The 144,179-nt window shown below is 40.6% G+C and overlaps 3 protein-coding genes, 1 non-coding gene and 1 pseudogene across 6 annotated transcripts; 2 read left to right on the forward strand and 3 right to left on the reverse strand.

Moving 5' to 3' along the window:
• The first annotated feature begins 38,471 nt into the window (after nt 1-38,471).
• Nucleotides 38,472-38,578, forward strand: LOC130741632 (small nucleolar RNA R71). The gene has a single exon (XR_009020519.1). It is a non-coding gene; the product is annotated as a small nucleolar RNA R71 (small nucleolar RNA).
• A 2,709-nt stretch (nt 38,579-41,287) lies between these two features.
• LOC130738487 (cysteine-rich receptor-like protein kinase 25) lies at nt 41,288-45,158 on the reverse strand (annotated as a pseudogene).
• A 21,780-nt stretch (nt 45,159-66,938) lies between these two features.
• Nucleotides 66,939-105,709, reverse strand: LOC130738485 (uncharacterized). 3 transcript variants are annotated; one of them, XM_057590470.1, is made up of 4 exons: nt 105,440-105,709; nt 104,536-104,613; nt 96,484-96,561; nt 66,939-67,438 (listed from the first exon to the last, which is right to left on the reverse strand). In XM_057590470.1, exons 1-4 carry the CDS (start codon nt 105,648-105,650, stop codon nt 67,293-67,295), a joined length of 513 nt encoding a protein of 170 aa, XP_057446453.1. In that variant the 5' UTR covers nt 105,651-105,709; the 3' UTR covers nt 66,939-67,292. The 3 variants fall into 3 exon arrangements, 2 of the variants coding, with proteins under 2 accessions (XP_057446453.1, XP_057446454.1); XM_057590471.1 differs by lacking the exon at nt 96,484-96,561; XR_009019423.1 differs by lacking the exons at nt 66,939-67,438; nt 96,484-96,561 and adding an exon at nt 102,460-102,908.
• LOC130738486 (60S ribosomal protein L23-like) lies at nt 78,744-79,266 on the reverse strand. Its single transcript, XM_057590473.1, has one exon. It carries the CDS (start codon nt 79,238-79,240, stop codon nt 78,899-78,901), a length of 342 nt encoding a protein of 113 aa, XP_057446456.1. The 5' UTR covers nt 79,241-79,266; the 3' UTR covers nt 78,744-78,898.
• A 9,223-nt stretch (nt 105,710-114,932) lies between the features above and the next one.
• On the forward strand, nt 114,933-115,407 carry LOC130736697 (uncharacterized). Its single transcript, XM_057588495.1, has 2 exons — nt 114,933-115,100; nt 115,195-115,407. The coding sequence occupies exons 1-2, from the start codon at nt 114,933-114,935 to the stop codon at nt 115,405-115,407; spliced, it is 381 nt and encodes a 126-aa protein (XP_057444478.1).
• Nucleotides 115,408-144,179: the final 28,772 nt, after the last annotated feature.

Raw genomic sequence — 144,179 nt, forward strand, 5'->3', positions numbered from 1 at the left:
GTTGAGAGGAAGAACAGAACTCTTCAGGAGATGGCTAGAACCATGCTCCAAGAAACTGGCATGGCTAAGCACTTTTGGGCAGAGGCAATAAATACAACATGTTACATTCAGAACAGAATCTCTGTGAGACCAATTCTGAATAAGACTCCTTATGAATTGTGGAAGAACATAAAACCCAACATTTCTTATTTTCATCCTTTTGGCTGTGTTTGTTATGTTCTCAATACTAAGGATAGATTGCATAAATTTGATGCTAAGTCTTCTAAGTGTCTATTACTTGGTTATTCTGAGAGATCTAAAGGTTTTAGATTTTATAATACTGATGCTAAGACTATTGAAGAATCTATTCATGTTAGATTTGACGATAAGCTTGACTCTGACCAGTCAAAGCTAGTTGAGAAGTTTGCAGATTTAAGCATTAATGTTTCTGACAAAGGCAAAGCTCCAGAGGAAGCTGAGCCAGAGGAAGATGAACCAGAGGAAGAAGCTGGTCCCTCTAACTCACAAACTCTGAAGAAGAGCAGAATCACTGCAGCTCACCCTAAGGAATTGATTCTGGGCAACAAAGACGAACCAGTCAGAACCAGATCAGCCTTCAGACCCTCTGAAGAGACCTTGCTCAGTCTGAAAGGATTGGTGTCCTTAATTGAACCCAAGTCCATAGATGAAGCTCTTCAGGACAAGGATTGAATTCTGGCTATGGAAGAAGAATTGAATCAATTCTCCAAGAACAATGTTTGGAGCTTAGTGAAGAAGCCTGAGAGTGTCCATGTAATTGGAACAAAATGGGTATTCAGAAACAAGCTGAATGAGAAAGGAGATGTAGTCAGAAACAAGGCAAGGCTAGTTGCTCAAGGCTACAGCCAGCAGGAAGGAATAGACTACACTGAAACATTTGCTCCAGTAGCAAGACTGGAGGCAATCAGACTATTGATCTCTTTTTCAGTGAATCACAACATAGTTTTACATCAGATGGACGTGAAGAGTGCCTTCCTAAATGGTTATATTTCAGAGGAAATTTATGTTCATCAACCCCCAGGTTTTGAAGATGAGAAGAAGCCAGACCATGTGTTCAAATTGAAGAAGTCACTCTATGGTCTGAAGCAAGCTCCCAGAGCATGGTATGAGAGACTCAGCTCATTTCTTCTGGAGAATGAGTTTGTAAGGGGTAAAGTAGATACAACTCTTTTTTGCAAGACTTATAAAGATGATATCTTAATTGTGCAAATTTATGTTGATGATATTATATTTGGTTCTGCTAATCAATCTCTATGCCAAGAATTTTCTGAGATGATGCAGGCTGAATTTGAGATGAGTATGATGGGAGAATTAAAGTACTTTCTGGGAATACAAGTTGATCAAACACCAGAAGGAACATATATCCATCAGAGCAAGTACACTAAAGAACTTCTGAAGAAGTTCAATATGCTGGAATCTACAGTGGCCAAGACTCCAATGCATCCTACATGCATTCTGGAGAAAGAAGATAAAAGTGGTAAAGTATGTCAGAAGCTCTATCGTGGCATGATAGGTTCACTTCTATACTTAACTGCATCTAGGCCAGACATACTATTTATTGTTCATTTATGTGCTCGTTTCCAATCAGATCCAAGGGAAACCCACTTAACTGCTGTTAAGAGGATCCTAAGGTATCTGAAAGGCACCACTAACCTTGGCTTGATGTATAAGAAAACATCAGAGTATAAGCTTTCAGGTTATTGTGATGCTGATTATGCTGGAGATAGAACAGAGAGAAAAAGTACTTCTGGAAATTGTCAATTTCTGGGAAGCAATCTAGTCTCATGGGCAAGCAAGAGGCAATCAACCATTGCACTATCAACTGCAGAGGCAGAATATATCTCAGCAGCAATATGCAACACTCAGATGCTCTGGATGAAACATCAGCTGGAGGATTATCAGATCCTTGAGAGCAATATCCCAATCTATTGTGATAACACTGCTGCAATCTCATTGAGTAAGAATCCTATCTTGCATTCAAGGGCAAAGCACATTGAGGTAAAGTATCACTTTATTAAAGATTATGTACAGAAGGGCGTACTTCTTCTGAAGTTTGTTGATACTGACCATCAATAGGCAGATATCTTTACAAAGCCCTTAGCAGAGAATAGATTTAATTTTATTCTGAAAAATCTGAACATGGACTTTTGTCCAGAGTAAAGATGGATCAGAACCTCTGACTATGATACTTCTTGATCAGAAGATGTCTAGTCCAGAAGGTAACTCAATCAGAGTGTGTGTACCCATTGGTACTGACTCTGAAGCTGAGACAGCAACACGTGTGTCAGTATTTCTGATGCATAGTTCCTCGTGCCCGTGTGACAGTCTGTCATGATTGCGTGTAGATGTGCTTCTCTCCTGTGTGTGATATGTGTATTTACTGTTACTATCTATCTTTAATTTTCAACCGTTGATTTTAAATTGCTTTTTGAATCAACAACGGTTATTTGTCAAAACCCACTATACACACACAATCTCCTTCACTTTCGGTTTTTACTCTTTCTCTCTCTTGCTGTTTCAAAACCGCTTATCCTCGATTTCTCTCTCGATCTCTCTTCATCTTTCAACCTTCATCTTCTACCTAAACCTTCAACCGCTCCAAAAATGGTGAGTCAAACCAGAAGAGCTACTGCAGATGCAACCCAGTTCCCTCATATGGTAGTTGGTCTAGCAACAGGTCAAAGGGGTCCTGAGAATCCGACTCAAGATCAAGGTCAAGCTCAAGAGCAGATTATTCCGATTGCAGAACGGGGCTGTGCCGTTCACTGCGTATATGCTCCTGAGGAACTTCAAGTACTGGCAGAATGGAGATTCGACCTCGACAACCTTGCTACAAATGGGTATGATCTTCGTCCCGAAGTCCAAGTTCAAGGTTGGGGAAATTACTTCAACAGGCTTCGAGGACCGGTGTATGATAAACTGATCAAGGAATTCTGGAAGCACGCCGACTGCGATGATACTCAGGTGGTATCTCACATTCTTGGAAGAAAGATCATCATTACAGAGAAGTCTTTCGTGAACCTGCTGGGTGCAGAAACTGCTCTTGGGTATCGTTTCCAATTCACTGAATCAAAGCTGAAACCCAAGACGAAGGATGAGACCAACAAGGCCCTGTACACCAATTACAAACCGGGCAAGACTAATTACAAAGTGATGGACCTTCATCCCAAGCTCAGGATCTGGCACAAGATTTTGCTCCACTGCATAAACCAGAGACCAAAGGGCAGTTCCCCAGACTACATCAACTTCAACCAGAAGGCGATGTTGTTCTTCATCCAAGACAAGAAGAAGATCTGCCTTCCCTACTTCATGTTCTCCTACTTGAAGGAGTGTATCCGGAAGTCTCGTACCACTGCCTCCATCAAGTCATCAATCAAGTATATTCCCTTTGGGAGACTGTTGTGTGATCTCTTCATTGAGAGTGGCCTCATTCAAGATCTGGTAAATGCTGGATGCACAGAGGATCTGACCACCATTGTCAGTGATGTCTTCACTGCAAATTCTCTAAAGAAAATGGGCCTAGTCAAGAAGAAGATTGCTCCTGCCCATGAAGACACTTCTTCTGAAATCAGAAGTAGAAGGGTGCCTCTGAATGACTACCCTCTGTGGACACAGGCAGACAATCCTGAAGCCATTAGGTGCTATGTTGAAGACCTAAGGGCTCAAGGCTATGAAATTGATCTCGATGAATTTTTCAGCAGACTGCCGCCAGCTCCAGAGTTTCCTTCTCCTATCAAGAAGAAAGTTCAGAGGAAGATGATCCTAGAAGAATCTTCTGAGGAATCAGATGTCCCTCTGACCAAAAAGAAGAAGACCGGTCAATCCAAGAGAAAACATGATGAAACCAGCAAGCCCGATGATGGTGATGATGGTGATAATGAGGATGGTCCTCCTTCTCCTAAGAAGAAGAAGAAGCAGGTCAGAATTGTGGTGAAGCCTACTCGGGTGGAACCAGCTGCTGAAGTGATCAGAAGGATTGAAACTCCTGCCAGAGTGACAAGATCATCAGCACATTCAAGTAAGTCTGCAGTTGCTTCTGATGATGATTTGAATTTATTTGATGCACTCCCCATATCAGCCATGCTCAAACAATCTTCAAATCCCCTCACTCCTATTCCTGAGTCCCAACCAGCTGCACAAACCACCTCTCCACCACATTCCCCAAGGTCTTCATTTTTTCAACCTTCCCCTACTGAAGCACCTCTCTGGAATTTGCTCCAGAACCAACCTCTCCCATTACCATCCCGTACAACCCATTAACTTCTGAACCCATCATTCATGAGCAACCAGAGCCTACCCAAACAGAACCTGGACCCAGAACCTCTGATCACTCTGTCCCAAGAGCATCAGAACGTCTGGCTCCCAGAACCACGGATACAGACTCTTCCACAGCCCTTACACCTGTATCCTTCCCAACAAATGTTGCTGATTCTTCTCCTTCCAACAACTCTGAATCCCTTCGAAAATTCATGGAAGTTAGAAAAGAAAAGGTGTCTACCTTAGAAGAATATTATCTCACTTGCCCAAGCCCTAGGAGATATCCTGGCCCTAGACCTGAACGTCTAGTTGACCCAGATGAACCTATCTTGGCCAATCCTTTACATGAGGCAGACCCTTTGGCTCAACAAGCTCACCCTGCCCCTGACCAACAAGAGCCTATTCAACCAGAACCTGAACCAGAACAATCTGTGTCTAACCAATCCTCAGTTAGATCACCCCATCCTCTGGTTGAAACTTCAGAACCTCACCTTGGAACCTCTGAACCAAATGCTCAAATGTTTAACATTGGCTCTCCACAAGGTGCCTCTGAAGCTCACAGCAGCAATCACCCAGCCTCTCCTGAAACCAACCTCTCTATAATTCCTTACACTCACCTCCGACCCACATCTCTCTCTGAGTGCATCAATATTTTCTATCATGAAGCCTCTTTGATGCTACGCAATGTGCAAGGTCAGACTGACCTAAGCGAGAATGCTGAACATGTGGCTGAAGAGTGGAACAATCTGGGCACTTGGCTAGTGGCTCAAGTTCCAGTTATGATGCAGCTCCTGCATGCAGAGGGAAGTCAGAGGATCGAGGCTGCAAAGCAAAGGTTTGCTAGAAGGGTGGCTCTTCATGAACAAGAACAGAGACATAAGCTACTTGAAGCTATTGAAGAAGCCAAAAGAAAGAAAGAACAAGCAGAAGAAGCTGCACGTCAAGCAGCAGCTCAAGCTGAACAAGCCAGATTAGAGACAGAACGACTTGAAGCTGAGGCTGAAGCTCTTAGATGCCAAGCACTTGCACCCGTAGTTTTTACTCCTGCTGCTTCTGCTTCCACTCCAGATCCTCACGCTGCTCAGAATGTTCCTTCTAGTTCTGCACAGCCAAACTCGTCCAGACTCGACATTGTGGAACAACGTCTTGACACTCATGAGTCTCTGCTGATTGAAATGAAGCAAATGATGATGGAACTTCTGCGTCGATCTGATAAACCCTAGCTTTAGGATCTCTTCGCTTTGATTTCTTTTTCTTTATCTATGTTTTATTTCGTTAACCTCTAGCTCTTTCTTATTAATCTTTACTTTGTTCGTTTGTGATTATCTATGCATATATATATATATTTTTGACATTATGTTTGCAAATTAATTTTTTATTAGTATTCATCATAAACGCTTTTACATCATACATTCTCTTTCTTTTTCCTAAAATCCTAGAATGGAGGATCCCTCCTCATTCTTCTGCACTCCTGGCGCTGCTCTGACCTCTCCTTCTCCAGACGCTCCAGAGCATACTGGATGTTGTTGAGCCTGTCTTTTAGCTCATCCCTCTCCAGAATCTCTTCTGCAGTCTTGAGCTTCTCTTCAAAAATCTCTTTTTCTTCCAGCAGCTTGAGTTCAAGCTGGCTGAGCTCTTGCACCTCCTCCACGAAGGCAAGAAATTCCCTCAAGTCTCTCTTCAACTCTGGACGTAGGTCCTCCTCCAGCAGTGTCCGTGTTAGCTCTGAGATGGTCTTTGTACCCTCTGGATGCCTAATGTTCAGGAACAAGTCCTCCTCAAAGGCCTTCTTTCTCAGCTCTTCTAGTGCTACGATGTATGATGCCATTTTTTTTACTGAAAATTGCTCGAGTTGTGAAGCTTACCTCTCTCTCCAACGCTTTATATAGGCTTCACTTTCTCTCTGAAAGTTAATGCTCCTACAGTTTCTCGAGGTTAAGTTCTTGGTAACTGACCCTCCTCTTTACTCCCTTGGCCGGTGGTAAACGTTCTTATCTTGCATTAACTCTTCTATTTATTTCGCCTAACTCTGATTCATGCATCGTTTTCATTTTCTTTAAACTTAGACCTTCTCTAAGGGGGAGTACCTTGTACTTCAAGCTAAGTTTTTCACACCCCAAGCTTTTTGCTTATGACAAAAAGGGGGAGTAAACCCAGTTTTTTATGTGTAAGATGTGTTAGTGTGATTTATTTTTCTTTTGGAGAATTTAAGAGTTCCACCTTTATGACCATAGATGTGTCACTGGGCAAATACAAGGAATACATTTCACTTCTTCTGAAGTGATTCTAATTTGACTCTGATACCCAAGACTCTTATACCTTGTCCGTGACTCTGATTACTTATGCGCTCTGATTACTCTATTTTCATCTATGTCATAAGTTTTTCACTCTGAACTCTTATATCATTTAGCTCAGAATCTAGACTTTACTAATGTTTTCATCAAGTATTAGATTCAGGGGGAGCTAAGCTCAGAATCAAGCAGTGACTTGAATTCAGAATGAGCAAGATAAACTATTCACATCAGGATAAGTCTTATTCTATATCTCTAAACTCTGAGTGAATTTAGTTTAATGTTTAAGAATTGTTCATCAAAAATCTTAGTTTTGTCATCATCAAAAAGGGGGAGATTGTAAGATCAAGTTTTGATCTAGTAGTACAACTCTATGTTTTGATGATTACAAGTTAACCTTTTGATATGAACAATTGTGGTACTCTAACGTGTTTTTCTGAGTGTGCTATTTACAGGCTCTGACCTCAACTCAATCTCACACAAATCAGAAGCACTGTGTATAAAGAGCGACCCAAGCAACGCTTTCGCATTCACCATGTTCAGTATGAACAGTGGAAAAGCTTCAGAAGTTCTGAAGTTATACAAACTCTGATGTGGACTCAGTCACTAGAAGTTCTGAAGATCCAGAAAGTCTGATAACCAAGAAACACTGAAGGCTCAGATATTCTGATGGTGTAGAAGACTCTGAAGATCCAGAAGCTGATTAGTGAAATTCTGATGTCCAGAAGCAAGATACTCTGAAGACCATGTACTTCCCTCTGAGTTCAGAATCAGAAGAAACAATGGTCAGAGGATCTGGGCTTTCCCTCTGACTCTGATCAACCGGCTTCACAAGTTCCAATATGAAGCATTCCCCTGATCAGAAGTCTCCTAGGTTTAAAGGTCAAGTCTCTATCCAAGTACAAAAGCAACTGTACCTTCCTGACGACCTACCTAACAGTCTCAGACACAGCAGAAGCTGGATTTTCCAGAACTGCCCTCCAACGGTAGCATTTTCCATGCAACGCTCAACCCTAATCCTTGGAGTATATAAAGAGGCTGAAGACTGAAAGAAGCGGCTAGAAGCATTCACATACGCGCAAGACAAATTCAAATTCTTCTAAGCTTTCTTTCATCTGAAATTCATTGAGTTTACTATTAGCTTTTTAGAAGCAAATCTCTTGTAAACAATTCTTTGATAAACAGTTTGTTTAGTTCCTTTAGGAGATCAAGGTTGATCGGATCCTAGAGAAGACTAAGAGAGTGAATCTTAGTGTGAGCTAAGTCAGTGTAATTGTTAGTCACTTGTAGGTTTCAAGTGCAGTTGTAACTCTTACCTGATTAGTGGATTGCCTTCATTCTAAGAAGGAAGAAATCACCTTAACGGGTGGACTGGAGTAGCTTGAGTGATTTATCAAGTGAACCAGGATAAAATCCTTGTGTGCTTTTCTATCTCTTATCTTTAGCACTTAAGTTCTCGAAAGATTTGTCAAAATCTTTAAGGTGGAAGCTTTATACTGAAAACGTTATTCAAACCCCCCCCTTTCTACCGTTTTTCATACCTTCAAAGCTTAGGTGTTTGTTTAAGTGACTAACAAACCTAACTCTATGTCTAGCAATTAGGATTATTAGGTGATTAATTCTAGTTCGGACTCTAGGCGATATAGCTCTCGCTCTCACGCCGAATCAAGCATATATGTTCTAGGTGCGCAAACTAAAACATAACATGAAGATCAAGAGAGAATCACTAACTCATAAACAAAGAACATGATTTATATCAAGGAGAATCAAATAGAAAACATAAGTATCAATCAGTTACATCAAACCCCAACAAAAGAGAGATTAGCTATCCATTTTCATGGATAACTTTACAAATAGAGAAGAAGAATGAGAAGAACCGAAACCGTCGCGATGTCTCGCCGCCGAATCCGACCTCCGGAGCTTCTTCTCTAGCCTCCTAAGCCTTTCCCTTTGTGTTTCTCTTGTGAATTCTCTCTCCAAAAACCAAGTTATATCTGTTTTGATCTGAAAAGAGCCTTTTATAATGTGCTGTCACGGGCCTGGCCGCTGAGCGCCCTTTTTGGCCCGCTGAGCGGCCAGTTACTTCAGAGAAGGGTAATTGCCACCGCCTTGGGCGCTGAGCGGCCTCTGCATACCGCTGGGCGCCCTGGGCTTCTTCAAATTCCTATTTTCTTGCCAAAACATGCCCTCTTCCTTGAATCTTCAATCCTACAATACAAGTTGAGATTAAAATCAAACTTAAGCACATCTTAGCCTAAAGTTCACCTATCAATAAGTTCTTATCAAAAGAAGTAGGATTTGATCAAGATTTATCATGAATTGACAAGGATAAATGCCTAAATTTCTCATCAAAATAGGTAAAATTGGCACTTATCACCTGACTCACTCGTACTTCTTGGTTCTGTATTGATTTCACTCTTTGCATGCTTTGTGATACTTACACAATTTTTGAGACTTGTAGGTTTTTGAGCTTCAGAGTTGTTGGCTTGAACATTTGTTCCTAGTTGTCCCTTTTGAGCCTATTGAAGATTTCTTTGTTAGCTATATGATTGGGATGGATGATAGGTTGGATTTTGGGGAGTGTTGGTCCTTGCATTGTGTTGGAGCTAGTAATTAAAGTTGGAAATGTCTCTTGCCCCAAGTGTAAAAAAAAGAGAAAAAAAGAAGAAAAAGAAAAAGAAAAAAAGACACCTAATCAAGTTGGAGTTGCAAAAAGAAAAAAATAGAAGAAAAGAAAGTTGAAAAAGGGGCCAAGAGACTTGTGCTTAAAAAGTTTGTTGTTGAAAGCTCCGGGGTTACTAATAGGACCACACTCAAGATGCTTGAAGCTTTAGACTTCCTTAGAGACCAACCACCTTGTACTTCACCAAGCCAACATTTCAACCCTTTGAAGTCTTATTGAATTTGTGCATGTTTGATCTTTGTTGCTATTGAGTGAATGACATTCAGGACCTATGAACTGCTTGTGTGCTCAGTGCACTAAATATATATCTCATCCTAGGAATTTTAGATCTATATGCTTCTCAAGATGGACTCTACACTCTTCTTTGTCCGAAAGTTGCATGAAGTAGATTGTTGTGTCTTTCTTTTGGAACAGCTGTGGTTGCTAAATCCCCCGGTTTTGTGATAAGTATTCCCTGTTGGGCACTTGTTTTGGGAGCATTTCTTGCGCTTGAGGGCAAGCGAGTGTTTTTTACGCTCGAGGGCGAGCTGCCGTTGAGTATATTGGTGTGATGACCCTAGTTTAGTAGTGTTTTTAGGGTCATTTCTTTGTTTATTTTAAGTCTTTTTGTTGAGTCTCATGTAGTGTTTCATGCATTCTCATGCATTTTTATCTTTCTTTGAGTCTTTACTTTGTTTTGGTAATTTTGTAGTTTTATACGGACTTTTCTTGCATTTTAAGTAAGTTTAGGACTTGCATGATTTTCTTATGTTATTTGAGGGTCCTCTTTGCTAATGAGCTCTTTGAGCTTCTGGATATTTTCCTTGGCTTGTTGGTTTTGTTTTCAGATCAGAAACTGAAGGAGAAGGAAGGCCAAGAAGCATGGAATTGAAGGAGGGGTTAAAGAGGCTTGAAGAGGAGTTACAAAGAAGCTAAAAAGCCTTTCCAGCGAGCTTGGAGCGCCTAGGCGCTGGGAATTGGCGCCTAGGCGCTAGTTATATATTTTGAGCCTTCTGGAATTGGCGCCTAGGCGCTGGGAATTGACGCCTAGGCGTTGGGAACCTTCCAGAGAGCATTTTTTCAGCTGGAATTGGCGCTCAGGCGCTCTGAATTGACGCCTGAGCGCCCAGACTCGCTTGTTTTGCCTATAAATTGGTTTTTAAACATTTCTCTTGGGACCTTTTGTCATTTTATCATATTTTCATAAGTTAGAAGAGAGGGTTTGAGTTCTGGAGCTTGAGGAGCTTTCCCTAAGCCCTTTGTTGGTAAATCCGCAAGTGTACGAATCCACCCGGTTTTAAATATCGAACCACAGGGATTGTGAGTGACTAAATTCAGTTTAAGCTTTGAGTTTGAAGGTTGGTTTTATTGAATAAGAGATATGTTGAAGTAGTAATAAGGAAAAAGGAAAATAAAAAGACAATTCAGAAAATAACATGCTTTGGGTTCTTGTTCAACTAGTCAATTTAAGCACATCATTCTATGCACATGTTCTCATGGATCTCTCCTTGATGATATAGCCTAGTTACTCACTTATTGATTCCTCACATAAGCAATTCTCTCATACTAAAAGCTAAGCCCAATTCCTTGTGTACTTAGTCATTTATATGAGGTTTTAGATCATGCAATTTCAGGCCATCAAACCCCAACCCTTCCTCTATTCCTAGTAGCAAGTATAGAAGGGGTAATCCCAAATCGGTTCCCTAATCTATAACAAACTTCCGTTCTGATTATAGAATAGTATAAAGCAAGCATGCATACAAGCTTAGATTGAAATTCAGAAAATGGGATTCAAGGGAAGAAGAAGAACATGTGGGAAAGAACTTAAGATTATAACTCAAATATAAAAAGTCTTACAAAGAAATCCAAAGCAAAAGAAGAGAGATTAGCCAAGCATGACAAGAGCCATGCTTGGCTAAAAACCTGAATTACAAGCTTAGAAGCCCTCTCACACTCTCCTAGATGCTCCTCTACCTCTGAGTTTATGTAAAAATGAAAGTAGTATCAAAGATTACAAAAGAAAATGACTAAAATCCTATTTATAGGCAAAAATCACGAGTTTGGGCTGTTCCGGGCGCTCAGGCGCCAATTCATGCTGAAAATATGGCCCCTGGAAGGTAATTGGCGCCTAGGCGCCAATTAAGCATGCCTAGGCGCCAATTCTAGAACCCTGGAAAAAGCAATTGGCGCCTAGGCGCCAATGGAGCACGCCTAGGCGCTCTGTCTCGCCGGGAAACCTTTTGATCTTCATTTTAACTCCTCTTTACTCCTCTTTAAGCCTCTTTAAGCCTCCCTTCAATTCTCCAAACCTCTAGACACTCCATCTTCAGCTGTTACAACCTGAAAACTTGATGACAAAGCTAGGAAAATATCTAGAAATTCAGAGGTCAGTTTTGCACAAAGGCTCCAAAACAAGTGGAAATTCTATGACTCTTAAACTCTAATCAAATGCAACTAAAGCCCTTATAAAACTACAAAATTACTAAACTAATGCAAATGCACCAAAAAAAGTAAAAATGCATGAAACACTACATGAGACACCAGAAAAAGACTCAAAACCTACAAGGAAAAACCCTAAAAACATCATATAAACCCGGGTCATCACCCTTTGTTTCAGGTTTCATCTTTATCTTCTTGTATGGATTCCATAGCCATGCTTGGCTAAAACCCCTTTTGTTTTGGGTTCTTTGTAAGACTTTGGATGTTTTAGCTTTCATTCCTTTTCTATTCATGTTGTTCTGAGTAAACCCTTGAATCTCACTCCTATGCTTTATCTCTCAAGCTTGAATGCATGCTAGCTTTTTACTTTTCTATAATCATAACGATAGTTTGTTATAGAATTGGGACTTGTTGTGAGATTACCTCTTCTATACTTGCTGCTAGGAATAGAGGAAGGGTTGAGGTTTGTTGGCCTGAATTGCATGCTTAGTGCTTCTAACAAATGTTTAGGTTATCAAGGAATTGAATCTATCTTTTGATTAGAAAGGGTTTTCTTTACGAGGCATCGATAGATGACTATCTAGGCTAGAACATCAAGGAGAGACTCAGGATTAATTGAATAGGAAGGTTTGCTAAAACTGAATTTGTTGAGCAAGAACCCAAGGCAATCTCATCTCTGAATTTCAATCGCTTTATTACTTGATCACTTGTCTTTTTACAAACTCAAGAAACAACCAATCATTAAAACTGAATTTTACTCGCTTTTCAACCTTGAACTTGAATCTTAAACTGGATTGCAATCTAATTCCCTGTGGTTCGATAATTTAAAACCGGGTAGATTCTGTACACTTGCAGAAGAACCAACAACCTTCTTGATGCCCCCCCAGGATCTAAATTGCTTCCCCGATTAGGTCCTGATTTATGTATGTTTGTCGCTTACTTTCTTCTTCGCCTTTCCCCCTGATGACTACTTTTCCTTTCCTTTTTCAGGTAGAACGATGAAGTTTTCTACTGTTGAATTGTTGAGTGCCTTTGTTCTTAGCAGCTCCAAGGCCTCTTCCTCTGCCCATGCCGGGGAGAAAAGACAAAGCTCGCCGACTGACGAAGGTGCCCCAAAGAAGAGTAAGGCGAGCGAAGCGAATCCCTCCGTCATCTTCCCTGTTTCTGGCGACGAAGGCATCATTCTCATCCCTTGTTCCTCCTCAGATGCGGGCAAGTCTCCTGCAGCCGATCACCAGGGCGAGGCGAACGCCTCTGCTACAGCTCACCCCTCGCCGTCTGGTGATCGCCCGAACTCTCCCACCAATGTTTTACCAACTCCTCCTTCTACAAAGAATGTTGATGGGGGGAAGGAAATCTCGCTCGATCGCCCAAAGGTCCCCTCTGGCGACTCCAACTCCGATCATTTTCCTTCCTTCTCTCTCATCCTGATCTTGAGATGTTGAGTGAAGTTCCCAGCCAGAACCCGCAAGATGTGGGTCAGGAAGCTGTGTCGAACCTTCTTCGCGCGGGTTGCCTGTTTGCCCAGGTAGCTTGGCAGGCTCGCCCCCTATCTGGCGCTGCTAAGCTTCGCTAGGAAGTGGAGACTCTGCGCGCCGCCAACCTTCGATTCGATGAAACTTGCTCCAACCTACGCCGCCAGCTAGCTTCTAAGGCGGAGAAAACGTCAAAGATGCAAAAGAAACTTGCTGAGGCAAAACTGGCGCGGGCCGCGGCGGATGAGAAAGAAGAGCATCTTGAAGCCAAGATTGACGAACTCAAGCAGACCCTTGAAACTAAGGATGCCGCCCTCGCAGCTCAAGAGAAAGATCTTATCAGCAAGGAAGAAGAGATTGCCCAACTACGCAAGGATTTATCGGACAGGCGCAAGGCTCTCGCCAACGCTCGTTCTGATCTAGAGTCCAAGTGCAAACTTCTAGCCGATAACGATGCTCAAACCAAAATTTTGGAGGAGCAAATGAAGAACGACGCAGCCCAGACAGTAGTTGTTGAACACATCCGGGGCGTCTTGATCGCCAAGGCTCAAGTCAAACATCTTCATCCTGATGTTAACCTTGACTCTTTGGGAATTTTTAAGGAGATTACACCTGCTGGGCTGGAAGGTGCTGAAGATCCTCCGGGTTTGCTGGCGTTGACCTATGGGATGCTGTTCAAACAGGAATGAGAACATAGATAAAAACAATGCTTCTTTACTTATTTGGATTATTGTAATTTTAACTTTGAATTGCTTTATTTCAGTTCCTACTTGTCTTTGCGTTTTACGCATGGTTTAATGTTTTCCGATTTTTATTCTCTTGTCCCCCCCGCTTTGTTTATTAATTTCTGAATTACGTCTGACGACATTGATGGTGTGCTGGGTTCGACTAGGGCTCTTGGCTCAGTTTCTGAACTGAGGCTTTTTTTCACACGCATATTTCCCGTAAGATCAAGTGTGGCCTCGCCAGCCTTATTAGGCGAGGACTTATAATTGCTCAGGGCCCAATGACAATATGGGTTTACTCGAGTCTTTTGAGCCTAGTTTGAACAATGCTCGCCCATATTTCGGGGAGATTATCGGGATAAGAAGCTTATCCGCACACATCGCCGACGAGTGATGGCGAGCTGCGTCGGACTTTCCCGAGCAATCCCCAGACATCAAGGTCGTGTTGGGATTGCCACCTTTAGGGAATTTTTCCCACCGAGCCCTCGCCGCAATTCAGTGTGATTGAAATTGCTGGATACAATTTTTGTATTTTCAATCAGAAGTGATAGTCAGCAAACTCTCGAGATGGAGAACAAGAACATGTCTTTGTTTTTACCATTCAGGCACTTTCGGCTGACAATTTCTTTGAACAAAGTACAAAAGGATTTCCCCTCGCCAAGTCTGCTGCCGATCTTTGCATCGGATTCAGCGTTTTTTATTGACCTCGTTAGCTGTAGTAGTATTTTAGACTGGCAGCATTCCACGATCTTGGCATCCGCTTCCCATCCAAGCTTTCCAGGTGACAAGCTCCCTTCCCTAAGACCTTCAAGATTCTGTACGGTCCCTCCCAAATTTGGCTCAACTTGTTTCCCGTGATCCCTGTTCGTTTCTTAAGCACTAAATCCCCTGCATGCATCTCTCTTGGTCGCACCTTCGTGTCATATTTTGCCGTTGCTCGCTGTTTCATCGCCGCTTCCCTTAGGCGAGCTTCGTCGCGTGTCTCTGACAGCAGGTCCAGCTCCATCGCCATATTTGATGCATTCTCGCCCTCAAACTTTGGTACTGTTCGCCATGAGCTGTTGTCGATTTCCACGTGGAGCATAGCATCTGCCCCGTATGTCATCCTGAACGGTGTTTCTCCCGTAGACGAATGCTGCGTCGTGTTATATGACCAAATCATGATCGGAAGTTCGTCCAACCAGGCCCCCTTGGCATTCGAGAGTCGGCGTTTCAACCCTCGCAAGATGACTTTGTTCGCTGACTCCGCCTGGCCGTTGGTCTGAGGGTGTTCCACCGACGAAAATCTCCTCTGGATCCCCATTTCTTCACAAAATTCCTTGGTCTGATTGCTTGCAAATTGCGTCCCATTGTGCGAGACGATCGCCCTTGACACTCCAAATCGTCACACAATCCTTTTCCAATAAAAACTTATTATCTTGGCTGCCGTTATGTTTGCTAAAGGTTCAGCCTCTATCAATTTAGTAAAGTAATCCACCGCCACAAGAATGAACTTCATTTGCGATCTGGCAGTGGGAAAAGGCCCGACGAGATCAACTCCCCACATGGCGAAGGGCCAAGGGGAACTAATCATGGCCAATTGCTCCGGCGGGGCTCTGGGTAAATCCGCGAATTGTTGACATTTCTCGCACTTCCTTACAAATTCCGCATAGTCCTTTTTTATCGTGGGCCAATAAAAACCTCCCCTGAGGACTTTACCCGCCAGAGATCTTCCCCCAATGTGGCTCGCACAAACCCCCTCGTGAACCTTCGTCATGACATCCTCATACTTTTATAGCGGTAGGCACCTTAAGAGGGGCGAAGTGAATCCTCGCCGGAAAAGGATGCCATCGAGCAACGTGTAATTCCCTGCTTCTCTCCTTTGAGCCTTTGAGTATTTTATCACATCGCCTGACTCACCCGCCAAGATATCAATGATGGGGTTCATCCAAGTTGCTTGGCGATATACTGAGGCTACTAGTTCTCCCTCTATGCTGGGGTTGGTGAGTGTTTCCTGAATCACGCTTCGGTTATTCCCGGGTTTTCTGGTGATAGCCAACTTAGCTAGGGCATCAGCCCTTTGATTTTGTGTCCTCGGCACGTACTCGACTACAATCTCCTTTATTCGACTCATAAGCAATCGTACGCGCTCTAGATACTTTATCAAAGCCGGTTCTTTGACCTGAAACTCCCCATTAACCTGATTTGCCACTAACAACGAGTCCGTCCTTACCAACAAACTGTCAATTTGCACCTTGATCGCCAGCTCTAGTCCTGCAATTAGAGCTTCATATTCCGCTTAGTTGTTACTGGCCTTGAACTGGAATCTGAGAGATTGCTCCAACACCAGTTCTCCCGGCCCCTGCAGTGTGACTCCTGTTCACTTCCGTTGTCGTTCGACGAACCATCGGCAAACAACGTCCATTGTGTGTTTACTCTTTCTCCTTCCTCGGGTGTCAATTCTACCACAAAATCTGCCAAGGTCTGCGCCCCAACTCTCCCCCTTTTATCATACTGCAATCCATATTCTGACAGCTCCACTGACCATGCGACGAGCCTTCCTGACAAATCTGGTTTCTGCAATACCTCTCTCAAAGGAAGGTCAGTTCTCACCTTTACCTGAAAACTTTGAAAGTAGGGTCGCAAACGTCTGGCGGTGACAAGGACGGCGAGCGCCGCATTTGCTATCTTTTGATACCTCATTTCGGCCCCTTGAAACGTGTGGCTCACAAAGTAAACTATTTTTTGTTCGGATCTACCTCCAGAAGGATTACCGAGCTGATCGCGTGATCTCCCACGGAGAAGTACAAATGCAGGGGAAGTCCTTGGACGGGTTTCGAAAGGACAAGTGGTGAGGACAACATTTCCTTGAGGCGAGTAAAAGCTTCTTCACATTCTGGACTCCACTCGAATGCTGCGTTCTTCTTAAGGCATTTGAAAAACGGAGCTGACTTATCACCCGAATGAGGCAGAAATCGAGACAAAGCTGCGATTCGCCCGGTTAGCCGCTGCACCTCTTTCACATTGCTTGGGCTCTTCATCTCCCATATCACCTTGCACTTGTCCGGATTAATCTCAATCCCTCTTGACGTAATCATGAAGCCTAAAAATTTACCCCCTTGTATTCCGAAAGAACATTTCTCCGGATTGAGCCTCATGTCGTGCTTCCGGATTTTGGCAAAGGCTTCCGATAGGTCCTCGTGGTAAGTCGACCCCAGAACTGACTTAACGATCATTTCATCGACGTACACTTCCATATTCCTTCCTACTTGCCCCTCAAACACCCTGTCTATCAGTCGCTGATACGTGGCCCCCGCGTTTTTCAACCCAAAAGGCATGGTCTGATAACAATAATTTACCCTTGCGGTCATGAAAGCCGTTTTTTCTTCGTCAGATGGATGCATTTTGATTTGATGGTACCCCGAGTATGCATCCATTAAACTCAGAAGTTCATTCCCGGAGGCTCCATCCACCAGTTTATCTATGCTAGGTAGAGGGTAGGAATCCTTCGGGCATGCCTTATTTAGGTCCGTGTAATCCACACACATTCGCCATTTCCCGTTTGCTTTTTTGACCATTACCACGTTCGCCAACCAGGTAGGGTATTTAATTTCCCGAATAAAATCCGCTGTGAGTAGCTTGTTCACCTCTTGCTGGGTCGCCTTCTCCTTTTCATCGCCCATGCGTCGCCGAGACTGGGTTACCGGCTTCGCCCCTGGATTCAGTGCTAATCTATGACAGATGAAGTTCGGGTCTATGCCAGGCATATCCTTGTGACTCCAGGCGAAAAGGTCCAGGTTCTCGCCCAACAACTTTGACAACCTCTGCTCCTGGCTTTCACTTAGCCTGGTCCCCATTTTGAGTATCTTCTCGCCAAACTTCAACTCATTGGTTTCTTCTATTGGGGTGGGTCTATTGACTCGCCCCTCGCCCCTTGGATCCAAGCTGTCCTCCTGAGCCTCTACTTCGTTACAACGATGTCCTGTTGAGGCATTTTTCTTTCCATACCGATCCACAGCGTTACAGTAACACTCCCTCGCAACCCTTTGGTCCACCACAATCCGTTCTATTTGCCCGCTCGCCAACGGGTACTTCACTGCTAGATGAGATGTTGATATCACGGCGCACAGTCGGTTCAAAGTGTTCCTTCCAATGATCACGTTGTATGAACCTTCTGCCTCTAAGACCAAGTATTTTACTGTTAGTTTTTTGGCATCCTCGCCCTCACCGAATGTGGTATCAAGATCTATGACTCCTTTTACCCACACTCGTTCACCTGCGAATCCTACCAAGGTCCCTTCATACGGGATAAGGTCTCCTTCTCCTATTCCGAGCTGCGTAAACGCTCCGCCATAGATGATATCTGCTGAGCTCCCCTGGTCCAGGAGCGTTCGTTGTACGTCGAAGTTGTTAACTCGAAGGGAGATCATGATCGAGTCATCCAGATGTGGTTTTAAACCGAAAAAATCAGCAGGTGAAAACGTGATGTCTGGATGTAGGTAACCAAAAGGCGCTTCCGCGACACAATTTACCGTTCTGAGGTATCGCTTGCGCGCTGCACTAGTGATTCCTCCTCCGCTAAAGCCGTCGGCGATTGTGCCTACCTCGCCGATCGTAGACGGTTGGTTGCGCTGCGCCTTAATAGTCTTCCCTGTTGTTATCAATTTCGCAACTGCATGCTGTAAAGCTCTGCATTTTCCGGTATCATGACTTGAAACTTGGTGATAAGCACACCACTCCACCATCATCCTATCCCTCGCCGAAGAAGACTCTAACTTCCTCACGGAACCTCGGTAGCTTTTCCTGTATAATCCGCTAGGTTTTAACACCGCGTCCACTATGGTAACTGCCTCATCTTGTTGTTCCAAACGGAAAACGACTTCACCGATCAATTTTTGCCAACTTCCGTCAGCCTCCAATTCTGGAAATTGCGTGCTCACGCCTGCTGACATTTGCTTGTCCTGCTCGTCTTGTTCCTGCGGGCTTACGCCTTGTTTTGGCTAATCGCGCGCACGCTTTGACTGTCTTCCACGCAATCAATGATACCCTCCCATCGAACCGATTCAAATGGTGGCTCCTATCAACTCAAGAAAATTCCACAAGAGATTTTGCACCTTCCTTGAAATCGTGATCCACGTTGTCCAGGAATTGAAATCTACCGATCCCCACATACGGCGTCTGTTGGTTCTTCTGCAAGTGTACAGAATCTACCCGGTTTTAAATTATCGAACCACAGGGAATTAGATTGCAAATCCAGTTTAAGATTCAAGTTCAAGGTTGAAAAGCGAGTAAAATTCAGTTTTAATGATTGGTTGTTTCTTGAGTTTGTAAAAAGACAAGTGATCAAGTAATAAAGCGATTGAAATTCAGAGATGAGATTGCCTTGGGTTCTTGCTCAAGAAATTCAGTTTTAGCAAACCTTCCTATTCAGTTAGTCCTGAGTCTCTCCTTGATGTTCTAGCCTAGATAGTCATCTATCGATGCCTCTTAAAGAAAACCCTTTCTAATCAAAAGATCGATTCAATTCCTTGATAACCTAAACATTTGCTAGAAGCACTAAGCATACAATTCAGGCCAACAAACCCCAACCCTGAAGGTATGAAAAACGGTAGAAAGGGGGGGTTTGAATAACGTTTTCAGAACAAAACTTCCACCTTAAAGATTTTGACAAATCTTTCGAGAACTTAAGTGCTAAAGATAAGAGATAGAAAAGCACACAAGGATTTTATCCTGGTTCACTTGATAAATCACTCAAGCTACTCCAGTCCACCCGTTAAGGTGATTTCTTCCTTCTTAGAATGAAGGCAATCCACTAATCAGGTAAGAGTTACAACTGCACCTGAAACCTACAAGTGACTAACAATTACACTGACTTAGCTCACACTAAGATTCACTCTCTTAGTCTTCTCTAGGATCCGATCAACCTTGATCTCCTAAAGGAACTTAAACAAACTGTTTATCAAAGAATTGTTTACAAGAGATTTGCTTCTAAAAAGCTAATAGTAAACTCAATGAATTTCAGATGAAAGAAAGCTTAGAATATTTTGAATATGTCTTGCGTATGTGAATGCTTCTTCTCCTCGCCTCTTTCAATCTTCAGCCTCTATATATACTCCAAGGATTAGGGTTGAGCGTTGCATGGGAAATGCTACCGTTGGAGGGCAGTTCTGGAAAATCCAGCTTCTGCTGTGGCTGAGAACGTTAGGTAGGTCGTCAGGAAGGTACACTTGCTTTTGTACTTGGATAGCGACTTGACCTTTTAACCTAGGAGACTTCTGATCAGGGGAATACTTCATATTGGAACTTGTGAACCCGGTTGATCAGAGTCAGAGGGAAAGCACAGATCCTCTGACCATTGTATCTTCTGATTCTGAACTCAGACGGAAGAACATGGCCTTCAGAGTTTCTTGCTTCTGGACTTCAGAGTTTCCACTATTCAGCTTCTGCAACTTCAGAGTCTTCTACACCATCAGAACATCTGAACCTTCAGTGTTTCTTGGTTATCAGAACTTCTGGATTTTCAGAGCTTCTAGTGACTGAGTCCTCATCAGAGTTTGTATAACTTCAGAACTTCTGAAGCTTTTCCACTGTTCATACTGAACATGGTGAATGCGAAAGCGTTGCTTGGTTCACTCTTTATACACAGTGCTTCTGATTTGTGTGAGATTGAGTTGAGGTCAGAGCCTGTAAATAGCACACTCAGAAAAACACGTTAGAGTACCACAATTGTTCATATCAAAAGGTTAACTTGTAATCATCAAAACATAGAGTTGTACTACTAGATCAAAACTTGATCTTACAATCTCCCCCTTTTTGATGATGACAAAACTAAGATTTTTGATGAACAATTCTTAAACATTAAACTGAATTCACTCAGAGTTTAGAGATATAGAATAATACTTATCCTGATGTGAATAGTTTATCTTGCTCATTCTGAATTCAAGTCACTGCTTGATTCTGAGCTTAGCTCCCCCTGAATCTAATACTTGATGAAAACGTTAGTAAAGTCTAGATTCTGAGCTAAATGATGTAAGAGTTCAGAGTGAAAAACTTATGACATAGATGAAAAACGAATAATCAGAGCGCATAAGTAATCAGAGTCACGGACAAGGTATCAGAGTCTTGGGTATCAGAGTCAACTTAGAATCACTTCAGAAGAAGTGAAATGTATTCCTTGTATTTGCCCAGTGACACATCTATGGTCATGAAGGTGGAACTCTTAAATTCTCCAAAAGAAAAATTAAATCACACTAACACATCTTACACATCAAAAACTGGGTTTACTCCCCCTTTTTGTCATAAGCAAAAAGCTTGGGGTGTGAAAAACTTAGCTTGAAGTACAAGGTACTCCCCCTTAGAGAAGGTCTAAGTTTAAAGAAAATGAAAACGATGTAAGAATCAGAGTTAGGCGAAATAAATAGAAGAGTTAATGCGATAGAAGAACGTTTACCACCGGCCAAGGGAGTAAATAGAAGGGTCAGTTACCAAGAACTTAACCTCGAGAAACTGTAAGAGCATTAACTTGCAGAGAGAAAGTGAAGCCTATATAAAGCGTTGGAGAGAAAGGTAAGCTTCACACCTCGAACAATTTGCAGTAAGTAAAAAAAATGGCATCATACATTGTAGCACTAGAAGAGCTGAGGAAGAAGGCCTTTGAAGAGGACTTGTTCCTGAACATCAGGCATCCAGAGGGTACAGCGACCATCTCGGAGCTAACACGGACACTGCTGGAAGAGGACCTGCGTCCAGAGTTGGAGAGAGACCTGAAGGAATTTCTTGCCTTCGTGGAGGAGGTGCAAGAACTCAGCCGGCTTGAACTCAAGCTGCTGGAAGAGAAAGAGAGTTTGGAAGAGAAGCTCAAGACTTCAGAAGAGATTCTGGAGAGGGATGAGCTAAAGAACAGGCTCAGCAACATCCAGCATGTACTGGATCGTCTAGAGAAGGATAGGTCAGAGCAGCGCCAGGAGTGCAGAAGAATGAGGAGAGATCCTCCATTCTAGACTTTTTAGGGAAGTAATGTATGATGTAAACACAAAAAGATTATGAATAAAACGAGTTTTGCAAACATATGTGACACAAGTATATAGATATGCATATATAGTCACAAACGAACAAATTAAAAAAGAAACAGAGTTTAACAAGAAGATAAAACAAAGTTAACGAAAAAGAAGGAAAAAGAAGAGATCCTAAAACTAAGGTTTGTCAGTGCGTCGCAGAAGTTCCATCATCATGTGCTTCATCTCAATCAGCATGGATTCATGAGTGTCAAGACGCTGTTCCATGATGTCGAGTCTGGATGAGCTTGGCTGAGTAGAACCGGAAGGAACATTCTGAGCAGCTTGAGGATCTGGAATGGAAGCAGAAGCATCAGGAGTAAACACTACTGGTGCAAGTGCTTGGCATCTAAGAGCTTCAGCCTCAGCTTCAAGTCGCTCTGCCTCTAGTCTTGCTTGTTCAGCTTGAGCTGCTGCTTGACGTGCAGCTTCGTCTGCTTGTTCTTTCTTTCTCGTGGCTTCTTCAATAGCTTCAAGAAGCTTATTTCTCTGTTCTAGTTCATGAAGAGCCACCCTTCTAGCAAACCTTTGCTTGGCAGCCTCAATCCTCTGACTTCCCTCTGCATGCAGGAGCTGCATCATAATTGGAACTTGAGCCACTAGCCAAGTGCCCAGATTGTTCCACTCATCAGCCACACTTTCAGCATTCTCACTGAGGTCAGTCTGACCGTGCACATTGCGGAGCCTCAAGGAGGCTTCATGATAGAAAATATTGATGCACTCAGAGAGAGATGTGGGTTGGAGGTGAGTATAGGGAATGATGGAGAGGTTGGTTTCAGGAGAGGCTGGGTGATTGCTGCTATGAGCTTCAGAGGTACCTTGTGGAGAACCAATGTTAATCATTTGATCATTGGGGTCAGAGGTTCCAAGGTGAGGGTCTGAAGTTTCAACCAGAGGATGGGGTGATCTAACCGAGGATTGGTTAGACACTGAATGTTCGGGTTCAGGGTCTGGTTGAATAGGCTCTTGTTGGTCAGGGGCAGGGTGAGTTTGTTGAACCAAGGGGTCTGCCTCTTGTAAGGGATTGGCCAAGATAGGTTCATCTGGGTCAACTAGACGTTCAGGTCTAGGGCCAGGATATCTCCTAGGGCTTGGACAGGTAAGGTAATACTCTTCTAAGGTAGACACCTTTTCTTTTCTAACCTCCATGAATTTCCTAATGGATTCAGAGTTATTGGAGGGAGAAGAATCAGCAACATTGGTTGGAAAGGATACAGGTGTAAAGGCTGTTGAAGAGTCTGTATCCGTGGTTCTGGCAGCAGGACGTGCTGATGCTCTGGGAGCAGAGTGATCAGACGTTCTGGGTTGTGGTTCTGTTTGGTTGGGCTCGGGTTGTTCATGGATGATGGGTTCAGAAGATAATGGGTCGTACGGGATGGTAATTAGAGAGGTTGGATCTTCTGACCTAGAGGGTTGATTCTGAAGCAAATTCCAGAGAGGTGCTTCAGTAGGGGAAGGTTGAAAGAAGGAAGATCTTGGGGAATGTGGTGGAGTGGTGGTTTGTGCGGCTGGTTGGGATTCAGGAATATGAGTGAGGGGATTTGAGGAGTGTGTGAGCAAGGCAGAAATAGGGAGTGCATCAAATAAATTCAAATCATCATCAGAAGCAAGTGCAGGCTTACTTGAATGTGCTGATGATCTAGTCACTCTGGCAGGAGGTTCAGTCCTTCTGACCACTTCAGCAGCTGGTTCCACCCGAGTAGGCTTCACCACGATTCTGACCTGCTTCTTCTTCTTCTTCTTCGGAGGACCATCCTCATTGTCACTATCATCACCATTATCAGGCTTTCTCTTTGTCTTCTTGACCAGAGGGACATCAGATTCCTCAGAGGATTCTTCCAGAACCATCTTCCTCTGAACTTTCTTCTTGGGAGGAGAAGGAAACTCTGGAGCTGGCGGCAGTCTGCTGACGAAGTCATCAAGATCAATTTCAAATCCTTGAGCCCTAAGGTCTTCAACATAGCACCGGATGGCGTCAGGATTGTCTGCCTGTGTCCACAGAGGGTAGTCATTCAGAGGCATCCTTCTGCTTCTGATCTCAGAAGATGTGTCTTCATGAGCAGGAGCAATCTTCTTCTGGACCAAACCCATCTTCTTCAGAGAATTTGCAGTGAAGACATCACTGACAATTGTGCTAAAATCTTCTACACATCCAGCATGGACCAGATCTTGCACTAGGTTGCTTTCAATGAGAAAGTCTGAGAGCAGCCTCCCAAAGGGGATATATTTGATTGCTGACTTGATGGAGGCGGTGGTGCGAGACTTCCGGATGCATTCCTTCAAGTAGGAGAACAGGAAGTAGGGAAGGCAGATCTTCTTCTGGTCTTGGATGAAGAACAACATCACCTTCTGGTTGAAGTTGATGTAGTCTGGAGAACTGCCCTTCGGTCTCTGGTTTATGCAGTGGAGCAGGATCTTGTGCCAGATCCTGAGTTTGGGGTGAAGGTCCATCACCTTGTAAGTCGTCTTGCCCGGTTTGAAAGTGGAGTACATGGCCTGGTTGATTTTATCCTTGGTGCTGGGTTTCAGCTTCGATTTCGTGAGTTGGAAACGATACCCATAAGCAGTGTCTGCACCTAGCAGATTCACGAATGACTTCTCAGTGATGATGATCTTTCTTCCAAGAATGTGAGAGACCACCTGAGTATCATCGCAGTCGGCGTGCTTCCAGAATTCCTTTACCAGTTTCTCATACACCGGTCCTCGAAGTCTGTTGAAGTAATTTCCCCAGCCTTGAGCTTGGACTTCAGGACGAAGATCAAACCCATTTGTAGCCAGGTTGTCGAGGTCGAATCTCCATTCTGCCAGGACTTGAAGTTCCTCAGGAGCAAATACGCAGTGAACGGCACAGCCCCGTTCTGCAATTGGAAGAATCTGCTCTTGAGCTTGACCTTGATCTTGTGTCGGATTCTCAGAGCCCCTTTGTCCCGTTGCTAGACCAACTACCATGTGAGGGAACTGAGGTGCATCTGCAGTAGATCTTCTGGTTTGTCTCACCATTTTGAAGTGGTTGAAGGTTTGAGGTAGAAGATGAAGGTTGAAAGATGAAGAGAGATCGAGAGAGAATTCGAGAAAAGGCGGTTTTGAAAAGCAGAGAGAGAGAGAGTGAAAACCGGAAGTGAACGAGAACGTGTGTGTATAGTGGGTTTTATCAAATAACCGTTGTTGATTCAAAAAGCACTTTAAGATCAACGGTTGAAAATTAAAGATAGATAGTAACAGTAAAAATACACAAATCACACACAGGAGATAAGCATATCTACACGCAATCATAACAGACTGTCACACGGGCACAAGGAACTATGCATCAGAAATTCTGACACACGTGTTGTTGTCTCAGCTTCAGAGTCAGTACCAGTGGGTACACACACTCTGATTGAGTTACCTTCTGGACTAGACATCTTCTGATCAAGAAGTATCATAGTCAGAGGTTCTGATCCATCTTCACTCTGGACAAAAGTCCATGTTTAGATTTTTCAGAATAAAATTAAATCTATCCTCTGCTAAGGGCTTTGTAAAGATATCTGCCCATTGATGGTCAGTATCAACAAACTTCAGAAGAAGTACGCCCTTCTGTACATAATCTCTAATAAAGTGATACTTTACCTCAATGTGCTTTGCCCTTGAATGCAAGATAGGATTCTTACTCAATGAGATTGCAGCAGTGTTATCACAATAGATTGGGATATTGCTCTCAAGGATCTGATAATCCTCCAGCTGATGTTTCATCCAGAGCATCTGAGTGCTGCATATTGCTGCTGAGATATATTCTGCCTCTGCAGTTGATAGTGCAATGGTTGATTGCCTCTTGCTTGCCCATGAGACTAGATTGCTTCCCAGAAATTGACAATTTCCGGAAGTACTTTTTCTCTCTGTTCTATCTCCAGCATAATCAGCATCACAGTAACCTAAAAGCTTATACTCTGATGTTTTCTTATACATCAAGCCAAGGTTAGTGGTGCCTTTCAAATACCTTAGGATCCTCTTAACAGCAGTTAAGTGGGTTTCCCTTGGATCTGATTGGAATCGAGCACATAAATGAACACTAAATAATATGTCTGGCCTAGATGCAGTTAAGTATAGAAGTGAACCTATCATGCCACGATAGAGCTTCTGACATACTTTACCACTTTTATCTTCTTTCTCCAGAATGCATGTAGGATGCATTGGAGTCTTGGCCACTGTAGATTCCAGCATATTGAACTTCTTCAGAAGTTCTTTAGTGTACTTGCTCTGATGGATATATGTTCCTTCTGGTGTTTGATCAACTTGTATTCCCAGAAAGTACTTTAATTCTCCCATCATACTCATCTCAAATTCAGCCTGCATCATCTCAGAAAATTCTTTGCATAGAGATTGATTAGCAGAACCAAATATAATATCATCACCATAAATTTGCACAATTAAGATATCATCTTTATAAGTCTTGCAAAAAAGAGTTGTATCTACTTTACCCCTTACAAACTCATTCTCCAGAAGGAATGAGCTAAGTCTCTCATACCATGCTCTGGGAGCTTGCTTCAGACCGTAGAGTGATTTCTTCAATTTGAACACATGGTCTGGTTTCTTCTCATCTTCAAAACCTGGGGGTTGATGAACATAGACTTCCTCTGAAATATAACCATTTAGGAAAGCACTCTTTACGTCCATCTGATGTAGAACTATGTTGTGATTTACTGAGAAAGAGATCAACAGTCTGATTGCCTCCAGTCTTGCTACTGGAGCAAATGTTTCAGTGTAGTCTATTCCTTCCTGCTGGCTGTAGCCTTGAGCAACTAGCCTTGCCTTGTTTCTGACTACATCTCCTTTCTCATTCAGCTTGTTTCTGAATACCCATTTCGTTCCAATAACATGAACATTCTCAGGTTTCTTCACTAAGCTCCAAACATCGTTCTTGGAAAATTGATTCAATTCTTCTTCCATGGCCAGAATCCAATCCTTGTCCTGAAGAGCTTCATCTATGGACTTGGGTTCAATTAAGGACACCAATCCTTTCAGACTCAGCAAGGTCTCTTCAGAGGGTCTGAAGGCAGATCTGGTTCTGACTGGTTCGTCTTTGTTGCCCAGAATCAATTCCTTAGGGTGAGCTGCAGTGATTCTGCTCTTCTTCAGAGTTTGTGAGTTAGAGGGACCAGCTTCTTCCTCTGGTTCATCTTCCTCTGGCTCAACTTCCTCTGGAGCTTTGCCTTTGTCAGAAACATTAATGCTTAAATCTGCAAACTTTTCAACTAGCTTTGACTGGTCAGAGTCAAGCTTATCATCAAATCTAACATGAATAGATTCTTCAATAGTCTTAGCATCAGTATTATAAAATCTAAAACCTTTAGATCTATCAGAATAACCAAGTAATAGACACTTAGAAGACTTAGCATCAAATTTATGCAATCTATCCTTAGTATTGAGAACATAACAAACACAGCCAAAAGGATGAAAATAAGAAATGTTGGGTTTTATGTTCTTCCACAATTCATAAGGAGTCTTATTCAGAATTGGTCTCACAGAGATTCTGTTCTGAATGTAACATGCTGTATTTACTGCCTCTGCCCAAAAGTGCTTAGCCATGCCAGTTTCTTGGAGCATGGTTCTAGCCATCTCCTGAAGAGTTCTGTTCTTCCTCTCAACAACACCATTTTGTTGAGGAGTTCTGGGACAAGAGAAATCATGTGCAATTCCATAGGAATCAAACAGACTCTCAAACTTGTCATTCTCAAACTCTCCACCATGGTCACTTCTGACACGCACAATCCTACAAGCCTTCTCGTTTTGCACTTGAGCAATGAAGGTAGAGAACACAGCATGAGACTCATCCTTGCGGGTTAGAAACTTTACCCATGTCCAGCGGCTATAGTCATCAACGATAACCATCCCATATCTCTTGCCACCTATAGACTCAGTTTTCACTGGTCCAAACAGGTCGATATGCAGAAGTTCTAACGGCCTTGAGGTTGAGACAACATTCTTTGCCTTGAAAGGGACTTTTGTGAATTTGCCTTTCTGACATGCTTCACAAAGAGCGTCTGAAGCGAACTTTAGATTAGGTAAGCCCCTGACAAGGTTTAGCTTGCTCAGCTGAGAAATCTTTCTCATACTGGCATGCCCTAACCGTCTATGCCATACCCACTGCTCTTCATTAACAGACAGAAGACACTTCACATTCTGAGCCTCCAACTCAGCTAATCTGATCTTATAAATGTTGTTCTTCCTCTTGCTGTTAAACAGAACAGAGCCATCGATCTGACTTACAGCCAGGCAGGACTTTTGATTGAATATAACATTATAACCCTTGTCAGCTAATTGACTTATAGACAATAAGTTATGTGTTAAGCCGTCTACCAATAACACATTATCAATGCATGGACTACTATCTACACAAATAGTACCAGTACCAACAATTTTACCCTTTTCATTTCCTCCGAAGCCAACTTCGCCTCCAGGCTTAAGTTTCAGCTCTCGGAACATACGCTTTTCTCCCGTCATGTGACGCGAGCATCCACTGTCCAGATACCATGATTGGTGTTTCAGTGGAGCTATCAAGGATATCTGCAACATAGATAATCTTGTCCTTAGGTACCCACTTTCTGGGTCCTCTTTTGTTAGTTACCCCAGAGGTTCTGATCACCTTGGGTGTCTCAACATGATATTTTAAAGGAATATTTGCATGATATTTAGTCATAGAGAAAGATCCCTTTTTAAGAGGGTTTTTAGCAACTTTAGCAGGTACAGGATCAGGCAATATGGTACCAGAGGGAACAAAGCATTCATATAAAGATTTAGCTTTAGACTCAGAGGGCTCATTTCTAATTGGTTTAGAATAGCCAATGCCATGCATTCCATTTCTGCTTACGCCATAGATCATTGAAGCCATTAAGCTTCAATCCACGCTTTTAGCTAGGAATCTTTGAAAATACTTTTCATACTTAGATTCATTTCTACAATCAGAGGCATCACAGGCAACAATTTCTTCTAACTTAGCAATCTGGTTCTTAAGCACAGAGTTAGAATTTACCAAAGCATGATTTTCATTTTTCAAATCAGAAATAATTTTCTCATGTTCAGAAGGAGTCTTGGAAACAGCAGATAAGTTCTTTTTCAACTTTTTATGCTTAGACAATAAAGAGTTATACTTATCCATGATATCAGACAAAGCATGTTTCAGTTCAGAGGTAGAGAAAGAAGCGAATACCTCATTTTCATCGTCTGAGTTAGGATCTCCTTCTGATTCTGAGTCAGAGTCAACAGCTTCCTTTGACTCTGCTCCTTTGTCTTTGACAATGGCCATGAGTCCTTGGACTTCACCATCAGAGTCAACATCCTCTGACTCTGATTCATCAAATGTCACCATCAGACTCTTTTTCGTCTTGAAGTGCTTCTTTGGCTTCTTGTCCTTCTTCAATTTTGGACAGTCACTTTTGTAGTGCCCTGATTCTTTGCACTCGAAGCATGTGACTTCCTTAATTGAGGACTTCTTCTGGCCTGAGGATTCAGACTTTCCTTTTGCCTTTCCAGAGCCTTTGTACTTGCTCTGCCTGTGCTTCCAGATTCAGTTGAGTCTCTTGGAGATCAGAGTCAGCTCATCTTCATCAGAATCTTCTGATGCTTCTTCAGATTCCTCTTCTTCAGCTTGAAGAGCTTTTGACTTCTCAACCTTAGCCTTTTCAGATTTGGATTTCAAGGCTATGGACTTTTTCCTCAGATCTTGCATCTCTGAGCGCTTCAGCTCATGGCATTTCAAAATGCTGATGAGTTCTTCTAAACTCATATTCTCAACGTCTCTCGTGAGCTCTATTGAAGTCACCAAAGGCATCCAACTTTCAGGAAGAAACCTGATGACCCTTATGACATGATCTTTTGTTGTGTAGCTCTTGTTGAGAGGTCGTATGCCAGCTACAAGCAACTGAAATCTGGAGAACATTTCTTCAATGGACTCATTTGGCTCCATGATGAAGGATTCATACTTTTGGATCAAAGACAATGCCTTTGATTCTTTGACTTTCTTGTTTCCTTCATGAGACATCTTCAGAGATTCGAAAATGCCTTTCGCAAACTCACGATCTGTAATCTTCTGGTACTCTTCATAAGAAATAGCACTTAGAAGAATTGCTCTTGCTTTGTGATGTTGTGAGTACAGCTTCTTTTGATCTGCAGTCATCTCTGACCTTGGGATCTTCTTGCCATCTGCATCAACTGGACGCTCGTAGCCATCCACAATAATATCCCAGAGATCTGCATCGAAACCCAGAAAGAAACTTTCCAGTCTATCTTTCCAATATTCGAACCTTTGACCGTCGAACATAGGAGGCTTTGCATTGTAACCATCTCTTTGAGTTTCACTGGTGGTGGCAGCCATTGTTTTTCACACCGGCCCGGATCACTGAACACTGTTAGGTGTGGTAATCAGAACTTGCGCTCTGATACCAATTGAAGGTATGAAAAACGGTAGAAAGGGGGGGTTTGAATAACGTTTTCAGAACAAAACTTCCACCTTAAAGATTTTGACAAATCTTTCGAGAACTTAAGTGCTAAAGATAAGAGATAGAAAAGCACACAAGGATTTTATCCTGGTTCACTTGATAAATCACTCAAGCTACTCCAGTCCACCCGTTAAGGTGATTTCTTCCTTCTTAGAATGAAGGCAATCCACTAATCAGGTAAGAGTTACAACTGCACTTGAAACCTACAAGTGACTAACAATTACACTGACTTAGCTCACACTAAGATTCACTCTCTTAGTCTTCTCTAGGATCCGATCAACCTTGATCTCCTAAAGGAACTTAAACAAACTGTTTATCAAAGAATTGTTTACAAGAGATTTGCTTCTAAAAAGCTAATAGTAAACTCAATGAATTTCAGATGAAAGAAAGCTTAGAATATTTTGAATATGTCTTGCGTATGTGAATGCTTCTTCTCCTCGCCTCTTTCAATCTTCAGCCTCTATATATACTCCAAGGATTAGGGTTGAGCGTTGCATGGGAAATGCTACCGTTGGAGGGCAGTTCTGGAAAATCCAGCTTCTGCTGTGGCTGAGAACGTTAGGTAGGTCGTCAGGAAGGTACACTTGCTTTTGTACTTGGATAGCGACTTGACCTTTTAACCTAGGAGACTTCTGATCAGGGGAATACTTCATATTGGAACTTGTGAACCCGGTTGATCAGAGTCAGAGGGAAAGCACAGATCCTCTGACCATTGTATCTTCTGATTCTGAACTCAGACGGAAGAACATGGCCTTCAGAGTTTCTTGCTTCTGGACTTCAGAGTTTCCACTATTCAGCTTCTGCAACTTCAGAGTCTTCTACACCATCAGAACATCTGAACCTTCAGTGTTTCTTGGTTATCAGAACTTCTGGATTTTCAGAGCTTCTAGTGACTGAGTCCTCATCAGAGTTTGTATAACTTCAGAACTTCTGAAGCTTTTCCACTGTTCATACTGAACATGGTGAATGCGAAAGCGTTGCTTGGTTCACTCTTTATACACAGTGCTTCTGATTTGTGTGAGATTGAGTTGAGGTCAGAGCCTGTAAATAGCACACTCAGAAAAACACGTTAGAGTACCACAATTGTTCATATCAAAAGGTTAACTTGTAATCATCAAAACATAGAGTTGTACTACTAGATCAAAACTTGATCTTACAAACCCTTCCTCTATTCCTAGCAGCAAGTATAGAAGGAGTAATCTCACAACAAGTCCCAATTCTATAACAAACTATCGTTATGATTATAGAAAAGTAAGAAGCTAGCATGCATTCAAGCTTGAAAGATAAAGCATAGAAGTGAGATTCAAGGGTTTACTCAGAACAACATGAATAGGAAAGGAATGAAAGCTAGAACATCCAAAGTCTTACAAAGAACCCAAAACAAAAGTGGTTTTAGCCAAGCATGGCTATGGAATCCATACAAGAAGATAAAGATGAAACCTGAAACATAGGGCTTAGGGAAAGCTCCTCAAGCTCCAGAACTCAAACCCTCTCTTCTAACTTATGAAAATATGATAAAATGACAAAAGGTCCCAATAGAAATGTCTAAAAAACAATTTATAGGCAAAACAGTCGAGTCTGGGCGCTCAGGCGCCAATTCAGAGCGCCTGAGCGCCAATTCCAACCCAGAAACATGCTCTCTGGAGGTGTCTGGCACCAATTCCCAGCGCCTAGGCGCCAATTCCAGCAGCCTGACAAACAAAACTAGCGCCTAGGCGCCAATTCCCAGCGCCTAGGCTCTTAAGCTCGCTGGAAAAGACTTTTTAGCTTCTTGTAAGTCGTCTTCCAAGCCTCTTGAAGTCCTCCGGAGAAGGAGACAAAGCTTCTTGGCCTTCTTTCACCTTCAGTTCCTGATCTGCAAACTTAACCAACAAGCCAAGGAAAATTCCAGAAGCTCAAAGAGCTTATTAGCACAAGAGATCCTTCACAAAACAAGAGAAAATCATGCAAGTCCTAAACTTTACTTAAAATGCAAGAAAACTCCCTATAAAACTACTAAATTACCAAAACAAAATAAAGACTAAGGAAAAGATAAAAATGCATGAGAATGCATGAAACACTACATGAGACTCAACAAAAAGACTCAAAACAAACAAAGAAATGACCCTAAAAACACTACTAAAATAGGGTCATCACACCACTATACTCAACGGCAGCTCGCCCTCGAGCGTAAAAAACACTCGCTTGCCCTCAAGCGCAAGAAATGCTCCCAAACAAGTGCTCTCAACAAGGAATACTTCATAGAAAACAGTGGGACAAAGGAATCACAGCTAGTTCCAAGAGAAAGACCCGACAACCTACTTCATGCATCTTTTGAAAAGAGAAGAGTGTAGAGTCCATTCATGAGAAGCATATAGAACTAAAAATCCTAGGATGAGATGTTGATTTAGTGCACTGAGCACACAAGCAAGTTCATAGGTCCTGAATGTCATTCCCTCAATAGCAACAAAGATCAAACATGGACAAATTCAAAGAGACTTTAAAAAGGGTTGAAACATTGGCTAGGTAGAGCATGATGGTGGTTGGTCCCTAAGGAAATTCTAGGCTTCAAGCACATTGAGTGTGGTCCAATTCTAAAATCCCCCTGAGCTTTTCACAAAAAAAAAAACTTTTAAGCACAAGTCTCTTGTACCCCCTTTTTCACTTTTTCCTTTTTTTTTCCTTTTACAACTCCAGCTTTTGCTCAGGAGTTCTTTTTTTTCAATTTTTCTTGGGGCAAGAGACTATTTCACAATTTTTCAGCTCCATATAAATGTAATCAAGGACCATCACTCCCCAATATTCCAACCAAACATCCGCCCCAATCACTTGGCTACAATAAAATCTCCAAAAAGGCTCAAGTGGGGCAACTAAAGACAATGTTCAATCAACTAAGTCAGAATCTCAAGAAATCCTACAAGTCTCAAGAATAAAGCAAGAATCACAAAGCATGCTATGAGTGAAATTAAGGCAGAGCCAAGAATTGCAAGTGAGTCAGGATCCTCCAGGGAAATTTTATGGTGAAGGGTCAAAGATAGACCCTTAATGGACTCACCTCGACTCCTTTCTCAAGAAACACTCGGAAGACCGAAGTCTCCTCCTCTCTTCCCCAAACATGCAATTACTCCTCCCCAAAAACAGCAGCATGTACTCACAAAAGCATTTTCAAAAACAGCACATGTAAGGAAACAAAACTATAGCTAAAAGCATGTGAGTATAGGGAAGTAAAAGACCCAAAAACAAAAACTTAAATAACAATGCATGATAAAAAGAAAAATAAAAGCTACAAAAGAAAAAATATGTAAAAATGCATGAGCTAATCTCAAGGGAAGAGTTGACCTTCTTTACTAATTACCATGGAGGCCTTAGAGCCACCTCCTATTCCAGAATTTAGGTTCTCAATCCCTGCACAATACAACAACCAAACAAGCAAAATAAAACCAAAACTTGGGTTGTCTCCCAAGCAGCCCATTGTTATAGTCTTAGGTAGACTATCCCCCTTATCAAGGAGGTTTGAAAAACATGGTTTCCAACTTCAGAACCTCATCACCTTGGTACACCTTCAATCTCTGCCCATTCACAGTGAAAGTATTCTTGGTCTCTGGGTTTTCAACCTCAATAGCACCATGAGGAAACAACCTCTTGACCACAAAGGGTCCAGACCATCTAGACTTAAGTTTCCCAGGGAAGAGTCTCAATCTAGAATTGAAGAGCAGCACCAATTGCCCTGAGACAAATTCCCTATTCAGAATCTTCCTATCATGCCACTTCTTTGTTTTTTCCTTGTAGATGCTAGCACTCTCATAAGCTCGGAGTCGAAACTCGTCAAGCTCATTCAATTGCAAGAGTCTATTCTCGCTAGCAACTTTCCAATCAAAATTCAATTTCCTTATGGTCCAATAGGCCTTGTGTTCTAATTCCACAGGTAAGTGACACGCTTTCCCAAAAACTAAGTGGAAAGGAGAGGTACCAATCAGAGTTTTAAAAGCGGTTCGGTAGGCCCATAAAGCATCGTCAAGTTTCCTTGACCAATCCTTTCTGGAAAAATCTACCACCTTTTCAAGAATACGTTTTAACTCCCGATTAGAAATCTCAACTTGCCCACTAGTTTGGGGGTGATAGGGGTGTAGACACTTTGTGCTTTACACCATATTTTTCCAAGAGAGACTCGAAAGCTCTGTTGCAAAAGTGGGTACCCCCATCACTTATAATCGCCCTAGGAACACCAAACCTAGTAAAAATGTTCTTCTTTAGAAAAGCAACCACCACCTTAGAGTCATTTGTTGAGAGTGCAGCGGCTTCAACCCACTTGGAAACATAATCAACAGTCACTAAAATATACTGGCAACCAAAAAAAGGTGGGAAAGGTCCCATGAAATCGATGCCCCAGACATCAAACAACTCAATTTCCAAATATTTTTTAGGGGCATCTCATTTCTCCTTGAGATGTTACCAGTTCGTTGACATCTATCACAACTCTCAACAAAAGCTCTACTATCCCTATGCAGCGTAGGCCAATAGAAACCACTTTGGAGAACCTTAGCAGCGGTCCTCTCCCCACTAAAATGTCCACCATAACTTGATCCATGGCAATGCCAAAGAATTTTCTCAAAATCAACTTCTGGGATACACCTTCTAATGACTCCATTAGAACAAATTTTTAAAAGGAAAGGGTCATCCCAGAGGTAAGATTTTGCATCATGCAGAAATTTTTTCTTTTGCTGCCATGTCAAGTCATGGGGAATAAGTCCAGCAACACGGAAATTAGCAAAATGTACATACCAGGGTAGGGGTTCCTTGGTGGAAACAGCTAGGAGTTTCTCATCCGGGAACTCCTCTTGAATAGGTATTGGGCTGCACGCCCCACCTTCCAATCTTGACAAATGGTCTGCCACGCTATTGTCCTTGCCTCTCCGGTCAATGATCTCAAGGTCAAACTCTTGAAGGAGTAAGACCCATCGAATCAACCTTGGCTTGGAGTCCTGTTTAGCAAACAAATGCCTCAAAGCAGCATGGTCAGTATGAACAATTACTTTAAAACCCAAGATGTAAGGCCTAAACTTTTCACAAGCAAAGACTACACCCAACAACTCTTTTTCAGTTGTAGTGTAGTTCCTTTGAGCCTCATTCAACACTCTACTTGCATAGTATATCACATACAACACTCTTTCTTTCTTTTGACACAAGACAGCCCCTACAACTAGATCACTAGCATCACACATGATTTCAAATGGTAGAGACCAATCCGGAGCAACAATTATCGGGGCTGTCACCAAACTCTCTTTAATAGACTCAAAAGCTCTCAAACAATTCTCATCAAAAGTAAAAGGTGATTCCTTCTCAAGCAAGTTGGTCATAGGCTTAGCTAATTTGGAAAAGTCTTTAATAAACCGCCTATAAAATCCAGCATGCCCGAGGAAACTCCTAATACCCTTGATGTTAGTCGGGGGAGGGAGCTTTTCAATGACTTCAATCTTAGCTCTATCAACCTCAATCCCCTTTTCGGACACCTTGTGTCCAAGAACTATGCCATCCCTAACCATGAAATGACATTTCTCCCAATTCAAGACCAAGTTGGTCTCTTGACATCTTTTCAGAACCAAGGCTAAATTCCCTAGACAAGCATCAAAATTTGGACCAAAAACAGAGTAGTCGTCCATAAAGATCTCGATGCAAGTCTCTATCAAGTCAGAGAAAATAGCAAACATACACCTTTGGAAAGTAGCTGGGGCATTGCAAAGCCCAAATGACATTCTCTTATAAGCAAACACGCCGTAAGGGCAAGTGAATGCCGTCTTCTCTTGGTCTTCCGGTGCAACACAAATTTGGTTGTACCCGGAATAGCCATCAAGAAAACAGTAGTATTGATGCCCAGCCAACTTATCAAGCATTTGATCTATGAAAGGCAAAGGAAAGTGATCCTTTCTAGTTACCGAATTCAGCCTTCGATAGTCAATACAAACCCTCCACTTCGTCACTTGACGAGTGGGAATCAACTCATTGTTCTCACTGGCAACCACAGTGATGCCTCCTTTCTTGGGAACCACTTGAACGGGACTTACCCATTCACTATCCGAAATTGGATAAATCACACCTGCATCAAGCAATTTAATTATCTCTTTCCTTACCACATCCTTCATGGAAGGGTTAAGCCTTCTTTGAGGTTGGACTATAGGTTTGTAATTTTCTTCCAACAAAATTTTATGCATGCAAATTGCAGGGCTAATACCTTTGATATCATCAATAGTCCAACCCAAAGCTGACTTATGATCCCTCAAAACTCTGAGGAGTTTCTCCTCTTCCAAGGGAGTGGGAGCACTATTCAAAATAACAGGTTTATTCTCACCTTCCTCAAGATAAGCATACTTAAGAGAGGAAGGGAGTGGCTTGAGCTCACTCTTCTCCTCAATTGGAATCTCCTCATCCCTAGTTAATTCTTCTTTCCAAATGCTTTTGGTGGCAAGAGATGAGACAGATTCTAATTGAGATAGAGTAGCATTCACCTCATGGTACAAAGAATCAAGTTCTCTCTCAAGATTTTGGTCCTCTATCTCTAACCCCTCCATGATTGTTGTTTCCAAGGGGTCCTTAATAGATATCCTAACAAACTCTTCACACACGAGCTCATCCACTACTTCACATCGGAAAACTTCCTCATCCGCTCGGTGTTTCAAAGAGTCAAAAATATTGAAGAGGACCTCATCTTCACCTACTTTCAAAGTTAGAGTTCCCTTAGCCACTTTAATCTCAGCCTCACCAGTGGCTAAGAATGGTCTCCCCAGTATGAGAGGAACTTTAGAGTCCTCTTCCATGTCTAAAATGACAAAATCCACTGGGAAGACAAACTTATCCACCTTAACCACAACATCTTCAATGATCCCGTAAGGTGTTTTTAAGGACCTATCCGCCATTTGCAAAGAAATCATAGTTGGGGTAACCTCACCTAAGTTCAACCTTTTAAACATACTAAGCGGCATCAAGTTGATACTCGCTCCTAGATCACACAAGGCTTCTACCATAGTTAACCCCTCTATCTCCACCGGAATAGTAAAACTCCCGGGATCTCTCCTCTTTTTAGGCATCTTCCTTTGCAAAATGGCACTACACTCTTCGGTCATCAAGATAGTTTCATCGACCTCACTCAACTTCCTTCTCATACTGAGGATATCTTTCATGAACTTAGCATAGATTGGCATTTGCTCCAAGGCTTCGGAGAAAGGAATATTAATATGGAGTTTCTTAAAAACTTCCAAGAACTTAGAAAATTGTTTATCCAAATTTTTCTTCACCAAAGCCTTGGGAAATGGAATCTTGCGGAGTTCAGGAGTATGGGTATTTACAACTCTAGTCCTAGTGGGCTCTCTAGCTCTTTCCTCCATAACACCCTCATCTCTTTCTACCTCAGCTTCCTCATTTTTCTCTCCCTCAACTTTTTCCTCTGGCTCATGTAACACTCTTCCACTCCTAGTAGAAACAACAGCAATATTTTCTTGCTCCGTCAAAGTTAAAGTTTCGGAAGAGAACTTACCTTGGTGATTCTCGGACATTTGCTTTGCTAGCTGTCCCAATTGACTCTCCAAGCTCTTTATAGCCATATCATGGCTCTTGTAATTGCTCGATGTATGATCAATGAATCTCTCAATCAGCTCCTCTAGACTCCTCTTGCAAACCGTCCTTTCAACCATTTGCGGCTGGACAAGAGGCCCTTGTTCTGCGGTTGGAGCTCCTCTTCCAGGAGTTAATGCTCTGGTCTCGCAATCATCATCATTGACAGTACACTGATTACTAGCATGAGCTTCACCACACAATTCGCACTCCAAACAAGTCATTCTTGCTCCAATTGACTTGGTCTCCTTTATATGCTTCCGGATTTCCGCTACTTCCTCGGAGAGTTGCTTGTTGGAGGCTATGAGCTTATCATAAGTTCCCACTTCAAAAGAACTTCTTCGGATTTGGCGTTCATTCTCGGAGTTCATGGCTCTCATCGCCATTTTCTCTATCAAATCATATCCCGCTTGTGGGGGAAGAGCATCGAACTCCCCACTTGAAGCCGCGTCCAAGCCAAACCGTGATGAGTATAGTAACCCATCATAGAACATCGCCACACATTCAGCTTGGGTGAGATTGTGTTGAGGAAATTTCCTCAAAAGCTTCTTGAAATGCTCCCAAGCCTCATAAAGATTTTCATCTGAGGATTGTGTGAACGTCATGATGTCATTCTTCAATTTCCTCAAGAGGGACCTTGGGAAGAACCTCGTTGTGAATTTTTCTGCAAGGTCTTCCCAAGTAGTGAGACTCCCTTGAGGTTGTGAATTCAACCATTCCTCTGCTGTGTCCTTCAAAGAGAAGGGAAATAGACTCAACCGGATTGCTTCTGAAGAAACATTCACCACCCGATAAGTGTTGCAGTTCCGGATGAACTTCTCCATATGAGCATGAGGATCTTCCGAGGAACCTCCACCATATTGGCTTTGGCTCACCATGTTGATGAATGCCGGTCTCAACTCAAAGTTCCCCACTCCTTCGGGAATGACAATACTTCCGGGATAGTCAAAGCTCATGGACCCCGAAGTTAGTTCCCGAAGAGTTCGGTTGGCATTCTCAACTTCTTGTTCACGCAAGCGGAGGGTGATACCCTCTTGGATCCTAGCCTCAATGTGGGCTTGCATCTCCTCCTCTGTCATGCGGCCACCCATGGTGGTGCCTCTCTTGAAAGCAACCTACGTATGACACTCAACAGAGAAAGATTAGTAGCACAAATTCTAGACAAGTTAAAACTTAAAACTTAAACCAAAAATCGCAAAACAATTCCCCGGCAACGGCGCCAAAAACTTGTTGGTTCTTCTGCAAGTGTACATAATCTACCCGGTTTTAAATTATCGAACCACAGCGAATTAGATTGCAAATCCAGTTTAAGATTCAAGTTCAAGGTTGAAAAGCGAGTAAAATTCAGTTTTAATGATTGGTTGTTTCTTGAGTTTGTAAAAAGACAAGTGATCAAGTAATAAAGCGATTGAAATTCAGAGATGAGATTGCCTTGGGTTCTTGCTCAACAAATTCAATTTTAGCAAACCTTCCTATTCAGTTAGTCCTGAGTCTCTCCTTGATGTTCTAGCCTAGATAGTCATCTATCGATGCCTCGTAAAGAAAACCCTTTCTAATCAAAAGATAGATTCAATTCCTTGATAACCTAAACATTTTCTAGAAGCACTAAGCATACAATTCAGGCCAACAAACCCCAACCCTTCCTCTATTCCTAGCAGCAAGTATAGAAGGAGTAATCTCACAACAAGTCCCAATTCTATAACAAACTATCGTTATGATTATAGAAAAGTAAGAAGCTAGCATGCATTCAAGCTTGAAAGATAAAGCATAGAAGTGAGATTCAAGGGTTTACTCAGAACAACATGAATAGGAAAGGAATGAAAGCTAAAACATCCAAAGTCTTACAAAGAACCCAAAACAAAAGGGGTTTTAGCCAAGCATGGCTATGGAATCCATACAAGAAGATAAAGATGAAACCTGAAACATAGGGCTTAGGGAAAGCTCCACAAGCTCCAAAACTCAAACCCTCTCTTCTAACTTATGAAAATATGATAAAATGACAAAAGGTCCCAATAGAAATGTCTAAAAACCAATTTATAGGCAAAACAGTCGAGTCTGGGCGCTCAGGCGCCAATTCAGAGAGCGCCTGAGCGCCAATTCCAACCCAAAAACATGCTCTCTAGAGGTGTCTGGCGCCTAGGCGCCAATTCCCAGCGCTTAGGCGCTTAAGCTCGTTGGGGAAAAGACTTTTTAGCTTCTTGTAACTCCTCTTCCAAGCCTCTTTAAGTCCTCCTTCAATTCCAAGCTTCTTGGCCTTCTTTCACCTTCAGTTCCTGATCTGCAAACTTAACCAACAAGCCAAGGAAAATTCCAGAAGCTCAAAGAGCTTATTAGCACAAGAGATCCTTCACAAAACAAGAGAAAATCATGCAAGTCCTAAACTTTACTTAAAATGCAAGAAAACTCCCTATAAAACTACTAAATTACCAAAACAAAATAAAGACTAAGGAAAAGATAAAAATGCATGAGAATGCATGAAACACTACATGAGACTCAACAAAAAGACTCAAAACAAACAAAGAAATGACCCTAAAAACACTACTAAAATACGGTCATCAGCGTCAATGTTCCGGTCAAGAACATAGAATCAAGGCATGGTGCCTAGAGTGTGTGGAGTGTGATCCGAAATCTAAGAGAGATGAACTCCTAACTGTCTAGAGAGATAAAATATAACTGAATTTCAATGTGGTTATTGCCAAATGAGCTAATAGTCCCTTACAATTGGTACTTTCCCTCTATTTATAGGAGCTGAGTTGGGACTATACGCCTTTAATCTGCCTAGATGGGCCAATTGGGCCTCGGGGTGCGAGGCCCAAAAGACCTGGGTCTGTCTCGTGCTTAAGTGTGAGCATCCTGGACGAGGGACCATGGGGTCTCGCCCAGTCCATGATCCAAGTTCATTAAGTCTTCGAAATCTTGTCATATATATATGCCAATTTGGGTCATATTTCCTAATGATAGGAGGTAGATCAGGTACTGCTCGCCAATTTGAGTCTTACTAACTTCTTGTAGATTGTTTAGCCAAGTGATAAAAGTCATAAATTGTAATATTTATAAATTGAACATAAGGAAATTAGGAAAGTAAGTACAAACAGTATGTTGCACTAAGGGTGTTCATCAGAGTGGATCGAGCCGACGAAATCGATAAACCAAAAAAAATGAAACCAATTAAATTGGTTTAAATTTTTTCACTGTTTCGATCCAAACGAAACCAAACCGTGTCAAATTAGTGATGATTGTTTCGGTTCACGGTTTGAAGATTTTGAAACCGATCCTATGTAATTATTAATAAAAGAAATAAGTTTAATCTATACTAACTCTGTAAGAATGTGTTGACCTAATAAGATGAAAGTATATAAAGAAAACTCCAATTCCTTACAAACCAACCTCATATAAGCTATAAATGACAAGTATTCTTTGCCTTAATTCATTTATACAAAATACATACCACTTGAGTTGTTCTCAAGAACGACACTTCAAACGAAAATCAACCAATTACTACCGGGGAAGAAAATTACTTATAGACATTTCATTGATGGAATCACTCTCAGATTGTTTAGAACTTGGTCTTTGTGGAAATGCTGTCGGTTCCATCCTAGTGCGTAAGAAAACTGTAGGTTCTTGTGGAGTTGGCATATTAGCTGAATAACGGCCAAGATATGAAACAACTTCCACCATTGTAGGTCTTGCATCAGGGTTATGTTGAGCACATAATAGACCAATTTGAATGCATTTCATGACTTCAGTTTGAGAGTAATTTTCTTTGATATTTTGGTCCAATACACTTAAAGGTGTTTGATCCTTCCATTCTCTCCATACCTGTAACAATTTATCAAATAAAATATTAGAACTATTAACTTCACACTTGCAAATTAATCTGAGTGTACAATAAATATATGGCCTAAAATGAATGATACATGAAAACTATCGATTGCTATTATACTCACATAACTCAAGAGACCATTTGCAATATGATGTGGTTCATAAGAACTTAGTTTCTTTTTTCCAGTAACAATCTCTAAAATCATGATTCCAAAACTGAAAACATCTGATTTATCAGAAAATTCCCCAAGCATTGCATATTCTGGAGACATATAGCCACTACAAAACAAAGGACAAATTGAATGTCAGATCAGTTAATTAAAATATAACTAGTGAAGAAGTTAGAAAGGGAAAGATAGAGATGAGTGCTTGAAACTTACTATGTTCCAACAATCCTATTTGTATTCTCTTGGTCTTGATTTATTTCAACAATTCTAGCCAAACCAAAATCTGAAATTTTTGGAATCATATTTTCATCTAACAAAACATTGCTGGGTTTCAGATCACGGTGTATGACTTTAAGCCTCGAATGCTCATGTAAATAAACAATTCCCCGAGCAATCCCTCCAATAATATTATAACGTTCATCCCAACTTAATGGATGTTCAACTTGAGAATCTACAAAATTATTTAATCGAAACATGTCTTCCAATCAATTAACTGAATCAAATCAAGTTCTTTAAAAACATGTATAAATTATGCATGACACTAAAAATGGATTGAGTAAAAAGCATAAGGTGAAGTGTTCCAAACCGTATAAAAAGTAATCAAGGCTCTTGTTTGGCACATATTCGTAAATGAGTATTTTTTCTTGTTCCTCAAGACAAAAGCCAACGAATGCCACAAGATTTTTATGTTGAAGTTTCGCTATCAATAACACTTCGTTCTTGAACTCATCAACACCTTGCTTAGAACTTTCTGAAAGTCGCTTAACTGCTATTTGTTGTCCATTATGAAGAATACCCTGAAATTTTATTAAATATTAATTGTGATAAACAAGTATAAAAATAAATTTATCACATTTTCTCACCTTATAAACCTTTCCAAATCCGCCTTTGCCAATGTAATTGTCCTCAGAAAAGTTGTTAGTTGCTGCTTGAATTACGACAAAATCGAATTGTAATGGCTCTACAGTTGCACTTTCATTACCAACTAAATAAAAATTGAATAGTTAAACAGAGTCGTCAAACTTCTTAAAATCTTAGGAAGCACAAATTTAAAAGTTCATTTTAATAGTGCTTACAATTTTCTCTGAGAATTGTCATTTGTCTCTTTCGTGCGTTTCTCTTTTGCACATAGTAACAAAAGGAAAAGAGCATCACTAAAATAATTATAATTGAAGGCACAAGCACAGCAACTAAATTAACTGTTCGTCCTCGGCCACTTTGTTTTCCTGCACAAAACAAAGTAACACATCTCATTGACATGGAACACTAATGGTAAAAATGCCATGTAAAGTCAATATGATGATAAAAACTTGATTTTGGTTCATGTTTCTTGGGAGGTATAAACGAGGGGATAGCTGTGGCCATGTTGAATTAAAAATTTGTTTAATTTACCTGTCTTAATTTATCCAAATCTTTTACCTCAATTTGTGTTGATCTCACTTAGTATCACATTATATTATCTATCATATTTTCTTTTTTCATCTACCCCTCTTTCCTCTTTTTTATAGCATTTTAAAACTCTTAAAATTGTGAAAAGGTACATGCTTCTTGAGTAGAGTCAGGACTTACCTGTAGATCCTGATGGACTCAGAGGTGAATTGGGTGGTTGAGCTTTGGGACCTCAATTCTGTAAAATTGGGACAATTCAAACCTCATATTGCAGCTGGGATACATAACTCTTCCCCCTCCACTTCCCAAATAACGCCAGAAAATTGATTTTCCAATCAAATCTTGCAGACAATTCGTGCAATCTACACTGGACAAATCTGGTGTGCACTGGCCAAGAGTATATAGAGATTGTACATCACTCAAATTCTGTGATTCCACTTTATATCATCCATCACTGTACCCTGTGGTTTTTGCGAGTCGATCTAAGTTATTTGATAATTGATAACCGAACTCGCTAATTTGGTTGGAAGCTTTAGTGAGGTTCAGCTCAGAATATGTAGGACTTGTCTCCATTTTGGAAAGGAAATTCTGGTTGGAATATCTAAGCATGCATTGGCTGTACCATATTATAGCCTCTTTGGATGATTGACACAGTGAGAGTACTGTATTTGTTGCGTTTAGGATGCATTGTCCGCACAGGTCAGTGGGAACATCGCCCCGGCACATGAAGAGGCCATATACCTTGCCGTTCACATCACCATAATAATTTTTCAGGCCGTCATCACTGGTGGCGTTGGAATAAAAATATTGGAGAAGGGTCTTGGTGTCGTTTTGGAAAGATAAATCAGGGGAGGTTTGCTCACTTGGGCATGCGTGGGATACATAGATAGGGAACAATAATTCATTACTAATGTTATGATGAAATATTGGTCTAGAAGCCCTCGAATTCGGGCCATCTTCTGGTGGTAAAATGGCATTGCGATAGAAAGGGAACAATTCGTACCTAATGTTACAGCTAGGAAATAGAACTCTCGCTCCCTGCTTTCTATCACAACAGATAGGAAGTTCTCCTATCGCCCCACTTAGACATGTTCTGCAATCACTGGGTGACAAGTCTGGTGTGCACTGTGCTAGAAAGTAAACGGTCTGCAACGGCTGGCCTGGGATATCTACTGCCCTTGTGGCAAACTTTGTCTTCCTGCGGCAAGCTTTATCTGAAGTTGAATTCATGGTGTCAAACAGGAAACTCATACCGGTATCAGGATCGGGTTCTGGGATATTAGGGAAGCTTGACAAATAAACTGCCGGCACTGTTTCCATGGTGGAGAAGAAAGAGCGATTGGAGTAGCGAACCATACACTCGTCATACCAAATCACAGCTTCTTTGGACAAGGAGCACTCTGAGGATAGTTGCTGTGTTGCATTTACCACGCATTGCTGACAAAGTTGCGAGGCGACGTCACCCCTGCACATGAACAAGCCATAGATGGAGTCAGAGGGGTCTGTTGTACTAGTGACAGTGGTGTTGAAGAATGGTGTTTTCTCAGTGGCCTTTGACGACAATGAAGCGAGGAGGCTCCACCTCAGATCCAATTGGAAGCCATTTCTGTTGTTGGAGGTCGTTTCATTGCTGAAGCAAATTGAAGATTGAAAAACAGGAGTGTTTTGTGCCTCAGTAGTTGAAAAACTGAGGAAGCCAATGAGAATGAAGAAGAAAATAATGTTATAGGAAGACATGGATGTGTTATTAGACTGTTTTTGAGAGAGCATTGCAATTTTAGTTAAAAACTCTCCTTGGCATCTATTGTAACGGTATGCCAATTATGCTCAGCATGAAATTTATATATACATTCCTTAGCATATATATATATATATATTGTAAACTTTCCTCTTGTATGCAATCTTAGGTTATTTCCGATTTATTTCCGCGCTAAAGTTGATTGAATGCTTTTGAAGTCAATAAAAAAATTTATAAACTTTCCGAGTATAATAAAAGTTGTAAACTTGGGTCAGTGAGATCGGTGGCAGTGGCCGACAAATAGATGATCAATAATTATTTATTCACACCTCATTTTGAGGATGAGGTGGAATGAGGTGGAGGAAGAGAGAGATAGGAAGAAAAGAAAATTTAAGAGTGAGAAAGCATAAGATGTGATAAATGATAAGAGGAGAGAGATAAAAATAAAAATAGGTGAAAATGAAGTGTATAAAAAAAGAGGTGTGTATATATCATTAGCCATAGATGATGAAAGCAATATTTAGTTTGAGTCAAGCAAAAAGAGCTGTAGTTCATTTATGTCTACTTCTTTTTCAATCATATCACAATACACTATACTATATTACTATCACTTGTTTTTTCTTCATATCTCCTCCATTTTTTCCTATCACAACACACCTTGTATATCTCTCAATTTTATCTCCTTTTCCACTCCATTTACGTACACTTTAAATAAAGTGTGAATGTAACTTTACTAAAGGAAAAAATTAACGATGTGATCAACTGTATGGAAATACTTCTGTTTCTCATTGAGCCAGCTCCCCTGTCTTGTTTTTTTGCGTCTGTGTAGGAAAGATCAATTCCGATTGCTCCATTGTTTTATTAGATCCATTTATTTCCTTATAAACATGTTTACGCGTTCCAATACCCCACCTAATGCTTTTTTTTTTGGGGTTTTAATATAGCTTCCTTCTTTACATATATCATTTGCCAACACAATAAAATTCAAGGTTTTTATAACTTCTTAGTATTTAGATGATCGATGTGAGGCAGATGTGATCCAATCTTTGATATAATCTTTTATGTATATTTTTGTTAAACTTATAAGTTTTTTTAAATGATCGTGGGTCTTTTTTTTAAATGATGAAGGATATAATAATATCTTTCGTAATAATATAAAATTATTCATGTGGCTCTCATCCAACAGTTTAGATTTTTGGGACAATTTGTTATTTGACATGGTACCAAAACTTCTATGACCAAGTACCGGTGGACATCTGCATTATCTACGCATAAAGCCCAAGTGGGCATGTTAGAAATAATAGTAAGGGGGGATGTTAGAAATAATAGTATAAAACCATTCATGTGGCCTTCATCCAACAACTTAACCTTTTGGGATAAATGGTTGCTTGATAATCTGTATGTCATTGGTGCAAAATGGACGCTAGCATTTATTTCGAGATAAAAAGTTGTACCCCTCATATCTCGTCAAATTAAGGCAGTCCAACCCAGGCGGAGAAACATACCCCTTAGCCACGACACACCAAATCTTGGATGAGCCATAATATAAGTACAAGTCTGTCCACTTATTAAGTCTAACCTTAAGGGGTTGTGTATTTTTTTAATACTCAAATTTTGAATTAAGGAAAGCCCGGCTAATTAAGGTCAAAAGTTGGAAGTTTATGCACCACTAGAGATTTCGAAGGCAAGTTCGAGGAGAAGCATGGTTAAAGGTTTCGACCCAATAAGGAATAGAAGAGAAGACCAAGCACTAAGAGATTCTGGAGAGTTCTAGTTTGAAGGTTTGTTTCAAGTCGCAAGAGGGTCCCGAGAAGATCCCAACACTTAGGATTCCTATCACAACCCAAGCAAACAACAGACTTGGCAGAAGGTTCAACACTTCGTGATTTTTACCACAAGCGATGAAAGGAGGAGGTTCTCGAGGTGTATTCGAGCACGTGACATAATTCAAGTCTTGAACCCAAATGATCTTTAACCCACGATCTTGAGGATCCAAAAGCTTCACGCATCATGCCTCTCCCCACGTCCACAAAAGGGGGAGATAACTGGAACGTGCATTACAACAAAACATGAAATTATCGATGGCTATTTACCGACAGCCTGGTAACCATCGATAATGCAGATTCACATTTTGTTTAAAAATAAAAACATTAAGCTATTGGCAGGAAAGTTTTCAACGGTTCTTGTGACGACTATGTCCGTCAATAATTCCTCTGATAGGTTTCGACGGATTTTCGGACGGTCAAAACCGCCGGTAATGCCGCCGCCCACTTTGGTGAACATTTCGTGGGTTTAAATTGAAGCATTAAATTCTTCGGCTCATTTTTTGGGATGTTACCTACAACTTAAATTATCAGTACGAGAACTTTTATATAACTTATTGACGACTTTAGCGACACCTAAAATCGACGATTACATAATATATATATATTGGATGTATCTTATGAGAAATGTGATTTTATATGAGAAAATAAGAATGAATTTCGACCATAAGATCTAATTATGAACGGTCCAAATTAAAACAAATTGATAGTGACATTTTTTAAAAGTCACATATGACTATTAATTTGTTTTAATCTCGATCGTTCATGATTAGGTTTAACGGTCGTGATTTATTCTCATTTTCTCAAATAAAGTTACATTTCTCACTATAGACATTCCATATATATATGTGTGTGTATATAGCATTTCCCATAACTTTCATTCACACCTCTTCTCGTTTCTTCTCTCGTTTTCTTCATCTTCATAAATTTTATGGTTTCTTATTGTTGTTAGTATTTTTTATTTTATGTTTTTGTGTTTTATTTTGAAGTATTTTTAATTCTTGTGAGAATCTTACTGAGTTTTCCTTTTATAGGTTATATTTAACAAGTAGTATTCATGTGAAATTAATATGTTTATGATTGTATTATTTTATGTTATTAATTTTTTTTTGAACCAATTAATTTAAATATTCTATTTGTGTGTTAATGTATTAAGCATGATGTGGACAAGAAAAAGTACCTTCTTTACTATGATGGTTTGTGTTGTCAGTTATAAAAATGGCCCGTGTGATTCCTTTAATTGTTGGATCGAGCTCAAATTTTAATATGTTATTCACAACACATAGATCTCCAATCTAACTGCTTCAATCTTCAAGAAGATATATGTGCTATGAGAAACATGCCACGAAATGCACAGCTCTTGAACTTCCATCAGCTCAAGTTCTAGTCTTAAATGCACTTAAGGGCCTACTTGAGCTTTGTAATTCCTCTCCAACAGCTCTTTTGGTCTTCATTGCTCACTTATGAAACCTCTTTGCTCTAACTCTTCATCAACTCATGTTTATTCTTCATCAAAGAGATTCCATGGACAAAGGGAATTCCACATTAAGTGACTTTATTAAGGGATGCACATTGAACACACATTTAAGCCATTCTTTGTAACCACAAACACTTAATCTCATGCACATTATGCCTTTGAAAATTCAGATTATGATCACAAAGAATCCTTCCGATTATGCGCTCAAATGCTCTAACATTCTAGACCAATGATGCAAATGCAAAAAGGACTAAGTTCTAAGGGTTAATATGCAATGAAAGACTAAAATGAAAAAAATTGCAAATGATGACTCTAAAATACTAGAAAGTCCTAAATGCAACTAAAGACTCTATTTATTAACTAAAAAGATAATAAAACCTAAATGAAAGACAAGAAAAATAAGGCAAAAAAACCATATGAATTCTTGCATCACACACTATACTCAATGGAAGCTTGTCCTCGAGCGTAAAACTCAAGAAAGCTTGTCATCATGCTTTTAACCACACAGATACTTCACCAAAAAGAGAACAAGTCAATGTACAAAACACAAGGTAAAAGGTTAGCACAAGTGAGTAAAATAACTAAAGAAGAGTTCACCAAATTCCTCACATATTAAACACACTGATCATCTTGAGATGCAAATAAGCAACACAAGAAAGGGGGGTTTGAATTGTGTACTTGAAATTTACGTTTTTAAAAAAGCTGTTTTATGAAAAGAATATTAGTTCTTTTAAGAAAACGTTTAAGTATGACTTTTCGTAAACTGTTTGGTGTAGCGGAAGTAAAACAGTAAGTAAGACAGAACGATCAGTACACAGGGATTTATACTGGTTCACCCTAAACGATTGGGCTACGTCCAGTACTTGGCCACCACCAAGATTTTCACTAGTAAGTTTCAAGGACTTTTCCCACAACAAGTATTCTCAGGGACTTCTCCCACAACAAGTATTCTCAAGGACTTCTCCCACCATGTATTCTAAGGACATCTCCTCCAACGTATTATCAGGACGCCTCCTTACAAGTATTATCAGGACTTCTCCTAAAACAATCTTTTGCAAGATGTTTTTCTTCTACATGATCTCTTCTTACAAGAGTGAGGTAGACAGTTCGGCTCAAACGAACTACAAAGTGTTTTGGACAGATTTGACTCTTAGGAAATTTTGTGTTCTAGATCTAGATAGGCTTGAGAGAGTATTTGACTCTTTTGGATATGTGCTCTCTTTCTAAGATATGACTCTTAAGCTCAATACTTTGAGTGCTAAGTACTTGGAGAGGATTCAAAGTTTGGTTCTCTAGTACATGGTTGAGAAGAATAAGTGTTTGACTCTTAGCTTTTCTTCAAAGGATGATGATCACTTGAAATGAAGGATGGCTGGAATGCTAAGTGATTTCTCCATTCTTTTCTTCTCTTCATCTACATTGTTCTGCACTCTCTGTATCTCTCCCTTTTACAAGTCTTCAAGTCTTCCTTTTATATCTTCAAGGCTTCTAGTGGATAGTGATGTGTTGGCACATTGAGAGCCTTTCAATTTTCTAACCGTTGCTCCAACAGCTCTTTTCTTGAGCATTAAATATCTTGTACCTGCTCCCCTTGACTTTTTGCTCAAAGTGGTACTTTCTCTCTCTTCCTTTTTGTACTTTTATGACAACATTGTAATTCGTGCATTGGAGAGTGTGTAGAGATAGAAATCATGTGAGCTTCTTTGCTTTGACTCTAAGCTGATTTGACAAGTCCCCTTTTTGATCAGAAGGTATTTTCAATTTGAATTTTCCCGGTTCGTTGTCCTGAACGGTATGATGATGACAGTACCCATCGGACGGTAGTCATCAGACGAATGAAACTTTGCATAGTGTAGTCTGAACAGTCTAGCTCTTTCTTCTGACAGTTTGTGATGATGCCATGAAATATCTTTCACACCTTTGCTTTGACTATCTAGCTTAAGCTTTGACTTTCCTTCTCCTTGTCTGAACAGTTTAATGATGAGGCCGTGAAAATATTTTCACGCTTTAACTTGAACTGTTTGGCGAGACTTGTCTTTGGCTTCATTTCTACTAGCTTGATCAGTTGATGATGATGATCCCATGGAAGTGCTTCCATGCTTATGCTTGAACTGTCTAGCTCAAGCTTTATCACTCTTTCTTCTTCTTCCTCATTTCACAGTGGCTTCAGATGATGCACTGAAATTTCTTCCATGCTTTAGCTTGTACTGTTTGGCTTGATCCTTGATCTCTTCTTCACCAAGTAGTCTAAGATATTTCCAAATATGAAGATGACACTTAATCTGTAGACTTCGCAGCTTGCTCCGTTGGATAAACTTTCTTTAATCCTTTAGAAGGTCCTCTTGCTTTAGATTGTCCTCTTTCCTTAGATGGTCTTCTTTCCTCAGACAGTCTTGTGACTAGACAATTGACTTTGGCCAACTCTTCAGGGTTTGAACTGTCTTGCAGATTTTGCATTTTTGCTTGGACAGTACACATAACAGGTATGATAAGAAATGATATTTCCTGAAATACACAATATATGAAATTTTTAGTATTTCATTTATACCCTTGAAATTGTTATCATTCAAAACATGATAAATGAAGTAGATATGCGTTTGAATCTTACAATCTCCCCCTTTTTGAAGATGACAATTTTAAGAGAAAACATGAGATTTCATATAAGAAAACTATAGAATGCTCCCCCTGAGTTTTATAAGAAAAGCCTTAGATTTTCAAGAGATAAAAATTTCATATGGTTCACTCTCTTCCTAAGCTTTCTTTTCTAAACTAGATCATTTTTCTCTCTTTATTCTTCTCTCACTTTTTCTCTTTTCTCTCCCCCTTTGGCATTTTCAAAAAGAATGAACTAATATGCACAGGCAGTAAGCATATATGCACCATGCATCAAATTATAATCATGCTAGGATCATGCATATGCTTGCAATTAAAAGTAAAGCATTAAATAGTGAGAGTGGCTTAGCCAAGTTTCTTCATGATCAGCTCCAAGGAGCTTGCAATTGAGTCAAAATGTCGATTGGCATATACTATGTGATCCTCAAGGGCTTGAGCGATCGAAATAGGATCAGCAGCAGCAAGCATGTTCTCCTCATGCTTTTATTCTTCAACCAAGAGCTTAGTTTGAATCATGTTCTTCTTTATGTTGAATAACTTCCAGATCCATGATGATAGATAATGAAGTCCTTGGTAGCATAGAACCAAGGTAATTGTGTGGACTTAGGTGGCATGTGATGTGCTTCACTTGTCTCCTCAGAAAATGTTATTTTAAGCGCTTGAGGTAGTGATCGTTTAGGCACAATGTATTCCTTTTCCTTGCCTTTCCTGCTATCGTCTTCCTCTCAGATTTAGACTGAAATTCTTCAGGAGCTTGAGAATCATCAACTTCAAAAATATTCTCTAAACATCAAGAAGGTTGATGGGTTCCAAGGTAGGGAATGGAATAAATGCTTTAAAAACCCAAGTGTCATTAATGCTAGGTATGATAACTATTCTGCATTAAATGCGCCAAGGCCAGTCCTCTTCTTATCACATGAACTGATAAAAGATGATAATTCTAGGGTTTGAGCTTATACAGAGGTTGACAATTAGTAGATATGGACGATATCGTGCAGACAGTGTAAGCTTGATCTGGACAATACTTTATGAGACAATGCATGTTGTGGACGGTGTTGGTGGACGGTTGAGTTCACTTTGCTGAACTGTGCTTCACTGGACGATTGCATCGTCTATCTCCCCTGAACTGTTCTTCCAACTTGCAGGATGCAAGCCAATACATTTTCTCAGATAGGCAGATATGTTTTCAAGTGTGAGACTTTGTAAGGATATCAACATGCTGATCATCTGAATCACCAAATGAGAGACCCAAGTGACCTTTAGAGACATAGGCCTAAAGAAATAAGCTTTGATCTCAATGTGCTTTTCCTTTGAATTTTGAGCTGGATTCTTTGGGATATTGGTAGCACATGAACAGTCACACTGCAAGAGAGTGTTGCACTTCTGGATTTTGTGATCTTCATATTGATGTATAATCCAGAGAAGTTGAGTACTTCATGATCTGGTGTCGACATATTCCGCTTCAGCAATGAGATTGAGCCTTGTCACTTACTGGTCCAAAATATCAGACTTGACCAAGGTAGTGGTTGTCTCCACTAGTGCTCTTTCTTCCAATAATGTCTCAAGAATAATGTCTGATAGGTGTTGGTCTTATTAGCCTTGTGAAGGGGAAATAAAGAACCAAGAACGTCTAATGGGTGTGCACCGAAGAAGACTTCTTAGCTTGGTAGGAGCAGCTGACTTGTTGGTCACAGGAGACCCTTTGTTGGCCCTTGTTCTGGAAGCAAATGGTTGAGAGAGAGGGGTGGAAGGGGGTGCTCCACTCTTAATAATTCTGATAGATCGTTCTTTGGTGGGACCTTGGAAAAGTTTCCAGACAGTTCTACAACATCGTCACTGGACGATGAGATCTTCAGTCCTCTGGGAGAGACTTTTCAAAACGGTCTCTTCTCTGCCTTGCCAGAATCAACTTTCTGCTTTTTCTTCTTGTCCTCACCAGACGGTTCAGACATTTCATCTTTCCTCTTTCCTTCAGTACCCTTCTTCTTCTATGGCAAAAACTCCTCAGGAACTTCAGATGCATCATAGTCAATTTTGAGTAATGGTGATATGCATCGATTAACGATTTGAGGTGACGGTTTTGGAAAACTATGCATTGGCGGTTTCTTTGTAGAGAAAGAGAACAATAAGCCATGGGCAGTGGTTTGAATAACTGTTCCACATTGAGTGTGATGTGACTCTTCAGAAATAAACTGTTGAAGCATGTGTCATAGATATGATGACGTTGATCTTTGATAATAGTTTTGCCAGCTGTGAATGAACGATAGAGATTTCCATATTACTACTTCATAGAACAGTTAGATGTTGAACGATTCACAGATGTTTCCAGACGATAGAAATGCTGAACGATGCATAATTTCTGCTAAACGTTGGATTTAGAGAACGGTACCTGCAAAACAAAGAAACTATGTTTTCGTACCTTTAATGTGCAGCTTGCTTATTAATTCTTGCTCTTAGATCAGAAAATTTGCTTTCTAGCAATGGCTTTGTGAGAATATCAGCAAGTTTCAAGGACTTCTCCCACAACAAGTATTCTCAAGGACTTCTCCCACCATGTATTATAAGGACATCTCCTCCAACGTATTATCAGGACGCCTCCTTACAAGTATTATCAGGACTTCTCCTAAAACAATCTTTTGCAAGATGTTTTTCTTCTACATGATCTCTTCTTACAAGAGTGAGGTAGACAGTTCGGCTCAAACGAACTACAAAGTGTTTTGGACAGATTTGACTCTTAGGAAATTTTGTGTTCTAGATCTAGATAGGCTTGAGAGAGTATTTGACTCTTTTGGATATGTGCTCTCTTTCTAAGATATGACTCTTAAGCTCAATACTTTGAGTGCTAAGTACTTGGAGAGGATTCAAAGTTTGGTTCTCTAGTACATGGTTGAGAAGAATAAGTGTTTGACTCTTAGCTTTTCTTCAAAGGATGATGATCACTTGAAATGAAGGATGGCTGGAATGCTAAGTGATTTCTCCATTCTTTTCTTCTCTTCATCTACATTGTTCTGCACTCTCTGTATCTCTCCCTTTTACAAGTCTTCAAGTCTTCCTTTTATATCTTCAAGGCTTCTAGTGGATAGTGATGTGTTGGCACATTGAGAGCCTTTCAATTTTCTAACCGTTGCTCCAACAGCTCTTTTCTTGAGCATTAAATATCTTGTACCTGCTCCCCTTGACTTTTTGCTCAAAGTGGTACTTTCTCTCTCTTCCTTTTTGTACTTTTATGACAACATTGTAATTCGTGCATTGGAGAGTGTGTAGAGATAGAAATCATGTGAGCTTCTTTGCTTTGACTCTAAGCTGATTTGACAAGTCCCCTTTTTGATCAGAAGGTATTTTCAATTTGAATTTTCCCGGTTCGTTGTCCTGAACGGTATGATGATGACAGTACCCATCGGACGGTAGTCATCAGACGAATGAAACTTTGCATAGTGTAGTCTGAACAGTCTAGCTCTTTCTTCTGACAGTTTGTGATGATGCCATGAAATATCTTTCACACCTTTGCTTTGACTATCTAGCTTAAGCTTTGACTTTCCTTCTCCTTGTCTGAACAGTTTAATGATGAGGCCGTGAAAATATTTTCACGCTTTAACTTGAACTGTTTGGCGAGACTTGTCTTTGGCTTCATTTCTACTAGCTTGATCAGTTGATGATGATGATCCCATGGAAGTGCTTCCATGCTTATGCTTGAACTGTCTAGCTCAAGCTTTATCACTCTTTCTTCTTCTTCCTCATTTCACAGTGGCTTCAGATGATGCACTGAAATTTCTTCCATGCTTTAGCTTGTACTGTTTGGCTTGATCCTTGATCTCTTCTTCACCAAGTAGTCTAAGATATTTCCAAATATGAAGATGACACTTAATCTGTAGACTTCGCAGCTTGCTCCGTTGGATAAACTTTCTTTAATCCTTTAGAAGGTCCTCTTGCTTTAGATTGTCCTCTTTCCTTAGATGGTCTTCTTTCCTCAGACAGTCTTGTGACTAGACAATTGACTTTGGCCAACTCTTCAGGGTTTGAACTGTCTTGCAGATTTTGCATTTTTGCTTGGACAGTACACATAACAGGTATGATAAGAAATGATATTTCCTGAAATACACAATATATGAAATTTTTAGTATTTCATTTATACCCTTGAAATTGTTATCATTCAAAACATGATAAATGAAGTAGATATGCGTTTGAATCTTACAATCTCCCCCTTTTTGAAGATGACAATTTTAAGAGAAAACATGAGATTTCATATAAGAAAACTATAGAATGCTCCCCCTGAGTTTTATAAGAAAAGCCTTAGATTTTCAAGAGATAAAAATTTCATATGGTTCACTCTCTTCCTAAGCTTTCTTTTCTAAACTAGATCATTTTTCTCTCTTTATTCTTCTCTCACTTTTTCTCTTTTCTCTCCCCCTTTGGCATTTTCAAAAAGAATGAACTAATATGCACAGGCAGTAAGCATATATGCACCATGCATCAAATTATAATCATGCTAGGATCATGCATATGCTTGCAATTAAAAGTAAAGCATTAAATAGTGAGAGTGGCTTAGCCAAGTTTCTTCATGATCAGCTCCAAGGAGCTTGCAATTGAGTCAAAATGTCGATTGGCATATACTATGTGATCCTCAAGGGCTTGAGCGATCGAAATAGGATCAGCAGCAGCAAGCATGTTCTCCTCATGCTTTTATTCTTCAACCAAGAGCTTAGTTTGAATCATGTTCTTCTTTATGTTGAATAACTTCCAGATCCATGATGATAGATAATGAAGTCCTTGGTAGCATAGAACCAAGGTAATTGTGTGGACTTAGGTGGCATGTGATGTGCTTCACTTGTCTCCTCAGAAAATGTTATTTTAAGCGCTTGAGGTAGTGATCGTTTAGGCACAATGTATTCCTTTTCCTTGCCTTTCCTGCTATCGTCTTCCTCTCAGATTTAGACTGAAATTCTTCAGGAGCTTGAGAATCATCAACTTCAAAAATATTCTCTAAACATCAAGAAGGTTGATGGGTTCCAAGGTAGGGAATGGAATAAATGCTTTAAAAACCCAAGTGTCATTAATGCTAGGTATGATAACTATTCTGCATTAAATGCGCCAAGGCCAGTCCTCTTCTTATCACATGAACTGATAAAAGATGATAATTCTAGGGTTTGAGCTTATACAGAGGTTGACAATTAGTAGATATGGACGATATCGTGCAGACAGTGTAAGCTTGATCTGGACAATACTTTATGAGACAATGCATGTTGTGGACGGTGTTGGTGGACGGTTGAGTTCACTTTGCTGAACTGTGCTTCACTGGACGATTGCATCGTCTATCTCCCCTGAACTGTTCTTCCAACTTGCAGGATGCAAGCCAATACATTTTCTCAGATAGGCAGATATGTTTTCAAGTGTGAGACTTTGTAAGGATATCAACATGCTGATCATCTGAATCACCAAATGAGAGACCCAAGTGACCTTTAGAGACATAGGCCTAAAGAAATAAGCTTTGATCTCAATGTGCTTTTCCTTTGAATTTTGAGCTGGATTCTTTGGGATATTGGTAGCACATGAACAGTCACACTGCAAGAGAGTGTTGCACTTCTGGATTTTGTGATCTTCATATTGATGTATAATCCAGAGAAGTTGAGTACTTCATGATCTGGTGTCGACATATTCCGCTTCAGCAATGAGATTGAGCCTTGTCACTTACTGGTCCAAAATATCAGACTTGACCAAGGTAGTGGTTGTCTCCACTAGTGCTCTTTCTTCCAATAATGTCTCAAGAATAATGTCTGATAGGTGTTGGTCTTATTAGCCTTGTGAAGGGGAAATAAAGAACCAAGAACGTCTAATGGGTGTGCACCGAAGAAGACTTCTTAGCTTGGTAGGAGCAGCTGACTTGTTGGTCACAGGAGACCCTTTGTTGGCCCTTGTTCTGGAAGCAAATGGTTGAGAGAGAGGGGTGGAAGGGGGTGCTCCACTCTTAATAATTCTGATAGATCGTTCTTTGGTGGGACCTTGGAAAAGTTTCCAGACAGTTCTACAACATCGTCACTGGACGATGAGATCTTCAGTCCTCTGGGAGAGACTTTTCAAAACGGTCTCTTCTCTGCCTTGCCAGAATCAACTTTCTGCTTTTTCTTCTTGTCCTCACCAGACGGTTCAGACATTTCATCTTTCCTCTTTCCTTCAGTACCCTTCTTCTTCTATGGCAAAAACTCCTCAGGAACTTCAGATGCATCATAGTCAATTTTGAGTAATGGTGATATGCATCGATTAACGATTTGAGGTGACGGTTTTGGAAAACTATGCATTGGCGGTTTCTTTGTAGAGAAAGAGAACAATAAGCCATGGGCAGTGGTTTGAATAACTGTTCCACATTGAGTGTGATGTGACTCTTCAGAAATAAACTGTTGAAGCATGTGTCATAGATATGATGACGTTGATCTTTGATAATAGTTTTGCCAGCTGTGAATGAACGATAGAGATTTCCATATTACTACTTCATAGAACAGTTAGATGTTGAACGATTCACAGATGTTTCCAGACGATAGAAATGCTGAACGATGCATAATTTCTGCTAAACGTTGGATTTAGAGAACGGTACCTGCAAAACAAAGAAACTATGTTTTCGTACCTTTAATGTGCAGCTTGCTTATTAATTCTTGCTCTTAGATCAGAAAATTTGCTTTCTAGCAATGGCTTTGTGAGAATATCAGCAAGTTTCAAGGACTTCTCCCACAACAAGTATTCTCAAGGACTTCTCCCACCATGTATTATAAGGACATCTCCTCCAACGTATTATCAGGACGCCTCCTTACAAGTATTATCAGGACTTCTCCTAAAACAATCTTTTGCAAGATGTTTTTCTTCTACATGATCTCTTCTTACAAGAGTGAGGTAGACAGTTCGGCTCAAATGAACTACAAAGTGTTTTAGACATATTTGACTCTTAGGAAACTTTGTGTTCTAGATCTAGAGAGGCTTGAGAGAGTATTTGACTCTTTTGGATATGTGCTCTCTTTCTAAGATATGACTCTTAAGCTCAATACTTTGAGTTCTAAGTACTTGGAGATGATTCAAAGTTTGGTTCTCTAGTACATGGTTGAGAAGAATAAGTGTTTGACTCTTAGCTTTTCTTCAAAGGATGAAGATCACTTGAAATGAAGGATGGCTGGAATGCTAAGTGATTTCTCCATTCTTTTCTTCTCTTCATCTACATTGTGCTGCACTCTCTTTATCTCTCCCTTTTACAAGTCTTCAAGTCTTCCTTTTATATCTTCAAGGCTTCTAGTGGATAGTGATGTGTTGGCTGTAACACCCCACTTTTCGTTATTAGGTTATTTATTATTTTATCTTAATTATTATTATGCTATATGGTAATTTGATGAATTATGTGATTATAATTTAAATCTCATGTGATATAGAATAAGATTTAGATAAATAAGTTTGTTAGGTTTTTGTGTGAGTAATTGAGAGTGGGGCCCATTAGTATGACTATTTAAGGGATATGAGTGAATTAGAAAGAGAAAAATCAGAATTTGAGAATTGGAGAAGTTAGCAGAGGAGAAGAAAAGAAGCGTGAAAGAGAGAAGGGGAGAAAAGAGAAGAAAAAAACCTAGAATTTGATCTTCAAGAGGTAAGGGTTTGAATTTATCTTGTATAATTGTAGAATAACAGAGGTTGAGTTTAACATGAAGGAACCCTCATTTTTTTTGAAAATTCAGAACTGAGAGACTGTGTTGAGTGTTAACATGTGGTGAGAAAAATTGATTTTGAGCGAAATTGAGGTTCCGGGGAAAATTGGGTTCTGTTATGTTTTGCCCGCAGATACCCTAACAGTCTGTGTTGTAGAGAGCATAACTCTCTCTACAGAATTCCAAATTGAGTGAAACCAATTTTATATGAAAGCTAACTCATAGGGCTATGTTGGGTAATATTTTCATAATTTTTCGATTGCTGGTTCAATACCGGAATCATTTGGAAGTTTATTCTGTTTCTGCCCGCAGACACCCTAGCAGCCTGTGTTATAGAGAGCATAACTCTCTCTACAGAATTCCGAATTGAGTGAAACCAATTTTGTATGAAAGCTAACTCATAGGGCTATATTGGGTAATATTATCATAATTTTTAGATTGCTGGTTCAATACCAGAATTATCTGCAAGTTCACTCTGTTTCTGCTCGCAGAAACCCTAACAGCCTGTGCTGTAGAGACCATAACTCTCTCTACAGAATTCCAAATTGGGTGAAACCAATTTTATATGAAAGCTAACGTATAAGGCTATGTTTGGTAAAATTTTCATAATTTTTGGACTGCTCATTTAGTACCAGGATTATATGCAAGTTTGCTATGTTTCTGCTTATTTCTGAGATTGATTCTGAAACTGATTCTAGTAATTGATATGAGACATTTGATGATTTTGTGTTGCTATTTTGTCAGTGGAATAGTGAATGATTTGATAATTGTATTGAAGTGTTATTTTGTGCAATTTTGGTGTGATTTCCGTTATGGAATTTGGTGAGAAAATATGTTATATATTTGGGGCTGGAGTGGTCTCAAATTGCATGTTTTAATTTATGAGTTTTTGCACGAAATACACTTCATTTAGTCAAGAGGCAACGTGTCGGTTTTCATCGGAAAACTGAGGTTTGTCCCAGAACTGGCGTGGTTCTGGAAGTCTGGAGTGGACTTCATTGGTGGTTAACTGTCTGGAGTGGACGCGGTGATACCGCTAAGGTTAACAATTGGTACCACATGCATACATTAGAGTCTCACACACTAAGTTTCACGTTTTCAGTGGTTTTATGTGTTTGGTGATTTGTTGGTGAATTGTTTTGCTGTTGTGGTAAAGTCGAATTATTATTTTTCTTTAAGCTTATAATTTTTCGAAACATTAATAAGAATTGTGAAACTGTCTTGAGAGAAAATATTATAATCACTCAGATTTTAAAGTAAAGGTGAAGAGTTTATAAAGCAGGATCTGAATTGTTTACTTGCTCTTTGTTATGTTATATTTTATACAATGTAAGTTCTTACCCTTCTGTTGGAATGATGTTCTATGCGACATCGCTCAGGTACAGGAGGTAGAGATGTGGCTCATGAGGAGTAGCTTCGGAGAGTCTTAGCTTACGTTATTATTATTATTATTATAAAATAAGTGTCTTGCTCTGTAATGTAACACTGGTTAGATATGTTACGTTACTTTTACATTTATGTTGAGATGATTTTATAATCTCTTCTTATGGAAGTTGTTGAATAATTTTCTAAATGATGGCGATGTCGTACTGTTGACGGCCGAAGTGCTTATGAAATTCAGTTCTGAGTATGATGAATTTTATTGGAATATCATGGAAGATAAACCTATTTAAATAAGTGATTTTATGCATCTTAGGATTATCTGACTGGTTTAGAAATTTCATTGGCAGGAATAATTCATTCTTTGAAAAGCATATGAACTTATAAATTTTCAAACACAATCAGTGTTAATTTTAATGAGTTTTCGTGAAGAAGTGTAATACTCCCTTGATATGTTTTTAAACTCTGATAAACGTTTTTAAATAAAACAATGGGAAAAAGGGGGTGTTACATTGGCACATTGAGAGCCTTTCAATTTTCTAACCGTTGCTCCAACAGCTCTTTTCTTGAGCATTAAATATCTTGTACCTTCTCCCCTTGACTTTTTGCTCAAAGTGGTACTTTCTCTCTCTTCCCTTTTGTACTTTTATGACAACATTGTAATTCGTGCATTGGAGAGTGTGTAGAGATAGAAATCAAGTGAGCTTCTTTGCTTCGACTCTAAGCTGATTTGACAAGTCCCCTTTTTGATCAGAAGATATTTTCAATTTGACAAGTCCCCTTGAAATTGTTATCATTCAAAACATGATAAATGATGTAGATATGCGTTTGAATCTTACACATCTCACATTTTGGGTGCTCTAACATACAAGCACAAAACTCTAGCCCTGGTAATCAATCAATTCAAAGTTTGTTGCAAAATAGCAAGAATCAGAGAGAGACTAAAAGGGTTATAACTTTGGCTAAGGTAAAGGTAGGGAAATCAAGAAAAGGATGGCACAAGGGCTCTCAAAATCATATTGGACTTACCCGGAAATGAGGACATGCATGGATAAATCGAGCACAAGCAATCAACAAAAACATTCGAGTATTATCATCACATCAGCATAATTGATACCAGTCCAAGGTGTACGTTAGAGAGTCACCGCTCTGATACTAAACCTTTAGGGGCCTTCTACTCCGCCTGCACCACAGCTAAGAGAACCTCAACTACCGTTATAACTTCACCCTTTCGCCTCAAGTTATAAAAGAAAATTTCTTTACAAAACATTATCATTGAAGTCTCTTGACCTACCTTAAATTTGTGTTCGCCTCTTAGTCATTCAAGTCTCTTAACTTGCTGCAAATCTTTGTCGGCCTCTTGGTCATTCATGTCTCTTAACCTGCTTTAAATTTTCATTGGCCTCTTCGTAGTTCAGGTCTCTTAACCTACTTTAAATTCGTGTTGGCTTCTTCATAGTTAAGGTCTCTTAACCTACTTTAAATTTATATTAATTAGCCTCTTGGTGATTCATTCAGGTCTCTTGACCTGCTTTAAATTTTTGTTAGCCTTTTGGTCATTCATGTTTCTTGACCAACTTAAAATTTGTGTTGGCCTTTTGGTCATTCAAGTCTCTTGATCTGCTTTATATTTTTGTTGGCTTCTTGCTCCTTCACCTCTCTTGACTTAATCTTTTGCTTGATTTTATTTTATTTTCTCACTGAAACTTTTATCTAGTATCTCAATTTGTGCACAACGAGACTAGCTAGTTCGTTGCTTTGGTTCCATAATGAGAATCCCCGTCAGCAAACTTGTCAAAAAAATCCATATGTGAATATCGATTTAAGAGGGGTAAATGTAAACACTCAATTTTAACCTTGCAATTTTTTTATTAATTCGATAAATAATTAGGGACAACTGTGAACTTCATTTAGTATCCTACCCTGTGTATCTTTTCCTTATTCAAAATTTATTTTAATTACTTTAATTTTAACTTAAAAAGAAGATGGTCTAAAAATAAATAAAAAATGAAAAGAAATCAAGGAAAAGAAAAAAAAAATTGGTGCATGTCTTAGACCATTTTCTATTTTTCTTTCCCTCGAGCATCACGTTTTGAAAGATAGAAAAGATAAAACATTTTGGTGCGTGTCTGCACTATTTTCTTATCTTCTGACCGTGAGCCAATATTTTCCACATCACATTGAGCCTCAATTGTTGAAGCTCATGGCAAAGACAAATGGAGGCTCTGAAAGTTCCTCAAGTAGGGGGCAAGTGTCCCAGAAGTCTAGTTGATTGGACTTGAATAATGTTATTCACGTACATTTTTTATCTGATATATACACACCTCATTTTTTAAATACTTCATTTTCACCTCATTTTATTTCTATTTCTCTCATCTTATCATCTATCATATTTCATATTTTCTCTCTCTTACTTTTTCTTTTCTTCTTATCTCTCTCATCATTCCACCTCTCCACCTCAAAAGATAGGTGTGAACAAATCATTATTGTTTTTATCTTCGTCATCTTACAAGAAAAGAACCGAAAGAGAAAAAAGAGGAATAAGAGTGTATGACACATTTGATGTGACATTAAATATAGAAAAAAAAAGAATAATATGTGGACCGGAAATGAGATAGAAAAAAAATAAGATTAATATAAATCATTACTCATTGCAAATTAACGTTCTAATTTTAATTTCGAAAAAAAAAACGTTCTAATTTTGCTGCTCCACATGCAAGCTGGTTCCATTATGGGTATGTTAAGGAAAAGTCTAAAGCAATTAATATTTTTGTCTTTTTCTTTTGCGCCTCAGAAAGTAATACTTTTGTGTTTTGTGCGCCTCTATATCACTAAAAGTATTCAGAGAGTGAAAATTGTTGTGGTGAATATTATTGTGCCACATCGGAATCACTATCATATCGGAATCACTATCATATGGTTAAATATGTTTTTGGGTATCTGAATTATACACCTAAATTTAAAGGGGATGTTCCGGTCTAAAACTCCGGTCAGGGCTAAGCAACTAGAAAGCAATCACAAGATATGACAAAGTAGCAAATGAGTAAAAAAGTGTTGGATCACCCACTGCTTGGGCGGTGTCCTTTATTTATATGTTGGTTTTGACCCGTGCGAGTCATGGGTCGCCTGACCCAATATTACAAAGTTTGTAAGCCCACTAAATTACAAAGGTTGTAAGTCCAATAATAGACACAAGCCCACAAGACACCTAATCTTAAAATCCTTTTAAGATGTAGTGTGTCTTTTGACAAAGCCTACAACATAACTCATTCGCCTTGTAAAGTATAAATGTAACAACACTAAATCTGAAATGAGCTCACAGGCTTCAACATAGTGATTACACAACCATTACATTAATTCTTATAACAAATGACCAGAGAAATAACTTCTTCCATAACTTCATAACTTCGCCTGTGTAAATAAGATGAAACTATTTCACTTGCTTCTATTCGCAGAATCCTGGCCAAAATCTTTATCTGTCGTTTCAATGTCACGTCCCTGTCACATTCATAAACAAGATATGCAAATATTTTGAAACTCGAAACTACCAACTTTATCACGTGATGCAGCAAAGCCTAACCATTCCCAATGCTTGCTTCCACTCAGCATTTAAAACCCACGGATTTAAATCCATCACACGCTAAATACGAAGAATTCAATTCAAAAACTACAGACACGACCGTTCCCTCCAAAAACATTACAAGAAGAAAAACAATTTCTGGCCCTCGAAAGGACACGTTTCCAAGCTTACAACTCTAATCGACGCGTGGAAGCACGCGTTTATTCCTAATTGCAACCTCTTTATCTTCCTCTCGTCGCCTATAAAAACATCACCCACACTCCTTCTCATTACTTCCAAACTTTTCAAAAATCCTCTCTAAAACTTGAAACACAACCTGTGCTGACGCTCGACATTTGAAGCATTTCTAGGATTTACAAGCAACGCATTCTCCATCTCCAAAACTTTGCACTTACACTCCTGGTAATTTCTCTATCTCTTCCTCGTTCATATTCCTTTTTACAAATCAAAATTTTAATATCGAACTTAAATCTTTGTTACCCGAGCTTTACCCAGAACCGACTGTCGACCTACTTAGTACACCCCAAAATTCATGACCCAAAAAAGCTTCTAACACTAATCACTACCCTCATAGTTCCCATTTCCTTTTAATTTCAGGAAGGTTTCCGTCAAAATGGTTGCTAAAAATCCTCGTAAAGCACCTAGGAATCGTAAGAACCCTACTGCTACTGATTCAATCTGGATCTCTCGGAAAATCGCTACTAGATACAGCGATTATTGCACCACCCCCAAGGTGATGGACCTGCTAACATAGTACACCTTTAGGGCTGATGGTGATGATACATACTTAGACATAATTGAATGTGCCCCATACGAGCCCTGTTGTTTCGGAAAGCCCGATAACAATGGAAAAAATCACACTTATTTCTTCAAAACCATGTTTTTTGACTTAGAATACAAACTCCCCCTGTCTAACTCCACCTGCTCTAGCCTATCTCTAATGAACATCGCCTCAACCCAACTCTTTGCCAACGGTTGGGCTTACCTTAGGGCGTTCGAGTTATTGTGCATCTGTCTAAACATAGTACCCACTTGCAAAAAGTTTTTCTCCTTTTTTGAAACCTCCGGGATGAAAGTGAAAGGTGAATATATCTCCCTTTCTTCCGCTAGGGGAAGTGGATTGTTCACTCTGTTTAGGAGCAATTACAAACACTGGAAAGGAAAATTTTTCAAATTGAAAGAAACAGAGCACTGCAAGGATATTTTCTATTTTGACGATGGCACCCCACGTTTTCCCTTCTATTGAACTGATAAGCCCGAACTTATTTACAAAGTGGTCGAATCCTCATAAACAGCCGATGAGAAATTCGAGGTTGATTTTCTGTCAACTATCCACTTAAATCTCTCTGATTTTTACCTTGCATTTCAAGAAAGAAAACTGGCACAATTTGTTGGTAAAAATCACGAATTATCCTCCCTCAACTTATAACTTTTCTTCAAAAGAAAATTTTAACATTGATTTGTATTCTGTGATCTTTCAGCCAAGATGTCTCGCCTCTCTAAAGATGATATCCTCCGCTTTCGCCGGGAACGACAAGCATTGAAGAACAAAGCTACGCCCACCAAAACCTTGACTGAACCTGAAGGAAGCCACTCTGAAACTGAAAAAAAACCCTCCCCCAAAGAGAAAAAGAATGAAGCAGAACATTGAGAAACCTGCAGAAAAAATTGCTATTCAATCTACAATGGGCAGGTTTGTGGCGAAGGGGGGAAATCAACATGGGTCTTCCAGCGCCCCACCCCCTTCTTGGAAATATGAGCTTAAAGAATTCGAAGACATGACTTCAGAGGAGGTCACATCGCTTTGGGACTCCAGGATTAACTTCAACTCCTTGGTAGACACAAATCTTGTGTTTGAGGTGGACAGAGAGAAGATAAGAAAAATTGGTCTTCAAGAGGCATGTCAAGCTGTCATGACCAAGAGTTTGGAAATCGCTGCGATTTCCAAAATGATAGAGATTGAATCAAACGGTTTTGACGGACTCTCTGCCGCCAAAAAACTTGAAGATCAGGAGAAAGAGAACACCAAACTGAAATCGGCGATGAAGTTAATGGAAAAGTCTAACAAAGCTAATGAGAAGAAAGCCGCAGACCTGGCTTTAGAACTTGAAAAATTGAAGAAAACATCCGAAGAGAACCTAGCCTTGATGAAGGCGAAGGAAGAAGAAGCCCAAATTGAAAGAGGAAGCGAGCCTTTTAGCCTCCGAAAATGAGAATCTGAAGAAGTCGGTTGCCGACCTCTCTGCAGATACTGCCCCCCTGAAATCCTCTATTCTATCACAACTTGAAGCTGGCTTTGACAAAGCCAAAAAAACAAATTTTATTCCTCAATCCCAACCTGCCCCTTAAGACTGAAGGCATTGATCCCTATGCCAGGATCGTTGATGGAAAATTGATCATACTCAACTTTGAAGAAGAAGAAGAATAAGAAGAAGAAGAAGAAGAAGAAAGAGAAGAAGAAGAAGATGAAGAAGAAGAAAGAAATGATGACAAAGGTGCCGATGAAAACAACAAAGAGGGCGAAGGAGAAAACTATTAATCCCTTCGCCAAAAATGTAAAAGATGACATTTTGTTTCCCCTTGGTCTTATACCAAGTGGTTGATTTAGTTTCCTGCTTTCCTGCTTTTCAACTATCCCGCTTTGTTCAAGCTGTATCGCCCCCCTTTTTATATTAATGCAAGCGTATTTATGTTAGAAAATCTTATTGCTATTCTAAATCGTGACCCAACATCCTTCTTCTTCACTTAATTTCTTCACTTTCCTTTTGTGAAAATCTAACTTAATAACTATTTCACTTTCTTAAACCTTAAGTAATATATATCGACAACATGAAGAAATGAAAATAATTCACTGCACAAGTACCTTACATCTGGATTCTTTTAATCACAAAGCGCTGGGCTTATCAATTCTTTTCCCGCAAAGAAAACTTTGATGAATTCTTTTGATTACGAAGCACTGGGCTTATCAACCTTTCGCGAAAACTTTGATGTTTATTTAACAACTATTCTTTGAATTCATAAGGCCTTTGCATTTTTGAATTGAATCAAAAAGAACTAAATCAGATGTGCAATTTATTCTGATATAGAAGTTTGCTCGCTTGGAGACTTTGTGCTTAATTTGAACAAGCTTAATCCAGATTAAGGTTGTGCTCATGTATTCGTGGTCAAATGCTCTAGTTTTAAGAGACTTACTCTTTCTCAATTGCCTTGCGTCGCCCAATTGATAGACCTAAGTGGAAAATTAACTTAAATGCTAAAAAAGCACTCAAGAAACTTTTTAAAGGTTATGCCTCGTTAAAAACTCTCTCGCTTGGGGTAGAGAAAAAAGTGCATACCTGTTTATTCATTAAAATATAAAGTCATGCCTCGTTAAAAACTCTCCCTACTGGGTAGAGAAAAGAGTGCATGCTACTAAGTCTTAACAGACAAGCCACATAGTCTTGACACTTGAAGCAAATACAGAAATCACAAAACAAACAAACACAACGTAGTCTTTGAACAGAACCAAACCAACTAAAACAAAATAAATCAGAACACAACTTCAACTGTAGTAGTAGCGCAAGTGTTGCGCGTTCCATGCCCAGGGAATCCTACGCCCAGATAGCTCCTCCAAATGGTAAGCCCCATGTCCCAAATCACGCAAAATCCTGTACGGCCCTTCCCAGTTAGGTGTCAGTTTTGAATCAGTTGAACTCTTCGCCAGGGTTTTAAATTGCGGTTGCGGTGGCAGATGCGGTTGCGGTTGCGGCCGTCGCGGTTGCGGACATTGCAGTCACTACGATGCATATTGCGGCCATTGTGGCGTGAATTTATTTTATCTTCGCACAATATGTAGAAAAACACCATAATTATTATCATTATTTATTTTATTATAATATTTAACAAATTATTATTTAATTTGAACATTTTACATCATTCTAATTATCATTTTAAATTAGATTTAACAATAGAACAATATAGTGTATACTAGTATAGACACAAGAAGGAAGAGAGGAAGAGAGGGAAGATAAACAATAGAAAAGAAACAGAACCAGAGAGAAAACAGGGGAAGAGAAAAAATAGGAACTGACTCAAGATACAGTGCAGAGGAGAAAGGCATGGCAACGTAGGATGAATTTCCTTTCCCTTCTCTTCAAAAACAGATCCGTTCCAACCCCACCAGACTCACCTACGCAATCTTCTGTTCTTTCTCTTTACCTCGCCAATTTCCCCATAAACGCAATCCTCTTCACCATTATTTTCTCTCATCTTCACTATTGCTTACAGCGGCCACCACATCCCAGCCACCGGAAATGTCGTTCTGAACTCCAAAAACTTTGTTCCAACCACCGGAAATGTCGATCTAACCAACTGATATGCCGATGCGGTTCTGTTGCGGGGTAAAAGCGGTTCTATTGCGGGGTGTTGCGGGGTAAAAGCGGTTATGTTGCGGGTTTTGCGGGAGAAATTAAATCTCACCGCAATTGCGGCCCGATGCGGTTGCGGTGAGCTTCGCAACGGCAATATTGCGGCCGCAACATGTGTTGCGGTCCGCAATTTAGAACTGCAGCTTCCCTTAAACTGCAGTATACCAAATCACCCACTGCGTAATACCAAATCACCTACACGCATGCTTCTTGGTACCACTCGAGTATTGTAACGCTTTTCTGACCTTTGCTTAACTGCAGCTTCCCTTAAACGAACATCAGCCTTCATTTCCTCTGCCAAATTCAAATCCACCAAAATATTCTCCCGATTTTGCTCCCCTTCATACGTTGCCACTCGAAAAGTCATGTCTTGAACTTCCACCGGAATCATTGCATCAACTCCATAAGCGAGCTTGAAGGGTGTTTCTCCAGTAGTAGATTGTGGTGTTGTGTTGTAAGCCCAAACTACTGTCATCAACTCATCAGCCCATAAACCTTTTTGCTTCGCCCAACCTCTTCTTCACACCATTCAAAATTACCTTGTTTGCTGCTTCAACCTGTCCATTAGATTGTGGGTGTTCCACTGAGGCAAACCCCATTTCAATTCTCATCTCTGCACAAAAATCTCTGACTTTCCTACTTGTAAACTGTGTTCCATTGTTAGAAACAATTGTTGCTGGCACTCCAAACCTGCAGACTATTTTCCTCCAATAAAACTTCTTAACCTTCTCAGCTGTAATCTTCGCCATTGACTCTGCTTCAATCCACTTTGTAAAATAATCCACTGCTATCAAAACAAACTTGACTTGAGCCCCAGCTGGAGTGAATGGTCCCAAAATATCAACACCCCACATTGCAAATGGCCATGAAGAACTCATTGAACTTAGAACTTCTGGAGGTGCCCTATGAAGATCAGCAAAGACTTGGCACTTCTCACACTTTTTGACATATTCCATACAATCACCCTTTAGAGTTGGCCAATAAAAACCTGCTCTCAGCACTTTCGAAGCCAAATACCTTCCTCTTATGTGACTTGCACAGACTCCCTCATGTACTTCAAACATAATTCTCTCTGCATCTTCTTTATTGACACATCTCAACAAAGGAACTCCAATGCCCCTTCTGTAAAGCTGCTCTCCCATCATTGTGTAGTGACTTGCTTCCCGAATCTGATCTTTTGAAAACAAAGCTAGATTTGAGCCCTTCGCCTCCAAACACATTTGAATTCGATCCATCCAATCCAGAGCCGCTCCGCCCGTTACCATCACAACATCACCTTCATTTACCTGGCTTTTTTGTACTTGCTAATTTAGATAAGATGTCAGCCCTGATGTTTTCCTCTCTTGGCACATGATTAACCTAAACTCTGTCCATCTATTTCAACAATTCTTGAACCTTCACCAAATACTTTGCCAACTGAACATCCTTCGCCTGATATTCTCCCTTAATCTGATTTGCCACAAGCTGAGAATCGGTTTTGATCGAAAGATAACGCACATTCATCTCTTTGGTCAGCCGCATTCCTGCTATGATTGCTGATGACCCGGGATTTAGAGCTATTTTCCTAGTTTATTGTCATTTAGTTTAAATATTTTTTAGGATATTTTGGTCATTTTAGGACACATTAGAAGTAATTCATGCATTTTAATATTTTAAATATGTTTTAGTTATTTTTATAGTTTATATATTATTTTTATGGATTTATTAGGATTATAAGTATTTTTATCATTTATTTATTTTCTGTTATTATCTTCTAATGATTTTATTTTATTTTTATTGTTGTTTTAGGGGAAGATTTGGAAAAGATAGAGAAAATTCAGAATTAAAAAAAGAATTCTGGAGGTTGGAATTATGGGCCGCGCGAACGCGCTAAATTACCGTGTACTTCTGGTGCGATCGCGCCACTTGTCAGCCCACTGGAAAAAGACGCACGAGATTCCGCGCCATTTAGGCTTACAGTGCGTGTAACCGCACCAGATCAACCCCTCAGCTGAAAAGATAAAAACGAGGTTTTGGTACGGTGCATCGCGCATAGATGATACAGTACACTAGCACCCATGTGCACCACCGGATCAGCATCAGACGACAGGAATAGCGAGGGTGCATGTTCTTACTGTGCACTCTGCCACACCAGAACGAAACCCCACTAGAACGTGAAAAACGCTATAAATAGCGTTTTAAACCTAATTTTTCACATTCTGAGCACCTGGAGACGAATTTGAGCAAGCCAAAGACACAATTTTGGTTATTGAGAGTATTTTTTCGGGTTTTCTTGGATCTCTTATGTTTTTCTTCTTAGATTTTGAATTGTTTCTCATGTCTATGAGGAACTAATTCTTCTTTAGCACCTGGGATGCCTAGTCTTTTTTATCTTATGCTTTGATTTGTACTTTGTTGGTGTGATGAATTTATGTTAGAATCTATGAATTCCGTTTCAGTTTTAATTCTATTTGATTGCAAGCAAATACCTTACTAATTTCTGTGAGACTTGAAAGAGTGATTAGAAATTAGGGATTTAAGGGAAAATAATTTATTAACTTTTCTCTACGACCTTAGGAATGAGGGTAGGAGTTAATAGTGGTGGCCAAAATTATAATTTTATCTTTAATCTGTTGGTTTAGGTGCTCGTAACACAGACTTAATATTCAAATTAAAAGTCTTTCTTGTTTAAGGAATTAGCAAGTTAAGAACTTAGGCTAGATCACCATAGAGAGTAATTTTTATTTCACACAAACACGTTTGATTAGGCATAAGTGATAATTGGCGAAGCTAATCCAGGTGCTATTTTTCTAAATTAAGTTTCACAAATTCTATTAGCTTTCTCATATTTCCCTGCAATTGAAAAATTAAATCAAAACCCCCAATCTTATTTTACTTTTCCTTACTAAATCATAGAATTAGTCTGAATCGATAATTGAACACAATCCCTTGGGTACGATATCTTTTATATTACTACGGGCAAATCTGTATACTTGCAGATTGGCTTATCAAGTTTTTGGCGCCGTTGCCGGTGATTATTTTTCTTTTATTGATTTAAGCTAGTTTTTATTATTTAGACATTTGCTTTTAATTTATTTTATTCATAAAAAAATTAAAAAAAATTTTTTTTTGCTTTTAAATTGGTGCTCTTAATTTGTTTGCTTTAGTGTATGCGAGGTACTGTAGAACCAAATTCTCTACTTTTGATTCTAAGATCGAGAAGACTGCTCGCAAGAACAGAGCTCAACAAAGAAGAGAAAAAGCAAGAGAAAATGCCGATAGTACCATGGCTGCAGAGTCACTAGCTGAGATGGAGGCAAGACTCCGTGGTCAATTAACTGCAGAATTTAATGAACGTATGGAAGCTGAACTACATGCTCGTTTGATTCAGAATCAAGAGAATGAGGCTGCATTGGAGGCCGAGAGATCCCTGAAAGACCTTAATGCACCTCAAATCAGTTTCAGATTTGAGGGAAGCATTGTCAAACCAACAGGCCTACCAAGAGGTTTCAAAATTCCACCACACATAATGCACTCGATAGCACAGAATCAATTCGGAGGAAGCGTACTGGAGGATCCATATGCTCACATGGATCGGTTTACTATGCAGGTGTCCCCCGTGGTATCTGAACAAGTAAGTCTGGATGATGTCAGACTAACACTCTTCCCCCACTCTCTGAGGGACGCTGCTGAAGAGTGGTTGAGGGCTCAACCTCAACAGAGTATAATTTCTTGGGATGATCTAGCCAAGAAGTTCTCAGAAAAGTTTTTTCCTAGCTCTCGCATGAGGCAACTGAAGCATGACATCAATACTTTCTATCAAAAGGAATCAGAGAATCTTCATGATGTATGGGAAAGGTTCAAGGGACTTCTTAGAAAGTGTCTAGGCCACAATTTGAAAGAATCAGCACAGGTAGACAGGTTCTATGCAGCTCTCAACAAAGATACAAGAGTCAAGTTGGACCTTGCGGGCAAGAATGAAGCTTTTGATCATCTGTCAACTAAGGATTCTCTTGAAATCATCAACAATCTGGCTGAAAGGGAAGCCCACTCTAGCTATGATAGATGCAACAAGAGAAGCGTGAATCAAATTCAGGCATATGACAATGTAATGGCGTCTAACAAGGCACTGTCAGAGAAGATGGATGTCATGTTCAAGAGGATGGATGATCGCAAGATAAGCACTGAGAATGAGGCAATGGATGAAGAGATCAAGTATATGAGAAGCATTAGGCATGATCCACCTACTGGTACAGACAACCCCAGTGGGCCAATCATCCTAGTTTGTCTTACAGAAATCAAGATGGATATGCACAACAAGGAAATTCTAAGCAGTACTCCAATCCACAAAGGGGCCAATATCAAGATCAGAGGCAACAACCTCAACAGGATCAGAACTCTGGGAAAAGGAGCTTGGAAGACATTGTGGGAAAACTAGCTCAGACCACTGAGTCCTTCATGACTGAGAGCAGAAATACCAACAAAAATCATGAGGCTTTCCTCAGGAATTTGGAGAATCAGATGGGTCATCAATTGCTTCATACTCCGCTTGGTTGTTACTTGCCTTAAAATCGAACTTGAGAGATTGCTCAATAATCACTCCGCCTGGACCTTCCAAAACTATGCCAGCTCCACTTCCTTTCACATTTGACGAACCATCAACAGACAAAACCCATTCCACTTCTTCTGATACTCTCTCTTCTGGAGACATCTCATTCACAAAATCTATTAAGCCCTGCGCCTTTATCTGTCCATTCTTCTCAAACACTATACCAAATTCTGACAATTCGACAGCCCAAGAAACCATACGCCCTGCTAAATCAGGCTTTTGCAGTACTTGGCGTAGAGGGAAGTCAGTTTTGACTTTAATTTGAAAACCTTGAAAATAAGGTCTCAACTTTCGGGCGGTGACAATCAAAGCTAGTGCAGTTTTTTCTATTTTTTGATACCTTGACTCAGCCCCTTGTAAAGCATGGCTCACAAAATATATAATTCTCAACTCATCTTTACACTCTTGCAATAAGACAGAACTCACAACATTATCTGATATGGAAATGAAAATTGATAACGGAATACCTGGAATTGGTTTTGACAATATGGGAGGCTTAGCCAGATGCTCCTTTAAATTTTGGAAAGCCTGCTCGCATTCATCTGTCCATTGAAAATATTTGTTATTCCTCAAGCACTGAAAGAATGGAGCCACCTTACTCCCCGAGCATGGTAAAAATCGTGACAGAGCCGCAATCCTTCCTGTTAGCTTATGTACTTCTTTCACTGATGTTGGGTTTTGCTTGTCCAGAATTGCCTTGCACTTATCAGGATTAACTTCAATTCCTCTTCTAGTAATCATAAAGCCCAAAAATTTTCCACTCTGAATTCCGAAAGAGTATTTTTCCGGATTCAAACGCATGCTATGCTTTCTGATTTCCCCAAAAGCTTCGGTTAAATCCAAACAATGACCGCCCATTTCTTCTGATTTAACCACCATATCATCCACGTAAATTTCCATGTTGCGCCCTACCTGCTTTTCAAAAACCCTGTCCATCAACCTTTGGTAAGTAGCTCCTGCATTTTTTAGCCCAAATGGCATAGTCTGATAGCAATAATTTGCTTGATTTGTCATAAATGCAGTCTTCTCCTCATCTGGCGCATACATGCGAATTTGATGATAGCCCGAGTACGCGTCCATCAAACTCAGCATTCCAAATCCTGAAGCCCTGTCAACCAATTTATCAATGTTTGGTAGCGGATCTGAATCTTTTGGACAATGTTTGTTCAAATCTGTATAATCCGTGCACATTCGTCATTTTCCATTACTCTTCTTGACCATAACAACATTAGCCAGCCAAGTAGGATACTTCACTTCCCTTATGAAATCTGCATCAATTAATTTATTAGTCTCTTTTTTCACTACAAGTGCCTTTTCTTCGCCCATCTTACGCTTCAACTGGGCGATTGGCTTCACACCAGGATTCAATGCCAATTTGTGGCAAATGAATTCTGGATCAGTTCCCGGAAGATCCCGTGCGCTCCAAGCAAATAAGTCCATGTTCTCAGCTAACAGTTGCACTAGTCTGCTTTCCTGGATTGGAGTCAAATTCACCCCGACTTTCAAATTCCTTTCGCCCATTTTCATTGTCTTTGTTTCCTCTTCTGGAGTCATTTTGAAATCGGAAAAGCCCTCTCTCGGGTCCAAACTGACCTCATCTTGATCAACATCAACCCCAAAAACTCTATGTCCCTCCTTCACTGCTCTTTTCCCCATGTGACCATACTGCTTGAAACTGTCGGAATATCATTTCCTAACAACCACCTGATCAGCTTTCAAAGTTCCAACTCCACCTTTATCCAACGGATACTTAACTCTTAAGTGTCTTGTTGAAATAATCGCCCCAAGTTAGTTAAGCGATGGTCTTCCAATAAGCACATTATATGGCGACGTACATTGTACCACAAGAAACTTAATGGCAAAGGCTTTCTCATTTTTACCTTCACCAAACACGATATTCAGCTCCACATACCCTCTAACAAATACTTTCTCACCTAAGAAACCAACTAACGCCCCATCATATGGCAATAAATCAGCTTATGTAAGCCCTAGTTTCTCAAATGCATCTCCATGTATCAAATCTGCAGAATTCCCCTGATCCAGCAGTACCCTCTGTTGGTCAATTCGCAAGTGTACGAATACCTCCGGGTTTTAAAATATCGAACCACAGGGATTGTGAGTGAGAATTGTTGATTTAAGTCTAAAGTTTGCAAGTTTCTAAAGCAGTAAAATTCAGAAATTGGTTTTGGTTGATTGTGACAAAAGATTTGCAAAAGAGCAATGTTGGTAAAGTTTGAAATAACAATTGATGGAAAATTGCCTTGGGTTGTTGATCATCTAATCCATTTTAGTCCACTTATCCTATGCATGTGATACCTTGATTTAACTCTTGTTGTTATAGCCTATGTACTTACTAGTTGATTCCTCACAAAAGTAACTCTCTCAAACTGAAAGATAAGCCCAATTCCTTGTGTACTTAAACATTCATAAGAGGTATGATAGCATGTATATTCAGGCCAACAAAACCCTCCCCTCACTCTATGCCTAGAAGCAAGTATAGAAGGATCTATTTCAATTCATGTCCCTAAATCATAACAAACTTCCATTTGGTTATAATCTAGTCTATAGCAAAGGTGCACCAAAGCTAAACATGCAATAAGGAATTGAAATACAAAATTAAATCAAGACTCATGCATAGAGATAGGATTTAACAAACTAAAATTTCATAGAATCTCTTAACCCAAAGCAAAAAGTAAACTAGCCACTCATGGCTAGTGAATTCATAAAGGAAATGTAAAGAAAACCTGAGGAAAAATACAAGTTGGAAGCCTCCCTTGGCCCCAAAGTTCTCCTCAGCTCTCAAACTTGATCAAAAATGAGTAAAATGTCAAAATGTCAAAAAATGTATCAAAGAAATTGGCCTAAGCCTTATTTATAGGCAAATTACACGAGACTGGGCGCTCAGGCGCCAATTCAAAGCGCCTGAGCGCCAATTGCATGTTGAAAAACATGCCTCTGGACCCAATTGGCGCCTAGGCGCCCATTCCCAGCGCCTAGGCGCTTAAGCTCGCCTGAAAAGGACTTTTTGGCTTCTGAAACTCCTCTTTTCAATCCTCTTTAAGTTCTCCATCAATTCCATGCTTCTTGGCCTTCTTTCTCCTTCAGTTTTTGCTCTCCAAACCTAACCAACAAGTCATGGAAGATTCTAGAAGCTTCAAGAGCTCATTAGCACAAGAGGTCCTTCATAAAACACAACAAAACCATGCAAGACCTAAACTTTACTTAAAATGCAAGAAAACTCCCTATAAAACTACTAAATTACCAAAACAAAAATGCATGAGAATGCATGAAACACTACATGAGACTCAACAAAAAGACTCAAAACACTCAAAGAAATGACCCTAAAAACACTACTAAAATAGGGTCATCACCCTCTCAATTTCATAATCAGCAATTTTTAACATCACCACAATGGGATCATCTTCATGAGGCTTAACTCCCTCAAAATCTTTGACAGTAAATATAATATCGGGCTGATTGATTCCTCAACTTCCCCAATCATTAGCATACACGACATTTATAGAGTGAACATACATCTTTCTGGGAGAGTTGTTCATGCCTCCTCCCCGAAATCCTCCAAATAAAGAATGGATACGCCCTTTAGTTTCGCCTCCAGCTTGCTTCTTTGGCTCCGCCTCTTCGATTTCCTTTCAGGTCTCATCACACTTCGTTGAAGTTCCAGCTCCATCTGATTCCTTGCGCCCCTCCAGTTGACACATGTAACCTGCTTTTATCAAAGCCTCAATCTCCTTCTTTAGGGTGAAACGGTCATCAATTTTATGTCCCGTAGTTCTATGGTATTCACACCACTTATTTCTGTCCACGTTGCTTGGTGGGCGTTTCGGTTGCTTTGGAAAACAAATCGTGTTAGCCTCCAAACACATGTGCAGGGTTTCAGTTAAATTAACTATAAGTGGGGTCGACCTGTCTTGTTGGTTTCTGGTCCACGTCATCGATTGTCCATAATCACGATTTCAATAAGGCTGAGCACGATTTCGAAAATTAGAGCGGTTATCAAAACGACTTGTATTGTTGTAACTTCTTTCTCCTTTTGAAACCGCTCGCCCGAGCGCTGGTCATTAACCGTCGCCTTCTTCGAATCCGACTGTTGTTGTTGGCCAGTAACCGCTGCATTCTTGCGGTTTCTCTTTATACGATCACTTTGTTCTTCCCGAATAAAACCTTGCACCCTGCTTCGCAATTCCGCCATCGTCTCCACGGGCTTACGGCTTAAGCTATTGTTCAAATTTCCTGACTGAAGACCCAATTCAAAAGCCGCTATGCAAATTTCCGGCATCTTGTCCTCCAAATGTACCGATAATTGATTGAAACGCCCCATAAAAGATTGAAGACTTTCATTAGGCCTTTGCTGTACATTAAATAAAGCTGCTGGAGTCACCTTCTGGGCGCGACTAGTTTAAAATTGCGACAAGAATTTCGCAGATAAATCCATAAATCCAGCAATTGAACGCGGTGGAAGCATTGTAAACCAAGTCATCGCTTACTTTTTGAGAGTTGAGGGAAGCATTTTCCACTTCAGAGCATCTGAAGCGCCCACGATAACCATTTTGGTGTTGAAGTACACCAAATGATCCTTTGGGTCAGAATCTCCAAAGTATGAAACAAGAACCAAAGTCTTCAAATTATCTGGGACGGTAGTATTTGCAATGTCATCCGTGAACGGTTGAAAATCTACCACCATCTTTGCCATTCTACGATCGCCCTCATGTAGGCCCCGATCTTGATTGATTTCAGCAAGTTGAGTTTGCAGTTGTTGATTGTGTTGGCGGAGATCAGTTAGATCCGCCATGATCTGTTGCAAAATGTCGGGCGGAACATTTTCATGGTTAACATGACTGTCCCTTCCATTCGCTCCAGATCGATTCACCATTTTCAGTGAGTTTGAAGCCTAGGATTAAATTCCTCGACCCCACGGTGGGCGCCAATGTTCCGGTCTAGAACTCTGGTCAGGGCTAAGCAACTAGAAAGCAATCACAAGATATGACAAAGTAGCAAATGAGTAAAAAAGTGTTGGATCCCCCACCGCTTGGGCGGTGTCCTTTATTTATATGCTGGTTTTGACCCGTGCGAGTCATCGGTCGCCTGGCCCAATATTACAAAGTTTGTAAGCCCACTGAATTACAAAGGCTGTAAGCCCAATGATAGTACAGGGTCATTAAAAAAATCTCTGAAAATATTGTTTGATTCATATTAGTCCTGAAGATGAAAACAAATATTTTTAACATATTTTTATGTTGTATGTCATTAGTTCACGTGACAATCCTTATCAGATATAAAATTAATGAATTTATCTCTAATTTATTCCACATATACAATCATTTAATAAATTTTCTCTCACTTATCACATTTCATATCAACCAACCACAACGCTTCTTCATTAACTACATTATTCTCTATCCAATGTAGAATTTAATAGTTGCACATTGTATTGGTAAAACTAAATACGAGCATTTTAATACTACCTCCGATCCGATCCTATTTTTACGAAGTAAAAAAAAATTCACATAATTTAAGAAATGTAGTTAAACTCCATAAAATGCGTTAAGTTTGTCTTGATAAACTTTCAAAATTACCTTTTGTTATTAGTGTTGGAGAGGGAAAGAGAAAGAATAATTAATGAGACAAATTTTACAAGTTAGAATAAATAAGGGCATCATTGGAAAAAAATAATTAATATATCTCAAACTTTCATTTGTTTCTTATAAAAATGACCAAAATTTTTCTTTTCTTTCATTCTTATAAACAAGACCGGAGGTAATAACTTTGTACAATCAATAATTATCATTTTACTCTTTGTGCCACAATTCCAAACAACTATCTTTTTGGAACAGAAAGAGTATATATTATTGAGTAATATTGCCCCCCAATTATAATTGCCCCCACACTTTCGTAAATTGTGAATGCTATGACTTGATATCCAGTATTGTATTTTGTACTGAAATGTTCGATCATTCTCCTCTTTATATTGGTCTAAATGTGATGATTTTGTTGGGCCGTTATCATTTTATTGCCATTTTTTAGTGCTTAAATAAGATTGGATAAAGCATTGTATCTTTGGTGTAAAATGTTGGAAGAACATATAATAGCTAATAGATATCATCTTTCAAAATTCATCTGGCTAACAAGTCAAGATATAACCGACACGAATTAAGTCTTTCAAAACAAAACTTAACACAAAATATAAGTCCTCAAGCTGAAAGATAAGCTCATTAAGCTAGAGTTCCTACTCATACGATAGCATTAGCTGCACTTGCAATCCTTGGTCATAGATCAGCACACTCCTTACCAATTGGACCAGTGATAGCAGAACCTTTCATTTCTCCCTTGGGATTCACAATGACCCCAGCATTATCTTCGAAGTACATGAAAACACCGTCCCTTCGGCGCCAAGGCTTGCGCTGGCGAACGATGACACCAGGAAACACCTTCTTCCTCAGATCGGGCTTCCTCTTCTTGACGGTGGCCATCACCATGTCTTCGATGCAAGCAGAAGGAAGACGGTTCAGACGACCCTTGATCCCCTTCACGGAAATGATGTAGACATTCTTCGCACCGGTGTTGTCAGCGCAGTTCACCGTCGCTGCCACCGGGAGACTCAACGACATCCGGAACTTGTTCCCGCCGATCCACCGTCACCTTGATCTTTTAATTTCTTTTATCTTTAATCTATATACTGTGCTTTTTTTGTGTGTTTTTTTTGTACATCGGAAAATTAAACAACAAAAGAAAAAAGCTACAAGGCTAACAAATCCCTAGCCAAGATGGGATTACTCTCTTGAGGAGGGTCCTCAAGGCGTGTCAAAGCACAGCTATGAGCATTTCCAAGAGCAGCAAGTCCATCCGCAGCATCGTTGGCACTCCGAGGGATGTGAGAAAGTTTAACATGCCAAGCTCGTGCAAGTAAGCTCTTTATTTCCAAGAACTCTGTTGCCTGTTCATGAAAGTGACACAGGTACCTTGAACCGTACTGACAATCTCCAGGCAATCTATTTCGCAGAACACCATCCGTTGTCCGCTGTCCCAAGCCATTTCAAGCCCAGCTTTTAACGTTGTAAGTTCAGCTAGAAGAGGGTTACCACCGCTGCATCCACCAAGAAAACCTTGCAGCCACTTGCCAGCCGAATCACATAGTAAACCTCCATCGCCCATGCGACGGTTGATATGATCATATGCCCCATCCGTATTTAACTTGCAGTAACCTAGAGGAGGGAGACTCCAACGAACATGCTCAAAATCACTCTCGGTACCCATCCATTGATCATAGTCCATACTTTCCTGGAATATCAATTGAACTGCCTTCTCCACGGTCCAGTTATTATCCCCTAGAACCATGTTATTTCTCCACCGCCATAGACCCCATAGGGCAGATACGAACAATATCGCATGTGTGCCTTGTGCTTGCTCTCGGACCCAATCCTTCACGCTATTGATATAGAATTTGTGCCATCCAGTAGCATTAAGACGCTGCTATACTCGTAGAGAATAGGGACAATCTCGTAAACAGTGGATGATATCCTCCACCTCATGGGAACAACGCGTGCAGGTCGGGGAAGCTGCCAACCTACAACGGAACCTGTTCTGATTTACTTGGATAGCATCCCGGAATATAAACTAGATAAAGACACGTATTTTCTCCGGGACCATGATCTTCCAGATCCACGACCAAGTGTCAGGTTCACTTTCCTCCTGGTAGTCCGTGATCAACCACCGATAGGCATCCGATGCTCGGTAAACTCCCTGGCTACTATACCTCCATACCTATTGATCCTCAATGTTCATTCTCAGCTCTGGCTTGATGGACTGAAGGCGTTGCAAGAAGGGCTGTGGCATGGACGTAGAAAGACGAGACACGTCCCATTGCCCCTGATTCACCATATCTGCAAGTGTGAGCGCTGAGTCCGAAATGTGTATGAAAGGGGTGATTTTTCCTAGAGCTCCAAAGCCACTCCAATCTTTAAACCATAGGGAGGTGTTGCCTTGCCCCAAGCGGAAAGAGAAACTCTCTCTTAACACATCCCTCACTTTTAGCAGGCCCTTCCACAGAGGTGATGCGTTTTGATCTGCAGAGACTTCCAGGACCGAATGCTCTCCCAGATATCTATGAGACAAGACATGAACCCTAAGCTTGTCATGATCCTGGACTAGAGACCAAATCAATTTGCCCAGCAATGACGTATTGGTGTGTGTAGTGTCCTGCAAACCAATGCCTCCCATGGTTTCTGGGAGCGTTAGCTTGTCCTAACTAACTCGGTGCCATCCTCGGTTTTGGGCATTAGTGGACCAAATAAATGAGCTGGTAACCTGATTTAAGGAGGAGGTTATACGACGCGGCAACTATACAACTTGCATAGAATATGTTGGAATAGCTGCAATTACGGATTTTGCTAGGCATATTCTTCCAGCAGTGTTAAGGAGCCTGCTTTATCATGATGTGAGCCGGCGTGCTACTTGATCAAGTAGGAACATGTATCTTGCGTGTGACTGCCTGCTAGTAGACAATGGGAAGCCAAGGTATTTTCCCAAGTCATTCGCAAACGGGATAGGACAAGTAGATGAGAGACTACTTTTTACCACAGCAGGCACACCACGAGAACAAATTTCTCTAGACTTGGAAATATTAACTTTCAGGCCAGATACAGCACCAAATTCCTCCAAGATGCTACCCACAATTTGCAGTTGGTTAATTTGTGCCTTGCAAAAAAGTAACACATCATCAGCAAAAAATAAGTGGGATAGAGGCGGGCCACCTCTAGATACATAGATTGGCTTCCACTGTTTATCATTAACAGCCTTCTGGATGCGAACAGAAAGCTTCTCCATGCACATGACGAACAAGTATGGGGAAAGCGGGTCACCTTGGCGGAGCCCCCTATGAGGATGGAACCAAGGTAAGTGAGAGCCATTCCAAAGCAGTGCCAATTTAGAGGAGGTTACACAATTCATAATTAAATTAATAATAATACTCGGGAATTTCAAATCTCGAAGAGTATCCTCCAGGAATCTCCAAGATAACTTATCATATGCCTTCTCTAGATCAATTTTGAGAGCCATCGATCCTTTCTTTGCAGTAGATCGGTTAAGATAGTGTACAACTTCATGTGCAATGATTGCATTATCAGTAGTCCCCCTTCCTGGGACAAATCTAGATTGTAGAGGCCCAATAAAGTGATCAAGAAACGGACGGATGCTAGCCACTAACACCTTTGTCACAATTTTGTATACCACGTTGCAAAGACTAATTGGTTGGAGCTCCTTCATAGTAGTAGGGACATCAACCTTTGGTATCAGAACAATCAATTAGAATCTCTGTAAGGTTAGGGTCAATTGAGCCTGTGAGAAAAGCATTACTCACCACCCTCCAGATGTCATCATCGACAATGTCCCAGTAGCGTTTGAAGAAAACCGATTGGAAACCATCCGGTCCAGGTGCCTTATAGAACTTCATGGAGAACAGGGCCTTCTTGACTTCCTCCTTAGTGACGTGGTTCAAGAGGGCAGCTATGCACTCAGCAGGGATATGGGGCATGTCACTCTCCATATAGCTAATCCCATCTGTGTCCTCTCCTGTTTCAAAAAGTTCTTGGAAGAATTCCTGTGCCTCATTTCTATGAGTTGCTTCATCTGTGCTCCAAGAATTATCCCTCAACCGCAACTTATGGATTTTGTTGCGTTTTCACTTCATAATGGTTTGAGTGTGGAAAAAGGATGTATTCCTATCCCCATACCTTACCCACTGTTCTCGAGATTTCTGGAACCAAGTGAGAGCCTCTTGGCGAAGAATGTTACTGTATTCTCCTTGGAGTTTTGCCTCTAATTGGACCATGCTCGGGCGAACACAATGATCCAAATCACGTTGAATTCCCTTGAGTCTCCCTTCAATATGTCTTGTACGCTGGAATATGTTCCCGAAGGTGTGTTTATTGAACTAAAGGGAATCGGTTTGGAGTCTAGAGAGCTTGCCACACACGGCCTCGTTCGTGTTCCTCCAAGCATTCATCACAACATTCTGGTATTTATCGTGCTCAGCCCAGGCCGCCAGGTATCTAAAGGGCCTATCAGCAGGGCTCGCGCAAGGAGTATGGCAACGGACCAGCAACGGGTTATGGTCGGAGTGAATCCTAGTGAGCACCTCCACATAGGCCTCCGGGAAGGTCATTCTCCACGCGAGGTCAGCAACTGCTCTATCCAAACGTTTGGATAGTTTTAGCACTCCTCGCTCCTTCCTATGCCATTGAACAGCCCACCTTTCGCCTCAAGGTCTAGCATATTGCAATGTTCAAGCGCCGCTGCAAATAATAGGGCTCTGTTGTGTTGGAAAGCACCTCCTCGAACCTCAGAGGGTAGTAAGACCTCATTGAAATCACCCACGACCATCCATGGTTTGGTTATAGTATTCCTTAGGCTAGCTAGATGAGTCCAAAGTAGCTCCCGAGCCACTATGGTTGGGCTTGCATAGACTGCCGAGCAAGTCCACGAGAAAGCCCCAATCTCGACCTCAAATGTAATTATCTGAGTCATGGAATCAACTATTTTGATACGCACCGACGAGTTTTGGTGATGAAGGACCCATATTCCACCGTGGTGCCCCGTTGCAAAAAATAATTTTTCGGGTTAAATCGATTAATACCGTTATTGGATCGTTCGTTTAAATTCCAAGAAACCTGTTATGAGTTCTAGAATTCTGTCGCCGGATTCTATCATATAATTCACAGAGGAATGTGCAGGAAAAATCGGAATCGCGAAATTTTCATTTTCCCGCGTTTTCCATCTCCTATAAATAGAAGAAAAAACAAAAAAAAAATCACATTTTCCACCATAGATGGCCGTGGGTTTGAGAGGAAGAAGGGGAGGAGAGCTTTTCGCCATTTCTTGACGGTTCGACGTACCGTTCGTTGCTACGCGTAGACCTCGAGGTACTGATGTTATTCCTTACCTCTGATCGTAAAGTCTGTCGCTTTTTTCTATGTCTTTCTGTGCTCAAACTTTTGAGCTTTTTGTAAAAGTGCCCATATAACTTGATTTCTCTGCCTAAACTTATTCCCTACATGCCCAAGAGCATGAATATTCAGTTACTTTCTGCTGAATCTCGCCGAATCGCCGCAGAGATCCAATTATGTGGAAATACCCATTTTTATGAGAAAGCTTCACTTTTTGGTTCAAAAACTCTCTACTGAGCTTAGCGCCAGTAGGATTAGTTGTTATAAATGTCGTTAGGATCAAGCTTATCAAATTTATTTTTCGAAATTCCAACTTTGAATTTCCGAGCTAAAAACACTGACCAAAATACCCTTGTGTTAGTTTTCGACCCGATAATTTTTCTGAGAGTTTCCCTGGCCTAGATATCACCTACGAATACCTAGGAATTAAATTAGATCGAAGAAAAGTTCGGGAAACCCTATTTTTTGTAGTGGCCGAAACTTAGTTGGAACTGTACCGTGTCCAAAAATATTTTTGGGTTTGTATGGCCTAAGACATAGCGTAGTCCTCCCTATTGTCGAAATTTGGGCTTTGGTTTTGTGTCATTCCGAGTTCTGTAGCTCGATTTATGCACGTTTTAGCGAACGAAGTCTCTGTTGCCCATTCGTGCTCAAGTGTCGAACTCTGAAACTGTAAAAGCTTTCTTTCGGCCTTGTTTAGTGTTATTGGATTGTATTGTTTCTTAGTGACTAAGAAATGATATTGTGCTTAAGGTTTGGAGCGAGTTGAGCTGAGGAAAGAGGTTTAGAACAAGCTGCGAGGTTTCACAACGGAGGAAGACGCACCAAAGGACTTGCTAAGTTCCGGAGTTTGACTTTGGAATCAGACTGTGATATCGAGCTGGGAAGGAGAATAAAAGGTTAGGGTAACTCGGTTTTAGATGAAGAATAAAAGTTTGACTTTGGAATCAGACTGCATGCGTTTGAGATGAAGATGTTTATATTGATTGGCATTGGATTATGATTATTGTAATGAACTGGGAAAATGTTTTCTAGAGGCTTCGGCCGAGTGAACTTATTGAGACGTGTGTCTCCGTTTTCTGAGAGGCTTCGTCGTTTACTGGTTTCTGTCATTACTGCTTTCTTGTGGATGTTTTGATTGTTGTCGTGGTTGATGTTGGGATGGATCATATACTAAGTGTGTGCTAAGTAGCTATATGCTGTGCTGATATTTGTGCATATGCGTTATTGAATTATATTGTGGAGCTTGTGTGGCATATTGTGGAGCCCGTGTGACATATTGTGGAGCTTGTGTGGCATATTGTGGGGCATGTGTGGAATATTGTGGTGGGGCCTTCATGGCATATTAAGTGGCAGGTCAATGGTTTTCGTTCCAAATGACTGTCCCGTCTTGCGAGATGCTTTTGATTGGACCTGTCTTGGCAGTAACACATAGTTGTACCACAGGACACTCATTGAGGTTGTTGATATTGAATTGATGTTATGATGTTGAGGTTGTTGATATCTGATTTGATGTTATATCGTTGAGATTATTGTTGTCTGATTTAAATATGTTATTATGTTGTTGATATCTGATTAAATTTTATGTTGTTGGATATATGTCGTCATCTATCTGGAATTAAGTTGCTAGCTTATGTGCCATGTTATGCACTTCAACTTTAATAACATGCTTTTCTCTTTTATATGTGGTAATTGTATGGGGTTAACCCTTTCTATTTGCTACTTGTTGTTTGGGCGCTTAACGCTATTAGGCGACGGAGAACCGTCGATGGAGCTTGACCTCAGTACGAGCCGAAGACGATGACTTGAAGATTAGTGAAGGACCTAAAGAGTAGAGTCAGGTTAAAGGCTAGAGCCTTGGGTTAGAGAGCTTACCGTTATTGTTTTAAGCTCACCTAATGATTTTTAGGAATTTATGTTTGAATTTCCGGGTAGATTCCGATGCTTTGCTTTCTTGGGGTTCCTCGATGCGGAGACCATAGGAAGTATGTCGGATTTATGGTGTCCTTGCATTATAGATTCTTCGTTGAGTTGTTTCTATTGGTTAGGTTTTGTAGGTTGGGTGCTTTCGTGTTTACCTTTGGGTACTTGCCTTATTCAAGGCTTGATGTAAATCTATATGTAGATGGGAGTATGCATGACATGTTTTAGAAACACTTTGAAAAGAAAAAAATATACTCATGTTTATAAATCCTTTTGAAAAACATTGCATATTTATTTTATCAGGTTACTATGAAGACCCCCGAAATTCGGGGTGTTACAGAAAGGCAATAGTACATCCTTATTCAGGTGAGTTTCCAGAGAAAAGAAAAAAAAAAGGCTTTGAGAGAAAAGAGAGAGATAGGCCGTGAGAGAGAGAGAGAGAGAGCAAGGGGGAAGAAGAAGAAGCTTGTGAGAAGCAAGGGAGAAGAAGAAGTCTCATGAGAAGCAAGGCAAGGGAGGAGAGTTAATCATCTTTCTTCTTCAATCTCTAGACAAAGGTGAGGGCTTTTCCGGTCTTGGGTAGAGTCTAGGCTATGTGCTTCATGATTCTTGTCCTATGAGTTTAAAACTTTGTATGATTGATGATAGATGATCTCTCTAACATGTGAAACTTCTATATGATGAGTAGAGTCCCTTCTTGAGCATGTTTTAGGGTTAAAGCTTCTGTTTTTATCTTCTCAAATTGTGTGATGCCATGATCTATGAAAATTCTTAGACAAAACCTTGCTAAACTTGATGTATATGCTTGGATCTATGATGGTAGTCAATAACATGTGTTAGAATGGGTTGTGTGATGATGAACATGAATGAAACGCTTGCTGGATTTTTCATGAATTGTATGATTAAGCGTGATAACAAGTTTTGGAAAACCCTATACCTAATGTTTGCTACAGCCGAACCCTAATTGCTAGGGTTTAGGTGAATTTTTCTTATCTTCTTGACTAATTGTTTAAGTTGTAGTGAGTTGCTTATTTTTACTACTTGATATGTGAAAAACAATGATTATTTATTGTATTAGAGATGCTTGGCCGAAACCCAAGTGCTCTCTAGGGTTTAGGCATTGACTTGTCTACATGTTGAGAGTATGCTTGAATATTTTTTTTCTTTGTGAGGAATGGGACAAAACCCTAAACCTCTTGATGATTATACTATACATGATGACCTATTATCTTATCCTAGGTTATGATATTAGTAATTAACCTAAAGATGTGAACTTCGCTTACAAGTAGTGATTATATGGTTAAAGTGCTAGGATATAGGCTATGGACCATGAGAACGATGGTGCAGTTAGAGACAAACGGTGACTTGCACGTGAGGGAGATTTGTGGATTGACTGTGTGGTCTCCTTGAGATTTGTCGACTGACTGTGTGGTCTCCACGTTGTAAGATCAAGTTTTGATCTAGTAGTACAACTCTATGTTTTGATGATTACAAGTTAACCTTTTGGTATGAACAATTATGGTACTCTAACGTGTTTTCTGAGTGTGTTCTTAACAGGCTCTGACCTTGTCACAAACTCACACAAATCAGAAGCACTGTGCTTAAAGAGTGATCCTAGCAACGCTTTCGCAATCTCTATGTTCAGTCTGAACAGTAGAAAAGCTTCAGAAGATCTGAAGTATATCAAGCTCTGATAAGGACTCAGCTCACTTGAAGCTCTGATGATCTAGACGCTCTGACAACCCAGATACTCTGAAGGCTCAGAAGTACTGATGGTGTAGAAGACTCTGAAGATCCAGAAGCTGAAGAGTGAAGACTCTGAAGTCCAGAAGCAACTGGCTCTAAAGACCATGTACTGATCCTCTGAAGTGAAGATCAGAAGGTACAGCGGTCAGAGGATCCTTGCTTCCTTCTGACTCTGATCAACCAGCTTCACAAGTTCTAACACGAAGCGCTCCTCTGATCAGAAGTTAAACAAGGTTAAAGGTCAAGTCATTATCCAAAGTACAAAAGCAAATGTACTATCCTGACGACCTAACCTAACATTCTCAGCCACAGCAGAAGCTGGAAATTCTAGAACTGCCCTCCAACGGTAGCATTCTCATGCAACGTTCAAACCCTAATCCTTGGAGTATAAATAGAGGCTGAAGATTGGAAGATGCGGCTAGAAGAACTTACACACGCGCAAGCAATATTCAAACCTTCTAAGCTTTCTTTCATCTTGAATTCATTGTGTTTACTATAAGCTTTTTAGAAGCAATTTCTTTGTAAACAAGAACTTCATATACAGTTGTATAGTTTGCCTTTAGGAGATCAAGGTTGATCGGATCCTAGAAAAGACTAAGAGAGTGAATCTTAGTGTGAGCTAAGTCAGTGTATTGTTAGTCACTTGTAGGTTTCAAGTGCAGTTGTAACATTTACCTGATTAGTGGATTGCCTTCATTCTAAGAAGGAAGAAATCACCTTAACGGGTGGACTGGATTAGCTTGAGTGATACATCAACTGAACCAGGATAAAATCCTTGTGTGCTTTTCTATCTCTTATCTTAAGCACCTCTTGAGTCTCGAAAAGATTTGTTAAAATCTTAAGGTGGAAGTTTTATTTTGAAAACGTTATTCAGCTGGAGGATTATCAGATCCTTGAGAGCAATATCCCAATCTACTGTGACAACACTGCTGCAATCTCATTGAGGTAAAGTATCACTTTATTAGAGATTATGTTCAAAAGGGCGTACTTCTTCTGAAGTTTGTTGATACTGACCATCAATGGGCAGATATTTTTACAAAGTCCTTAGCAGAGGATAGATTTAATTTCATTCTGAAAAATCTGAATATGGACTTTTGTCCAGCATGAAGATGGATCAGAACCTCTGACTATGATACTTCATTATCAGAAGATATCTAGTCTTGAAGGTAACTCCATCAGAGTTTAAGCACCCACTGGTACTCACTCTGAAGCGGAGACAGTAAACGTGTGTCAGTAGCCCTGATGCATAGTTCCTTGTGCCCGTGTGATAGTCTGTTGTAATGAGTGTTGATGTGTTTCTCTCCTGTGTGTGATTGGTGTATTATCTGCTGATATGATGTCTTTAATTTTCAACCGTTGATTTTATTTTGCTTTTTAAATCAACAACGGTTATTTTCAAAACCCATTATACACACACGTTCTCCATCACTTCCGGATTTACACTCTCTCTCTTCGTTTTTCAAAACCCTTATCTCCACGATCTCTCTCTCTCTATTCATCCTCTTCTTTTCTACCCAAACCTTCAACTGCTAAAAAATGGTGAGACCAAACAGAGGTGAAACCACCGAAGGAACTCAATTTCCAGTTATGGCAGTAAGACAAGCTACAGGACAATCAGGCCCTGAAATTCAGAGAACTCAAGCTCAGGCTCAAGGGCAGATGATCCCTCTCGCAGAACGGGGTTGTGCCGTTCACTGTGTCTATGCTCCTGAGGAACTCCAGGTTCTTGCTGAGTGGAGATTCGACCTAAACAACATTGCTGCTAATGGGTATGAGCTTCGTCCTGAAGTTCGTGTTCAAGGCTGGGAAGAATACTTCAACAGGCTTCGAGGTCCGGTTTATGTCAAGTTGGTCAAGGAATTCTGGAAACATGCCGATTGCGACGACACTCAAGTTGTTTCCTACATTGCTGGCAGAAGAATCATCATCACAGAAAAGTCGATTGTTGATCTTCTGGGTGCACACACTGGTAAAGGCTTCAGATTCCAACTAACGGAATCAAAGGTGAAACCCAGGACGAAAGAAGAGACGAACAAAGCTCTCTACACAACTTATAAACCTGGCAAGAGTGACTACAAGGTAGTGGATCTTCATCCAAAGCTCAGGATCTGGCACAAGATTCTGCTTCCTTGCATAAATCAGAGACCAAAGGGAAGCTCTCTAGACTACATCAATTTTTGCCAAAAAGTGATGATGTTCTTCATTCAAGATCACAAGAAGATCTGCCTTCCCTTCTTCCTGTTCTCTTACCTCAAAGAGTGTATCAGGAAATCCAGAACCACTGCCTCTCTGAAGTCGGCCATCAAGTACATTCCTTTTGGAAGACTGCTTACAGATCTCTTCATTGAGAGCAAATTCGTAGAAGATCTGATTACAGCAGGATGCACAGAGGATCTGTCAACCATTGCAAGTGATGTCTTTACCTCCACATCTTTGAAGAACATGGGGCTGATCAAGACAAAGGTTGCTCCTGTTCATGAAGATACTTCTGATGAAGTCAGAAAAAGAAGAGTCCCTCTGGTTGATTATCCTTTATGGTCTCAAGCAGATGCTCCAGAAGCCATTTTGTGCTACATTGATGATTTAAGGCAACAAGGGTACGAGATAGATGTGGACGATTTTTTCATAAACTTGCCACCAGCTCCAGAGTTTGACTCTCCTCCCAAGAAGAAGAAGACGAGGAAAATGCTAGTGGAGGAATCGTCTGAAGAGTCTGATCCTTCTGATGGTGTGATTCAGAAGAAGAAGAAGCAAGCTGACAAGCCTAAGAGGAAGCACGAGGAGCCCACCAAGCCAGATGTTCCATCTGATGGTGATGATGATGCTCCTCCACTAAAGAAGAAAAAGAAGCAGGTCAGGATTGTGGAGAAGCCAACCCGTGTGGAACCAGCTGCTGATGTTGTAACACCCCGATTTCGGTGGCGTCACTTTAGTAACACAAAAATAAAATAAAGGGAAAAAGCAGGTATTTTTTTTTCGTTTTGTTTAAAAAAAAGACATGTCGAAATAAAGACTTAACCCAATCGCGATTAACAGCGATTAATGTCACACCCCGATTTTGGTGGCGTCACTTTAGTAACCAAAAGTAAACTTAATGCGGAAAAACGTGAAATATTTTTTTTTTCGATAATAACTAAGACAAGACTGAATTAAATAAAACCCAAAAGCGAAAAGCAATAGAACTAATATACAATATATAAACAACCCCCGCTGTAAGTAACAACCTCGTCACGAGTAACCTCCAGTGACGGAAAGAAAAGTGCAACGCCCGTAGGCAATATGTACAAACCAAATGAAAAGGGTGAAGTGCCCACAACACCATCCCTCAAAACTGAGAATCAGCTGACCCAATGGTCTGAAAATAAGACCTCCTAAGTCCAACCAACTCTCTGTGATTCCCGTAAGGAAACCACACAAAAAGCTATAGGCGGATCTACCCTGTCCCCTAAGTAACAAACGAAGCAAGACTGTCAGAGCTAAAACTCTACTCCTACACTAATCCTAACTCGAGGAGCTCATACCAACACTCAAAACTATGTGCTAGCATGATCGTCGTCTGAATCAGAATCCAGAACGACCAAGTCTACCAGCCCTATCCGTCCTCCCCTCGCAACCGCAGTGCGCTCCGATGCTGGACTCACGGGCTTAGGCCTCGAACCCTGATCATCAATGATCGCAACAGAGGGTGCACTAGACCCTGCCGAAGGCACTCCCACTGGAATCTCCTCTGAGGGATCCTCCTCCTCTGAAGATGACGGTGGCAGCGGTGCTCCTCCGAATCCTGGTCCGCAGTGAACGCCCGGTGGCAAGTTGAAGCTGATAGAGCATCGCCTCAACACTCCTGACCTCAAGAGTCCTCCACTGTCCACGTGGTCCTCCATGATGCGCCCCGAATACGTCGCTCGGTGGCTCGCGGGGTCAACCACCCACGACCCGGGGTCGTCCTGATCTATGATCTCGTACCTAATCCCCCCCGAAGGGTGGACCATGGTGAACCAGTCCGCAATATTCATCTGACAAAAGGCGTTGTCCGCCAAAGCACACACAGAAGACGCGAGGGTCAACTCTAAAGAACTATGTAGATAATAAACCCAATAGGTACAATTAATAGATAGCCACTTAGGCTTATAGCTAAAGATGTCATTCCTAGGGTTGCATGTTCCACAATAACATAAACACAATAATAGCAGATAGCATGTTCCAAATAGGTTTAACAATTACCAATCACACTCAACAACTAAATTAGTATGCATGTTGCATGATATGTATGCAGGTTAACCCAGTCAACCACATGCATTCCGGAAAGGGATGGACATCAAACGGATCAGCCCTAACACCAGCCACGGTGGAGCCATTTCGGCCCGCGTGCCTTTTACTCCAACAGGGGTAGTCAGATCAGCAGCAAACCCGTAGGTCTGCCATTTCGGTCTGCTACAAGAGACGTCTACAAACGCTCTTTCACGGCATTCCAGGTCTTATGACCATTTTGGAAACCGACGAGGTCCAGAGTACGTCCTGTGTTAATACCTCATTAATGTTGCATGTATGCAAAATGATTAGTCAAACAACGTCTCCGTCCTCACTCGACACGTCGCCACGTGTTCTAGGGAATTTAAAGTCTCTAAAAGCTTACCCTAAGGTAAAGTCGATTCTGCGACCAAAAGACACACTTCATAACGACACATAGCTGCTCCAACAGCACCACAACAAACGCTGCTCCAACAGCACAATAACAAACGCTGCTCCAACAGCACAATAATAAACGCTGCTCCAACAGCACAACAACAAACGCTGCTCCAACAGCACAACAACAAACTCAACACTTGGATCCGACGACACTCCTCGTTTTTCCAAAACTATGATTTGACTTCCAATGCCTTCCTTCGAGGTTGTTATCATTACTTAAAGATTTTGAGGTTATTTAAGGTCTTATGAATTTTCTTTATAAAATAGATTCCATTTTGTCTTATCGCAAGTCTTATACATTTTCAGGATCTCCCAATCCCAAGTCGCTTCCAGAGGATGTCTCGATCCACTAAACAAAATTAAGGCCCGAACCTCGTTCGTCCTATCAAACTTTCTCAAAACTCTCAAAATAAAATCGGCATGACCTGCTCGCTATTCTCACCATTCAGAATCTCAGATTCCAGTACAGAGCATATTTAAATCATCACAATCAACAACATGTCATATATCAATAAATCGCATCATAAACACTTAGCACTTAGCATATAAAGCATGCACCACACATCCTAGATTACCCACATAGCACATAGCATGTAAGACAATCTCAAAAACATTCAGTAGATGAATCATCTACATTGTCAGCCGAAGCCTCAGAAAACATTTTCCAATCACACACAATTCCAGTGCATAAACAGTAAACAATGTCGAAACATCGACCCTAAGCATTAACTAGAGATTCAGTGAGAAGCCCTCACTTGAAAGTTCTCCAGAATGATCAACTAGTGCTTCCTCGCTCTCAAAGTGTTGGTCCTCGGGGAAATCCTCAAAAGCACCTTTACAATAACATCACAGAATACTATCAGAATCTATCGGAAACTAAGCTATCGATACTTACTAAGGTTACTCGAAGTAATCTATACCCTAAGGTACGATAAACTAGCGCGAAAGACAAGTTTTCGGAAAAGGAAATTTTCCTCCTCCCCCCTAATAGGGCTCGGCCACTTTGTGCAATTATGGGGCTCGATTTTTCTTCGATCAAACTTGGTTCCTATGCTTTCATAAGCCGTAACTAAGGGTATTCTGAACTCGGAAAAATTATCGAATCAAAAACTGTCGCAGGGGTATTTTGGTCATGATTTTTAACTTTGGATTTTTCAAAACTGAAATCCCAAAAATAAAATTTTGCAGGGACGTCACCAACGACGTTTATGACAACTAATCCTACTAGCACTAAGCTAAGGCGATAGTTTTCAGCCTAAAGGTTGAAGCTTTACACCAAAAACTCCAAAAATGGGTATTTTAGGCTCAAATTGATTCCGGCGGAATTCCGGCGACATAACGGAAAATCTAACCCGGCAGAAGTGATCTTGGGCACATAAGGAAGAGGTTTAGAATCAGAAATGAAAGATTCAGGATAGTTTTGCAAAAACCCATAAACTATCCACTCAGAAAACTCTACAGAAAAGCTATGGAAAAAGCGATCGGAGGTAAGGATTAGCGACTATACCTCGAAGCCTTGAAGTAGCAACTAACGGATCAACGATCAAGCAAGCGATGAACAAATTTCTTCTTCCTTCTTCCTTGTTCTTGGCCGCGGGTTTGAGGAGAGAAAATGGAGGAAAATTTGAGTTTTTCTTCCTTTCTTTGCTATATATAAAGGTTGGAAATTCGCGGGAAAATGAAAGTTTCGCGAATCTGATTTTTCCGACTTCATTCTCCATGAATTAATAGATATATTTTGGCAAAAGAGTTCCAAAACTATAAAGAGGTCTCCTTGTATTTTTGGCAACTAAAGCATAGTCGGTATAAAACTATTTTACCCGATAAGTTGCTTTTTGCATCGAATGTCGGAATGGAAAACTTCCTTCGGAAGAAAGATTGAAATCATCAAGAGAAATGGGTGTACGCGTGTGGAATATTCATTTGAAGCTCTGAATAGAAAAAGTCTTCATTGTCGAGAAATTCTAGGGTTTTGAAATACCAGGGATTCGGTTTCGGCAAACTTCCGATGATTGGAATCGGACGTTCGTAGATCCTAGAGTTTCGCCTCGAAATGATGGTGATATATGGAAAAAGAGAAGTTCTAACATTTCTCTGAAGATTTTTGGAATTAACTGCCAGCGTGCCTAAAAGTGAAAATTAGCTATATACTAGGGTTTCTGACCTAGGTTTAAGCGTGTAACGATCGTGCTATAACTTTTATCGATCATAATGCAATCCTTGAACTTTTCCTGAACTTTCTCCTTCATAAATATATTTCATTTAATAAACTTTCGTTCAGGTTTCCCTTCACATTACATCAACCCTAATCGTGAATAAGAAGTTTATTCACTTAGCATAAGCTTAAAAAAACTTGGGCCTTACAATTAATATACAATACAAGCACAGCCCTCGCTGTAACATCGTCACGAGTGTCCTCAAGTGACGGAAAGTAACATCAAATAACTAAAGGTATTGCCCAACGGCAAACAAGTGCGACCCATAGATAGAGTCATGAGTTTTATAAATACAGTCTTCCAAGAAAGTAAGTCAGCCCAAAACGGCCTCCAAAAAGACTTCCTACGTCCGACTACTCCATGCGATTCCCATCTACGGAGAACCACACCGAAAAGCAATCTGTCGGAAACTACCCTGTCCCAAAAGTACAATTGACGAATCAGAGCTATGACACTAACACCCAACCTTAGTAGGCTCTAAACACCCATACCCTAAACTTCCATCATCGACCCTCATCTGGTCATGCATTCAGTCCGGGTCCTCGTCGAAAGCTTCAGTACTGGTCATTACGCTCCTGGTCCTCCTCGAGTGACGAATCATCACGAATCGACTGACGGACGCCTGGCAGCAGGCCGACCGCCCAAACACAAACATGCAACCAAAGTCAAGGCGCTAGGGTCAACTCACGGAATACAATAGATATACAAACAACATGTAATAAAGGGGGTATATACTTATATAGGTTCTCAGTTGCCTATCTTAAGGTATATACTTAGCATGTTATCAAGGCTCTAATAAACAATTTGATATCTGCTATCTCAACAGTTCAATAAACAATTACTCAACAATTCAATAAGGGTGCATGTATGCATGCAATGTCAACTCAAGAGATGATCCCAACAAATAGGCATGTCAAGTCGATCCAACCCATCGGGTTGAACATACAGACTCGCACACGCAACTCCCACAATTAGGCATGTCAAGTCGATCCAACCCATCGGGTTGAACATACGGACTCGCACACGCAACTCCCACAATTAGGCATGTCAAGTCGATCCAACCCATCGGGTTGAACATACGAACTCGCACACGCAACAGATGACAACGCCAAGTCGGTTCACTCAAAAGAGTCAAACATATGGACGTTGCTCGGGTCCAACGACTACCGCCGAATCGATCCAATCCATTGATTGAACATACGGATCCGCGCGTGTCGAAAGGTTATCGCTGAATCGATCCAATCCCTCGGATTGAACATACGGATTCACGCGAGTTAAAATGGCGATCGCTGAATCGATCCAATCCATCGGATTGAACATACAGACTCACGTGTGCCTGAGTGACTACCGCCGAATCGATCCAATCCATCGGACTGAATATACGGACTCGCGCGTGTCAAACAGTTATTGCCGAATCGGTCCAACCCGTCGAGTTTCGACATACGGATTCGCGCCGTAAAGTCGAAGATACACTCTTGGTGTTCTTCGTGATGGCCTAGTCTTTTGACCGTCCCAAACCCCAAACGTATGCATATTGCAATATGGTTAACCAAACATCGAATCGTCTTCACATGTACGAGTTTAACCACAAATATGAATTTAAAAGGACTCGAAGGTCAAAGTCGTCTTTGCGACTAGGCTGTGAAAAGCCGGAGCACATATTGCACTTAGTGACATTTCCATGGTCACTATGGTTCATCCCCGTGACGACTATCAAATCATCTCAAGTTCAAGACTTTTCGACTATTTCTCGTTTTTCACAATCATTTCCAAGTCTTAAGTTTCCCCAAAGGTCTCGTTAGTTAATCAAAGCATTTCAAGTTGAGTTAATCAAGTTATGAGGTTTATTATCGAAATCCAAGTTCCATAAGTTCTCAAGTTCCAAATTCCAACTATTCCAAGTTTCCCAAATTCCCCAAATATAATCCCCGGGAAAAGTCTAAGTATTCCAAAGAGGGCTAGATCTCAGACCTCAAGTCAGGACTTGCCTAGGGTTATTCTTTCAACCCGAAAGATCAACAACATCAACTCAAATGTCATACGCTCCGCAATCGCGTCAACACGCACAATTCGATATCAATTCAACAATATTCAGCTCTAAAGAGCGATGCAATAATAATATGGTGCGGAAATCATAAGACAGAAACCAGTAAACGGCCGAAGCCTCTCAGAAAACGGAGACACACGTCTCATATAAGTTTTACTCGGCCGAGGCCTCTAGAAAATATTTTGCAGTTCAAAGCGAAAAACAATATCCAAGCAATATTCAATATCAAGCAATATTCAAGTCGAATTTATCGACGCCTATAAATCAATAGCTAGTAAGTAAGTTGCCCTAACCTCGAGTTGTTCTAGTCTCGCTGTGCAGGTCTCGCTCACAAGCTTGTTCAGTCAAGCCCAAGGTTTCCACAAACGAACCTTAGAGCAAACAAAGCAAAAATCAATCAAATTAAGTCGATATAATCGAAACAATACTAATTAAAGTTAGACAAAGCTCAAGAAGCTTCAGAGTACAACATCTAGGCACGAATGAAAGGGCTTTCCCCGAATGGATGAGTTTTGACTCGATTCAAGTTTTGTACAAAAACACTTTATTCGCTAAAACGTGCATAACTCGAGCTACAGAACTCGGAATGACACGAAACCAACGCCAAAATTTCGACAACGGAGAGAGCTACTCTATAACTCAGGTCATTCAGACCCAAAAATTATTTTTGGACACGGTACCATGGCATATAAGTTTCGGCCACTATCAAAATAGGGCTTCCCGAACTTTTTCATCGATCTAATTTAATTCCTAGGTATTCTTAGGCGATATCTAGACCAGGGAAACTCTCAGAAAAATTATCGGATCGAAAACTGTCGCAGGGGTATTTTGGTCAATATTTTTAGCTCAGAATTTCAAAATTGGAATTTTGAAAAACAAATTTGATGGGGATGTCACCAACGACGTTTATGACAACTAACCCTACTGACACTAAGCTAAGTCGAGAGTTTTAAACCGAAAGAACGAAACTTTGGCTCAAAATGGGTTTTTCAAGCAGAATTGGAATTCGGCGGCATTTCGGCGAGATTCACCAGAAAACAACCAGATATTCATGCTATTGGGCATGTAGGCAATAAGTTTAGACACTGAAATCAAGTTATTTGGACAGTTTTACAAAAAGCTCAAAACTTTGAGCAAAGAAAAGCATAGAGAAAAACGACGGAATTGACGATCAGAAGTAAGGAATAACATCTATACCTCGAGGTCTACGCGTAGCAACTGTCAGTGAGACGATTAGGCAAGAAACGGCGAAAAACTTCTTCTCCCTCTCTCCCTTTGTGCTCGCGGGTTTGGTGCTTGAAGGGTGATGAGAAAATTGGCATGGTGATGAATGACTATGGTGCGTGGGTCGTTTGCTGCAACAAGGAAAAATGAAGAAGAAATTGGTGATGAGAAGAATTAGAAGGCATGGTGTGCGTGTTGTTGCTGCAGCAAGAAGAAGAAAAAAAAAGAAAACAAGAAAGAAAGATCAGATGCTTGTGCGTGAAAAGGAAAGGAATTGAGTTTCCTTATATATATGTTTGTGGCTTTGTACATTGCCTTGTCTGTTGGTGTTCAGGGGCTTGGAAAATATATTAACATGTGGTGAGGCAAAGCTGGAGGGACGTGGAGTGATAAGGTTGGATTGATATTTTGAAAAGATATTTTTAAAATTGGTATGAATTGATTTAGACACCAAATGATTTAGCTCATAGAATTAAAGGAAAAATATAAAGGTGATATATTATTGTACCAAAAATTATGAGGAGTTTAGTGAAATGATAAAATATAAATTAGGATCACTTTGAGCAAATTAAAATGTTCAATGGACAAAGAAATGAGTAAGAATTAAGATAGAGAATAATTGTTAGACAATTAGAATAAATATGACGTTGTCATATTATGCAATTTAAGCTAAGTGTCCTTCCATAGAAGGTCGATACTTGCTCCGGGTTCATTTTAAATGAGGAAATGACTTGAACGCAGTCTGCTTCAAAATAAACCGCAGAACTAATTTTTACAATTGACGTCGGATGAGAAAGTTTCCTTGTGAGGAAAGATTAGAAACATCGAAAGAAATAGGTGTACACGTATGGAATCTTCGTTTGAAGCTCCGAATAGAAAAAACCTTCATTGACAGCTTAATTTAAAGTTCTTGAGCTATCAGGGATTTTGTTTCGGCAAACTTCCGAGAATTGGAATTTGACGTTCGTACGTTCCAGGGTTTCGTATCGAAACGCTTGTCATGGAAAGGATTAAGAGAAATTCTAATATTCCTCTGAAGATTTTTGGAATTAGTTCCTATAGTGCTTTAAGGGTAATTTAATCGTTTATTAACGCTCTTGCCCTAGGCGTAAGCGTATAAGAGTCACACTATAACTTATATCGATTTTAATACTATTCTTAGCCTTTTCCTGAACTTTCTCCTTCATAAGTTCATTCCATTCGATAAACACTTGTTCAGGTTTCCTTCGCGATACATCGAAACCTAATCGTGAATATGAATTTAATTAATTTATTCCAAGCTTAAAACTTGGGTCTCACATTACTACCCTCCAAAAAGAAAGTTTCGTCCTCGAAACTTAGAGTTCAGTAAAATGCTCCGGATATTATTCCTTGATCTTTTCCTCTAATTCCCATATAGCACCGTCCGTGTCTTTGTTCCAAATAAGTTTCACTAAAGCACTCTGCTTTCTCCTCGATTGTTTTACTCTTCTAGCCCCAATGCTGACCGACGTCGTCTCAACAGACATATAATCATCCTAATATCTAACAATCCATTATTGTCATTTCTTTCCTTAAAACTTTCCTCACTCAAGCCAATTCACACTTACTGAAATCCTTAATACTTCACACAAATCGAGACTTATCCTCTAGAAGATCAACTTATAAATATACCTCAAGGGACTTAACTAGTCATTTTATCATCCGATCCTTCAACCTCCCGAGATTTAACTGTTATCGTAACCACTAACACCACTAAATCTCTTAAGCGTACATGAATCTCAGCTCACTAGGTCAACCTTAGCCCTAGGATTCTCATTCAACTTAGTAAAATTCACTTGTTAACCCTAGTATGCATCCTCAAAATCCATAACAAAGTTCCATTCACTCTTAGACTCTAAGAACTTGTCCAAATATGATATCTCAAGTTTTCATCTTAATACTAACACTTTCCTTTCTGTAACTTGATCACCATCTCGTCAATCAACTTTTTAATCTCCCAATCAAATTCTGACAAACTCCGAGTCCTACGCACTTTAGACAAGAATTCATAGACTTAAAACCTAAACCTTCACCAAGTTTGGACCTCTAATGGCCTTTAATTCTTCAATACTTCTTAAATGAATATCCATTTCTTAAAACTATAACTCCTTCACTTACCCAAACGACCTGACAAGTGTCGTCATGCTTCCACATTCACAACTTGGTCCTGATATTCGCAATCATAACTTATTATGCTAACATCATTCAAATCTTATCACATGGCTCATTATGTCAGCAACCTCAATGGATTTAACCCGAAACTCATCTTCAGGTCTTCAATCTTCTAAGATTCAACTTCTATTGTCACACCTACAACCATAAGATCTCCTACTCGTACGTGATTCTCAACTCTCGAGGTCAATCTTAACTTCAAGATTTCAATCTAGCTTAGTAAATCTCACTTAGTAATCTTAGCATATTTCTTTGGAATCCATATCAACAACCTCAAGTATTCAACTTATGCTAAAACTTTCTTTCTCCAACTTAATCATTCCCGAATCAATTCAACACTTAGTCACTCCAGCAACACCTGGCAATTCTCCAAGTCTTACACATTCAAGTTAAAATTCATGGGCTTAAAAAAAATCTAAATTTTACCTAGTTTGCATCGGTAATGTCCTTTAACACTTCAACACTTTTCAAGTGAACATTCATCTCTTAAGACTATAATGTCCCCACAATACATCAAGCGCTCAGCAAAACTTATTCTTCGAATTCGACTACAACAATCTAGTTCAGAGTTAATTCCTCTCAATCTTGTTATCATCAAGTAATCATCTATAACCTGATATTAAATCCAACCTATTTAGTCTCTAACAATTCCACTCAGAAATCACATAACCTATGACTTCATAACTTCCGAGAAAATACTTAATATTTTTCCAACATTAAATCTCTTGACTTAGTCTACCTCTACTTGGAGTAATCACATGGACTAACCACTTAATGTCTACACGACAATCATTAACTTCCAAAATTTAAATCTTAATCTTTTACAATCAAGTGCTTAACACGAACTTTCCACCCAAATCCGACTAATCCTCGATCAATTCAAATTCATCTTACACATCCTTCTATCAAAGTCCATTACCAGCTGTGATTCCGAATATCACCCCTCAATATTAAGTTCATCAAGCCTAATACATCGAAGGTGAAAATTTAGAAAAACCCACTGGAACAGTCAATGTGTTCCTATCGTCCAGTAGTCACAATTATCCCGGCATCCAATCCTTAACGGTCCCGCTACGGAACTACGCACCCTTGACATAACCCATATTTTACCCATAAGGATTCTATACAAGATTCACTATTTAGTTCTAGCTCCCACCTAAACGCATCGATATAAAACAACTCACTAAGCTCAGCGTGTTATTCGAAGCCTCGTGTAACTTCTATAGTTAAAACACGAGCAGCAGTCAAATATATTCTTAGTAGGTGTAATAACTATAAGGTCAAAGCTTAGTGGTAAAAGCAAGTTCAGGCGTGTTGCACACGCTACGGGGGTAACGAAGGGTATACTATACTAGAATGAGAAAGAACGGTTAGAAAGTTACCATCGTTCTTGCGCTCTCCTCTGACTAATCCATCATCTCCCTCGCCGCACAAGACATAAACTCTTCCTCGTGCAGCAGGATGTCTTCCTCTCACCGTATGCACAGATGGCTCAACCTTGGTTACATTGCAATCCTTGGCTTGATGCCCCCGGCGATTGCAGTTGAAACATAGAGGTCTCCCGTCTGGACACTTGTTAGTGTAGTGCCCCACCTTCCTGCACCTGTAACACGTTACTCCTTGGCCCGAAGTCTTGTTTCCTGTTCCTCCGGTAGAATTTATGGGCTTATACTGCCCCGAGGTAAAACCTTCCCCCAGAGGACGTTGATACGGCTTCTTCTGTTGGAATCTCTCTTTCCTTTGATTATTCTGAAAGTTCGACCTCATTGGTCCCCCAGTGCCTGTTCTATTCATCCTCTTGTTCTTCATAAGCTCAACTTCAGTTGCCTTCTCGACCAAAGCTTGAAATCGTACAATCCCTAGCGGCCTCACCGAATCTTCGATGTCAGCTCGTAGTCCGTTAATAAACCTCTTGCACATATAGCGCTCGTCCACATGGTCATTGAAAAATTGGAAGTGCTTTGCCAATGATTCCAGTTTGGAAGCATACTTAGGTATGGTCATGCTCCCTTGACAAAGAGTCAGAAATTGCGCTTCCCTTTCATCTCGGGCACTAGTCGGACAGTACTTGTCTAGGAACGCAGTTCGAAACGAGTTCCAGTTTACCACCTCGTTATTGGCCTCCATAATCCCTCTGGTACCCCTCCACCAGTACTCAGCATCTCCTAGTAGTAGATAGGTGGCAAGGCCCACCTTAGCTCCTTCGGTGGTATGCAGTACCCCAAAAATCTTCTCAATCTCTTGGATCCATAGATCCGCTCTGTCTGGGTCAGTCCGACCCGTGAACTTGGGCGGATCCTGTCGCCAGAAATCAGTCAGCCCCCTATTCTGGTCTAGGGTTACCTCCCTCTCACGCTTATGTCGCTCACGTTCAACCTTGTCAGCACGCCACTGAGCGTTCTCCGCAGTTTGATTTGTCATTGCCTGGGCCATAACAGTCATTGCCCCAGTGAGTTGGTTCATGTTACCATGTTCTCTGTTCGTCAAGCAGACAGTAAGTACCAATCATAAGATAGTATTATGCATAGCTATACAATATGATTAGGTAGGTACTTCAATCAATTAAAGCGAAAATCGCTTGGCAGACAATCAAGTTTTTACTCTTTGCAGAGTCACACAACCTAGCACAGAAGACCTATTCCCCAAAGACTCCCGAAAGACTCGTCAAGCTCTGATACCACAATGTAACACCCCGATTTCGGTGGCGTCACTTTAGTAACACAAAAATAAAATAAAGGGAAAAAGCAGGTATTTTTTTTTCGTTTTGTTTAAATAAAAGACTTGTCAAAATAAAGACTTAACCCAATCGCGATTAACAGCGATTAATATAGAATACAAGCACAGCCCTCGCTGCAACTCAAAACATCGTCACGAGTGTCCTCAAGTGACGGAAAGTAACATCAAATAACTAAAGGTATTGCCCAACGGCAAACAAGTGCGACCCATAGATAGAGTCATGAGTTTTATAAATACAGTCTTCCAAGAAAGTAAGTCAGCCCAAAACGGCCTCCAAAAAGACTTCCTACGTCCGACTACTCCATGCGATTCCCATCTACGGAGAACCACACCGAAAAGCAATCTGTCGGAAACTACCCTGTCCCAAAAGTACAATTGACGAATAAGAGCTATGACACTAACACCCAACCTTAGTAGGCTCTAAACACCCATACCCTAAACTTCCATCATCGACCCTCATCTGGTCATGCATTCAGTCCGGGTCCTCGTCGAAAGCTTCAGTACTGGTCATTACGCTCCTGGTCCTCCTCGAGTGATGAATCATCACGAATCGACTGACGGACGCCTGGCAGCAGGCCGACCGCCCAAACACAAACATGCAACCAAAGCCAAGGCGTTAAGGTCAACTCACGGAATACAATAGATATACAAACAACATGTAATAAAGGGGGTATATACTTATATTGGTTCTCAGTTGCCTATCTTAAGGTATATACTTAGCATGTTATCAAGGCTCTAATAAACAATTCGATATCTGCTATCTCAACAATTCAATAAACAATTACTCAACAATTCAATATGGGTGCATGTATGCATGCAATGTCAACTCAAGAGATGTTCCCAACAAATAGGCATGTCAAGTCGATCCAACCCATCGGGTTGAACATACGGACTCGCACACGCAACTCCCACAATTAGGCATGTCAAGTCGATCCAACCCATCGGGTTGAACATACGGACTCGCACACGCAACAGATGACAACGCCAAGTCGGTTCACACAAAAGAGTCGAACATACGGACGTTGCGCGTGTCCAACGACTACCGCCGAATCGATCCAATCCATTGAATGAACATACGGATCCGCGCGTGTCGAAAGGTTATCGCTGAATCGATCCAATCCCTCGGATTGAACATACGGATTCACGCGAGTTAAAATGGCGATCGCTGAATCGATCCAAACCATCGGATTGAACATACGGACTCACGCGTGCCTGAGTGACTACCGCCGAATCGATCCAATCCATCGGACTGAATATACGGACTCGCGCGTGTCAAACAATTATTGCCGAATCGGTCCAACCCGTCGGGTTTGGACATACGGATTCGCGCCGCAAAGTCGAAGATACACTCTTGGTGTTCTTCGTGAAGGCCCAGTCTTTTGACCGTCCCAAACCCCAAACGTATGCATATTGCAATATGGTTAACCAAACATCGAATCGTCCTCACATGTACGAGTTTAACCACAAATCTCAATTTAAAAGGACTCGAAGGTCAAAGTCGACTTTGCGACTAGGCTGTGAAAAGCCGGAGCACATATTGCACTCAGTGACATTTCCATGGTCACTATGGTTCATCCCCGTGACGACCATCAAATCATCTCAAGTTCAAGACTTTTCAACTATTTCCCGTTTTTCACAATCATTTCCAAGTCTTAAGTTTCCCCAAAGGTCTCGTTAGTTAATCAAAGCATTTCAAGTTGAGTTAATCAAGTTATGAGGTTTATTATCGAAACCCAAGTTCCATAAGTTCTCAAGTTCCAAATTCCAACTATTCAAATTTTCCCAAATTCCCCAAATATAATCCCCGGGAAAAGTCTAAGTATTCCAAAGAGGGCTAGATCTCAGACCTCAGGTCAGGACCTGCCTAGGGTTATTCTTTCAACCTGAAAGATCAACAACATCAACTCAAATGTCCTACGCTCCGCAATCGTGTCAACACGCACAATTCGATATCAATTCAACAATATTCAGCTCTAAAGAGCGATGCATTAATAATATGGTGCGGAAATCATAAGACAGAAACCAGTAAATGGCCGAAGCCTCTCAGAAAACGGCCGAGGCCTCCAGAAAATATTTCGCAGTTCAAAGCGATAAACAATATCCAATTCCAAGCAATATTCAATATCAAGCAATATTCAAGTCGAATTTATCGACGCCTATAAATCAATAGCTAGTAAGTAAGTTGCCCTAACCTCGAGTTGTTCTAGTCTCGCGGTGCAGGTCTCGCTCACAAGCTTGTTCAGTCAAGCCCAAGGTTTCCACAAACGAACCTTAGAGCAAACAAAGCAAAAATCAATCAAATTAAGTCGATATAATCAAAACAATACTAACTAAAGTTAGACAAAGCTCAAGAAGCTTCAGAGTACAACATCTAGGCACGAATGAAAGGGCTTTCCCCGAATGGATGAGTTTTGACTCGATTCAAGTTTTGTACAAAAACACTTTATTCGCTAAAACGTGCATAACTCGAGCTACAGAACTCGGAATGACACGAAACCAACGCCAAAATTTCGACAACGGAGAGAGCTACGCTATAACTCAGGTCATTCTGACCCAAAAATTATTTTTGGACACGGTACCATGGCATATAAGTTTCGGCCACTATCAAAATAGGGTTTCCCGAACTTTTTCTTCGATCTAATTTAATTCCTAGGTATTCTTAGGCGATATCTAGGCTAGGGAAACTCTCAGAAAAATTATCGGATCGAAAACTGTCGCAGGGGTATTTTGGTCAATATTTTTAGCTCAGAATTTCAAAATTGGAATTTCGAAAAACAAATTTGATGGGGATGTCACCAACGACGTTTATGACAACTAACCCTACTGACACTAAGCTAAGTCGAGAGTTTTAAACCGAAAGAACGAAACTTTGGCTCAAAATGGGTTTTTCAAGCAGAATTGGAATTCGGCGGCATTTCGGCAAGATTCAACAGAAAACAACCAGATATTCATGCTGTTGGGCATGTAGGCAATAAGTTTAGACACTGAAATCAAGTTATTTTGACAGTTTTACAAAAAGCTCAAAACTTTGAGCACAGAAAAACATAGAGAAAAACGACGGAATTGACGATCAGAAGTAAGGAATAACATCTATACCTCGAGGTCTACGCGTAGCAACTGTCAGTGAGTCGATCAGGCAAGAAACGGCGAAAAACTTCTTCTCCCTCTCTCCCTTTGTGCTCGCGGGTTTGGTGCTTGAAGGGTGATGAGAATATTGGCATGGTGATGAATGACTATGGTGCGGGGTCGTTGGTTGCAACAAGGAAAAATGAAGAAGAAATTGGTGATGAGAAGAATTAGAAGGCATGGTGTGCGTGTTGTTGCTGCAGCAAGAAGAACAAGAAAAAAGAAAACAAGAAAGAAAGATCAGATGCTTGTGCGTGAAAAGGAAAGGAATTGAGTTTCCTTATATATATGTTTGTGGCTTTGTTCATTGCCTTGTCTGATGGTGTTCAGGGGCTTGGAAAATATATTAACATGTGGTGGGGCAAAGCTGGAGGGACGTGGAGTGATAAGGTTGGATTGATATTTTGAAAAGATATTTTTAAAATTGGTATGAATTGATTTAGACACCAAATGATTTAGCTCATAGAATTAAAGGAAAAATATAAAGGTGATATATTATTGTACCAAAAATTATGAGGAGTTTAGTGAAATGATAAAATATAAATTAGGATCACTTTGAGCAAATTAAAATGTTCAATGGACAAAGAAATGAGTAAGAATTAAGATAGAGAATAATTGTTAGACAATTAGAATAAATATGACGTTGTCATATTATGCAATTTAAGCTAAGTATCCTTCCATAGAAGGTCGATACTTGCTCCGGGTTCATTTTAAATGAGGAAATGACTTGAACGCAGTCTGCTTCAAAATAAACAGCAGAACTACTTTTTGCAATTGACGTCGGATGAGAAAGTTTCCTTCTGAGGAAAGATTAGAAACATCGAAAGAAATAGGTGTACGCGTGTGGAATCTTCGTTTGAAGCTCCGAATAGAAAAAACCTTCATTGACAGCTTAATTTAAAGTTCTTGAGCTATCAGGGATTTAGTTTCGGCAAACTTCCGAGAATTGGAATTTGACGTTCGTACGTTCCAGGGTTTCGTATCGAAACGCTTGTCATGGAAAGGATTAAGAGAAATTCTAATATTCCTCTGAAGATTTTTGGAATTAGTTCCTATAGTTCTTTAAGGGTAATTTAATCGTTTACTAACGCTCTTGCCCTAGGCGTATGCGTATAAGAGTCACACTATAACTTATATCGATTTGAATACTATTCTTAGCCTTTTCCTGAACTTTCTCCTTCATAAGTTCATTCCATTCGATAAACACTTGTTCAGGTTTCCTTCGCGATACATCGAAACCTAATCGTGAATATGAATTTAATTAATTTATTCCAAGCTTAAAACTTGGGTCTCACATATGTAATCAGAAGAGTTGAAGCTCCTACCAGAGTTACTCGGTCTACAGTACGATCATCAAGTAAGTCTGCTGTCATTGATACTGATGATGATTTAAATTCACTTGATGCACTCTCAATTTCTGCACTCCTTAACTGCACTTCCAACCCACTCACTCCTATTCCCGAGTCTCAACCAGCTGAACAAACCATTTCTCCACCCACTTCACCTAGGTCTTCATTTTTCCAACCTTCCCCACAAGAAGCACCTCTTTGGAACATGCTTCAAACTCCAAAACCTTCTGAACCTACTTCACCCATAACCATCCAATACAACCCACAAACTTCTGAACCCATTATTCTCGAACAGTCTGAACCTGAACCCAGAACTTCTGATCACTCTGTCCCCAGAGCATCAGAACGTCCTGTTCGCAGAACCAATGATACAGAATCCACAACACCTTGTCCCTCTGTATCTTTTCCTACCAATGTTGTTGACTCATCACCCTCCAATAACTCTGAATCTGTTCGCAAATTTGTTCAAATTGCGAAAGAAAAAGAGTCTATCATTCCTAAGTACTATCACACTGTACCCAGCCCTAGGAAATACCCTGGACCTAGACCAGAACGTCTGGTTGACCCAGATCATCCTATATCGGTTTTCCCTCTGAATGCAGCAGACCCTTTAGCTCAACCTGTTCAACCAGAACAAGAGAACTCATAATCTAACCACTCTTCGGTTAGATCCCCACACCCTCAGGTTGAAACCTCTGAACCAAACCTTGAGACCCACATTTCAAATGACCAAACCTCAGATGTTGGTTCTCCTCAAGGTGCTTCTGAGGCCAATAGCAGCAATCACCCCACTTCTCCTGAAACCAATCTTTCCATCGTTCCCTTTACCTACCTCAAGCCAAACACCCTCCTTGAGTGCATCAGTGTGTTTAATCATGAAGCATCACTGATGATTCGCAATATCCAAGGTGACACTAACCTAAGTGAGGATCCTGACTCTGTTGCTGAGGAATGGAATCGTCTGAGTGATTGGTTAATTGCTCAAGTTCCTTCTATGATGAGTCTTCTCACTGCGGAAAGGGATCAGAGGATTGAGGCTGCTAGGCAGCGTTTCAACAGAAGAGTGATTCTGCATGAACATCAGCTGAGAAGTAAGTTACTTGAAGCTGTTGAGGAAGCCAGAAGAAAGAAAGAACAAGCAGAAGAAGTTGCTCGTCAAGAGGCTGAAAGAATTGCAAATGCAAAGTTAGAAGTTGAAAGGCTAGAAGCTGAAGCTGAAGCTCTCAGATGTCAAGCACTTGCTCCAGTGCCTTTCACACCTGCTGATTCTCATTCAACTCAAGCTCCTCACCCTGCTCAGGATGTTCCCTCTACTTCTACACAGCCAAGCTCTTCCAGACTTGACATTTTGGAACAACGTCTCAACTCTCATGAGACTCTCCTGATCGAAATGAATCGGGCACTTCAAGAACTTCTGCGTCGCACTACCAAGCCGTAGTTCTTAGGATTTCTTTTGTTTTTCCTTCCGTATTTTATTTTTTTTGTTTTCCTCACTTTAAGATATTTGCATTATGTGTTATACTTGTTTATTGTTTCTTATTGCATTATTTATGACATATGTTTGCAAAACCCTTTTTTATTCATATATAAATCATTACATCATACATTTTCCCTATCTAGAATGGAGGATCCTTCCTCACATCATACATTTTCCCTATCTAGAATGGAGGATCCTTCCTCATTCTTCTGCATTCCTGGCGCTGCTTCACTCTTTCCCTCTCCAGACGATCCAATGTATATTCTATGTTGCCGAGCCTGATGCTCAGCTCATTCTTCTCCAGACTATCCTCTATTGTCTTGAGCCTCCCTTCCACTATTTCCTTCTCCTTCAGCAGATTCAGCTCAAGCTGGCACAGCTCCTGAATCTCCTCCACGAAGTTGAGGAATTCTTTCAGATCTTTCTCCAACTCTGGACCAAGATCCTCTTCCAGCATTGTCTTCGTCAGCTCTTGAATGGTTCTTGTACCATCAGGATGTCTAACATTGAGGAACATATCTTCCTCGAAAGCTTTCCTTCTAAGCTCTTCTAATGCAATCATGTATGATGCCATTTTCTTATACTTGGAATTAATCGAGTTGTGAAGCTTCCTTCGTTCCTAATCGCCTTATATAAGCTTCATTTTCTCTCTGAAAGTTATTGCTCCTACAGTTTCCCGAGGTTAAGTCCTTGGCAACTAACGCTTCTCTTTACTCCCGTGGCCGGCAGTAAACGTTCTCCTTTCGCATTAATATCTTTCTTTAATTCCCCAATTTCTCCTTCATGCATATTTTTTATTTCTTTTAAACTTAGACCTTCTCTAAGGGGGAGTACCTTGTACTTCAAGCTAAGTTTTTCAAACCCCATGCTTTTTGCTTATGACAAAAAGGTGGAGTACAACCCAGTTTTTTGATGTGTAAGCTGTGTTAGTGTGATTTATTTTTCTTTTGGAGAATTTAAGAGTTCCACCTTTATGACCATAGATGTGTCACTGGGCAAATACAAGGAATACATTTCACTTCTTCTGAAGTGATATTAGTTTGACTCCGATACCCAAGTCTGTTGACTCTGAATACTTATGCGCTCTGATTATTCCAATTCATCTATGCCATAAGTTTTTTACTCTGAACTCTTATATTATTTAGCTCAGAATCTAGACACTACTAACGTTTTCATTAAGTCTTAGATTTAAGGGGAGCTAAGCTCAGAATCAAGCAGTGACTTGAATTCAGAATGAGCAAAATAAACTATTCACATCAGGATAAGTCTTACTCTATTTCTCTAAACTCTGAGTGAATTCAGTTTATTGTTTAAGAATTGTTCATCAAAATACTTAGTTTTGTCATCATCAAAAAGGGGGAGATTGTAAGATCAAGTTTTGATCTAATAGTACAACTCTATGTTTTGATGATTACAAGTTAACCTTTTGGTATGAACAATTATGGTACTCTAACGTGTTTTCTGAGTGTGTTCTTAACAGGCTCTGACCTTGTCACAAACTCACACAAATCAGAAGCACTGTGCTTAAAGAGTGATCCTAGCAACGCTTTCACAATCTCTATGTTCAGTCTGAACAGTAGAAAAGCTTCAGAAGATCTGAAGTATATCAAGCTCTGATAAGGACTCAGCTCACTTGAAGCTCTGATGATCCAGACGCTCTGACAACCCAGACACTCTGAAGGCTCAGAAGTACTGATGGTGTAGAAGACTCTGAAGATCCAAAAGCTGAAGAGTGAAGACTCTGAAGTCCAGAAGCAACTGGCTCTGAAGACCATGTACTGATCCTCTGAAGTGAAGATCAGAAGGTACAGCGGTCAGAGGATCCTTGCTTCCTTCTGACTCTGATCAACCAGCTTCACAAGTTCCAACACAAAGCGCTCCTCTGATCAGAAGTCAAACAAGGTTAAAGGTCAAGTCACTATCCAAAGTACAAAAGCAAATGTACTATCTTGACGACCTAACCTAACATTCTCAGCACAGCAGAAGCTGGAAATTCCAGAACTGCCCTCTAACGGTAGCATTCTCATGCAACGTTCAAACCCTAATCATTGAAGTATAAATAGAGGCTGAAGATTGAAAGATGCGGCTAGAAGAACTTACACACGCGCAAGCAATATTCAAACCTTCTAAGCTTTCTTTCATCTTGAATACATTGTGTTTACTATAAGCTTTTTAGAAGCAATCTCTTTGTAAACAAGAACTTCATATACAGTTGTATTGTTTGCCTTTGGAGATCAAGGTTGATCGGATCCTAGAGAAGACTAAGAGAGTGAATCTTAGTGTGAGCTAAGTCAGTGTATTGTTAGTCACTTGTAGGTTTCAAGTGTAGTTGTAACATTTACCTCATTAGTGGATTGCCTTCATTCTAAGAAGGAAGAAATCACCTTAACGGGTGGACTGGATTAGCTTGAGTGATTCATCAAGTGAACCAGGATAAAATCCTTGTGTGCTTTTCTATCTCTTATCTTAAACACCTCTTGAGTCTCGAAAAGATTTGTTAAAATCTTAAGGTGGAAGTTTTATTTTGAAAACGTTATTCAAACCCCCCCTTTCTACCGTTTTTCATACCTTCACACGTGACTTGGGTCGACTATGTAGTCCCCTTGTGTTGTTCATCTGTGGACGATCGAGATTGGATCCAAGGTGTTGAGGTGGTGGTGTGAAGGTGAGGACGTTAGCCTAACCAAACCTTAGGATTGCTAACTCTAGGTATGAGAATACGAGATTGATATTCCATTGTATGTTTACCATGAACTATTTATTTGTGATTTTGCATGGGAACTGACCCTCTATTATCTGGTATATGTTTGTTCTAGGGGGCCTAGATGACTGTGTCCAAGAGTGCGGTGTGTTCTTGGGAGCTGATTCTCAGTGAAGAACACCAGGACGAGGCATGGGTGTCCGACGCACGCCAGGTCCGCCGGATATACGTCGGCAATGCTACTCTCTGGTGCGCTGACAAGAAAGGAGAGTGGATCGAGTCTCAAATGTTTACGGGAAGGGTGGAACTACCATTCGTGCCATTTCGTTTCCGGACGCCTACAGTGGGGTCAGAGCAATCTTCTAACTAGGGGTCGGAGTTGGAGTCAGATCCATCTGAAGAGAAGTCTGTGGCGAAGAGTGAACCCGTAGTGGAACCCGAGGACCTACCGAAGGCTGAGGTGAAGGAGGTGGAACTTCCACCACGACAAGGAGAGTCCTGGAACATGGAGAACCCAGATGAAGACGAGTTGAAGGCCTAGAGTTTCTTTCGACTGGCAGTTGATCAGTACTATCAGAAGAAGGGCCAAATCTATCGAGATATGAGGAATAATTTGTTGAGGGAGTTCAACAATGAGCCACTGCCCGACGACGACTACACAACGGAAGAAGAAGAGGAAGAGGAAGAGGCTAAGGAGTAGGCTGGGTTGAGAGACATTCACTTTCTTTTGGGGTTGAGAGTACCGAGTTGGGCATTGAACTATTTCTTTTGCTATTCGTTTTAAATAATTAAATTTGATGTAATTTACTTAGGTTTTGCAGACGCATGTTTCATACTCTTTTCAGATGATTACTAAATTCAGAAGCTTTGCGTTATTGATCATTTCCGCGAGTTTTAAATGGTTAAGTTTCAAGAATTTCGTAAAATTGAACCTTTGTCATTAATTCAAGATTAATGATTGAACCGACGAAATTTTTTTATGAAATTTATGGCGCTTGGTTACTGTGTGACACTCTAGAAATCGGGGCGTTACATTGTGGTATCAGGGCTCCGGTTGAGAAATCAGAGCACTAGGGTTTTGGGCACACGAGTTTTTGAACTCGTTTGTGTTTTGTTTTGGGTATAAGTGATTTCTAGGTTTCCGCGGCGAGATTTGGGTAGAACTTGTTTGCTAAGATGTTTGCTTGACTAGTGAGATTGTCTGGAGTATCATTGTCGTGATGCTCAACCCTTGGAGTCCTTAGACTCTAAAGTCTTATTTGATGTTTGGTGGACTGTGAACCTAGATGACGAACTCATGACGGTTGAAAGATACCTCCACGACACGATCTATCTAACACATAGTTGGCTTAGGACATTAGCAAGTGACCCTTACGAAGTTCACAGTGGGCCAATTGCTGGAACTACAACAAGCTAGGACGCCTAATGAGGGATTGCAAGGCACTAAAGGTAGAAGTAACCTAGAATATTGAATCTCATGGTGGCCAAGGGAACCAAGCTCGATGGAAGGATGTAACTTGCTTTAAGTGCGGAAAATTGGATCGTTATGCCGACATCTTCAAGGAAGATGCAAAAGTATGCTTTAATTAAGGGTTTTCGCTTACCAAAGATCGAGGTTGGAATGAACGCTCCATGTGGGCTACGTCTGACCACATCGAGACTTTGTGTCTATTACCGCCAGTTAAACAAGGTTGACGTGACCTTTGACACGGCTGACCCGAAAGAACCAACCATTCGCTTGGACAGAGAAATACGAGGCTAGTTTCCAAGAGTCGAAGAATTGCTTGACGGTCGCGCCAGTGTTAGCGTTGCCAAGGGTAGATGAACCTTATGAAATTTACTGTGATGCATCTCACCATGGACTTGGTTGTGTGATGATGCAACAAAAGAAGGCAGTCGCCTATGCGTTAAGACAATTGAGGAGTCAGCACAGGAATAGAATTTCGGAATGCGAGAAGTATTAGAGTAAGCAACAGAAGCATGGTGTGCCTTTCCGTGGTAGTTTCAAGGAGGAAACTATTTTAAGGAGGGTGGTACTGTGTCTGACTTGGTAAAATAAGTAATATTTAGTATTATTTCTTGTGAATGGTTTGTGATTTATGAGGGTGATGTGATTTGGCGTGCTGAAGGCTCATTATTGAGTCATAGAGGTGGGGGAGAACACTGACCGAGTCAATGTCTTCCCTACGATTTTGTGGTGTTTTATGTGATTGTGTTACACTCTCGATTATCCTTACTTAGGGAAGATGGTGGATGGAACCATCGGCTAAGAAAGGATGGCAGATGGAGCCAGTGAACGGAGTGCGTCGATCGAGATGGTGGATGGAACCATCAAGATTGATGAGATGGTGGATGGAACCATCGGTTAAGCAGGAATGGTTGATGGAACCATTGGTCAGACCGAGATGGTGGATGGAACCATCAGGAAGGACGAAATTGGTGGATGGAACCAACGATCATATATTTTGGATGGAACCATAGATCGGACAAACCAGATGGTGGATGGAACCGTTTAATGGACTAGGTGGTGGATGGAACCACCGAGCGAGTGAATTGGTGGATGGAACCTTTGAGCTCGGTGTCCGGAAAGTTTGTTTTCCCGTGTCTGAGCTGTTTATGTTGCATCTGGATCCCCTAGACGGGACGCCGACCTGCGTGTACTAGCATGAGCTTAACACCTGTTTGACTTAAACTTTTGTTGTTTCGTGTGACTGCATTGAGGCAGTTTGGGTCGTGTTCTAACAGGAGAGTTCCATAAGGTTCTACGACGAGTGTCTAGGTTATAGACAGTGTAATGAGAGTAACTCGAATATTCTTACCAGTTATTATTCTAATTGCCATCTTTTAGATATTAAGCATGATCAACATAATATTGGAAAATGGTGATAGGAATCTTAGTTGGTGTTGGACTTTAAAAGGTACATTAAGGAGACACAGATTCCCTTTGTGGAAATGATGTGGAACCAAACCACTAGAGAAGTCACGTGAAGACCAGAAAGATGAGACTAAGGACAATAACCTGTGCGTCGAGACGACTGAAAATTCGTGGGAAGTATTAGAGTGCGCAATAGAAGCGTGGTGTGTCCTCCTATAGTAGTTTCGAGTACGAAACTATTTAAGGAGGGTGGTATTGTAAGACCCGGTTTTAGGGCATATGATTTTAATAATAATATTGAATAATATTCTGTGAACTATTTGTGTTATATGTGATATATGCCTTTAGAAAGGTAATATCGCTAGGGTTATTTTCCAACGACTTTTAGGTTAAAATCGGCCCGACAACGGCGATGAGTTGGCGAGGACAATTTTGTGGGCCACACCTCATGGGGAGGCTCTGGACATATTTCTAAAAATATTCTATGAAGGAATATTCCTTCCTTCTATTTTTTTTGAGAGTTTTATTTAAATAAAATGGGTTTTTATTTAAATAAAATGTATTTAATTATTTTAAAACTTATGATTTATTAAATAAACATTTTCAAAATTATTTTGGCTTAAATGCATTTGGTGCCCCTGATGTTTCATGGGAGTGCAAATGATACCACTCTTCTAATTTTGTCAATGTTTGTACCCTCCATGAAACAAAACAGTGTAGCGTTTGCCCTTCTGTCAGTTCAACGTTAGTTTACTAACGGAGGGGCTGACGTGGAATTTTATTTTGCTTTTCCTATTTGCCACGTGGATTTTAATTACTGAATAACAAAAAAAAATAAAAAAGAGGGGCACGTGCTAATCACGTGCCTGTTAACCCTAAATCCCCAATTTGGGGATAAATCCCCAAATTAGAAACACAGAAGGAAAGGGACCTCAACAAATCGCGAAAGGGAAAGGGAAAGACGAAGAAGAGGAGCGACGAAGAACACGAGCACGAGAGCTCAATAAATCGCGAAAGGGAAAGGGAGAAGGCTAAGGGCTCGAGACGAAGAAGAGGCATACATGGGTGGGGAAAGCCATTTCTCTGGAGGGAGCTCTGTTTCCAGTGGCTACGGTCGAAGGAGGAACGTTGTTTTGTGCAAGTGTGGAGAAGTTTCCCCGGTTGTGACTACTTGGACGAACGAGAACGGAAATATTGGTAGGCGGTTCTATGGATGTGGCAGGTTTAAGGTAATGTTTTGGATTAATTGTTTAAGGTTAATTAATTGTTGTGAATTTGGTTTTGCTTGAACTGAAATTGTTGGGAAAATTTATTTATTCTCAGGAACAGAACAGGAGGCACTGTGATTTCTTCCAGTGGTATGATGAGTTGGAGGGTAACCCGCGTGACAAGAAAATAATTGCAGGCTTGTTGCGTAGAGTAGATGAGATGAAGAAGAACCAAGCAATGTTGATCAAGTGTTGTGTGCTGGGATGGTCTGTAGCTGTGTTCCTGTTGATTGTATGTGCAATTCTAATGGTGAAAATGATGAAGTAGAATTAGGGTGAGAGGATGATGTAGTAGAAGTAGGAGAGGTTGTGGGGTTTATTTGTACTGTGTGTGCCTTTAGTGCATATGTATGGAACTTGAAATTGATAAATGAATTTGAGTAATTTGTCCTCAAATTTTTGTTGTTTGAAATGATGTCTACAAGCACAATGTTCTATCTAGGCTATCTACTATTTTCAGTTGTCATATGGAAATTCAAAATGGCTAATATAATCATAGATTCCAAATTCAATGGATAATGTCATACAAAACCAAACATGGATAGCATCCCTTGCAAATTACAATAGATAAAGTCATACATTAACCAAAGGCTTAACTAAGTTCATTACATAACCAGAAAACACTAAGACTAAAGTTCCACACAAAATGGCACCAACACTAAAAACAGCATAATCAAGGCTCATAATCAACTAGTGCTCTCTTGAGTTCCAACTACAGCTCTTGGTCTCTTTCTTCTTCTTGTGGTTGCACCAGATGGAGGTAGTGTAGCTGTTATTGTGCTCCCATGACCTGATGAGGGCTGTGAAGCTGGCTGTGAAGCTGGCAGAGAAGATGGTTGGGAAGCTGGCTGGGAGGCTGGTTGGGAAGCTGGTTGGGAAGCTGGCTGTGGAGCAGTTTGGGTTGTAACTGCATCAGGAGCCTTCCTCTTTCTTTTTGCAGCAGGTTTGTACTGAGGTTTCTGAGGCCCTTTTCCAGCCCTTGCAGCAGCAGATGAACTTCTTGTTCCAGGAATTGTTCCACTTCCAGAAGCCTGGCCAGGGTGGACCTTCTTTGGATTTTTCTGACAAATTAGAAACAAATCATTCTCAGTCAATAATATGCATAAGCTATAGAGTTCTAGTATAAACTAAAAATTGCTTTAATTTTACCTTGTTGCCCCCCTTTTCTATGTCCCTGTCAGCACCAGTTTTACCTCCACATGTCCTCACATTATGCCCCCATTGTCCACATCTGGAGCACTTCACTTTTGTTTGATTTCTTGGAATCTTGTAAGGGTTTCTTGGTTCATCATTTTTCTTGTTCCTTAGTTTCTTTGGCCTCCCAGGTGCCCTCCTTACATATGGTGGTTGAATTAGTGGAAGATTGCTTTTAGTCCACAATTTTGGGCCATTGTTAGGTAAAATGATGTAGGAATATGTTGCTAGAAATGTATCCCTCCTGCAATATGCAAACACACAGATTAAGTGTAAATAAATGAGAGGACCCCATAAGAGTTTATGATCATGAGTACTTACTTGTAGTAGTTGTGCACAAAGTTTTCAGGGTAGGTGCGATTATACCACATACAAGCAATTGCATGACAGCATGGGATACCTGTCAAGTCCCATTTTCTGCAAGCACAATGGCTGTCTTTGAGCTCCACACCATACTTCAAAAATGGACCACTTGAAACCTCAAATTTAGAGTATTCGGTGTCCCCATTCCATTCAGGATGCCAACTTTCTGCTTCTCTCTTGTTATCCTCTAATTTTTGTTGAATCATAGGAGCTATATTCCCTCTATATTTCATCATTAATTGTCTTTGCTTCACAATCCTAGAGGTGATATAGCGCTTCAATCCTTCAACCAGTGAAATGATTGGCTTGTCTCTATGTTCTAGAATGGCCATGTTGAAAGCCTCACACATATTGTTCACTTGTAGGTCACACAGAGAATTAGTGCTGAAATGGGCCCTTGGCCATTGCTTGGCAGGTATCTGACAGAGGCCATCCATGCTTGTTCATTCATCTCCTTCAGCTTCTCCATAGCCCTATCAAATTGTGGAACAGTGCATGCTCTTGCAGCAGCCCACAAAGCACCTTTCATTTCCATTCCTGGGTATTTCTTCCTCCAATTACCATACACATGTTTCACACAAACCCTATGCTCCACATCACCTGCTAATGACTGTAAAGTGGGAACTAGACCCTAAGTGTGAAAACAATCAAGAAATCAGTTCATGTTTAGGACATAAGTGAACAAAAAATTACAAATAAACAAAAATGATAAATCACCTTCTGTTGATCTGAAATAAATGCCCATCTCTGTTGCTTTACCAAGTTCAGGTCTTCAAGCAATAAAGCTACAAACCACTCCCAGGAGTCTCTGGTCTCAGCTTCAACAATGGCAAATGCAATGGGGAACATCTGGTTGTTCCCATCCTTTCCAACAACTGAAAGGAGCTGCCCTCCATACACAACTTTCAGAAAACAGCCATCCAGTCCAATCTGGACCCAACTTGAATCTTGGGTACTTCTTCTGTGGTTGGTAATGCTCATCATCTGTGTCTGGTGGAGATTCCAACTCATCAGATGAACCATCTTCATTGTCAAAATCTACTTCATTGACAAATGCATCATCATCTTCCTCTGAGGTACTATCTGGATGCCTCTCATCTCCTTCAACCTCTAAAACTGTCCTCCAGTCCCACCTCTCATCAAAATCACTGTCATCTAGACTCACATCACTCACTGCACTCTCAGATTCAGATTCACTTTGACTCTCACTCACTAAAATCTCAACACCCCCCTCCTGCTCGGTCTTTTTGTCCTTCTTTTTACCCTCCTTCTTTTTACCCTTATTCTTTTCCTTCTTTTTACCCTTATTCTTGTCCTTCTTTTTACTCTTATTCTTGTCCTTCTTTTTACCCTTCTTCTTTTCCTTCTTTTTACTCTTCTTTTTCTCCCCTTCCTTGTCTCCAGCAACTACCTCCTCTTCCTCAACAATAACTGCATCACCATCTTTATTACCCTCTCCACTGCCCTGTCCTGCATTAAATGCTTCACCCTCCTTATCACCCTCCCCACCAACAACACTTGTATCACCCTGTTTCTCCCTCTCAACACTACACTGTCCCACTTGTATTATGTCAACATCAATGTCTATGCCAGTAGCATGTCCCTCAACAGTAGGCTGCCCTTCACACAAGACTTCACTATCTTTCTCCCCCTCAACAGTAGGCTGTGTAAATTCAAGAAATGGTGGAGGTTCAACAAACTCAGGCTCTTCCTCTACTATATGCTCAACATAGAAGTTGACAACATCATAGCCACTCACATCATTCAGAAAGGCACATACATCTCTATCATCTTTGAAAGGTTTGCAGCCTATCTCAAACCCAAGGCCAGGGTCTTTGTACCACACATTAAAGTTCAAATATCCTAAGCCTCTGGCAACCTTGCCTACATCAATTGAATTAATCTCATCCATATCCCAGTTTGGTAGAGTAAGACAAACCCCATTTATATAATCTACCCTCGGTTCACACACAAATTTCCCACCATGCCACACTTTAACTGTTGCAAATTGACTACTAGTGGGCCTGCAGTGAGGACAACATGCAATAGATTAAGAGAAAACACTCTGGCATGTGAAGTATTAAAAACAATAATCTTTCAACATGCAATAGATTAAGACAAAGGACAATGGCATGTGAAGTATCAATCAAACATAAAATAACATAACCAAGCCACTTTCAACATAGATGCACATGTGGGTCTCATGAAAAAGTATTCAAAAATAGACATGAATCTTGAAAAGGGATACCTGAAACGATAATGGTCGGGAATATCCTCCCCAAACCAGGAATCTCTAAAAGGGTCGTATCCCTGCTTTTCACAAGTGGGTTCTTCTTGGACCACATTTTTCCCCTTATCCTTCGTCGGGGTCCCTCCTGTTCTCCTACTTCTACCTCGACTACGTCCACGATTTGGAGACCCACTAGCCATGTGCGACGACAACGTGCTCAAGGATCAAGAAAAGGGGCCAACAACGTGCTCAAGGATTTCCTCAGGGCTAACGCTTGCACCTTGTTCCTCGACCGTTCCTCCCTCTGTGTTTCTAATTTGGGGATTTATCCCCAAATTGGGGATTTAGGGTTAACAGGCACGTGATTAGCACGTGCCCCTCTTTTTTCTTTTTTTTTTGTTATTCAGTAATTAAAATCCACGTGGCAAATAGGAAAAGCAAAATAAAATTCCACGTCAGCCCCTCCGTTAGTAAACTAACGTTGAACTGACAGAAGGGCAAACGCTACACTGTTTTGTTTCATGGAGGGTACAAACGTTGACAAAATTAGAAGAGGGGTATCATTTGCACTCCCATGAAACATTAGGGGCACCAAATGCATTTAAGCCAATTATTTTCTAGAGCATTTATGAGGGCTGGTCGAATTTGGAGGGAGGAAGGAGAAAATGGTTTTTGAATTTTAAATTGGGGTTTTCATGGTGAATTAAGAAGAGATTTTGGTGATTAATGCACCTAATCACCTAAAAACAACCTTGTTTTGTGTTTGATGGTTTTCTTGAGTGAAAATCTGACCATAGTATTATATGGTGGGCGGCCAAGCTTGGAGAAGGAGGAGGCAAGGTGGTTTTCTTTTTTCCACTTAATGACTAGTCTTTATGAAGGAGCAAATCAAGGGTGTGATTCCTTTGACTCTCATTGAATGGGGGACTTGAGTGGGAGATTTTAAAACCTTAAAGGGCATTGGCAAATCAGATTTAAAGAATTAAGGATTGAATTTTGAACTTTCAAGAGTTTTGGTTTTAAATGGTTTTATTAAGAGGTATTATTTGGTTAAGTGGGCTTGGGTAAAATTTTTGAAAAACCCTAATACTAGAGCATAGGAGCCGCGACCATACAAGGGAAAGAGGGGGAGCCTTCTTTTTCTTTTCTCAAGTCAAGAGAAAAGAAAAGAGAGAGAGAGGTCGTGAGAGAGAGAGAGAGAGAGAGAGAGAGAGAGAGCAAGGGGGAAGAAGAAGAAGCTTGTGAGAAGCAAGGGAGAAGAAGAAGTCTCGTGAGAAGCAAGGCAAGGGAGGAGAGTTGATCATCTTCTTCAACCATTCATCTTTCTTCTTCAATCTCTAGACAAAGGTGAGGGATTTTCCGGTCTTGGGTAGAGTCTAGGCTATCTGCTTCATGATTCTTGTCCTATGAGTGCAAAACTTTGTATGATTGATGATAGATGATCTCTCTAACATGTGAAACTTCTATATGATGAGTAAAGTCTCTTCTTGAGCATGTTTTAAGGTTAAAGCTTCTGTTTTTATCTTCTCAAATTGTGATCTATGAAAATTCTTAGACAAAACCTTGCTAAACTTGATGTATATGCTTGGATCTATGTTGGTAGTCAATAACATGTGTTAGAATGGGTTGAGTGATGATGAAAATGAATGAAAAGCTTGCTGGATTTTTCATGATTTGTAATTAAGCATGATAACAAGTTTTGGAAAACCCTATACCTAATGTGTGCTACGGCCGAACCCTAATTGCTTGGGTTTAGGCGACTTTTTCTTATCTTCTTGACTAATTGTTTAAGTTGTAGTAAGTTGCTGATTTTTACTACTTGATATGTGAAAAAGCATGATTATTTGTTGTATTAGAGATGCTTGGCCGAAACCCAAGTGCTCTCTAAGGTTTAGGCATTGACTTGTCTACATGTTGAGAGTATGCTTAAATATTTTCTTTCTTTGTGTGGAATGGGACAAAACCCTAAACCTCTTGATGATTATACTATACATGATGACCTATTATCTTACCCCAGGTTATGATATTAGTAATTAACCTAAAGATGTGAACTTCGCTTGCAAGTAGTGATTATATGGTTATAGTGATAGGTTATAGCTATGGACCATGAGAGCGATGATGCCGTTAGACAAACGGTGACTTGCACGCGAGGGAGATTTGTGGATTGACTGTGTGGTCTCCACGTGATAACCATGATTTAGTCATGGGATAAGGATTGACTGTGTGGTCTCCTTGAGATTTGTGGATTGACTGTGTGGTCTCCACGTGACTTGGGTCGACTGTGTGGTCCCCTTGTGTTGTTCATCTGCGGATGATCAAGATTGGATCCAAGGTGTTGAGGTGGTGGTGTGAAGGTGAGGACGTTAGCCTAACCAAACCTTAGGGTTGCTAACTATAGTTATAAGAATACGAGACTGATATTCCATTGTATGTTTACCATGAACTGTTTATTTGTAATTTTGCATTGGAACAGGCCCTTTATTATGTGTTATATGTTTGTTCTGGGGGGGGGGGGGGGCAGATGATGTGTCCAAGAGTGCGGTGCGTTCTTGGGAGTTGATTCTCAGTGAAGAATACATGGACGAGGCGTGGGTGTCCGACGCAGACCAGGTCCGCCGGATATACGTCGACAATGCTACTCTCCGGTGCGCTGACAAGAAAGGAGAGTGGATCGAGTCTCAGATGCTTACGGGAAGGGTAGAACTACCATTCGCGCCCTTTCGTTTCCAGACGCCTAAAGTGGAGTCCGAGCAATCTTCTAACCAGGGGTCGGAGTTGGAGTCAGATCCATCTGAAGAGATGTCTGTGGCGAAGAGTGAACCCCCAGTGGAACCCGAGGACCTACCGAAGGCTGAGGTGGAGGAGGAGGAACTTCCACCACTACAAGGAGAGTCCTGGAACATGGAGAACCCAGATGAAGACGAGTGGAAGGCCTAGAGTTTCTTTCGACTGGGAGTTGATCAGTACTATCAGGAGAAGGGTCAAATCTATCGAGGTTTGAGGAATCATCTGTTCAGGGAGTTCACCAATGAGTCACTGCCTGACGATGACTACACAACAGAAGAAGAAGAGGAAGACGAAGAGGCTAAGGAGTAGGCTGGGTTGAGAGACATTCACTTTCTTTTGGGGTTGAGAGTACCGAGTTGGTCATTGAACTATTTCTTTTGCTTTTCGTTTTGAATAGTTAAATTTGATGTAATTTACTTGGGTTTTTTCAGACGCATGTTTCATACTCTTTCAGTGTCTCTCCTCTTTCTATGAAGCACAAAGAGAATTAACAAACGTAAGACATAAGTGTCTCTCCCCTTTCTATGAACTAAGCATACAACAACTCATATCAATCTTCCAAGATGTTTATAATTCATTGAAGCTCTTATAATACCAATTGACCAAAAGAAGAATTAAACATGGAAAGGAACTCCAAACAAAGAAAATCCATAATTATAATTGTATAAAAGCATAATGAACAAGAGTGAATCAAATTACATCACAAAAACAAAAACAACCTACATAGAAGGAAAGAGAGGAAAGGCGAAGTCCAAGGTAGATTGGAGACATGGCCTTTCGGAGGAGCTGTCACCTTCCTCCATGGAGCTCAAGCACCCACCTCCAAGGGCTCAACCTTCCTCTCCGCCAAGCAGACCTTTCATCTCTAGAGAACTTCTCACAAACTCTAAGAAACAATGCATCAAGACTAAGTTCATAAAATATGGGATATGAACTCAATTGAAAATTTTCTCTATTTATAATAAATTAAACTGAGGTCCAGCGCTCGTGCCCCAGCTTTCCCAGTGCCTATGCCCTAGTAAAAGGCAAGACAATCACGTGAGAGACAGATTTCCAGCGCACGTGCCCTGGACACCTAGGGCATATTCCATATGTACTTATGAGTTTTCCACGCGTGAATAGAAGGTCAGGCGCACGTGCCCTAGCTATCCAGCGCATATATGCCCTGGGGTGCTGGTGAAACTTCAACTTCCTTTTTCTTCAGTTTTGTTCCTTGATCCTGCAGCATCTAACATAAAAACCATCAAGGCACAAATGTAACTCATGAAACCACCATTAATCATTAACAACTCATCAACTTCTCTCATAATTTGCAAACATAACTCTCAAAGTAATTAACACTCTCATAAACTAAACAATTGTAACCTTAACTCTAACCAAGTATCCAATAAAAATAAAAACCTACTTAAAACTAAAAAAATCAACACTAAAATAAAATAGAAACTAATCTAAATATGCAAATGCATAAATGCAACAAAAAAGACTCAAAAATACTAAAAAAGCTACAAATGACTCAAAATAAGTTGAAACAAAGAAAATAAAAGACTCAAAAGACTAGTATACCCCAAGGTCATCACTATTATTTAGTGTTACTCTGTATAAATTGTGTTACTCTGGATTTTCTATTTAGGTTTATTTTGAGAGTCTAGAGGAGATGAAGATTAAGAAATCTGAGTTTTTTTTTTTTTTTCTGGTTTGCTGGTTCTGATCCTGATACTAGTTTCTGGTGTTTTGTTTTTCTTGTAATTGGTTCTGGTCCCTTGTTAGGGTCATTTTTTGTTTTGGCTTAGATGAAGTTTTTTGCTTCCCTTTGATGAATCTAGCTTGTCAATGATGAATCTGGTTGAATTTTTTATAGGAGGTTGTGTGTTTGTTAATTCGTGTAATTATTGTAATCATGTTTTCACTTTGATGATAATCTATTAATCTTTAATCAAGAAGCTAAACTTTTCTGTTCTTGTTCACTTTTCTAGGAAGGGTGATGAAGATGATGAAGAGAGGGATATTTTTCTGGTTTTAATTTTTTTAATATTTTAATTAACTATTTTGGCAGAATTACATATTTACCCTCAGAAACGAATAATGTTACCTACACACCTCTCTTAGAGGTGTGTAGAGGTGGAAGGAAGAGAGAGATAGGAAGAAAAGAAAAAGTAAGAGAGAGAAAGTATGAGATGTGATAGATGATAAGAGGAGAGAGATAGAAATAAAAATAGGTGGAAATGAAGTGTTTAAAAAGGGAGGTGTGTATATATCATTACTCCTCAGAAACATTAGTTTTTTGATGGAAAAATGGCGAGGGACCAAAAGTCTTGACGGAGCCTAACGTGGAGGTAGCGAATAAGCATTAGATAATTGGATTTTTGCTTTTAAAAAAAGTGATGTGGAGTGAGTGGTGTGCGGAAATAATCACTTCACAACCACTTCACATTATAAAAAGGAAAATGTTTTGTTCACATTTCATTTTAAATGAGAAAACTTGGTCTATGATTGTCTAGATGAAGAGGCGGTGAAGGGCTAATGAGTAATATTCAATCATATTCGTGCTCTTGAAACAAATTTGTGTATGGTTCATGGATCTATTGGCTATAGGATGAAGGTCTAGGTTTGTTGATTCTCTTTGTGCATTCATGTATCTATTAGCTATATGATGATTCTTAAAATTTGCATGACAATTAAGAAGTTGGTATGAATCTAGTTTATGAGAGGAACCATCCTTGGAGCAGTCATTTTTTGTTTTTTAATATGAGAAATAATTGTATTTAAAATTAGCATAAGAGGTGCTAAAGCCAAAAAATAATAAAAGAGAGTTAAGCAAGTTGCAAGTTAAGCCACAAGGGGTGCATTAGTGATCTTAAGAAAGGATTTTCTTTGACTAGGTTTAGGTTCTAAGTGACAATAAGATAAACTCACCTTAGGTACGAATATCTTGAGTAGGAAAGAAGATCCAAACTGAGTGACTACTCGGGATACTCACCACTATGATATAATTACCTAGGTAGGAACTATTTGGGTTTCTTGAGTGACAATTTGTGATTCTATCAATTAACTAGGACATGAACTTCTTGAGTAAGGAACATAGTTTGAGAATGTCTTATCGAGTAGGTTTGTCTTATAATGCTAGCTCCTTTTGAGACCACTGGGACTTAAGACATTAAAGCTACAATTTCAATGAGTATATTGTTTGATTAAGACATTAGTAAGTAATAACTCTTATCAGCATCTTAAATATTTATTTCACCTTATAAGAGAATATTGGTTGATAAAAAGTTGTAAATCAATTGAACTCATTTTTCAAAGACGTTTTCTTCTTTGTTAATCTCCGTGAAACATCTTTTATCGTTTCATTATTGTTTTTCTTTATTTAAACATAAATATCACTTTTGAAAAATTCAAAAAACGTCCCGCTAGTGATATTACTACGTAGCACATAATCCCTATGGATCCATATTTATCATTACTTCGAAAAACATTTTACACTTTCAGATGAACTATCAGTAGACATTGTACGTACGTAGACAACTAATCCTAACTCGAAATAACTAATGTTATGATTAATTTGGTAGTTCGAATGACTTTGCATACGGAGGAATATGGGTTGCAACTACTGTGGACACTTGGATAGAGTTAGGCCAGCCGGGTTGGTATAGTTGTGGTCAACGTTCTCCATGATAATAAAACTCTCGATATTTTTGGAATAACTTGAAGGAAAACGCTTAGCACAATTGAATTGGAACAATAGCAATAGACTGAGTCATGAATTAGATTTACTGTCCTCGAGAGTTTTATCCGAGTGTTATCCCAAACACTCCTTAAGGATTAAACTGTTTCTTTCATTAAAAATCAAGATATGAGAATTGGGGAGAAACACAACAAATTATTCACTCGAGAAACAATTTTTTGTCTCAATAAGGTTAGTATTGACCATGGTCAATCCTGACACTGTAATAGTATCGTCGTCTTATATGATCGACGCTAATAATTACAATTTAATGTCAACCATCTGGACTGGGCGAGACCCTGGGGTCCCTCGCCCAGGAGCGTCGGCCTCGGCCGAGGAGCGCCCCTAAGACTTGGGCCTCCCTCTCCGAGGCCCAACTGGCCCATTAAGGAACATTAGAGGTGCCAAGCCTAACTCCACACCTATAAATAGGGGACGGTAACCAATTGTAAGAGACTCTTGGCTCATTTGTGAAATAACAAGATTGAAATTCAGTTATTCTTTCTCTCACTAGCTGTTAGAACCTCTCTCTCTAAGCATTCACATCACTTTCCTCACACTTTGGGTACTGCACCCCTGTTGTATGTTCTTGGATAGAACATTTGGCGCCGTCTGTGGGGAACGGTAGATTTCGACTCCTGGACTATGTGGATCGTGATTCAGTTGAGTGAAGCTCGATTTTCTGTGCGATTTTCTTCTGTTTTCAGGATTTTCCATTCGCGTTCTTTGGTTCACTAGCAAAGCTCAATGGAGGAGCATCGTCGGTCACATGGAGGAGGTTTGGAGCGTGTAAGCAATCCGCGGCAATACCGCACGAGCATGAGGCAGCACGGGGGGAGGGCAGGGTCTTTGGCTTCCTTGTCAAGAGTTTCAAGAGGCACGCATGGTGTAAGGCCCTAAGTTCAATTTGGAACAATTTTATGAAAGTTTGAATAAAATTGAAGTTTTAGCTAATGCTTGATAACTGGCAGATTAGAACTGTCAACTTGTGTAAATTTTTAGAGGGTCTTAACGACTTCATTTGGGAAAACTTCCTTCATGAGAGTTGTAGCCCTTCAAGTCTAGAAAATTCTCCAAGTGTTTTCGAGTCAATCCGATATCTGTAGCTTCAGATATCCCCGTTTTAGTGAGCAAAGGTCCAGCTGCCCAGACCTTACGAGCTCTAACTTAAAACTTTGGGCTTAAGCCTTGGTTAATGCGTTATTTGGGTTGGTTAGTGAACTTATGAGATCATGATCAGGAGATTAAGAAGAGGCTAAATGGGCCAAGTGACTTGGATGAGAAGGAAGGAGCTAGGGCTATGAAAATCCTAGCCCATTAGTGGTGATGCCGCAGCCTTGCAAAGGGAAAAGGGAGGAAGATTCTGACTTTTTTTCTGAAGTAAAGAGTGATTAGTACCAATTAAACCCTGTCCCCTCTGACTTAAATCAGCATTAAACCCAAAAACCACAACCCTAGCCCACTATTTTCCCTTGACCGCCAGTTTTGTAAGTAAAAGGGGAGAGAAAAATCAATTTCTCTTTCTTTCTTTCATACTTCAGAAAAACAGAAGCTAATCACGTAAACACACCCTCATCTCCTTCATCTTGCTCCAAGAACCACCACCATCCAAGCCACCGCCGGCCACCATCACCACCCATAACACCTTGCGCGTGAAGGAGGAGCTGCGAGAGGAAAGGGAACCGCGAAGAGGGGGAGAAGAAGGACGTGGACAGCAAGCCTTTTGATCTTGAATCTTCATCTTTTCTTTCTTTTCAGGCCATTAACCCAAGGTAAGGGCTGGTTCTAGGAATGGGTAGGTTCTTTAGGGAATATGCCATGAATTGCCATGAGAAACAACTTGAGTTTTGGACTGTTTTTGCATGATTTCCTGTACATGCTTGCTTGCTGGAATTTTTCTCTTGAATAGCCATGAATATGATCCTCAAACGTTGTTTATGATCTGAATCTATGATTTTATGTGAGTTGCCATGGTATTTGTTAAGTTTTGTGCTATTTTGCACTTGTTATAGCATGATCCTTGCTAAATGTTTGGTTCTGAAATTTTGAGTGGATATTTGGGTTGTTGGGGCTGTACCAAGATTGCCATGATCAAAGGGGAAGGAAGGAAAATTATTTTTGAAAACCATAGAGCCATGGGAGTTTCGCTGCCAGTTTCCTGTACTGGACAGCGGACTTCAGAGCCCCTTTTTACGTGTTTATGGTTATCAAATGAAAAAGTGATTAAAATGAAAGTTGTAGATTTTCGAAATATCTTTCCAGACATATAAAAATCATAATTTTTGGTTTAGTAATGTGATCTGGGGGTCGTGTTTAGTAACTGTCACACCTGCTGTTTTTCCTGTTCCGGACAGTTAGCTTTAAGGCCTAATATCACCTAATTCTGGGACTCAAATGAACAACTGTGTAACTAGAGAGTTGTAGATATTTAAAATAGCTTTCTAGAAAGGTATCATACGTGATTTTTGGTTGAAAGATGCATTCTGTGGCTCTATTTTTGTGAAAGTTGCTTCTGCTGTCAATATGTTGAAGTTGCGATGATATATTATGCATGAGTGAATGTTCTTGCGTTCCTTTACGTGGATTATATTTATTTTCTCAGTTAATGGTTCAAGGGTCGCTCACCTAGCCGTAATTCCCTTGTAACCTGTGAATGTTGTGTTGTGAAGGTTGTTGTATAAAGAGTATGATAAGACTCTAGGATTGACTTTAGAGACTTAACAAAGAGAAAAGTGTAATAAACTCGCTTGCAAGTAAATGTGAATAATTTGGACATAGGTCAGGTAGACTATGATCCATGAGAACGATGGTACCTTGCACGCGAGGGAGTTATTTGGGTTGACTGCGGTCTCCCGTGAACCTTGTGGGCCGGTGTGGCTTCACGTGATTTGGTTGACTGCGGTCACCGTGAACTTTTGTGGATCATTGCGGCTCCACGTGATTTGGTTGACTGCGGTCACCATGATAACCGTGCCTCTGCGGAAGCACGAAGATGGCCATGGAAGTTTTGGTGGGTTGTGTGAAGTGAGATTCCGTTAGTAACTGACTCTTTCCCATAAAAGACATATAATGTACTTATATTATGTTGTTGTTGATTTTGTCATTATCATTCTTTTTGTTGGACCTGACCCTGCTTGTTTGCTATGTGTTTATTTGGGGGGGTAGATAGTCGTGAAGAAAATGGCGACGACTCATTCTTGGGAGTTGATGCTACGTGACGAGCCACTACAGATGACGACTACACTTCTGATGACGACTACACTTCTGATGAAGAGGAAGAAGATAAAGAGGAAGGGGCCAAGGATATGGTTGGGTTGTGAGACATCCATTTTTCTTTTGGGTTGAGAGTACCGAGTTTTGGAAGTATTGAACCATTACTTTATTTTAGTTGAGATAGTTTAACTTGATGTAATTTACTTTGAAGTTTTCTTCCGGATATTTATTTCATACTCTTTTCAATGATTAATAAAGTTTGAGGTTTAGGTTGATGTTTATTTCCACAAGTTTGAAATGGTTAAGTTTCGAGAATTTTGTAAAATTGAACTTTTATCATTAATTCAAGATTAATAAGTGAATCGACGAAAACTCTTTATGAAAATTGGTTAATTAGTTACTGTGTAACACTCGAGAAATCGGGGCGTTACACATGGCTGATTTGCGATGTCATTGACCGCTTGGAGCGACAGGATGCAGAGATCCGAGCAGCGGATGCAACACCAGCGCCTACTGATTCATACACGAAAAGCTACCGGGGATCCTTGCGGCAGCAAAAGTTTCCTTTACTGAAAGGAAGGTTAGGAGCAGAATGGTGTGCTTATCACCGGACCTCTGGCCACGCCACCAAAGAATGCCACGCTTTGCAACGCGCGGTGGGAAAGCTTATAACGGCGGGAAAATTTGCAAAAGCATGGGGTAATGTGTCTTCAATACCCAGGGAAGTTGGCACGATCCCCGGAGGATTCGGTGAAGGACGAGTCACTAGTGCAGCACGGAAGCGCTACGCCAGGGCGGTGAATGCAGTCATGGAGGTCCCTTTTGGTTTCCCACACCCGGACATCACATTTTCATCTGCTGATTTCCTTGGAATAAAGCCACATTTAGATGACCCGATCGTGATCTCTCTCCGTATTAATCAACACAATGTGCAGCGAGTGCTCCTGGACCAAGGGAGTTCGACGGACATCATTTACGGTGAAGCGTTTGATCGGCTTGGTTTGAGCGAGGAAGACCTCACTCCTTATGAGGGGACCTTGGTGGGGTTCGCGGGCGAGCAGGTGTGGGTAAGAGGTGTCCTTGACCTTGACACCACATTTGGCGAGCGAGAGAACGTTCGGACGCTGAAAGTGAAATAATTAATCCTAGGATCGGAGGGATCCTACAACATGATAATTGGAAAGAAACACCTTAAACCGTCTATGTGTCGTAATTTCAACAGCTCACCTGGCGGTAAAATACCCGTTGTCAAACGCGCATATTGGACGAGTTGTTGTGGACCAAAAGATCGCAAGGGAATGCTACTGTAACGCGGTGGATCGGTTCGGGAAGAAGAATGCCTCGATAGGACACCGTTGCAACGAGGTTTGAGCACCAGAAGAAAACTTGGACCCGAGGGGCGAGGGCCGCGTTAATAGGCCCACGCCAATGGAAGAAACGAAGGAGTTGAAGTTCGGCGAGAAGGTGCTCAAGATAGGGACCAGGCTGAGCGAGGACCAGGAGCAGAGGATATCAAGGTTATTGGGCGAGAACCTGGATCCTTTCGCCTGGAGTCATAAGGACATGCCAGCAATAGACCCGAACTTCATCTGCCATGGGCGATGAAAAGGAGAGAGCAATCCAACAGGAGGTAAACAAGTTACTGGCAGTGGACTTTATTCGAGAAATCAAGTACCCCGCCTGGTTGGCAAATGTGGTTATGGTCAAAAAGGCGAACGGGAAATGGCGAATGTGTGTGGACTATACAGACTTGAACAAGGCATGCCCAAAAGATTCCTACCCATTGCCAAGTATAGATAAGCTAGTAGACGGAGCCTCTGGGAATGAATTTCTGAGTTTAATGGACGCTTATTCAGGATATCACCAAATCAAGATGCATCCATCTGACGAGGACAAAACAGCTTTCATGACCGCAAGAGTAAATTACTGTTATCAGGCCATGCCCTTCGGATTGAAGAATGTGGGGGCGACGTACCAGCGGTTGATGGATAGTGTTCGAAGGCCAAGTGGGAAGGAATATGGAGGTATACATTGACGATATGATCGTGAAATCAGTTTTGGGGTCGAACCACCATGAGGATTTGACAAAGGCTTTTGGTAGAATCCGAAAGCATAACATGAGGCATAATCCGGAAAAGTGTTCTTTCGGTATACAGGGTGGGAAGTTCTTAGGCTTCATGATCACGTCAAGAGGAATTGAGATCAATCCAGATAAGTGTAAGGCAATCCAGGAGATGAAAAGCCCGAGCAGCGACTGATTGGGCGAATCGCGACCCTGTCCCGGTTTCTCCCTCACTCAGGCGACAAGTCAGCCCCGTTCTTCAAATCCCTTAAGAAGAACGCGGCGTTTGAGTGGAGTTCAGAATGCGAAGAAGCATTCACCCGCCTCAAGGAAATGTTGTCGGCACCACCTGAAGGTATGAAAAAACGGTAGAAAAGGGGGGTTGGAATAACGTTTTCAAGATAAAGCTTCCACCTTAAAGATTTTGGCAAATCTTTCGAGAACAAATAAAGTGCTTAAGATAAGAGATAGAAAAGCACACAAGGATTTTAGCTGGTTCACTTGATAAATCCCTCAAGCTACTCCAGTCCACCCGTTAAGGTGATTTCTTCCTTCTTAGAATGAAGGCAATCCACTAATCAGGTATGTGTTACAACTGCACTTGAAACCTACAAGTGACTAACAATACACTGACTTAGCTCACACTAAGATTCACTCTCTTAGTCTTCTCTACGATCCGATCAACCTTGATCTCCTAAAGGCAAACTATACAACTGTATATGAAGTTCTTGTTTACAAAGAAAGTGCTTCTAAAAAGCTTATAGTAAACACAGTGAAATTCAAGATGAAAGAAAGCTTAGAAGGATTTGAATATTTCTTGCGCGTGTGTGAATGCTTCTAGCCGCTTCTTTCAATCTTCAGCCTCTATTTATACTCCAAGGATTAGGGTTGAACGTTGCATGGAAATGCTACCGTGGGAGGGCAGTTCTGGAAATTCCAGCTTCTGCTGTGGCTGAGGATGTTAGGTAGGTCGTCAGGATAATACACTTTGCTTTTGTACTTTGGATAGTGACTTCACCTTAACCTCGTAGACTTCTGATCACAGGAGCGCTTCGTATTGGAACTTGTGAAGCTGATTGATCAGAGTCAGAGGGAAGCTTGGATCCTCTGACCGTTGTACCTTCTGATCTTCACTTTAGAGGATCAGTACATGGTCTTCAGAGCCAGTTACTTCTGGACTTCAGTGTCTTCACTCTTCAGAGTCTGGATTGTCAGAGTCTTCTACACCGTCAGAACTTCTGAACCTTCAGAGTTTCTAGGTTGTCAGAACTTCTGGATCATCAGAGCTTCAAGTGAGCTGAGTCCTTATCAGAGCTTGATTTACTTCAGATCTTCTGAAGCTTTTCCACTGTTCAGACTGAACATGGAGAATGCGAAAGCGATGCTTGGGTCACTCTTTAAGCATAGTGCTTCTGATTTGTGTGAGATACGATAGAGGTCAGAGCCTGTAAATAGCACACTTAGAAAAACACGTTAGAGTACCACAATTGTTCATATCAAAAGGTTAACTTGTAATCATCAAAACATAGAGTTGTACTACTAGATCAAAACTTGATCTTACAATCTCCCCCTTTTTGATGATGACAAAACTATGATTTTTGATGAACAATTCTTAAACAATAAACTGAATTCACTCAGAGTTTAGAGATACAGAATAAGACTTATCCTGATGTGAATAGTTTATCTTGCTCATTCTGAATTCAAGTCACTGCTTGATTCTGAGCTTAGCTCCCCCTGAATCTGATACTTGATGAAAACGTTAGTAAAGTCTAGATTCTGAGCTAAATAATATGAGAGTTCAGAGTGAAAAACTTATGACATAGATGAATTATAATAATCAGAGCGCATAAGTATTCAGATTCAACAGGCAAGATATCAGAGTCTTGGGTATCAGAGTCAAACTAATATCTCTTCAGAAGAAGTGAAATGTATTCCTTGTATTTGCCCAGTGACACATCTATGGTCATAAAGGTGGAACTCTTAAATTCTCCAAAATAAAAATAAATCACACTAACACAGCTTACACATCAAAAACTGGTTGTACTCCCCCTTTTTGTCATAAGCAAAAAGCCTGGGGTGTGAAAAACTTAGTTTGAAGTACAAGGTACTCCCTGAAGGTATGAAAAACGGTAGAAAGGGCGGGGGGTTTGAATAACGTTTTCAAGATAAAGCTTCCAGCTTAAAGATTTTGGTAAATCTTTCGAGAACAAATAAAGTGCTTAAGATAAGAGATAGAAAAGCACACAAGGATTTTATCCTGGTTCACTTGATAAATCCCTCAAGCTACTCCAGTCCACCCGTTAAGGTGATTTCTTCCTTCTTAGAATGAAGGCAATCCACTAATCAGGTATGTGTTACAACTGCACTTGAAACCTACAAGTGACTAACAATACACTGACTTAGCTCACACTAAGATTCACTCTCTTAGTCTTCTCTAGGATCCGATCAACCTTGATCTCCTAAAGGCAAACTATACAACTGTATATGAAGTTCTTGTTTACAAAGAAAGTGCTTCTAAAAGGCTTATAGTAAACACAGTGAAATTCAAGATGAAAGAAAGCTTAGAAGGATTTGAATATTTCTTGCGCGTGTGTGAATGCTTCTAGCCGCTTCTTTCAACCTTCAGCCTCTATTTATACTCCAAGGATTAGGGTTGAACGTTGCATGGAAATGCTACCGTTGGAGGGCAGTTCTGGAAATTCCAGCTTCTGCTGTGGCTGAGGATGTTAGGTAGGTCGTCAGGATAGTACACTTTGCTTTTGTACTTTGGATAGTGACTTCACCTTAACCTCGTAGACTTCTGATCAGAGGAGCGCTTCGTATTGGAACTTGTGAAGCTGATTGATCAGAGTCAGAGGGAAGCTTGGATCCTCTGACCGTTGTACCTTCTAATCTCCACTTCAGAGGATCAGTACATGGTCTTCAGAGCCAGTTGCTTCTGGACTTCAGAGTCTTCACTCTTCAGAGTCTGGATCGTCAGAGTCTTCTACACCGTCAGAACTTCTGAACCTTCAGAGTTTCTAGGTTGTTAGAACTTCTGGATCATCAAAGCTTCAAGTGAGCTGAGTCCTTATCAGAGCTTGATTTACTTCAGATCTTTTGAAGCTTTTCCACTGTTCAGACTGAACATGGAGAATGCGAAAGCGATGCTTGGGTCACTCTTTAAGCATAGTGCTTCTGATTTGTGTGAGATACGATCGAGGTCAGAGCCTGTAAATAGCACACTCAGAAAAACAGGTTAGAGTACCACAATTGTTCATATCAAAAGGTTAACTTGTAATCATCAAAACATAGAGTTGTACTACTAGATCAAAACTTGATCTTACAATCTCCCCCTTTTTGATGATGACAAAACTATGATTTTTGATGAACAATTCTTAAACAATATACTGAATTCACTCAGAGTTTAGAGGTACAGAATAAGACTTATCCTGATGTGAATAGTTTATCTTGCTCATTATGAATTCAAGTCACTGCTTGATTCTGAGCTTAGCTCCCCCTGAATCTGATACTTGATGAAAACGTTAGTAAAGTCTAGATTCTGAGCTAAATAATATGAGAGTTCAGAGTGAAAAACTTATGACATAGATGAATTAGAATAATCAGAGCGCATAAGTATTCCGAGTCAACAGGCAAGATATCAGAGTCTTGGGTATCAGAGTCAAACTAATATCACTTCAGAAGAAGTGAAATGTATTCCTTGTATTTGCCCAGTGACACATCTATCGTCATAAAGTTGGAACTCTTAAATTCTCCAAAATAAAAATAAATCACACTAACACAGCTTACACATCAAAAACTAGTTGTACTCCCCCTTTTTGTCATAAGCAAAAAGCCTGGGGTGTGAAAAACTTAGTTTGAAGTACAAGGTACTCCCCCTTAGAGAAGGTCTAAGTTTTAAAAAGAATAAAACGATGCATGAATCAGAGTTAGGCGAATTAAAGAGAAGAGTTAATGCAAAAGAAGAACGTTTACCACCGGCCAAGGGAGTAAAGAGAAGTTTCAGTTACCAAGGACTTAACCTCGAGAAACTGTAGGAGCATTAACTTTCAGAGAGAAAATGAAGCCTATATAAAGCGATGGAGAAGAGGGTAAGCTTCACAACTCGATCAATACCATAATTGTAACACCCCGATTTCGGTGGCGTCACTTTAGTAACCAAAAGTAAACTTAATGCGAAAAAACGTGAATATATTTTTTTTTTCGATTATAACTAAGACAAGACTGAAATAAATAAAACCCAAGTGCGAAAAGTAATAAAACTAATATACAATATATAAACAGCCCCCGCTGTAAGAAGCAACCTCGTCACGAGTGAACCTCCAGTGACGGGTAATAGAAGAGTAGCGCCCGTAGGCAAAAGTACAAACCAAAAGAAAAGGTTAAGTGTCTGCAACACTATCCCTCAAAATGAGAATAAGCTGGCCCATCGGCCTGAAACAAGACTTCCTAAGTCCAACCAACTCTCTGTGATTCCCGTAACGAAACCACACAAAAAGCTATAGGTGGGAAACTACCCTGTCCCGAATGAAACAAATGATGTGCAGAGCTAAGACTCTACTCCTACACTAATCCCATCTCGAGGAGCTCACACTAACACTCAATCCTACATGCTAGCGTGATCATCGTCCGAATCTGAATCCAGAACGACTAAGTCTAGGTACATCCTCCGTCCTCCGCTCGCTATCGCGATGCGCTCCTGTTCCAGCATCCCAACTCTAGTTTCCCCCGAAGGGTGAACCGTCATGAACTAGTCCGCCAAAGACATCTGACAAAGGGCGTTTGTTCGCCAAAGCACACACAGAAGACGCGAGGGTCAACTCCAAAGAATTATGTAAATAATAGCAAGGATAGATACAGATAATAGGATAGCCACTTAGGCTTTTAGCTAGGATAACATCCTAGGGTTGCATATCTCATGATGAATATAAACGACGATAAATCACAGTTAACATGCCTCAAATAGAATTAACAAGTATCAAACACACTCATCACTAAGTCAGTATGCATGTTGCATGAAATGATATGCAGGTTAACCCAGTTAACCACATGCATTCCGGAAAGGGATGGACATCAAACGGATCAGCCCTAACACCAGCCACGGTGGAACCATTTCGGCCCGCGTGCCTCTTACACCACACAAAGGTAGCCAGATCAGCAGTAAACCCGTAGGTCTGCCATTTCGGTCTGCTACAAGAGACGTCTACAAACGCTCTTCCACGGCATTCCGGGTCTTATGACCATTTTGGAAACCGACGAGGTCCAGAGTACGTCCTGTGTTAATACCTCATTAATGTTGCATGAATGCAAGATGATTAGTCAATCAACGTCTCCGATCTCACTCGACACGTCGCCACGTGTTCTAGCTAAATTAATGTCTCTAAAAGCTTACCCTAAGGTAAAGTCGATTCTGCGACAAAAGACACACTTCACAACAACAAACGCTGCTCCAACAGAACAACAACAAACGCTGCTCCAACAGCACAACAAACAAACGCTGCTCCAACAGCACAACAACAAACGCTGCTCCAACAGCACAACCACGACAAACTCAACACTTGGATCCGACGACACTCCTCGTTTTTCCAAAACTATGATTTGCATCGAAAGCCTCCTTTCGAGATTTATACCATTACTTAAAGATTTAGAGGTTATTTAAGGTCTTATGAGTTATCTTTATAAAATAGATTCCATTTTGTCTTCTCGCAAGTCTTATACATTTTCAGGATCTCCCAATCCCAAGTCGCTTCCAGAGGATGTCTCGATCCACTAAACAAAATTAAGGCCCGAACCTCGTTCGTCCTATCAAACTTTCTCAAAACTCTCAAAATAAAATCGGCATGACCTGCCCGCTATTCTCACCATTCAGAATCTCAGATTCCAGTGCAGAGCATATTTAAATCATCACAATCAACAACATGTCATATATCGAAGAATCTCATCATAAACACTTAGCACTTAGCATATAAAGCATGCACCACACATCCTAGATTACCCACTTAGCACATAGCATGTAAGTCAATCTCAAAAACATTCAGTAGATGAATCATCTACATTGTCAGCCGAAGCCTCAGAAAACATTTTCCAATCACACACAATCCAGTGCATAAACAGTAAACAATGTCGAAACATCGACCCTAGGCATTAACTAGAGATTCAGTGAGAAGCCCTCACCTGAAAGTTCTCCAGAATGATCAACTAGTGCTTCCTCGCTCTCAAAGTGTTGGTCCTCGGGGAAATCCTCAAAAGCACCTTTACAATAAAATCACAGAATACTATCAGAATCTATCGGAAAATAAGCTATCGATACTTACTAAGGTTGCTCGAAGTAATCTATACCCTAAGGTACGATAAACTAGCGCGAAAGACAAGTTTTCGGAAAAGGAAATTTTCCTCCTCCCCCCTAATAGGGCTCGGCCACTTTGTGCAATTATGGGGCTCGATTTTTCTTCGATCAAACTTGGTTCCTATGCTTTCATAAGCCGTAACTAAGGGTATTCTGAACTCGGAAAAATTATCGGATCAAAAACTGTCGCAGGGGTATTTTGGTCATGATTTTTAACTTAGGATTTTTCAAAACTGAAATCCCAAAAATAAAATTTTGCAGGGACGTCACCAACGACGTTTATGACAACTAATCCTACTAGCACTAAGCTAAGGCGATAGTTTTCAGCCTAAAGGTTGAAGCTTTACACCAAAAACTCCAAAAATGGGTATTTTAGGCTCAAATTGATTCCGGCGGAATTCCGGCGACATAACGGAAAATCTAACCCGGCATAAGTGATCTTGGGCGCATAAGGAAGAGGTTTAGAATCAGAAATGAAAGATTCAGGATAGTTTTGCAAAAACCCATAAACTATCCGCTCAGAAAACTCTACAGAAAAGCTATGAAAAAAGCGATCAGAGGTAAGGATTAGCGACTATACCTCGAAGCCTTGAAGTAGCAACTGATTGATCGACGATCAAGCAAACGATGAAGAAAAACTCTTCTTCCTTCTTCCTTGTTCTTGGCCGCGGTTTTGGGAGAGAAAATGGAGGAGAATTTGTGTTTTTCTTCCTTTCTTTGCTATATATAAAGGTTGGAAATTCGCGGGAAAATGAAAGTTTCGCGAATCTGATTTTTCCGACTTCATTCTCCATGAATTAATAGATATGTTTTGGCAAAAGAGTTCCAAAACTATAAAGAGGTCTCCTTGTATTTTTGGCAACTAAAGCATAGTCGGTATAAAACTATTTTACCCGATAAGTTGCTTTTTGCATCGAATGTCGGAATGGAAAACTTCCTTCGGAAGAAAGATTGAAATCATCAAGAGAAATGGGTGTACGCGTGTGGAATATTCATTTGAAGCTCTGAATACAAAAAGTCTTCATTGTCGAGAAATTCTAGGGTTTTGAAATACCAGGGATTCGGTTTCGGCAAACTTCCGATGATTGGAATCGGACGTTCGTAGATCCTAGAGTTTCGCCTCGAAACGATTGTGATATATGGAAAAAGATTTTTGGAATTAACTTCCGTCGTGCCTAAAAGTGAAAATTAGCTATATACTAGGGTTTCTGACCTAGGTTTAAGCGTAAAACGATCGTGCTATAACTTTTATCGACTTCAATACGAACCTCAGACTTTTCCTGAACTTTCTCCTTCATACATTTATTTCATTTACTAAACTCTTGTTCAGGTTTCCCTTCGCCATGCATCAAACCTACTGGTGAATAAGAATTTATTCACTTGGTATAAACTGAAAAACTTGGGCCTTACAATAATCAGAAATGGCTTCATACATGGTTGCACTGGAAGAGCTCAGAAGGAAAGCCTTCGAGGAAGACATGTTCCTGAACATTCGGCACCCTGATGGTACACGAACAATACATGAGCTGACGACGACACTGCTGGAAGAGGACCTTTGTCCAAGCTGGAAAAGGATCTGAAAGAATTCCTTTCCTTCGTGGAGGAAATTCAGGAACTCAGCCAGCTTGAGCTGAATTTTCTGGAAGAGAAGGAAGCTATGGAAAAGATGCTCAAGACGTCAGAAGATAGTCTGGAGAGGGAGGAGCTGAACGTCAAACTCAACAACATCCAGTATTCATTGGATCGTCTGGAGAAAGAGAGGGTAGAGCAGCGCCAAGAGTGCAGAAGAATGAGGAAGGATCCTCCATTCTAGATTTAGGAAAAAAGATGTGTGATGTAAAAGCATAAATTATATGAATAAAGAAAAACATTTGCAAACACAATGTCATTTATATAAATATGCAAAGATAAACCAGAGTAAGTAATGCAAATGAAATTGAAATAAAAATAAATTAAGTTAAGAAAAACGAAAGAAATCCTAAAACTAAGGCTTGTCAGAGCGACGCAGAAGTTCTTGAAGAATTTGCTTCATGTCCATCAGCAGAGTCTTATGAGTATTTAGATGTTGTTCCATGATGTCAAGTATGGAAGAACTTGCCTGTGTAGAGCTTGAAGGAACATTCTGAGCAGATTGATGATCTGGAGTGGAATCAGAAGCAGCAGGAGTGAAGACCACTGGTGCAAGAGTCTGACATCTAAGAGCTTCAGCTTCAGCTTCAAGTCTCTCAGCTTCTAATCTTGCATTTTCAGCTTGTACAGCTGCTTGACGGGCAGCTTCTTCTGCTTGCTCTTTCTTTCTTCTGGCCTCTTCAACAGCTTCAAGTAACTTAGTTCTTTGCTGTTGTTCATGCAGAGCCACTCTTCTTGTAAACTGCTGCCTAGCAGCCTCCATCCTCTGATCCCTTTCTGCAGTGAGATGACTCATCATAGCAGGAACCTGAGCAACTAACCAAGTACTCAGACGATTCCATTCTTCAGCAAGAAAGTCAGGATCCTCACTCAGATCAGTATGACCTTTGACGTTGCGAATCATCAGTGAAGCTTCATGATTAAAAACACTGATGCACTCAGAGAGAGAGGTTGGTCTTAGGTATGTGTAGGGAACAATGGATAGGTTGGTTTCAGGAGAGGTTGGGTGGTTGCTGTTGTTTGCTTCAGAAGCACCTTGAGGAGAGCCAATGTCGAAAGTTTGGACATTTGGTTCAGAGGTTTCAACCTGAGGATGTGGAGATCTAACCGAAGAGTGGTTAGACTCTGAGTTTTCTGGTTCTGGTTGAATGGGCTCTTGATGAACTTGGTCAGGTTGGACTTGTTGGTTTAAAGGGTCTGCTTCATGCAAGGGGTCAGCCAGGATAGGATCATCTAGGTCAACTAGACGTTCTGGTCTAGGTCCAGGGTATCTCCTAGGGCTTGGTACTGTAATGTAGTACTCTGGGATGGCAGACTCTTTTTCTTTCCTGACATCCATAAATTTACGAAGTGACTCAGAGTTGTTGGAAGGTGAGGAGTCAGCAACGTTGGTAGGAAAGGATACAGAGGGACAGGGTGTGGAGTCTGTATAAGTGGTTCTATGAACAGGACGTTCTGATGCTCTGGGGACAGAGTGATCAGACGTTCTGGGTTCAGGTTCTGGTTAGTCAAGAATGATGGGTTCAGAGGTTAATGGATTGTATTGAATGGTAATGGGAGAAGTTGGATCAGGGGGTCTGGTAGGTTGGTTCTGAAGCATATTCCAGAGATGTGATTCATGTGGGGAAGGTTGGAAAAATGAAGACCTTGGTGAATTGGGTGGAGATGTGGTTTGTGCAGCTGATTGGGACTCAGGAATAGGAGTGAGTTGGGTGGCGGTGCGGTTAAGAAGTGTAGAGATGGGGAGTGCATCAATGGAATTTAAATCATCATCAGATTCAATGACAGCAGACTTACTTGATGAACGCACGACAGACCTAGTCACTCTGGCAGAAGTCTCCATTCTGATGACTGCAGCAGCAGGTTCCACCCGAGTAGGCTTCTCCACAATTCTGACTTGTTCTTCTTCTTCTTTGGAGGAGAAGGACCATCTTCATTATCACCATCATCACCATCATCAGGCTTGGTGGTTTCAGCATGCTTCCTCTTATCAGCCTTTTTCTTCTTCTTCAGAGGAACATCAGACTCCTCAGAAGATTCCTCCAAGACCATTTTTCTCTGAACTTTCCTCTTGGGACGAGAGTCAAACTCTAGAGCCGGTGGCAATCGCCTGAAGAACTCGTCTACATCAATCTCAAAGCCTTGCATCCTTAGATCATCAATGTTGCACTTGATAGCTTCTGGGTTATCTGCTTGGGTCCACAAAGGATAGTCATTCAGAGGGATTCTTCTTCTTCTGACTTCATCTGAAGTATCTTCATGAGCAGGGTCTATCCTCTTCTTGACCAATCCCATCTTCTTCAAAGATGTGGATGTGAAGACATCACTGACAATTGTGGACAGATCCTCTGTGCATCCTGCCTTGATCAGATCTTCTACGAATTTACTTTCAATGAAGAGATCTGAAAGCAGTCTCCCAAAGGGGATGTACTTGATGGCAGACTTGATGGATGCAGTGGTTCTGGACTTCTGATGCATTCTTTCAGGTAAGAGAACATGAAGAAGGGAAAGCAGATCTTCTTCTTATCCTGAATGAAGAATAGCATCGCCTTCTGGCAGAAGTTGATGTAATCAAAAGAGCTACCCTTTGGCCTCTGGTTGATGCAGTTAAGCAGAATCTTGTGCCAGATTCTGAGCTTGGGATGAAGATCCATCACTTTGTAGTCGCTTGCCAAGTTTGTAGTTGGTGTAAAGAGCCTTGTTGGTTTCTTCCTTTGTTCTGGGTTTCAACTTTGATTCTGTCAGTTGGAATCTATACCCAGTTCCAGTGTGTGCACCCAGCAGATTCACAATGGACTTCTCCGTGATGATTATCCTCCTTCCTGCAATATACGAAACCACCTGAGTATCATCACACTCAGCGTGTTTCCAGAATTCCTTGACCAATTTGTCATAAATTGGACCTCTAAGCCTGTTGAAATACTCTTCCCATCCCTGAGCTTGAACTTCAGGACGCAGGTCATACCCATTTACAGCTATATTATCCAGGTCGAATCTCCATTCAGCAAGCACTTGGAGTTCTTCCGGAGCAAAAACGCAGTGAACGGCACAGCCCCGTTCTGCAATTGGAATCATCTGCCCTTGAGCCGGAGCTTGAGTTGGAGTTTCAGGACCCAATTGACCTGTAGCTTGCCCTACTACCATATGAGGAAACCTGGTTGCACCTGCAGCTTCGTTTCTGTTTTGTCTCACCATCTTGAGCGGTTGAAGGTTTTGGGTAGAAGGGAAGATGAAGATGATGAATAGAGAGAGAGAGGTCGTGCAGATGAGGGTTTGAAAACTAAAGAGAGAGAAGGTAAAACCGTAAGTGTAGGAGAACGTGTGTGGATAGTGGGTTTTTTAAAAGTAACCGTTGTTGATCAAAAGGCAATTTAAAATCAACGGTTAAAAATTAAAGACATCATAGTAACAGTAAATACACATATCACACGCAGGAGAGAAGCACATCAACACTCATTATGACAGACTGTCACACGGGCACAAGGAACTATGCATCAGAGAAACTGACACACGTTTACTGTCCCAGCTTCAGAGTCAGCACCAATGGGTACAACACTCTGATAGAGTTACCTTCTGGACTAGACATCTTCTGATCAAGAAGTATCATAGTCAGAGGTTCTGATCCATCTTCATTCTGGACAAAAGTCCATATTCAGATTTTTCAGAATGAAATTAAATCTATCCTCTGCTAAGGGCTTTGTAAAGATATCTGCCCATTGATGGTCAGTATCAACAAACTTCAGAAGAAGTACGCCCTTCTGTACATAATCTCTAATAAAGTGATACTTTACCTCAATGTGCTTTGCCCTTGAATGTAAGATAGGATTCTTACTCAATGAGATTGCAGCAGTGTTATCACAATAGATTGGGATATTGCTCTCAAGGATCTAATAATCCTCCAGCTGATGTTTCATTCAGAGCATCTGAGTGCTGCATATTGCTGTTGAGATATATTCTGCCTCTGCAGTGGATAGTGCAATGGTTGATTGCCTCTTGCTTGCCCATGAGACTAGATTACTTCCCAGAAATTGACAATTTCCAGAAGTACTTTTTCTCTTTGTTCTATCTCCAGCATAATCAGCATCACAATAACCTGAAAGCTTATATTCTGATGTTTTCTTATACATCAAGCCAAGGTTAGTGGTGCCTTTCAGATACCTTAGGATCCTCTTAACAGCAGTTAAGTGGGTTTCCCTTGGATCTGATTGGAAACGAGCACATAAATGAACACTAAATAATATATCAGGCCTAGATGCAGTTAAGTATAGAAGAGATCCTATCATACCACGATAGAGCTTCTGACATACTTTACCACTAGTATCTTCTTTCTCCAAGATGCATGTAGGATGCATTGGGGTCTTGGCCACTGTAGATTCCAGCATGTTGAACTTCTTCAGAAGTTCTTTAGTGTACTTGCTCTGATGGATATATGTTCCTTCTGGTGTTTGATCAACTGGTATTCCCAGAAAGTACTTTAGTTCTCCCATCATACTCATCTCAAATTCAGCCTGCATCATCTTAGAAAATTCTTTGCATAGAGATTGATTAGCAGAGCCAAATATTATATCATCAACATAGATTTGCACAATTAAGATATCATCTTTGTAAGTTTTGCAAAAGAGAGTTGTATCTACTTTAAACCTTACAAACTCGTTCTCCAGAAGGAATGAGCTGAGTCTCTCATACCATGCTCTGGGAGCTTGCTTCAGACCATTGAGAGATTTCTTTAGTTTGAACACATGGTCTGGGTTCTTCTCATCTTCAAAACCTGGGGGTTGATGAACATAAACTTCCTCTGATATATAACCATTTAGGAAGGGACTCTTCACATCCATCTGATGAAGAACTATGCTGTGATTCACTGAGAAGGAGATCAACAATCTGATTGCTTCTAGTCTAGCTACTGGAGCAAATGTTTCAATGTAGTCTATTCCTTCCTGCTGACTGTAGCCTTGTGCAACTAGCCTTGCCTTGTTTCTCACTACGTCTCATTTCTCATTCAGCTTGTTTCTGAAAACCCATTTGGTTCCAATCACATGAACACTCTGAGGTTTCTTTACTAAGCTCCAAACATCATTCTTAGAAAATTGATTCAATTCTTCTTCCATAGCCAGAATCCAATCCTTGTCATGAAGAGCTTCATCTATGGACATGGGTTCAATTAAGGACACCAATCCTTTCAGACTAAGCAGGGTCTCTTCAGAGGGTCTGAAGGCTGATCTGGTTCTGACTGGTTCATCTTTGTTGCCCAGAATCAATTCCTCAGGATATGATGCAATGATTCTGCTTTTCTTCTGAGGTTGTGAATCAGAGGGACCAGCTTCTTCTTCTGGATCATCTTCCTCTGGCTCAGCTTCCTCTGGTGCTTTGCCTTTGTCAGAAACATTAATGCTTAAATCTGCAAACTTGTCAACTAGCTTTGACTGATCAGAGTCAAGCTTATCGTCAAATCTAACATGAATAGACTCTTCAATAGTCTTAGCATCAGTATTATA

The sequence above is a fragment of the Lotus japonicus genome, chromosome 2 (genome assembly GCF_012489685.1).
Source record: "Lotus japonicus ecotype B-129 chromosome 2, LjGifu_v1.2".
NCBI lineage: Eukaryota > Viridiplantae > Streptophyta > Magnoliopsida > Fabales > Fabaceae > Lotus > Lotus japonicus.

Coding starts and splice junctions, on each gene's coding strand:
- LOC130736697 (XM_057588495.1), top strand. CDS start 114,933: ATGGGTGGGGAAAGCCATTTCTCTGGAGGGAGCTCTGTTTCCAGTGGC. Junction 115,101..115,194: donor ATGGATGTGGCAGGTTTAAG/GTAATGTTTTGG, acceptor ATTTATTCTCAG/GAACAGAACAGGAGGCACTG.
- LOC130738486 (XM_057590473.1), bottom strand. CDS start 79,240: ATGTCGTTGAGTCTCCCGGTGGCAGCGACGGTGAACTGCGCTGACAAC.
- LOC130738485 (XM_057590470.1), bottom strand. CDS start 105,650: ATGCCTTCTAATTCTTCTCATCACCAATTTCTTCTTCATTTTTCCTTG. Junction 104,614..105,439: donor TGCTACGCGTAGACCTCGAG/GTATAGATGTTA, acceptor GTTTGCTCTAAG/GTTCGTTTGTGGAAACCTTG. Junction 67,439..96,483: donor CGAGACTAGAACAACTCGAG/GTTAGGGCAACT, acceptor TATTGTGCGAAG/ATAAAATAAATTCACGCCAC.